We start from the raw sequence: 120,561 nt of genomic DNA on the forward strand, positions 1-120,561 counted from the left end.
ATATTCCATATATACATACTGTAGGTTTACCCCCAAAACACCAGAAAAATACTGAATATTAACCAACTGTTAATTCATATAATACAAGATGACCACACTAGATCATGGAGGCCTGACGTTTTAAGTACTAAAATACCAGCATATGGTTGAATAATGAAAAAGAAAACAGGTTTTACCCTTCTGGCTCCTTGTGGTAACCCTTCAGAGACAGACACTGATGGTGTTGTATTTCTTTATCTAAATAAGATTAAGCTCTTGTTTAAACCCATGGCTGCATCAGCATGGCGTGCCATGATGCCTGAGAAATAGTGTGTGTGGATGAAATACCCAGGGCACCTCATATTATCTTTATTTATGTCCTCTCCAGCAGAACCAAGGGTGCTGTATGTGTGTGTGTGTGTGAGTGTGTGAGTGTGTGTATGTGTGTATGTGTGAGAGAGAGAGAGAGAGAGAGATGCGCTCAACAATGTAATTGGGGTGATGAAAAATTATCGTGATTGGGGTAGCATACCCGCTCCTCCCTCCCTCTCTCTGTTTTCTCTCCCCTTCCTCATTCATACTTGCCGCTCCCCCTCCTCGGCCCCCCGGACCAGCAATAAGATCTCAGGGCCCATCTGTCACCATCTAATATGACAAAGTTTTTATCGCGTGTATTAAGGCGGCCAGATTAAAAAGTAAATATGGCAATCTCACTAGGGCCCCTTTGGCTGGCAGGTTATGGTACATTTCACGGTGGCCTGAGCAGCTCATCAGTGGCCCGCCGCCTGCGGCCCCCCTGGCAGGCGAAACAAACAGGACCCAAGGGAAGAGAGGGGGAGCACACACACACCGGGGGAACGGGGTTAAGGAGATGTTAAAGGATACCATTAATGTTATATGTCTTCCTCCCCCTGAGGCAGTAGCAGCAGTGAGGCTGTAGTTTTTCCCTTTTCTACTGTGCTCCTTTTAGGTTGTCTATTACTGTTACGTTCCTACGATTGACAAACAACAACAACAACAACAACAGTTGTTAAATTTCCTTTCACAGTAACTCACTTCCTCCTTCTGCTTCTGCTGGGTTTATTGCGTACATTTCTATTGAGATTCTATAGCAAATCCCTGGTTCATCACTGTATTCACGTGAGAATGATATTACTCAGGTTAGAGCCTAGAGGGTGGGAGGGGTCGTCCTCACCTGTCCTGCTGTCCCACAGCGGGCTCTTTTTCTCCTCAATTTCCTCTCTGCTTAGTGAATCCAATCAAAGCTCTCCTGCTCCATCTGTGCTGTAGGAGGAAGCTGAGCATCTCCTGATGAACTTGTGGCAGATGGGAGAAACGAATGGAGAGTGGATGGCTTTAATGGCTCATTGGGGTTTCTATGAGGAGATATTAGCACATGTGTTCAACACGTCTGTATTCGAACCTCCGAGTGAAATTCATCACATATAGACAAACCTAAGCATATGGAGTCGCACTGTGCCTTTAGGTGTAATTCAGACAACTGGCATGATGGAAGAATTCAATTTCCAACAAACGACCCAAATGCATAGCAATAAAATACCAGTTTAAGGAAAAAAAGAAACCGCTTAGAAATGTTCAAGACATCATCGATCACACTGGAAGCTCCATATTCCAAATAAATGCATGACAAAAAAGTGGGAAACATTTTAGTTGCACTCAGAAAGGAGAATAAGAGAAATGTGCACTTAACATGAGCTGGCAAAACCCCTACATCAGTCCTGTATCGGAGCCAAGGGATAAGTAAACAGTTCACCATGGTCGTGGCGAGTTCCTGTCATTTGAGAGGTGTAAATAATAATCTCTATTACTTTTGGCAGCGCTACAGTACAGTGTTCAGCAAGCTGCTTCTCAGGGCCACTGGGGCTCCACGGAGCTACGGTGTGGTGACAAGCTGCTGTGCTTGACAGGCCGCTATCTCCACAAGCCTCTAGTGGGAGAGGCTGAACATGTGTAGCTGTCTCCATGCCTGTCATTAGAGGGGTGGCTAATGGAAAAGATTCCACAGCTCCCCCATTCTCAATTAGCTCAGTAGGAACCTGAGCGTGACAGACACGAGGCTGGACCAGGGCAGAGAGGAGCAGCCGGGCCAAGCCAGGTGACAGGACCAAACCACAGCAGATGCCCAGGAAATGAGAACTGGGTCTCGAGCCGACCTGTCAAAAAAAAAAAAAAAAAAAAAAAAGCACTGGACTAAAGGAACATTTTATACTGTACTGAGACACTGAGAATATAAATACCGCACGCTGCATGACAAGTTCTTTAGAAGTGTAACACACTTGTCTTATACTGTATAGAGGTGGAGAAAGTTCTGACAAATATTTTGTTTTATATATATCTATACAGTATATATACAGAATATAATAGAATCCTGTCATAGTATTATATCACTATTGTGTCTTTTTTAATTATATAGTTTTCTCATACAAGCATACTCTTCAACAACTTTAAAAGGAAATCCTATACATCTGATCATTCCAAAGTTTTGCAGACACAGTTAATATTCACATCAAACATGAGCATGGCGAACAAGTGTCATCTCTAAATGCATAGTTGTTTGTGCCAGACAAGCTTGTTTGAATATTTTGGAAATCTCCTAGGACATTCATGCATAAAAGTCTAACCCTTTACACAAAAAAAGGTACATTTCATTTAAAATAAATCCATTGAACAGCAGTCGTGTGAGTGGAAAATGCCTTACTGATGTGAGAGATCAGTTAAAGTTAACAGGGGCTAGTTAAAACAACCACTCTATCCAACCTTGCTGAGCAGAAAAACAACTTTTAGTGCACAACATGTCAAATAAAAACAGAAGACCACATGAGGGAGAACTTGTATTAGCTGAGAAGAAGAACCTGAGGCTACAATGTGCTTAGGATCATGTAAACTTGGCAAGATTGGAAAAAGACCAAATGATGATGATGAAAAAGTGAATCCTAATAAAATCCCAAAGAAATTCTGAATATGACTACTTTTATAATTTTATTTTATTTATGTTATGTTTCATGGATGTTTCTCCATCAACAGTGAATAAAAAGATAGAAATAAAAAAAAATCTCCATATTAGTTTGAAGTTTGCTCTACCCTTTGTCAAAGAGATGTAAATATTCTGCACACCCATAAACGTAATCTCTGAGCAGCTTTTGATTCTCTTACCTCCAATATTCGACCTGATTCTTTTGGATAGATTTATTTAATATCTGCCTGGGTGCCTCTCACTGGCTATTTATTGTTTTATTTAATTCTTTTAGTTAGTTCTGACTGAGTAATTTGATTGGACGAAAGGTTTTCCACAATTGATAAAAACAGCACTGGGACATTTAACTATGTGCATCACTCCATGTCACAGGTGTTCTTAGAACAATTACATCATCAATTACACTAACTGTTGGTCGCCAGCTTGGATGAAAGTGGGTCGGTACCAGCTTGGATGAAAGTGGGTCGGTACCAGCTTGGATAAAAGTGGGTCGGTACCAGCTTGGATGAAAGTGGGTCGGTACCAGCTTGGATAAAAGTGGGTCGGTACCAGCTTGGATGAAAGTGGGTCGGTACGGTCCATCGTATTAGAACTGGGGAAGAGCAGCTGCCTGCCAAAACCTACATTCAAAACCAATCATGGAAGCACTTACTGTACAGCAAGAAAACATTTCTGATACTGTTACGCCATCTTAAGCAACACTTTGTCTCACAAAGTATTTGCGTCTAAATCGTTCTGAATCACCTCCAAACCATCCGTATTATTTTGTTAATAGTGAATGTGCAGGCTACAAAGCTAACCAGCTCCCAAACCCATCTCTAGCCGCTGATCAAGGGTACTACTTGGTGTGTGGAACAAAGGATTGCACACTTCACATAGTGCACTTTCTGTTAAAACCTCAAAAGTGGAAAAAGTGGAAATATCAAATAAATCTGATAAAAGTTCAGCAAGTCATGGAAGGATATGTGTAGCAAAATATGAAGCAAAAGAATTGTTAAATATATAAACAAATCACAACCTTTGAATAAGAAATGCTGTTTTGTGTTGTGAACTGTTGTATAAAAGCAATAACACACTCGAGGGTGTGCTGAACATCAGGACAGCTTTGATACCGTTGTCCTCATAACAGCCGTGCTGATATTCTATACAACAGCACGACGTCGAGTGTGATATTATGGAGTATGTGTTTTTACATTCATGTTTTTGTGAGTGCTCCTTTTGGTATAGATCTGATGGCATGCCTTTTAAAGAGTAGTGCAGTAAGTTGTCTGATGTTGCTGGTCCTGCACACAAAAGGGCACCCACTGAGCTGAAAAGGCCACGGGGAAAAAAAAAACCTCTTAGAGGTGAAATCAGCTGAAAACAGAAGAGGAAAGGTCAAGTCTGGAATTCAAGTGAGTGCGCTATTAAATCAGGAAAATACACTGGATTTGTAGAGCAAAAAAAAAAAAAACATAAACTCTTGAATTATGAACTTTTAGGTGCCAAATGTTATTCTGCAAACAGTAGTTAGAAGGAGTGAGAAGCACTGATTCAGTAACTAAGTGCAGTGGGTCATTTCTGTTGAGGAAAGGAATTATCTGATGATGTGATTAACCACAAGTATCTTATGGTTTAATAGATTGTGCAAGTCTCTAAAATGACCGTACAGATGGACAGTTTTCTTTTTGAAATGTGTTTCCTGTTCTTGAGGATGTTTGTGGAGGTTAAGCATATAAGTCCCCCATATATGTTTTATTGCGCTGAGACCCAATACTAGTGACGGCTATAAGACATGAATGATATAATTTTCAGACTCATCTTATACAGTAAGAGACCATGGCCATTAGGATAGAAATGTTCTGACACAGCTTGGAGATTCTTCCAGTCAAACTTCCTGTTCTGAACTTCTACAGTAGGTTCAGTTTTGGTGTTGGTAAATTACAAAGTGCGCTGGACACTGGCCCTGGATCCCTGCTCTAAGGAAACTATAGGAAGTAGACTCGAACCATTCCAGCACAATGCCTCTCACTGGTTTTTACCCTGATTTGTCCAAAATCTATAAAAACGAACTCAACAAACTGACCAAATAATTCTAAATAACTTCTTTTAGTGCATTCAGAGATTAACATACATACTGTAAATTCAGTGGTTGTATAAGGCTTTAGAGGTAATAAGAGTAAAAGTGGATGTACATATCAGTGCAGACACATTCATGAAGCCTATGTAGATGTAAATATCAAGACAGCCAACATCGACATCATTTGAAAGGAACAGTCACCCTGATTCCGCTGACTCAGTACCTTTGCAATGCTTGTGAAAGCCAGTCGAAAATAATAATAATATCTTTTTCCTATGGTTAATTACTATTTTGAATTCTACTGCGCATCACTTTGTCTCACCTTAAAATGCTGTTTGTCAGTGGCCATTGAAATAGCTGATTATTTGATCCCCTTATTACTTCGCAATGCAAATATACAACGCTGTGTTGGCAGACAAGGTCAAGTGTAGCTGCCCCTCTTTCCTCTACTGCATGGCAATTAGGCAAGACCCAAGAGAGCACCAGGCTTGATTTTAGCAGCAGAGGAAAATGCCAGCATCCACTCTGGTACATGTATCTTTTTTTCTTTCTTCCTTTTTTTTTTCCTCACGTGCTATCATGAGGGAATTGGAAGCGAGATTATCAGACATCTCCATAAATCAATGTGCTTCTTAAAGCACACACAGACAAACTGTACATTATACAGCCTCCTTTTCTGTTTACAAACATGCTACACCTGATTTAATTAACACTTCAATTAGGAGTAATTGCATACAAAACTCGGCTAATAAAGGGTGGAACCCAGCGGAAGAGGGCAAACATTCTGTAGTTTCTCATTATGATGCACAGGGTAATGTTATTGCAGACATGATAATTAGGTGTCATTAACACACATGCACAAACTGGGCTAATTGAAGCAACACAAACACTTTAGACAAAGTTCATGATTGCTATCATTTTGATGAGTTGTGCAAAATGTCAACAGTATTGCTACATGTACACTTTTCTCTTATTTTAAGTGCTCACTTTGCTTTACTTTGCACATGTGCAGTATTTTAAAGACAATCTGAGCTGTTGTGTAAACTTAATATTAGCTGTAGATGCATTAACATTATTATTATTATTGCTTGATTCCCGTCTCTGTGTGCATGGAGTTTGCATGTTCTCTCTGTGCATGTGGGTTTCCTCCGGGTTCTCCAGTTTCCTCCTACAATCCAAAGCCATATAGGCTAATTGGAGTTCTCAAATTGCCTGTAGTGTGTGAATAATAATAATAATAATAATAATAATAATAATAATAATAATTATTATTATTATTATTATTATTATTATTATTATACATTCTCTCTGTGCCTGGTTTGTTTTTTTCAGGTGCTCCGGTTTCCTTCTACAATTTAAAGACATTCAGTGTAGGTTGTTTGGCATTTCCAAATTGCTTATTGAATGAATGGGTGTGTAAGTGGGTGTCGCACCCCATCCAGACTGGACCCTCCCTTGTGCCCAAAATTCTCTGGGATTGGCTCCATGCCATCTTTTACCCTACACAGGATTACAGATGATAGATGTAATAATAATAATAGTAAAAAAAGTCAAATAAAGTGGTGTAGTGGTTATGCCTCGCACATCTGGAAAGTTCAAATCCCACCGTTGCTGCGGTGTGCGTAGAGTTTGCATGTTCTCCCCGTGCTTTGTGGGTTTCCTCTGGGTACTCCAGTTTTCTCCAAAGTCCAAAGACATGCAAAGGAGGTTGACTGAAGTTCTTAAACTGTACGTAGTATGTGTGTGTTTGCGCGCACACCCTATGATAGATTCAACCCAGTCCAGGGTGTACCCCACCTTGCGCCCAAAGTCTCCTGGGACAGGCCCCTGCAACCCTGAAGAGGAAAAGTGGTATAGGAAATAGACTTAATGATGTTTATAAATGATGTATAAATTTTTCTTTTCTTTGGCCATTTCTTTTTTTCAATCATGCTTATATTGTTTTATATATACAGTATCATGCTGTATAAACTGTATGTCAAATAAAAATGTTTTAACACATATTAATTATATATTAATATAACATATTAAGTCTTCCTGGTAATTTCATTTCCACTGAACACTGAATGTTCACCTTTTAAAGTCGAAACTTCTAATCTTAAGGGATGTCATTTAGCGACAACTCTGAATTCCTTTGTGCCATTTAAACCACAATCAGATTAAGTGTGACTGCTGCTAGAACACTTATCTAAACCCCACTAATAGGGGGAGCCTATAAAATTACACAAACCTCATAGGACAGATACAAACACAGGAAAGGCAATAGTGAAATATAAACATTCATTCATTCATCTTCTATACCACTTGTCCTCATGGAAGGCTTGGAGAAGACTTTGGGCAGAGGCGGGGTACACCCTGGACAGCGTGCCAATCCATTTCAGGGCACACACAAATATATATAATAAGGGCAATTTGGAAATTGCAATTAGTTCAATCTGCATGTCTCTGGGAGGAAACTGGAGTACCTGGAGGAAACCCATCAAGCACGGGGAGAACATGCAAAGTCCATGCGGGAATCGAACCCCTGACCTTGAAGGCGTGAGGCCACAGTCCTAACCATTATGCCACCATCTTACCAAGAAATATAAACAAAAAATACTAATGGACCAACAAAAAGAATCCTTACCATCTCAAGTTGAGTTTGAAGAATGTTTCTGTTTTTACGTGACCCCATTTTTCTGCACATTCATGCTGATTAATGATGTAAGCTGGATGTGGTCATTTTCTTCAGTTAGCGATCTGCCGTAGTAAAAAATCTTTATTGTATAATCTGACATGAAAGCACATTTTCTCATAGTATCTCGGCCAGTAAGTTAATAATCCTGTAAAAATCTTAAAAGCCTGCTTTAAAGAGATACCATGACTGTAATTGGACGTAGGTGTGCGGATGGGTACGGATGACAATTACAAACAAGATTTTTGGGCTGAAAAGCCCTGCCTGTATTGTGTGAGTTTGTACTTATCATTAGTTGCTGGTATTTCTCTTTTTTATTCATGAGTTCTTCCTTAGTGGAAGCCCAAGCCTGGGAAGACAAACGCACGGTCTGTGCCTCAACTTTGATACTCTTTAGAATAATTGCATATCAGCACACAGCATCACTGCTTCACACGCCTATGCATGGCACAAACCCTACTGTTTGCATAAGCCCATTTATTATGAGTGATAGTGCTGCCTTCTTTGACATTTTGTAAACTGGAAGCACCTAATCTTGTTTGGGCATGATGCTTATTAAAAATGTAGGAGAAGGAAAGAACCCATGCAACTGGCTGCTCTTCTCCATGTCCTGATAGGCCTAAGTGGTGCTTCCTGTTCAAAATAAATACATTTGTCTTGTTGGTGCCAGACGTCCCTGTCCATGTCTGAGGTGAGAAGGGGTGTCTAGCTGCCGGGTTCAGGCCTATGATTTATGAACACACTCACTTCTGTTTCTCCAAAAAAAGACCATAAGTACTATAAGCATTAATAAGACTACCCCATTGTGTTGAGACTGGAGACTATTACTACCGTAGGGTTGGTCCCAGACTTCAGCTCTGTGAGCAGGACGGCATGTCTGTCAGACCATGGAAGGCGAAGACAGGCAGGTATGGGCGAGTGGGAGGGATGGCTGATCAAGACAGGTGGAGGGGGAGTGTTTGGCAAATAATTGAATTCTACAATGGCTGGCAGATATCTGAAAGTGACTTTGCGGGCTTCGAATCCTTTATCCCTCTTGCAGTCTGTGTATCGACAGCTAAAAACAACAGTCATTATCTGTTAATTACATTAACATTTTATCAGCGGCGTGGCAGGAGGGTGGGGCGGGGGATGGTCGGAATGGGGTGCAGGAGATAGCTGTCAGTCAGCTGGTGCACGTTTCAAAAGCGTGAGGTGAAAAAACGATGGGGGTAGACCTGAGCTCAACCCCGGTTGCTCTCTCAGCTGCTCTACTGGGTCTAAATGGGGGCAGGAATGTCAGTGACATCCAGGGTCTGCCTGGCCATTGTTGTCTTGACCCCTGTCCCACAAGCCAAGGAAATGACTAATGACTTCTAGCTGGGTGCTTTTCTGCATTGTACAACTAGAGCTGATCACAAGGGTGCACACAGCGGACAAGTCCATGGAACAGGAAAAGGTTTTTGAATATGTGCGTCAGCTATATAGAGGCATTGCAGTCAAAAGTGTACATACTGTACACTCATCATAAACAAAAATGCCATGACAATATCCGAACTGCAATGGCTTTTTGAAGTGATCTCTCTGAGAAATTAGGATTTTGCAACAAATATATTGAATAAACAAATTGTAAAAATTGGTGCTAGGTTTTAGTTAATTTTGGGTTGTTTGAAATTTACACAGGGTCAAAATTATGCATACAAGCTCAAAAATATACCAACAGCACACCAAATATTTGGTTAAAGGTCCCTTAGCAAGCTTTGCCTTTTTTTGATAACAATCAACAAGCTTCTGGTGGGATTCTGGATGAATATTTGGCCACTCTTCTCAGCAGACTTGAAAAAGTTCGAATAAATTTTGTGTTTCCTGACACAGATTCGATTTTTTAGGCACGATCCATAAATATTTATTATGTCTCACTCATAAAAGGGGAGAAAACAGCTTAAACCTATTCTGCATTATTTCATAACTACTGGAGCTGTGATAGCATCTAGCTTCGTGGTTCTTAAATTCGGTCCTGGAGAACCACCTGTCCTGCACATTTTAGTTTTTCCCCTAACTTCGGCTGTTAATTAGCTAATTAGTAAAAATCAGGTATGCTGGGAGGTAAGCAAACACTTTAATGTGCAGGGCAGTTGTGAGTTTTGAGAATTGAGATACTGAAGGTGATACTGAAGAATTGCTGCTCCAGCAGCTTCCAGTTTATAAGATCTGTTCCTAAACCAATTACAGTGGAACCTTGGATTACGAGCATAATTTGTTCCGGAAGTGGAACACTCGTGAACCAAATTTCCCATAAGAGATTATAGAAACTCAAGTATTTGTTCCGCAGCTCAAAAAAAATAAATACATAAAAATAGTTAATATAAAATGCCCCCCTCCCACCCCCCTTTTTAGGCTGGTACAGAGAAGCTAGCAGCTGTAGTCAATCATGATGACTAACAGGAAGTTGAGAGGCCTTGGACGTGGCTAATTAAAATACATTTAAAAATTTTTCAGCATCACTGAATTAATAATCTAAGCAGTTGTATATTTTAGATCCATCACATTCGCTCTCTTACTCATTCTCTAAACCACTTATAGAAGGCCTAGAGCCTATCCCAGGGAACTCGGCGCACTAGGTGGGGCACAACCTGGATGTAGTGCCAATCCATTGAAGTGCACAAGCACACACACACACACACACACACACACACACACACACACACACACACACCACAGCCAATTAGTCTACTCTGCATGCCTTTGGACTGTGAGAGGAAAGCAATGTTTCATGAGAAAACCCAACAAACACAAGGAGAAAATGCAAACACCATGCACCCCCATCCCCCCCCCCCAAAAAAAAAGGTGGGATATAAAGTCTGTGGTGATGTCAGGAAACCGGAAACTATGTCTTCTGTAAATTGTGTATGTTACACACCCACTCTGAAAAACACCAAGTTGAAAAAAACAACAACTTCTAACCAAAGCTGCACAATTCAATATGAATGGAATTTGTCAATCAGTCCTGTTGACAGAAACCTTTGACCATGTGTTCAGCACAGGTGCTTTTTTAAATTACTTTAGAGTTCATGCTATGTACCCTGCTCAATGTCAAATCCTGTATCCCACTGCTCTGAGATGAAGGCAGAGCTTCAGGTGACTGGCCACTAGCAGGCCCAAGCCTGTCCTTCGCCTCAATGACCAGTGCTCGCTGCTGGTCGTGTCCATATTTCCTCATTACAGTGGTCATATGTTTTATTTATGCACTCTGTAGTCTGTCCAGATCTGCCAACACTACCCCAGGCACAGGCATTGGCAGCAGTGCCAGAGAATAGAGGAAAAGAGCAGCAGATGCCAGCAAAAAAATTGGCTGCAGGGCAAAAGCTACGATGTGGGCTGATCTGGGCTGGGTTGAGTCCATATACTGTAACTTTGGTCCAGATCCACGTCAAACACATTACCAGGGTCCTCTATCAAGGGACATAACCTCGGTGGCCACTACAGTCATGGGGGTTGTTTATTGATTATGACCTGCCTCTATAACTTAATATTTCATCTTCTTATTTCAAGGATCAATGGGAATGTCATCTTGGCAGGAGGAAAGTCCAAGCTGGACTCATCAAATGACTGACAGCCAAGGGTCAACGAGGAAGGCCACAGAGCTTTGGGAACACAAAAAATAAGAGCAGAATGGTGTATGGATAAGGTCTAGGAGGTGTATTTGTGTGTGTGTGTGTGGATGTGTGTGTTGGGATGGGGGTAGGACTGAGAGAAACAGAAAGGCGGGAGCAGGGGAATACTCAAACACATGGACTTGGTACACAAAAATGCAAAGGACCATTGCTGACAAAGAAAGAGTAAGAAAGAAAGAGATATCAAGTGTAGTAATCAAAATGAAAAATGGGTCCCCGGCTACTTTAAACAAGAGCTAATTTATCACCAGAAAGTACGGATAAGTAGGCGAGTTGTTGCCGTTCAGTAAGTACCCGTTCTGCACCAAATTATTCCACCCCTGCTTGCGTGCAACCATAAATCATACACTTCCACACATCTTTTCCCATTAGCTCCTATGCTAGGCATGGGTGCGTGCTCAGCTACCAAACACAGACTAATAGGCTACAACTTTTAATTTTAAGAGTGCCCCGAGTGCCCCGCGGCCACCGCCCCCAATACAAACCTTTCATTTGCTCCCCCCCCCCACAAACACTCAATTCACATAGGAGCATAAAGCAAGTTTGATCACCATCAACCAGCAGTAATTCTTCCCTTGATTGTGGCACAGGAGTGTTTACTAGATTTCTCTCAGCAGAATTCCAGGGTGGCTTGGTGCTTTGAGGGCCGTTCAGCATGTGGTAGAGATAGAGTTGATCTCTTGCCATTGGGGACCCAGGGGTCATTGCCTTTCTACAGTAGCCGGCCGTACGAGCTTCTGTTCTGTTTCTGAAGCGGAGCTACGCAGGGAATCCTAAGCTTGCTTTCCGATGGAACAATAGCACCAAAATTCGGTTCAATCCTTTAATTCTAAATCTCTTTTGAATACTTTTCAATTAGGTTTAATGTGTGTGAAAGTCACTCCTTTAAAGGCGATTTAATCCACGTTCAGTGTTCATTGGGAAGTAGTCCGAGCGCGCATGGGACAAACATGACTCAAGCTCACACTTTAGTGTTTATGTAATGAGCTGTTCTGAAGGCCATCCGCCTATTAATAGGCATCAGACTTAGATGAGTTTAACATGAGCACAATATGAGACTTTCGACTTGTCTAAGCAAATATCGCTTTTCATTGAATTTATGCGCATACTGTAGAAATATGGCAGTGAGGTTTACAGGTGCTGATACACACCACCACAAAATCTATCCAAAAGGTTATTATTAGAAAAACATGCACACACACTTGTAATTCTATCTTTGTGGGGAATTATAATTGACCCTGATAACCTAATACAGTATATACTGTATATGAAAAATTTTAATCACTTTCTAACTTCTTGGTCGTTGCAGATTTTTTTTTCTGTTTACACTGTAAAACATTGCTTAATGCGTCCAAAATATAGAATAATCTTTTTTGAACAGTTGATCAGATATTGAGTGTATTAAGATATTGATACTGTTCTTACAAGAACCATTCCAGAACTGCATTCTTTTTGCAAAGAGAAATTTGATCCCAAAGTAATCCACAGAAGTAATAATTTATGCAGCAATTTTTTAATTGTGCACCCAATCTAATCATATCCTTCACATCACTAAGCAAAAGTTTTTTTTAATAAATGAAATCTTTAGTTATTGTATAAAAAAAATTCTAAAGACAGAGTATGCATACTCAGACCAAAACAAACAAAAAAATCATCATGGCTAAGCAAATATCCATATCAACACCTATCAGTGTGTGGACACATGGTTCACACCATGAAATAAAAACATAAAACATGTCCACACACACACCTGTTTCTGTTATGGAATAAAAAAAATAGTGGCAAAAAATACATTTATCACAGCTAGCACTCTTAAGTGACTCGGGGACGTCCCTCACAACACAGCGAGCTGGTGCCGAATACGGCTCTCAGTCAAATGCTAAAGGGACCTAGCATTGTGATGGATGGAGTCTTTGACTTCCACTAGAAGCGGCATGATGTGCTGGTGTCTCTCTAAAGTCCACGCGTTCACATTGTGACCAAATCTTACTCTGTCCCTGTTTCATTGCGGTGACAGCATGAGAAATGCTTGGTTTTGTTCCCCCTACTGTTGCTATCCATCATCCACATAAAGCAGGGACGCATTGCTGCATACCTCTCTCTCTGCACATACACTTGCATACTCTCTCACTCTCTCTCTCACACACACACACCTTTGATTCCACAAACTCGTCTACACATACATGTTTAAATTAGTCCCCACGTTCAAGGCATACCCCGAACACCATTCCTCTGGCTCGCTTTGTACAGGCCATGTGAGAACGCAGAATGCAGGATACAGTACAGGGGGCAGTTCTTCTCTCTCACTCACTGCTGCTACAGAGAGGAATTTTCTGATCAATCCTCTTCTACGAATTGGCTGCCATCTGATGCCTGTCGGTGTGTATGCACAGTGTTTGTACAATGGGAAGGACATCTTGTGTCATTATTCTGAACATACAGAATTAATGAAATCCTTCACCATTAACCTGGAAAGAAAGGGGAAATATATCACAATTACAGAATGAGTATACTATACATCACGTCAGTAATAGGCAAGGGAGCTTTAAAGAAATCCATATATATATATATATATATATATATACTCATATATATATTTACATATATATATATATTTGTGATGTCAGATTATATCATGTCATTATAGTATGTGCAAATGATTAAAGGCAAGCTGGGCTAGGTGTGTTAAAAATGTTCGCTATGTCTTGCAATGATTACAGAACATGCACAAAGATACAAATCTATAGGTCACAGATGAGACTATTCACTAAACCAAGGTCTTGGATATGAGCTGATCTGGGCATGTGCAGATCTTTAAGGTGTCCATATACAGTAGATGCAGAAGCGGTGCAGTGATACCGTAGATGAGGAAAGAGCTCCCGTGTCCAGTCTAGCATCAGATTCCTGTTCTTAGCTAAAAGGAGTGAAACCTGATGTGTTCTTATTCTCTCTCATTTTAGTGCTCGTTGTGTTGTGAGATGCTTTTCTGCTTAAGAGTGATTTTTTCCCCCCAACTTAATATAGCCTTTCTTTCAGCCTTAACCATTCGAGCAATTCTCCTCTGAACTCTCTTTTCAATTAAGAGTTTAGCCCGCAGAACTGCAGTGAACTGGATATGGTTTTGCACCATTCTGCAGAACATTAGACTGTTTTGTGTGAAAATCCCAAGAGATCAGCAGGTTCTGAAATATTTAAAGCACCTAATCTAGCGCCAACATTCATGCCATGGTTAAACTCACTGAGGTTGCATTGTGATGTTTAATATGAACATTAACTCATCTCCTGTCCTGGATTCACAGTATCTTTACTCATCTATTTATTATGCTGCTGCAGCATAATTAGGTGATCGGATATGAACGACCAGGTGTACACTGTAGGTGCGTGCTTGTAACTGTAAAGTCACATGGTTTTAGTACATCAAATAGCAGAGATTACCACGCTCAGTTGACTTTATGGCTTCAGTGTAACATACCTGCTCATACTGTTAAAAAAAAAGGTTTATAGACAGCTAGAACACTCCGCTACACATATACGCAGATAATATTCTTTTTTAGTTGGTACATTGGAAATAACTACAATATGTTAAAACGAGGAGTCCATCTTCAAACAGGGACAAGATATGGCAGTGTGACATCACAGCAAGAACTTTGTAGGTTGACCTGGAGGCTGTTCCAGGAGACACAATCACACACATGAATGCGCACTTAGACCACATACTAGCAATTCGGTAACGCCAATTAGCCTCATCTGCATGTCTTTGGACAGTGGGAGGAAACCGGAGTACTCGGAGGAAACCCCCACAAGCATGGGGGGAACATGTAAATTCAATGTACACAATCCTGAGGTGGGAATCGAACCCGGACCCTGGTGGTGCAAGGCAACAGTGCTTACCACTAAGCCAACAAAGAATATTTAATAAAAACAAAAGTATAAAAAAAAAAAATTACATTACAGTGAGAAAATATCTTAGATTCTGTTAAAGTTCTGGTTCAGACTTGCTTTTGTTTATTATAACATTTTGTGATGCATTAAGTATAATTTTTCTAATCTTTATCGGAAAACGTTTTGTGCAAACATCTTAAGCCAACCCTAATTAGCGTCCAAAGATCCTGCCCTTCTTGTATTTTTTATGTAGTTTTAAGTAATAGTTCTCCAGCCTTCCTGAAGGACATTCTCGTCTCTCATTTTCAGCTGAGTCCCTGTAGCTGATCAGTTTCAGAGAAATGTTTTTTAGTTTGTTGAGACACACAATGACCTATGAATCTTCAACCATGAAAAAAAAAATTAAGGCGTGAACCAATGCAGACGATCACAGATGATCAGGCCGCTGATTAGTATACAGGTGAGAGTGAATGCTGAGTGGTTGGAACAGACGAGAGGGGAAATGAGGTTGCTGCTGACGTTGCAACTTATCCAATTTTTAAATAGTATCTTTAGGCACATGTCTCCATTTCTTTCATTTAATTTTATTTAATATGAAGAAATTTGGGATGGCTCCTGACTTTGCACAGTATAATAAAAAAAATATATCATTCAGGATAAAAAAAGGAAGATCAGATTTACTCAGTTGGATCACTTACGTATCTCTCCACTCTTTGTTTCTTTTGTAACCCTCAATAGCTAAGGTAGAATTAATGTTCTTTTCAAATCTGGATTTAATCTCCTATGTTTTAATTAACATAGCCAATATTTACTTCTCCCAGCATCTAATAATCATACACTTCATTTAATAATCTTACACACAATCATGTGTTCAATCAAACTACTGTATGAGAAGATGCCATTAGGCTACAAATCACTAAAGTCTAATCCACTGCTATTAAAGCTGACTACATCATCAATAAAATGCTCAGTGTATGATCTTGTTTTTAAGCATGCCAGATCACAGCTGAGCAAGGGAGTGCAAGTGTGTATGACGTGAGCTCAAGTGTCAAGATGTTATCTCATAAAGGAGCTTATAAATGTACAACTCTCTCCAGCCACATAAAGAGCAGCCATGATTTATGGCCATTGATTAGCTGCCGGAGGGTCTGACAGCTTTGTAGACAGCATCAACACCCTTTACACTGGCGTCGTACAGATGCCTCTTTAACAGATACAAACAGGGTTTTCAATGGCGCCTCAGATGCTGAACGTCAGTGTCATGGCGTGTGTGCCAGCGTTCACCCAGAATCTCTCACTATACCATTGAGTGTAAGAAGATTTGGAATGTTAAACACAATCATGCATCGCAAGAGGTTCTTATTAAAAAGGCAGGACGATGATGATGATGATGATGATGATGATGATGATGTCAGGTCTCTTTGTTGATGAACCCAACCAACGAGCACCACTCAAAGGCACGGTTTCCGCAGGCCAGTCCAAACCATTAGGAAAAAGAAATCCCAGCCTCACCGATGGAGCTTAATTGTCTCCCGTGAGAATGGATAGCACGTCCGTGGCGTAGCTTAGTTTAAAATGCAAAATGTGGACATTATCTGGCACAGAGATTCAGCAGCATCCATCACGCTATGCTAATGTGGGCGGCTGGTTAAGATATTCTAATATAAGCCACCCTGCGGATGTAGAGGAATTAACACAAACAGAGAGGGGAGGCAGGAACATAGAGGGGTCAGGAGATAGAAAGGGAGAGGGGAGTGTCAGGGGAGACAGCATCTCACTTTCTCACACACGCACACACACACATTTGGACAACTGTGTAATGTCTATAGTTAACTGTTTTTTTTTGCGCATGAAGATTTTTCCTAATCGATCCAGTCACCGCTTTTCTATCTTCAGCTCATGCCTGTAAGCTCCACATGCCTTCTCAGGTGTTTCTTCGCCTTGAGAGTAAACCAGAGCACCCAGTATCCCCCCAGTCCTCCAGTTCGGATCCGGCTCCAGTTTCGGCTCTCCGACGCTGCAAGGGAAGGTATTATTATCGTTATATTAATGTGACATTAATTGCTTTTACTTTTTCACTCCATTAAGTGTGCTCTATCTCTTCGGGAGCCAGGCCAGATGGTTTATCACTTCGCCGCTGTTGCTAGCGCCATTAATTGGCTAAGACACTGGGCTATAAAATGATTGCGCTGCAGTGTTGAAAATGTTCATCGCACTAATTGAAAAGTAATTGTGGAGGTATAGTGCAACTGTCACTCCATAAAGAGCCTGATTATTGAAGAGGAGCGGCACCGGCACGTTCAAGCCTGTTGTTTGGCAGCAATTACAAGGTGTTCGAAAGTAAAAATCTCTCACTGGATCACGCACGTGACCTCCTTCAAAATAACAGACCGAAAACACAGCTGTTTCACTGCCTCCTGTATGCGCTTCGATTGCTTTAGTTCAGTATCAGGAATATTTACATCAAACGAGCAGCTGGAGGTTTCATTTCACTACAGCAGTTTTTTTTTTTTCTAAACACATGATAGACCGAATATTATCAAGTCAGATTTGTTTGCGAAACTTTGTATCTGTGGATTGCATATTTATAATGCATGCACATACATAAACCTATTGTATCTCTGTCACCTTCACCAGAAATGCTAATTTCATGTCTGTTATCACGTATGTGCATAATTTAGATATTTCTGCCATAAAACGTCAGGGCCATGGAGATCAAGATAATTAGAACAAATTTAATGGTTGCATTGTGAGCTGTAAGCTGATTAATATCTAATGAACTTTGAATTATTATGTGCAAGACCAACACATTAAAATGTTCAAATTATATTGCAAAATACCATCAAAGAAGCAATTAATCATCTGAAAATAACTGAACTTCCTGTCTAGACATAGCCTAAGTGCTAGAATACACAGAGACTCATGAAAGAGACGGAAAATTTGTTTCAACACAGATAAACATAAGATCTAAAAACATACGTCAAAATATAAAGTATATTAATCGAATCGAATAATAGAGCAAAATAAGGTATAACTTTAAAAGGACTGGTAGATGAAGTGAATACATTCACCTGTCAAGTGTTGGGATATACAGTGTGAACAACCAGGTGAACAGTTAGTTCTTGAAGGTGACAGAAGGAAGAATGTTCAGGCTCCAGATGTGAGTGACTTTTACAATCTAAACTGTGATTGCTAGATGACTTAGCCAGAGCATCTCCAAAACAGGAGGTCTTGTGGGTTGTTCCAAATATGCAGTGGGTAGTGCCCACCAAAAGAGGTCCAAGGAAGGATCTGGTTATGGGTACCTAGGGCTCACTGATGTGTGTGGGCGATCAAGGCTAGACCTTCTGGTTCAATCCCACTGAGGCGGGTTGTAGCACAAATGGCTGAAAAAAGTTACTTCTGCCTATACACAAGTGTCAGAACACTCCTTTCCCTGACTGCATATGGGCCTGTGTAAGTGCAGACCAGTGCATGTGCCCATGCTGTCCACTATCCATCACAGAAAACATCCATGGCATCCATTTGGATGTAACTTTGACATGTACCATTTACCTTAACTTTGTTGCAGACCTCTTGGCAATAGTATTGACCAATGGCAGTGGCCTCATAATAATGAGCCCTGCAAAAACTGTCCAGACATGGTTTGAGGAACAGGAAGAGTTTAAGGTGTTCAACTGGTCTCCAAATTCCAGGGTTCTCAATCAGTTTATCATCATATCTGTGGAATGTGCTGGACAAACAAGTCTCCTCCAAGGTGGCCTTATCTTTCAGGATAACAGGATTTAAAGGATCTATTGCTAATGGTTTTGTTCCAGATACCACAGCGCACCTTCAGAGGTCTTATGGAGTCAAAGGGTCCTGGACCTGCAGATTGGTGTTTTTAATCAAATTATGAATGGCTAAGTGAGATATGAAGAGGATCTGCTGAATCCCAGCATACAGACTACCAACAACAACACTGCTTTTGGATTTTTGTCAATTTCATATCAACCAAATATTGTGGAGAAAACAAGCCCAAGCAACCATTTCTTTGACTTTATGCTACTCCAAGCCTTTACATTTATCTTCTTGTTGTTATTTCCACACATTTCACATTCGTCAATCCCTATAATGTTTCAGCATAATCTAATAATCACTCCCATTTTTGTGGCTTCTGTTGTTTAACTGACTCTGAATCACTCAGCATTGTTGAAAACTAGCCAAGATAGAGAGACAGAGGAACGTGTCCATATTTATTGCTGAACTACATTGACTGGCCAAAAAAAAAGTCACACACATAAGCTTATGTAATCTCACTCAGTCATTTCCATCCAGAGTCACATTAAATCCCCTCAAAGATCTTGAATTGATGATGAGAGATTTGGACCACTGCATAAAGTCTTCTCCAGCACATCTCAAATATTCTCAATGGGGTTAAGGAGGTCTGGATTGTGGTGGCCAATGCCTGTGTGAAAATAATTTCTTATGCTCCCTGACCCATGCTTTCACAATTTGATCCTGAAGATTCCTGGCAAAAAAAATCAGTTAATGGAAAAACCTGGTCATTCACCTGGTATATTCAGGTCATCAGCTGACCTCGTTTTGTGGGCACATAATATTGCTGAACCCAAACCCGACATAACAGAAACAACCTCAGATCATAATGCTGCCCCCCCCAGGCTTATACAGTAGGTACATCACTTCATCCGCCTCTCTACTTACCCTGATTTGCCCAATACACTGGAACAGAGTAAATCAGACCACATGACCTTTTTCCAATGCTCCAGAGTCCATTCTTTATGCTCCCTAACAAAATGAAGCATTTTTCTGATTAGCCTCAGTAATTAGTGGTTTTCTTAAGGCTACACAGCTGTTTAGTCCCATCCCTCGAGTTCTATTCATATTATGCATGTGGAAATTATCTAACGTAAACTATTAAACAGAGCCATGAGTTTTTTTTTCTTTTGCAATTTTATTTGACCAAACATTTAAGTCATCACTATCATATTTTTTTTCCACCATATTTCTTCCTTAAGGATGATGGCTCACCACTATTCCAGGTTTTAATAATGCATTTTACAGTTCTTAACTTCGTTTTGTAGTTTCAAATGTTGCTTGTTTAAAAACAAACATAAAGGAATAGTATTTGTAATATTAATTTATTAAATATTGAGAAATTTTTTTAATTATGTACTTCAATTATTTTCAGTCAAATTATAACCTTTAAATATATTATAAACTACTGTTTTACATAAATATGAAGGAAATCAGAAGGGCCATACTTATCACAGTTCATAAAGACTAGAAGCATGTAATATAGCCCGTATCCCTGTATCTGTACTCATGTGTACTCTCGGGGATATGCAGCATCAGCGTTCCTGCACACCGACAGCTGGCTTTGTTTCCACATGTCTACTGAAGTAAAATCGTGTTTGAAGTGTTGCCTTGACGACGAGAGGTATTCGTTTAAGCCGTCATTACTAAAACAAAGCATTCGCTTGCTTATCAGCCCGTAATCGACTCTCCTCTCACCCATCAAATCCACCATATTGGCACTCATTGACCGGTCTGTGTGAGATCACCATGGTGAACTTGTTGTACAAGGCCATAAGGGGACCAGTTTGTGTGTCTATCTGTGCTGGTGGCGGAGAATATCCTATATATTGGTGCAGATTGTACTTTTTTCTCGTCTTGCTGACTTTGAACAGCATCTAGGGAGGATGCTAGGGTGTATGATGAAAGATATTTTGTGTCCCTGTATTAGTGCTGATGTGTACGTCAGTCTAGGTCAATACATGCTTCAGATCAAGGTTCCATGATGCGTCTTATGTTGTGTGTGCCTTTTTTTTTTTTTTTGACTGTGTTATCTCTAGGTCAACCCAAGCCTGAGTCTTTTCATCAGACCGCTACACCAACCAGCACTCTGCTCCATTCTCCCACTCTCCCCTACCCAAGGTCAATATCTTCAACAATTAGCCCAAGGAGGAGGAGGGGAATTTTAAGCATGGCCGCCCACCGTCCTCGGCCCTTCTCAAGGGCTCAGGGGGGCAGCAACAGTATGTCAGACTCAAATGAAAAGTGTACCCATTTTCTCTTTATGTCTCCATTTGCCACCCTCGTTAGGACCATTTGCAGACACTTAGAGGCACCCTGCATATCAGGACGGCATCCTGCCCTAGCCAGGATTGTCCCCCGTTCCACCTTCAGCTACTTAATGACAAGTACACCGTGTCAAACCTGAACTCTGCTGGCGTCAGGTAGAGCAAAATGTGCGGACGCAAATATAGAGTGGGTTGAGTAAGGGTAAGATGATAAGGTACACTACAGCAGGGAACTCGCATCCACACACATGCATACTCATGTATAAAATCCTGCAACATGCAAATGAACTGACTGTCCCGAGGTTTAAATCGAAAACTAAACATGTAAATATGATGAAACATAACTGGGACTAATTATTTTAAGCGACAATTTCCAAATAAATATGAATGTTAATAATGAATAGAAATCTGCATACTTATGGCATATTTAATTATATGGACGCAATATTATTTTGTTCCATTGTTGCACAAATACCTCACAAATGCATAATGCAGTCAGTTTCGTTATTTTCTATTTATTTTCTATTATCTATTATTATCTATTCTCTGAGAATGCACAATTTAAGACCTTAATTGTACATAGAAGCTTGCGCTTATGACCAAGTTCTTCAAACAGTTTAATATATATATATATATATATAAAAATTTTTCGACAACTACTTTAATCAGCTCCATATAGAAAAAATCACAAAATCAGCCATGTTGTAGCTCAGGAGCCGGAGGTACAGTAGCTTATAAGGCTGTAAGCACGTGCATAAAACCATATGACAGCTCAAATAGCTTTGCTCAGTCTGGTTGAGCCACAGATAATACACTCTGCCCATTCTGCCCTCTCAGACAATAATGCTAGGCAGACAGTGAAGTAAAAAATGAAACATATACCTAAACTCAATTCCGCAGAGGTACATCCACACTCCTAAATCTCTCCCTCGTGCACCCCCACCCCCAGGCTTTTACCACAAGCTTGTCAAACCAGCTGAGCTCTTCCTGTGGAAAATAGACTAGAAAAGAAAACAGAGAAAGAGAACAGGGAGAGACAGGGACATAGAGAGACGACACGCAGAGGTAAGGTGATTACGAGTGTTGAGCCAAGAACAAGCAGTCCCCTTGCGAGCGTCGGGATGGAGCAGCGGGGGAAAAAAAACAACAAAAAAAACCCCCATACTGCACACACACAAACAGAGTCATCACACTTTACCATCTGTTTTAATAGTTACACACCACAATTCTACATGAACACGTTAAAATTTAATAAAAAGAACATATCCATCTATTTATTACATATCCATCCTGGTCATGAAACAATAACAAAAGTACTTTTAAGCATGAAAACAGACATTTTGGAAATCCTCTGTTTTGTATTGTATTGTTTTATGCAGTCTGAAGCCGAAGACCCTCCACTCAACACACACAATGAGGACACTGTAGTGCTGATGTCATGGATTCCTAGTGACTGAGGTAGACAGTAAGCCACCATCATTTGTAACGTAGGACAGCTGTCCTCTCCCCTCTCTCTATCTCCCATGGCGAGCTTTAGTGGGCTTTAATTGGAAGGGGTTAGGAAGAAATCGACAAAGTTAAAACAGAGACTTAGTTTGACAAATGAGGTGGAGAAAAGCGGTGCGAGCCTGCTGGCTGCAATTAGCTTTCTCAGAACTTAATGTGCCAGGGCACCCTGTACGCAGAGGAGTGAGACGGTCCAACGCCCGAGAAGGGAGGAGAGAAAAGCAGGGCATACTGTAATTACTGTAACCTGATTTGAGGAAGGCTGTACATATTGGGGATCTATTTTAATGTAACGCCCCAAGATTGGCCAAACACAATTTAGCCGGTAAATTTTGACTCATTTTGTCTTTTTAGAGCAGTAAAAATTCCCCAAATTACATTGTTTTCATTAGTTTTTTCCCCAAAATTCTCACATTATACAAAAGATTTGGCTGTTGATTTTTTTCATATAACTGGTATACAATTATTGTATATGAATATATAAATATATACATTTAAACTGAATATGAATATACTATGAATATGAATATGAATATAAATAACTAACTAAATAACTATCTAAAGAAATAAAAAATAAGTCAATCAAATTAAAGTAACCAGAAGGTCGGTTTGGTGTGGAATTTTCAGTAAAAGTATAGATTAGCCTGTCTATGTGTTCCTGTCATTGGGACAGCAAAAACCTCAGATCTGCCCATGTGCTCACCATAAGGCTCCAATGACCGGGATTCCCACCTATGCAGGTTAGTGTCCAAACAAAGCAGCATTTAACAGGCATCTCAGCGATTCCCAGAAAATTCCCACGCAACCGTGACAGATCGGAGTGATTGTGTTTGTTCCTGCATGCTCAGGGTTTATGAATAATATCGGAGGCACTAAAATAGGACTGATTTGGTGAAGTCATGATAACTATGATAACTTCACATCATATAAACTGCTGAAGAGGATTACCATGGATGGTACTTTAATAAAAAAACACGTCTGAGCTGCGCCATTCACTCTAACTGGCACTGCCACCTTTCTTGTACAGCAGTACAATATTAAGTCATTTTCTCACTTTTCACTTATGGGGTAACTAGACTTTAAATTTGTTGTAATTTTACAGCAGATTAAGAATGTGTGTAGTGTCAAATTTAAATCACAGAGAACTCAAATTTTATAATATTTCAAATATCATATAACTTTAAGCATGGCTTTTTCCCGCTGACATCCAGCAGATCCAACACAATATTACTCTTTTTGTACAAATATATAACCATGACGGTAATGTTTTTCATCAATTGTGCAATCGGGTTATATTTGACCTGAAAGTACCTGAGAGTAAATGTATAATACTTGTAATGGCTAAATGTTCAAACAGTGATTATAATATTAAAAACATGACAAAATAAATGAGTTAAAATAAAAAGACTGGAAGTTATTTTAATTCGCAGCATTTTTATTAACCTTTCCAAAAACACATAGTGATATGACAATAGTTCATTATAATATTTGAAGAAATATATCAGACACAAAGCTGAAAAAAAAGTAATGTAACAAATTCTGAAAAAAAAGGAGATTAAAAGTTGCACTGAGCACTTTAACTTAAAGTAGAGTTCAGGTAGGACAGCACATGTTAATGGTTAGCAATATTTCCAGTTTTGCGCAGTGCCACAAGTCATGCACAGTTTGAAAGAAAAATGTAGTGTTTATATGTTTACATCATGTTTATTTTGTAATTTTACAACCCCCAAATGTGATTTATGTCTTATTTCCCTTTTTAGGTCACAGACAGTCGTTTAAGCACTTTACTGCATATCATAACGTGTATGGTTGCGTATGTGACAAATAGACATTTGAATTTGATTTCATGCATGAAATGTATAAAAATCTTAGAGGGATGAAAAAAATTTATGAGCTAAGCCTGGTTAAGGTTCCCATAAGTGAAATTGTTCAGCATGTTAAGCACAAACCTTGAAATTCATGAACTGGAAGTGAACCAGAGTGAGAAAAGTTAACCGATCAATGAGATAATAATGGACATGTGCGTAGTAAATAGAAAAAAAATATATAATTACATAAACTCAGAAGTCCAGAGTCCCATTTAGGAGAAAGTTTGAATAATTATTATTTAGTGAATATCACTTGGAATAAAATGTTTTTTACTTTTCCAACATTATTTTAGATAATTAATTAATGTTGGAGTTTAACATTTAAAACTTTAACATTTCAAAAAGAGAAATAAACTTTACATTTATAACTGTCTTAAAAAAAAGAAGAAGAATTTTTTAAGTAAGATGCCACGTTGATATTTTTTAAGGACTTGGCCTGTCAAAACAGATTTATAAAAGTTTATGCAACACCATATAAAAGTCTATTTTATTTAGAACTACTGTATGAATAAACGTGCTGTCTGCCTCCATCAGACTGAACTACAGACTAAAGCTCTAGACATGACAGTCGAGTAAAACCAATTAATCCACCGTTTGAGGTAATGTGATTTACTACACACACACACACACACACACAAAACAGCGTCTCACACAACCTGCATGTCTGTTTGACTCAAAGCAGGCACAGTGGAGCTCTGCTCGTCCACGACGTCTTCATCTTCCTCATAAACAAAACAGAAACGGAAGACAAACGCTGCAACTTCTCTGGAGGCGGGAAGGATGAGAATGAGCGATTTGCATAGAAAAGTTCATTGGGACATAAGGATACGGTCGTAAAAATGAAGCTATAAAACTTTAAGTATGACAGAATATTAAAGGAGGCAGTAAATTTATAGCAGGAGGGTGGAAATGAGACTGCAGAAGCGACAGGCCACGACTCGGCCTGCTAAAGGAGCTAATGTTCCCGCGCTGAGGGAAAGATGTTCTCTTACTATACCCACACTGAATAAACCCTTTCTCTAATCAGAGCACTGATAGACACGGCTGTCGATCACTCCGTCATAGTGAGATAGTTAAGATTTAAGGTAATGACATGCTGCCTTTCGACATTGAGTAACCGGAGTTGAAAAAAAAAAAAAAGGAACGCTTTTTTCCTCATCGCAAGAAACTGTTCGTAACCCAGACTCTCGTACACTCTTTGTCTCAACTCATTTACCTCAACCAAGGTCTACAGATATAAATAAAAGGAAATGTTACTGGGACATTTTAACTCCGTGACCAGCCTTGAGAGCCGTAATGTAACCACATATCATCAAAAGTGCTGAATCTCCCTTTATCTCCCCCCCGTGTGACATGCAATTCCTCCAAAACATATTCACATTATGGCTGAAACTTACAAATAAGATTACAAATTAAAAGAACTCGTGTGTCCCCCAGAAAAGCCGAATTCAGCACTTTAATATGATATGTGGTTACATTCTAACCAAAAAAAAAAGGAAACAAGAGAGAAAATGAATGATATTAAAACATTATTTAAATAGACCAATTATTTAATTTTTTTTTTTTAGCCAGGATGTACACAGGCCTACAAAGTGAAGAGACACTGGTGCAGTTCAACAGGTGGTCCATAGATGGAGCTCTTCTCATTAGAATACATTATACCCATCTGTCCTGCATACAATCCAGCTTGAAGATTCAACTTACCTGTCCTTAAGCAACTGGGAGAAGAAATGTAAGCCACATATACCCATTCCACTCCAAACAGTTGTCTTCTAATTCTTTACTTAACACACCAGACTGTCACAAGTGAGAGAACTACAATTGCCCATGATCCCCTGCAGCTGAATGACTTAATTTGGTTATCTAGGGAAATCAAATTTTTAAGAATACACAGTGCGGACAGGACCGAACAGCACTCCTTTATATTCATTTTCTCTCGCCTTTTTTTTTTTTTTTTTTTACCATGTTTTTCCTTGTGGACAGATGTCCAATTCACACTGGGTGTTAACACACACCCAAAGGCAGCAGTGACATTAAAGGCTTTAAGTGGAGGGGTTCAATCAGAATTCATAGTTACAAAAAACAGATGGGACAATATGGGCCCTGAGTTGTGTAAAAAAAAAACAAAAAAAAACGCTCTGTGATCAATACAATGTTGCGATGTATAGATTTATATTAAAAAAAAACAGTTGAGCATGGAGCAGATGTACTTATGCAAAATGACTTGAAGTGATTTGTAATGTCTATAGAAATTAATACTATTACAATAATAATAATAATAAAACAATGTTATTACATCAACAAATGAGTACAGCAAGGAAAATCTGTGTTCAAGTCAACCCGGGACTTGTGATGAAACTGATTGACATTTACAGATGACTTCGAACACAGTACAGCGATGAGACTCTCGCCCACAGTAAAACATTTGAATGGTGCAGACGTTTTAAAGAAGGCTGCATGTCCATGTATGACGATCGCTTTTATTACCCCTGTACAGTCCTGACCTCACTCCCAGCCATTTTCCACATGTTTGGGCCGTTTAGGGAGTTCCTGGGAGGCCAGAGTTTTAGACATGATCATGGCTCCGGCGCCCTGGGAAACCTTTCTTCCTTGATGGTATCCAAACACAAGTGAGACGCTGGGATAAGCGCATTAGTGTAGCAGGGGATTAGATAAAGCTATAAGCGTTGTTTTTACTCTCATACTGTAGCTGTGTCCAGATTTAACTTGAGCGCCCCTTTGTAATTCATTCCACCACAGGACCAGGACTGCCACTGCTGTTCATCTTAATATCTTTGAGAGACATCAGGTCTAGTTGAGCCGTGCCAGTGCCTCAAAGAGCACGTGGTGCAAAATGGGGTTTAATAAGTGCCTTTAAGGTCTGTTTCAGAGCATTCATATGAAATCTGATGTTGTCGGCGAAAGGAAACTGTACTGCTGACTTAGCCAATAAATATGTAAACATAAACAGATTAGGTAATGATAATATAAACGATTATTTTTTTTTCCTGCAATACACCAGGAATACGTCCATTATAAAGATTTATACTGTATATAAATTATTTATATCTAATCTAACGGGCAAGCGAATGCAATGATCTAGTTTCAGTATCGCATTGTCTTTTACACTGCATTCAGGCACATGTATGGTAAAGTGACACTCTGACATAAAACTGCAGTGACTTTGAGAAAAGCAAAAAAATCACCTTTGCATTCTCTTTGTTTGTCTAATTGATATTTTCTGAAATAATCTATGCTCCTACCATTCTCAATTAGCTGAGAGGTGACAATGCTAATTCCCCATAAAAGAGCCCCAAAATGCCTGCCGATATGTGAGCTTTAACTACACAAAGCCATTAGGCAGGCACAGCAGCTGCAGGAGCCTGGTATTGATCAGCGTGAGGGACAGACAGAGGTATTCTCTGTATCTCTGGATTGTGCCGTGGCAGACTGACATTGTAAAAGACACTTTCGACTGCATTCTCCCTTTATAAAGCACAAAGAGCCTTCAGATGTCAAGGTAAGTTTTACTGTGAGGCCACAGTTGAGGGCGGGTATGTTCTCAGTCTCAGGAAAAGCATTATAGACTTAGTCTTAATGTATATATATTTGTTTTATATAATATATGCATGCTTATATTTGGTCAATAATGTTTAGTTAGACGAAATAATGTATTCATGGGTGTATGTTTATGCACCTTTCCTTCCAGCATCCATATTGACTCTAGGAATGACCTCCCAGACTGACCCAGAATGCATCGCTCCATGCTTTATAGACAGAGAATGGGATTTGGGTGTAGTGGATATGCGCGCAGCATAGTGCAGCCTATTTATGAAAGTCTCACTCTCAGAAACAAGGTCGTAGCGGACAGTGAGGAGACAGAAGCGGTGCGCCCAAGGCCATTCCCGTGCAGACAGCGATCATATTGAAATTAGCAAATGGACCGCACACTTCAGCTCTCTGGCCCATTTGTGGGCCCTTCCCTTTCTCAATGATATGCTGACATGAACTGTGACGGAACATCACCATTTGCAGGACATCAGTGTGAGGAAGTGGTGGTGGTGGTGTTGTGTGGGGTGTGTGGGTAAGATGAGGGGGGTGGGGGGGTGGTTGGGCTATCTAACCTCCCCCACGTCCTAAAATAAAATGGATTTGACTCTTATTTATTTACAGCATGTTTTGCACTCATCCCATAACACTGTAAATTACCTGCATGGTCAAGGTTCCGTTCTCAGGCAAGGCGAGTGAGAGCGGGGGGAGAAGCGACATAAACCATGTGATCTATAAGACATTTAATCCAGGAATCACATATGATCTGTCAATTTCCATATATCAAGCTTTATAGGTCGTATTTTAAATACAAAATCACATTTATGAATATAAATGCGTGAATTATGGCTGGTCATATGCATTATACGGCATAAAGTATGTCCATGAGCTTAAGACAAGTAAGCAGGCCAGTATTTATGATTTTTGATCTCTCCTGGAAAAGACAGAGTGCGCCTTAGTGTTTTCAGCTTTTCACCCTTAACTAAGGTCAGATTTACAATGACAAGATGCACAGACATTCTGTGCACGTTCACCTTCTGATGGCTGAAGAAAGCAGCGTTTAAGAGACTGTATTTATAATGCATGCTCCGGTGGTAGATACGCTGTATCGTCTATTAGTCAGTTGATCAGTACAGCTAGGAAACATGATGCATACATTTAGAGACAACGTTATTCTGACTGACGGAAATGCCCAGTTGATGCAGACGGCTGAGGAGTATAACAGCATGTTTGGAGAAAAATTGGACTCACCAAAATTGGAGAAAGATGGTGTGAGGGGTCTTGATTTCTGTTGTGATGTTCAAATGGTACGGTCAGAATTTGGCATCAACAAGATGAAACCTGAAAGCATGGATCCACCCTGCCTTGTGTCAATGGTTCAGGCTGGTGGTGGTGGTGGTGTACTGGTCTTCGTCTATCGTCTACACTGCTTTATAGTGTATTTAGGGTCATGGGGGGCCTGGATCCCGTCCCAGAAGACTTAGGGCACAAGGCAGGGTACACCCTGAACAGTGTGCCAATCCATCACAGGACACCCATGCACACACTCACACACTACAGGCAATTCGGAAACTCCATGTACACAGAGACAGGATTCAAACCTGGCCGGGAATCAAATCCGGACCCTGGAGGTGCAAGACGACAGTGCTAACCACTACACCACCGTGCCGCCACTGGTGGGATGTGGTTGAACAGGAAATTGGTATCATGGCATATCCATGCCTGGCATTTATGGATGTTTTTCAGCACTTTGTTGAATCTATGCCATGAAGAATTGAGGCAGTCCTGAAGGCAAAACGGGATCCAACACAGTTCTAGCCAGGTGTACCTAATGAATCCAAGTCATGACCTTTAAAGTCAGATGATCACAGCCCAAGTGAACACCTACTGTACAGTATGAGAGAGTTTGGAGAGAGATGTTAGACAGTGCTCTCTACTAATATCATCGAAACATCACTTTGGGAGGAATGGTGCTCACATCCCCATTGCAGATCCAGAGACTTCCAAGGTGCATTGAAGCTGCTCTGGGAGTGTGTAGTGTCTCATCACCTCACTAAGACAGACTGGAATTAGTTTCTAATTTGTCGTTCTTCTGTATGCACGTATGTACTTTTGTCATCTCTGCAGTAATACTTTATTATCTAGTTGTTGATCATACTGAGATAACTGAAGATGTATAATAGGTATTGTACTGTATATTATCCAAAATTGACAAACCCATTAAGTGAAAGAGCAGGAAAGAGACAGTACAAGAACGAAGGTTTGTAAGCACACGAGAATGCCATGCAGCCTCTCATGAGATTATCTCTAGATTCCCGCATGCTGCAGTTAGGAGGATCTCCAGCATAACGGCAAACATGTGGATTACCTTTACGGCCAGTGGATATTACTAACCTTTGGCTGACGTGCAGAAAAGGTCAGGTCCATTCTGAGCATCGAGCTCTGAGTGCTCCTCACACTGTTTCTGCTCCAGCAGTGTGTTTGTGCTTCTGCTCCCCTTTATCTGGCCACATCTTCTATCTGCTTAATACAGTACATTACAAAACTTATTGTATACACTTATTAATACACACTTACAGTATGTATTAATGATAGGGAAATCATAATGTAAGGCAATGTAAGGCATACTTATTTAAAAGTGCTTTTTATGTGCCTTATGAAAACAGGTGAGGTGAGGATTGAGAATGTGGTCTGTTATATGTTCTACATGTTTTATTTCATTTATTGCATTTTGTTGAATATGCCATCCTTAATTACACAATATAATTTTTTATATGCATATGTGTCTCATCATATTTCTTCACATTTTTAGGCTTAAATTCTCTTAAAATGCATTTTAATAAGTAAAAAAAAATATACTAAATAGGAATTTTGTTTAAAAAAGCTTTCCACAGAATTGTATTTTTTATACAGTTTTGAGGTTATAATATGATATGCTATGCTATGCTATGCTATAATATAATATAATATAATATAATATAATATAATATAATATAATATAATATAATATAATATAATATAATATAATACTGTATAAGCACATGTCCAGGTCCTGGGTTCGATTACCACGTTAGGAGTTTGCATGTTCTACTCGTGCTTAGTGGGTTTCCTTCAGGTTTTCCGGTTTCCTCCCACAGTCCAGAGACATGCGGATTAGGCTAACTGGTGTTCCCAAATTGCCTGTAGTGTGTGTGTGAATGTTGACTGGAGGTCCTACCACAGTCATACAAAATAGGAATAAATAATCACTTCCCTGGACATTTCCATTTATATCCCCTTTTTTCCCACACAGAAATTCCATACATTCTATATTCTATTATTGTACAGCTTATTTTTCTATATTTTTCTTATATTGTATATTTTGTATTGTACAGTTATTTTATTTTATATTTTATTTTATTTCATTCTTTCTTAGTTAAATTTACCTTTTATTTTCCTTTCATATTTATTTCCTATTCATAGTCTTTTATTTTAAGGTCACGGGCAGTTATCTAAGCATTTCATTGGATATCGTACTATGTATGACTGTGTATGTGACAAATAAAATTGAAATTTGAATTTGGCCTCCACGGTCACTAGTTGGGCAACAGAGGTTCCTAGATGGATAAATACTTATTTATTTGTTTATTTATTTTCTTTTTACCATGAGTAACCCTCTCTCATTTTCACTCATTCTCCATTCCTTATCCTGTCCAGGGTCACAGGTGCCTTTCTCAGTGAACTCGGGGCATGAAGCAGGGTACACCCTGGATGTGTGCCAGGCCATTATACTGTAGGGCACACAAGCACATGTACACTCACTCATACACTACAGGGAATTTGGAATCACCACTCAGCCTATTCGCTTTCCTATTATGCAAACACCACATTCACAGACCCTAGGCAGGAATCAAACCCTCGACCCTGGAGGTCCGAGGCCATAGTGCTAACCACTGTGGTACACCCTGGAAGGGGTATGGGCATGCAAACTCCAAGCATGGGGAGAACATGCAAACTCCATGCACATAGAGACGGGAATCAAGCGGAACCAAGGAACAAAGAGTAAAGCTCTTCTTTTTAATTAATATACATTTATATTGACATACAGCTCACATATATTCAGTAACCACTTTTCTTGTATTCAGGGCCTATGCTTGGAACACTGGGTTAAGCAACACATAAATACACACCTAATGGTAACTAGAGCATAGAGCAGTCAATCTACTTACCTGCATGTTTTTGTGAAGTGGGAGGAACACACAAACACTATCCTGATCAGAGCTGTGAGGTGGCGAGCTACCTGCTGCATAAACCTGGTTGTATCTAAATTACATCATCATATATACATCATACTATTTATAAGTATTGCCAAAGTCACATATTCAACATGCTGCGTCACATATTTGTACTGTATTCAAGAGATAATTTTAAGTCTGCCGCATGTCTTCCCACTGTCAGAATTACAGTTTGTGGACGATATGCATGTGTCGCATAATTTCACACCTCTACTACTAAAGTAGTTTTACTGTATTTTCCTGGTGAATGGCCAGAACAGCAGGTTTAAAAAACATTTGTCACCTCATAAAGACATACACACATGTACAGTACGTCGCTATGCAAAACATAACAAAAGAATATTGCTGAGAATGAGTTACAAAAAAGAAAACATTTAAGAGAATAGAAACGTGGCAGGGATGCCGAGACGAGAAGGAGAAACACGGGAGACTGATGAGGGAGCGAGGCTTATATTTTATTTCTGTGCCACAAGCTCTCGGGGGACGCTCGCACGCTCCGTTTTCAATCCTAAGTGTAATTTGAGCCATTGCTTTATGCAAAGTGTATACTGCAGCTCAGTTCAAACCCAATCACTCACACTGACATGCAATTCTTTCTCCAGCCATCATCAACACTGAGAATAATGGAGCTCAGTTAGGAAGTATAAAGGCCTTGAACACATACTGATGGGGACTGCATCCTGATGAATGGTAAACTATGAGTGGGACAGAGGGAAGCCCTAACATTGTGAATGGCTCGCTCACACACACACACACACACACACACGCACACACACACACATACACACACACACACACACACACACACAAATATACACGTTATAACACTAGTGAAATATGCTTGATTATTAGTTGTGATTCTACACTGATTATCAAAATCTCACAAAATAACTAAAGGCATGACAGTGTTTTTTTTTTTTTATTAGAACTTCTGCAGAAATGAAAACGATTTTTTAATCTGTGCTTTTATTCTGTGATTATTTATTTATTTATTTATTTTTTATTCTGTGCTTTTATTCTGTGATTATTTATTTATTTATTTATTTGGTTATTTATTAACATTGCCACCTCTGAATTGCTTAATTTGTATTTAAATCTGCATCTGTACATCTGATTTGTGACAATGTCTACTATTGAAAAGACTATACAAATAAAATTGCTATTCATTAGGCATATTAACAGCTTTAAAGAGTAGAGATTAACGATACTGGTGTCGATTTTAGGAGACAACTGCAGATTAGTTAACTTTAATGTAAATGTTTTACCAGATAACTTTATTTCCAATAAACAGGTCACAGACTAAAACATTTTTATGTTTAAAAAAAGGAAATGAATTCTTTATGATCTAATTCCAGTTAAAGCTTTATACAGGATTCACTGTTTTTTTTTTTCTTTTCTTTATAGTAATATTTTTCTCTCTAAAATCCCCAGAAGCAGTTTGCAATAGATTTTACATGCTGCCTTTTACAGTAAGTGTGTGTGTGTGTGTGTGTGTGTGTGTACAGTAAGCGTGTGTGTAGATAGGATAAAAATGTTATTTTTAAATAATTCTCTGCAATGTTGGCTGAAGATTTCAGATTTTAAATTGTATGCATCGTTTACATTTTCATGATTATTTATTTATTTATTTATTTTTTATAAATGCTGCTTTGAATCTGTGGAAACTCACACTCTTTCCCCCCCCCCTCTGCATCTAACCTGAAAGGACAAGCTTAAGGCCATCACATAATACTCAGGCTCTGTTTGATCTCTCAGTACATGCATGGAATGTGAATTTTCAGGAATGTTAGGTTTCAGTAGAAAAAGTTGGAATCTCTGGACGAGAAATCTATAGGCTGTCCAGAGCGAGACGCTTTAGAGAATAGTAACCGCGCTGACATGTTCTGTCATCCCTGGAGAGCCCACTGATGCTTCGAGAACTGTGCCAGGCCTTTCCATATCACTGAGCTTGTGGTGTGCTAAGTACAGTGTCTGGTGTGTGCTCGAAACAACACGAGAGAAACAGACACAGTACTTTGGGAGTATATCTTTTCTTTGTTCCTTTTTCTCATTTTTGACATCCAAAAAAAAAAAGAAAAAAATTAAAGAAATGTGACACATGAATTCTTGAATGAACAATCAGAGATATTATTGTACAGTGTGACCAAAGTGATATAATACACACAATAAATATATTTTAGGAGAAAAGAAAATCCCTTTTCCATTTTTTGTCATTTTAAACACAGTGGACCAATTCTGACTGGAGCATGCTTAAAGGGCTTAGACAAGTGGGATTTTTTTTTCTTCGACTGTTAACATTAACATTAGAATGATTCATATAAAAATGTGATATTTATTAAATGTTAAGGAGTAATTAAAGGTTATAATGAAAGTACTGTATACATGAAGCTCACACTGGGCTTTCATAATATATATTTTTATATAACGTAACATGACTGTTTAAAAAGACTTGATTTGTGAGGTGGTTAAGTGGATGGTATACGCTATTCAAGTAAGTAGGGTACATACAGATAGACCACAAAGAGTGTTTATTGAATAAGCTGGAAGCTTTGAACACAGAGAAACCTTAAACTCCATGCTGGAGTCACAAACACAGTATGGATAAAAACCTACAGTACTGAACTATTTAGGAATAGTAACAGCATGATTGTAGTCAGAATTGGTCCTTGTTCTCACCCACATCATCTGAACAATAAAATGAAAAAAAAAAAAAAAATGCCCTGTATTATATTGTCCTTGCTTGTTTGGCTGAGCCGCTTCCACACAAAGGACTGTGGCTACTTCAAGTTTAAACAGTTTTATTGAACAGGTGCATGCCTATTCTCCATTAAGTAGCCAATGAGTGTACAGCAGAATTCTCCTTGGCCAATGATATAGTGAGTGAGCTGGTCACCGTCACCCTTCACTATGTCAGTTCCTTTGATCACAGTATCAAATTGTGACAGTGCCACAATTTATAACATCACATAAAATGACATCAGTAGTATAAGCCATCCCTTCCCGAACCGACTCTCTCAAATGGAGGAAAAAGGGGGGTGACAGAAATCTACAGTACTGAACTACATTTCCAATCATGCACCACAAAGGTCAAACAAAACAACATGGCGGCTCTCTATCGCGCGCAATTTACACAGTTGCTCCGATGTTGCTCTCAGTCAAGAGTAGAGTAGAGTGATGCCGGTGGTTTTTAGTCATCCTTCATGGCCACTCGCATAGTTGGAAACCTTCGGAGGGGGAGGATACGGAGGATAATTAGCTGTTTATGCTCCGAAGCCCTTTTAGTAATCAATGCGTCAGTGCTGTTGTGACAACATGGGGTCAGGAGCCCTCAGTGTGTGCACACACTATTCTTCAAGCTTCTGCCACCTTTGCAGGCCTAAAAATATCGCTGGTGTGAAAAACCTGCACCTGCTGTTCACCTTCATTCGGATACATTGCTATAAAAGTGCCGCGACTATAAAAAGTCCTGGTCACTTCTAAAACAGGCCGAGCAGATGCTGGGCACCTTTCTTTCTCTGTGCGGGATGGCTTTACCCATGGCTTAACGCGCCCAGAATAGTTCCTTTGACGTACGGGCCTCTGATTGTTTGAACATGGAATCTCCTGGACTTATGCCACCTGGCATAAATCATTTAATACCTCCTCCTCTGAACCTCATTCCCCTCTCCACAGCCTACCCCCCTACCAATCCCTCACTCATCTTTCACTCTGCCCAAATCAGGCCTGTTTGTCAGCCTGCCAGCTAACATTTAGCACCAGCTTACACCGCTGACCAAATTTGGGCTGGAGGAAACATCAGCATTGCTAACGACCATCAGCGAATGGGCACAGTGCAACAGGCAAGTGGTGCGATTTATTGCTGAAATGCACGCACTTGAACACATGATGTATGAAATGTTATATGAAATGTGTTCTAATGGCAGCAGCATTGCGAAGCAGTTCTATTACATTCGTACCATCAGCTCCCTTTATTGCTGAGTTACTACACAGTAAGACGACTGACTACCTGGCTCAACTAGTTCGTTTCAACACGTTTACCAGTTGTGTCACTTTCTGTACATGGTGTGATAAAATCCTTGCTGCACGTTCACTGTTCTGAAGAGGTATATTCAAGAACATTTAAAGAGAAAAAGCTCACATTTTATGATTTACGTGTCTTCTCGTCCCTTTGAGCAGAGCAAGACCACATGGCTGCCATCCTTCCCGACATGTGCCAGTCATTATTTAATCGCCGTTTAATGAATATTTACAAGTCCTGGACAAGTCCTTGGGGCTGAACAATCACATGTAGTTGACATGCGATGCTCCACATGTTACATACTGGTTCTGATTTAATCATGACATGTATAGAGTTAGATTTTCAAAAACTTTAAATAAAAAAAAAAAAAAAGCCTGACCACCTCATTGAGAACACTCCGACTTAAAGAGATTTCTTTCTTCGTACATAATCACAGACCAAACAACAAAAAAAAATCATTACTGTACAAGTACATAGGATTTGTTATATATTTTTAAACTCTTCATCATTTATATTTATACGGAGTTTTTATTTTGCTTATTTTTTAAGGTTGTTCTTTAAAAACTTCTCATGTCCGTGAGAGAGATAGAGGGAGACAGAGATTTGAAAAGACAGAGCGGAGAGAGGTGAGTCTGTAACTTGCTTGTCAATCAACAGTGTGTCTCTCCTCTTGTCTCTCCTCAGTTAGTGTGTCTCTAAAGTCCTGGCCGTCCTAGCCCGGCCTGTTCACACCTTGGCCTCCAGCATTTCCAGGAAGAGTTTGTGCATGGGCACTTTGCCCTGCACCTTGATGCTGTAGAAGTGTTGCACGGCCTTAGTGGCGGTCTGCCGCAGCAGGGGCAGGGTCATGAGCAGCTTGCCTGCCCGCCGCGGGTCCTCCGTGTGCTGGCTGTTCTCATAGTCCTGCAGCGCTTCATGGAGAGCGTCCTGCAGCTTCTGAACCGCCTCCACGTCCTCTATGTGCATGGAGTCTAATGATGGAAAACACACACACAATACATGCTCGTTAACGCTATGTTTTATGTACAACAGCAATATATTTTCTCAACAAACACAAGATGGCACATTTAATGAATAAAACCAAAGTAGGTCATGTTTAAGTGACAAAATTTCTTAAATCAAAATTTAACCCAATTTTTTACAACCTTTATTTTTCAGGGCATGTGACTTCAGTATTTTTTCTACAATAGATGTGATGGTTCAAATAATAAAAAATATAAAAATGATTCGCCTCTGCAAATATATTTAAATAATTATGGCCTTCTCATGAAATAAAAAAAACAAAACAAAATGTACACTTTATGATTACTTTTTGTGTATATTTCCTGTTGTGTCTTATGTAAACATTTAGTCTCAAATATTTTTTATATTATTTATTATTTACAAATAAATATGGGGGGCACAGAAAATATTGCAATGGACATACTGTTTAAAGATACATAAGAATATGTATAATAGATCTGACCTGTGTTTCTGAATACCACAGCACAATGAACATTGTAAAATAAGAAACTGAAACACGTATTGACTGATTAGAACTTTTCTTTTCAGGAAACGGGTCTCTGACTAATATATAACTGCTTTGTCAAATATTGTTATTCTAGAAATGAATTAATTAATCTATGTAGCTAAATGCACAAGGGTGGTATCATAGGGCTCAACCCATCTCTTTATCACACTCACACACATGCACTAGTAGTGAGACACACAGAGGGACACTGAGACAGCAGTTGTTAAGGGGTGTCTGACACCTCAGATGAAGGATGTGACTGGCTGCCTGGCTGATCTCACCTTGGTGAATATTTCACCATGTGGGACAATAAAAAGGAAAACAGATTTCAGAATTCTAAAATTCATTGAGTGGAACAGCTGCGTTCCCAAGACCTTGAGATATTTCTCACCCTGACCATTTGAGACACTTAATGGTGAATGGCAGAGTGTTTTTGAAACAAGAGAATGAGGTGACGACAGTCAGTAAGAGAATAAAAAATTAGCGTGAAAGTCGATGCATTACGCAAATGAAAAAAAAAACTGTTATGAGAAAATGATTAAACACTGTTACTCTTGCTAACGTTGCTATATGACAGTGACATGCAGTGGCTTTCAGTGACTTCACCTGTGAGAACTAAACACATTACACACACTTTTCTTGTGCAATTTGCTTTGATACAAATACTTTACAATGTGATAGGGTTTATTCTCACATGCATTTCCACATGTGTTTTGGTGTGAGTGTGTGGAGCAGGACAGATAGAAATAAAAGATGGAACATTGGTATATTTGTGCCCAAGAGATAGAGTGTGTATAGGGAGCATTAAAAAAACAACTTTGAAGAAACAATTTCCTTGCAATCCATCAGAGAGGCCGCGTCGATACGATTGATAAACTGCTAATTACAAAATCAATCGCTATGAATTTTCACAGCTGTCAGACAGAGGCACTCCCATGAGAGCTTTTGCACAGAGCCCTTGTTTGAGCTCTCGGCACGCTCTGCTCTTCCCCCCATCCTGATCCTCCCGGCTCCACCTCTCCGCAAAAAGGTCTGTCATCCGAAAGTAAAGCAAAACCCACCCTCAGCATTTTTTATTTTTCAAGCAAACAAAAAGAGAGGCATAGTGAGAGAGTGAGAGAGAGAGAGAGAGAGAGAGAGAGAGGGAGGGATGGAGGGAGATAGAGGAATAGAGAGTGCTTGCTTGCGGGCTCTGTCCAGACATTGATCAGAGAGGGACAGACCGTGCCTTCTGAAAAGCATGCTGTCGATACGGGTGCCTCGTCTTCTCCCCGGAACAAACGAGGCCCATCACTCCCTGATACTCATTCCATTCGACTTAACACATTTTATTGACAGGCCCTGTGCTCCTAATGAAATGCTAAATTTATCTCCTGTGGCTGCAGGGCCCTGTGGCTACTGTTATGGAGATAGAGAGAGAACAAATGGAGGAATGCCACAACACGGAAGGCGTTCAATTAAAAGCTCAGCGCTCCCTCCTCCCTCACTCACTTTCTCTTTCTGTGTGTCCTTCATGTTTATCTCGGCTGTATCAATTCAGAAGGCCACATTAAGATGGAGCAGATTACAGAACATTCAGGATGGAGTCTATTCTTGGGTTATTTTGTTCAATACAGGGGATCTCTTGAGGTAGTTTTAAAGTTGAGGCAACCATTTAACCATTCTTTTCTCACACAGAAACATGACAGCAAGCAAAAGTTATTAATTAATAGAAGTATTACTTCCACAGCCAATGTAGATAAACTGCATCAATATAAAACTTATAATCTATCCTCATATTTTCTGGCCTATATATTATGTGTGTATATATTATGCCCTTAGTGTGGCCTCATCTTTACCTGAGTTGGCGAGAGCGATAGCCTTGAGCGTGACAAACTCCTCCTTCTCCACCTTCAGTTTCTTGTACTTGCGGACAAGCTGCAAAATGGAGACAAAAAGGTCTAGCAGGCCCGTGAGCCGGGAGTGCTCTTCGTCCATCACATAGTCCTCGGCGTAAACCAGCTCGTCCTCGTAGGGCAGCGAGCGGAAGACGATGCTCAGGATCAGAATTTCCATCCAAGCACTCTGCAGTAAACTCATCTGATCTCCCAGAGACAAGCTGGAAAAACCTAAGGCACAGAAGAGAGAGACGGTGTTTATTTTGCCACGTCTGCTCCAGAGTTTGGCAACACTGTTAACAAGAAAGTCTTACATATGAAAAAACCTTTAACTTTACTGATACTTTTAAAATCTATTCAGCGGTATTGCCAAATATTTAATCGTTTCAGAAGAAAAAGAATCATTCTGGAAATTTTTATAAAGAGTCTGAGAGCTGCAATGAAATGTGAGGTTAAAAAATGAAAACAATGCCTGAGTGAGGCAAATCACTAAGCCCTGGCAAGTTAACTGATTTTAAAGTGGTTAAAGAAACAGTGTGTCATGGGGATGCACTGATAACCATCTCACCCCTTTTTTCTCTGCCCTCACCTGTCGATAAACTCTTCCTCCTTCCCCCTTTTGCCAGCACTGAAACCCCCTCCCTTCTTTTCTGTCCCTCTCTCTCAGTGCCTGCCAGGCATCTCCATCTTGACACTATATTAGTGCTGGTTGCAGCATCTGATGATTAAAATGATTGCTTTTACAAGTTTACTATTGCAGTCCTGTCTGCTCCCACGTGATTAGGAAGGTGATAGATCACAGTATTGACTGGGTCACACGGCATGCCTTCCTCCAATGTTTTCCGCCTTTCATATAAATGATTTGATTGAGGAAGAGTTGAAGAGGGTGATGTTTATCTGCTTGCCGTGTGACACTTTGGAGCGGTGGCAGGGTGAGTGAGAGACATAATGGAGGAGAGAAGAAGAGGCAAAGGGAAAAAAGGGGGTACCTGAGTGTTTAATTTCCCTTATCAGAGGGGCGAACACTGACTGTGCGTGCTGGAGGATACATTAATTAACAGATTGCGATCAGCGCTGCAGGGACCCTCACAATGTGAAAGGGAATCAATACGGCCAAAGTAGAGGTGGCAAAGAGAAAAGAGAAAAGACAGAGAGGAAGCCTGGCAACAAACTTATGCATAAATCCGCCCAACTAACCGAAGACTAACGATTAAACACTTAATATGTCTAAACAGTTGCTAGGCATCATTTATTGTCTGCTTTGCTATAATATAAAACATCTTTTTACGTGCAGTGTATAAGCACAAGGGAATATAATCACATGCAAATACATTATTTGAAGTAAACAGACAATGGTAAGTATATATATATATATATATATATATATATAAACAAAAAATAACCTTCCACTATAGGCTGGCTACACCCACTTTGGGTATTAAATACAATTCTAAATACACAGAGCAATAAACAGATAGAGATAGAGATAATGGTATTGTGTTACATGTCTAATGCATATGCAAAGCAGATACATCAGTACATGAACCTTGCATGACAATCACAAACACAGCTTATCAATGAGCCATGTTTCTCTCCTTGAACTAGACAGGATGAGCAAGGGTGTGCATTGTTCGACATGCACAAAAACACAAGAAAACATCCTGAGCTGCACACATCCTCCAACTCTACACGCCCATCAGACTCGGCTGCCAGCAATTACACACACTGAAAGGCCTGGCGTTTAATCGTCTGTTACGGTTTGTTGTGAGATGGTGAAATGCGGAACGGTGCATGCTGCCCACCCAGACTCTCTTTCTCTCTCTCTCTCTCTCTCTCTCTCTCTCTATATATATATATATATATATATATATATATATATACACACACACACACACATCCCTGTCTTTCCTACTCTCGTTCCTTCCACAGCACTGAATTATCACTCCAAATAGGATCTTGTGTTTTTCCTCGCGTCTTTTTCCACTCAATTTAATCAAGTAATGAAGTGACTTTCCGACTCTTCAGGTCAAACAGTGCTCAGGCCTTTTCACTTCTGCTGAACCTTGCTGAAAAGCACAAGTAGCTAGTGATTCCTGCTCTAATAAAATTTCAATATTTACATGTTAATTTCCAACCAATTGACCCTGTGTCCATTGAAAAAACATGACACAAAATCAACAGACCTGGAGGGCCTGGCTGCAGCATCTTTGGCACTTAAGCAAATACAGTGCTTTCTGTCAATGGCTGTTAGCCTTACAGACCAGACATTAACATGATGCTTACTGTCTCATCTTTAGTACTGTTGTTATTTAAGTGAGGAAAAAATATTGTCCTCAGGTGAAAGTAAAGGAAAAAAACGCTTCGTAGTGACCATGCATGGTAATAACAATTAAATAATGTCACACAACTCTGAAAACAATCCTACGGATATAAAAAATATATACAATTTGTGCATGTATTTCAAAGCAAACCATTATTTTGAAAAAAATTAGTTTATCCACTGGTATGACAACAGTATGACAGCTTGCTTGGTTAAAAATGTCTGAACGGGCCTTAAATGTATAATTAGTCTATGAGGATTTTGCACACAATGAGAGCACAACTATCTCCACCATTTTAACTCTTTCTTGTGTTTGACATTTGCATATTTAATAAACTATTATTTCCTGTGTTAATTATGCATGTAAATCAGTTTTAATGAACATTCAACAATGACATCTTTGACTTAACACAATATTTGCGACTCATTATAAACTATCCTGTTTTTGGCCAGTTTTCTAATTCCGGACATTGAAATTAAAAGTCCACCATAAAGCGATTACACACATAATTCACTTCACACAAACACAGCAAAGAAAAAAATTATTTAGTATCCAAGCCTTTCAGTTTGCAAGACAGCCAGTGTATTCTGGCCCTAATTTTGAATCTGCCTGGTCAGAAAGAAAGAAATCATGGGGTCGTAATACACTGATTACACTCACATATTGTCGTAAAAATGCATTAAACCAGTTATATATACCACTATATCGTATGATGGTCGAACTGTGGTAGTATTATTATGCATAGATAAGCTTTCTTTATTGCTTTTATAGTAAACTGCTGAGTTTTTTATATAAATATTATTCTGATATTTAGTAATTTTTTTATGTATTAGTTGCCACTAACAAATAAATTAATTAATTAATTAAATTAAAAATGATTTCTTTTAGCAGGATATCTACATGTCCAAGTAAAACAGGTGACGCTGCCCGTGCACTCCCCAGCATAAATTCATATCCAGACTAAAATGTTTTTGAAAACTCAATTTATCAAGTCTGTGAACAAATCCCCTGTGTGGTCTATCTTCAACACTAGTATAAAAAGTAATCAGTTTTTAGCTTGTTTTTATGCAGCTCAATAAAGCTCATCGCTCGAAACAGCCGCTATAACAAAGACAGGCTCGGTTGGCTCTCTGTGACATATTTCATACTCACTGACTCAAAGTCAGTGTTTCTGAAAAGGGGGGGGAAAACACAGCTCTGCAAAAGAAGAAAGAATTTTATAGCCCCAGAAGTCCTTTAAAAATAAAATAACAGCAAAACAGCAACTTTTAATCCTAACACATTTACAAGCTTACATTTGAAATAGTATTTCCTCCTCGACCTCATGCCCTTCTCACGTTATGTGGAATTCAGCACTGCTTATGTTTACTTGTTTTTGGGGTGATAGACTTCCTTAAATTACTGTTTAGTACAACTGTCCTCCATGGAAATAAACAAAATACGCTTTATTTTAATGTGAGATATAAAGACGAAATGCATAGGTGCTCCCAAATCTCATCATTCAAAGATATAAATATTCCCAAAGATATAGGAGCCACAGAGTGGCATTTGCACATACCCCCTGTTCTGTGATCAATCAGCAGGATGTGTTTTGTCATTTTGTCCACCAGAAGAGGGGATGAAATTAAGTACTGCACATTCGTGTTGAGCGGAACTTCATATTCATATTAATTTATTATTGTTTCCTTATCCCTGAGGGCCATTAGCACTGCTCATAAAAAGAGATGTAATTACGAGGTATAGTGGCCCCCTCCAGCTGCACCCCCTCATATTTCACCCTCAATCTGATGAGACAGTGAGTGTGCAAGCAAGAGAGAGCGAGAGTGAAAAAAAAGGGAGAGAGAGAAAGAGAGAGAGAGAGAGAGAGAGAGAGAGAAAGAGAAGGTACATTTCAAGTGTGTCACCAAAAAAAAAAGAGAAAAGCAAAGGAAAAACAAAGCAGATAAATTACAGAGAGGTAGAGTGACAGAAAAGGAGCCATAAAAAAGAGAAAAGGCTTCACTTCCAGCATTTTAGACAGAGAACTGCTCTATCATGGGTCCTAATCAGAGAGACCAGCCTTACAGACTGAAAGGCATAACCAGCTGAAGGCTCTTTTCCACTGTGTTGTGGCTTCACCTGCCGTCTTTATGCTCCAAACCTTTTCACTGTCATTTTCACTGACCACATTTTCAGTTAAGTTTACATTCTATATAAATGTATATAATAAAGGATTATATAAAAAATTCTAAAGGTATAGTGGCCCCCTCCAGCTGCACCCCCTCATATTTCACCCTCAATCTGATGAGACAGTGAGTGTGCAAGCAAGAGAGAGCGAGAGTGAAAAAAAAGGGAGAGAGAGAAAGAGAGAGAGAGAGAGAGAGAGAGAGAGAAAGAGAAGGTACATTTCAAGTGTGTCACCAAAAAAAAAAGAGAAAAGCAAAGGAAAAACAAAGCAGATAAATTACAGAGAGGTAGAGTGACAGAAAAGGAGCCATAAAAAAGAGAAAAGGCTTCACTTCCAGCATTTTAGACAGAGAACTGCTCTATCATGGGTCCTAATCAGAGAGACCAGCCTTACAGACTGAAAGGCATAACCAGCTGAAGGCTCTTTTCCACTGTGTTGTGGCTTCACCTGCTGTCTTTATGCTACAAACCTTTTTACTGTCATTTTCACTGACCACATTTTCAGTTAAGTTTACATTCTATATAAATGTATATAATAAAGGATTATATAATAAATTCTAAAGAGAAAGAGCGTAAATGTAAAATCATCCAATTGTTACAGTTCGCAATTATTTATAATTTGTATGGCAAAATCATTATCAGTGCTTGAGATCAAAAATTTGACAATTAGTCTATACAGAAGAGCTAGACACATGCTGAAGTTGATCAAATTGCTTTTCAGTCCACATTAAATGCAACACAATCAATTTGAAGCCAAGATTATAAAAAACTATAGGAACATCTAAAAGTTATTTTCAATTTGATTACTAAAATCATTAAAGTGCCAAGTAAAGATGCTATATTTAAAAGTCTTGGCTTTCACCAAACAATAAAACAAATCAAGGCACACAATTTCATATTAAGCTTCGATATACAGATCTGTGCGAACAGAATAAATTAAAACAGAAAGTCACTTCAAGCTGAGATCTACAGTATCAGTGCTTTAAATGATAAGAAGCCCATTAGACATGAGCACATGCCAGGCTGATGGGTCATTTGGCCAGTGGAGTGTGAACGATATGAAGTTTCGTAATGTTAAATACAGTAATCCCCTTGTCTTAATCTGCTGTCTCTGACCTTCTGACCTGACTCCACTGCGACTTAGTCTTCCCCAGAGAGCCACTGCCTCCACTGGACATTATATATCTCTGTTTAGCTCAGTGACAGGGAAGAGATGAGCCTTAATCAGTCATGTAATTACACTTCATTTATTTCTGCTGCTGAGCAGATTCACTGGTTAATGAGTAGCCATGTCCTATTGACTACTGCATAAAAGGTCTGTCCAAAAATGGCCCAATGCAATGTGTTGTTTTATTCTCACCAAAAAAAAAAAAAAAATGTAATAAATCCAAGTTGGGCTAAGTTTGCAGATAGCCAGAGTCTAGGGTTTGATCCTGAGCTTGGGTTATTGCCTGAATGGAGTATGTGCATGTTCATTATATGTGTAGGTTTCCTTTGGGTTCACCGGTTTTCGCCCACCTCCAAAAGGTAGATTGGTAACTGGTGACTCTTAATGGCTCCAAGGCATAAATGAGTGTTGTTATAAATGTATTTGTTCCTGGAACCCTTTAATAGACTTAAGCCTCCATCCAAAGCGTATTCCTACCTTGCACTTTGCGTTCCTTGCATGAGCTCTGGTTTCACCGAGACCCTAAAGATGAATAGCTTTCAGTGGAAAGTGGTGGGTGAGTAGTAAAGAGTATTAAGCTACTGATCAGAAGGTTGTGAGAGATAAAATCCCAGCATTGCCAAGCTGCTACTATTAGGTCCTTGAGCAAAACTCTTAACTCTTAACTGCTCAGTCTCATTGAGTCACAACTGTTAGCTAAAAGCAACAATCAAATTAGTAAATTTAAGTGACTGATGAATGAGAGGGAAATTGTTGTTATTGTGTGATGGTTTTTTCGCAGGAGTCAATGTGCACATACAGCTGCAGACCACCTCCATGCGCATAAACAAACTCTGCTTTGACAGTGCTAACACAACAAAAATAGATCTTGCCCTTTCTCTGAGTGTAACCCCGCCCAGAGGAGCAGATGTCCCTTGCATGGTCCCGGAAGCCCCCCTTCAAATCTCCATCGCTGCATGCTGCATCTCAAGCGTGGGGCGTCAGGCCTGGGCCTACACCTGATTGCTCCATCCATCTTGATCTGGGCTGCTAAAGCCTCCGTCAGTGGGTAAATTGAATATACTAAGGCCTGTCTGTTGGTGTCTATATTTAATAAAGGCCGCTGATGAGGTGCTGATTTATCGGCCGGCAGTATTCACACTCCATTACAAGGAGATTACACAGCTTGAGAGGGATCAGCCTCTGCAACACAGTAAGGAGATTTCACAATTTAATGGCAAAGAGAAAACAGCGAGCTTTGGGTGGGTGAGGAGTGGCGCGGGGTAAGATAGGAGTAATCTTGTGCCATGAGGTGTGTGCTGAGATATGATAGCACTAAGCTTTGTGAGGTGATCATTTTCAATACATTTGTAATACTAGAAATAACCTACCTTTTCTAGTAAGCTTAAAATTTGGATTTGCATTTTAACCAAGTTTTCAATTATTTTGAAAGTATGAGCCATTCGAAAAAAAAAGAAAAAGATTCAATGTGTATATGCTCATATAAAACTCTTATAGATGCCGCTCATAAAACACGAGGCATCACAGGACAAGAATAGCTACTATGTGGCTGTGACAAGATCATGTGGGAAATAATTCTGCAGACTCTCTCAGCCCAGAATTCCCTAGTGGAAAAATCCTGCCCTGAATCTGGGGCTTGGAGGCAGGTGACTAACAGCTGTCTAATGTGATGAAGCAACTGGGTTGCACAAGATGCAGAGTATAAAATCTTATTCGAAACCATGGTACATGGCTTTATCAATCAGTGTAGTCAGAAAGAAAAATCTGATCTATGACACTGATAAGTTGCAATAACAGCATTACCAGTATTTTCCATCTTCATTCTTACCATTTTCACTGTAACAGACTGGTCTATCAAGTACTTTTTTTTTTTTTTAGCTGGAGGGAGTCTGTCTTTGTACTTTTTTTCAAATCGGTAACCAGCTTCACTTTATAGTGTGTCAGGGTGTAAGTAACTACAGTAATGCTCCTGTCAGTTGGACACTGTGAAATTTGAGATGGAGAAGAACAAGCAATGGCTGTATGTATGTCAAAGGTCTTTAGCACCACAGGAGTAAAAAAGCCATCTGTCAACATTTCCCACACATCGACCTTAATAAGAAAAGCTATGCCAGACGTCACTCAAACTATTTACAGAGTGCAGTCATGCACTGCCAGGTCAACCAGTCCTGAGCTGTTCAACTCGGGGATTAATTATCAATTCAATTTATGAAAGATTGGGTAAGAACTGATAATACAGATTAGCTGTCCAGAATGGTTAGATGAGCCGACAAATAGAAACCTACAGTATTTATGTAATAAGTGTGATTAATAAAGAGCACTTTAGGTTAGCCACAGCATGTATAACATCTAGTAATGATGGGACCAGTCATAAAATAATGCAGCACAGCATTTAAGAAACAAAGAAACAGCATAAGATTATAAACTTAATTAAAGATGTCTTTTTTTTTTTATTTAAAATGCAAGCTAACAAAGACCTTCAATTCAGCTGTTCCACAAAGCCACACCATAAAGCACATCATTCACTAGACCCCCTGGATGACAGATGAGTTCAGATGCCTCCTTCTCCTAACAGAATAGATGTTAGTGATGCTCCATACTTTTGTTTTTTGCTTTTGTTTTCCTGTTTAAACAACATGGGGCATGGCACACACTTCAGTTTCCCCCTTTTCATAGAAATCTAGCTGGAATTTGCAGAAGAATTTCATTATGGGGATACCACTATATGTCGTGTAGCCAGGAATTAATTTCTGTGAAGGGATAATAAACTATACTATGATTAGAACATGATCACTACAACTAATTGCAACGCCCTTGCATTTTGGGTAGATGCCTACGACTAGGAAAAAGTTTATCTACTTTCAACCAATTTTTCCATATTAATGATGTTGCTACAAAAACTCCACACATCTATTGAAAATGCTTAACATACAAATAATTGAGAAAAATGTCCACAAACAATATAATATCTTAACATCTCATCACCACTTATTTTTCCTGCAAAAGCCTCCATTTCACCAGCTCTTATCCTGACACTCAGATCCACACACTCTAGTTTTTTGTAGTGATACAAAAAAAAAGAAGAAAAAAAGCATGATTCTGACTGGTCACGTATGTTCCTCACTGTTTCCTACAATAGTAGCTAGCAGCCAATAAAATGCAGTAAATAAACTAAGAGGCATGTACTTTTTTTTAGGGCAATTAAACATGGAATTGTAATTATATTTTTTTATGAACATCATTACAGCTAAATATCTACAACACAACATTATCTGGAACATACTGTATATTAGTATCTTTAATCATCCATGAATTAACATTTAAACTGATAGTATGAAAATGCTATGATGGTATAAAAATTGCAATAATGCATTTAGAAGTTGCATTATTTGTATTTTGAATCTATACAATGTTATAATCTACTTACTTTGAACACTAATATGAATTGCAGATCATGTACACACTCTCAGACCCAGTATAGGTGAGGATGATTACACACTCCAAGCATATCTCTCAATCAGTCTGAGATGAGTGCTGGATACAACCAGTCTAGAGCAATTTTTCATAACCCGCTTTCTCAAATGTTATTCCTACAAAACACACAATGAAAAATCAATTGGGGAAGTTAAGTGCCAATTTTCTTTACGTATAAATTGTTACCTTTGGACGTTGGTCATTGGCCATCAGTCAACATCCTAATCAATGTTCCCCACTTTATAATGAACTGTTAATCTTTTTTAATTCCATCGCCAAAGGGCTAAAAATCTATCAGAATGTAATCAGTAGCCTCACAGTGGGGAGGAGCCGCCACCCGCCTGTTTGCTATTAGGGTTGAATCATAGTGATACAACAGTGATACAAAAACTCAATCAGCTTCCCTGTGCAGCAGAGAGCCACTGGGGAGAAAACTGAAAGCACAATGTAAATTTAACTCCAACCATATTTTGAGACAATTCCTTCCAATTTTAATAGTTTACGATTTGCAGAAACTGCAAATGGCTAATTTTCAACTAATATATATCAAATACTAAATTTAATGTAAAAATAAGCAATTGGTAGATATTTAGTTATAGGGATAAAAAACAATCTAATTACCTAATAATAATAAAACCCAATCTTACCAATTACACAATCTAATTATAAGAGTGTTGATTTCAATAAATATGAGGGCTGTCAATAGACCCATTTGTGAATCTGTGTGTTGTTATGAAATTAATACATTAACACACACATTATTCTCTTCCATTGTTTTGTCAGTTTGCTGGTCTGGAGCATTCAGGTGTGTGGTAATACGGAGCCAAGAGGAAAAGACATAAGCATTGTTCTCAAAGTCACAATTGCTGTCTCTCATCAATCTGGAAGGGGTAATGCTCAATGCTTAGAGTAATGCAAAAAAACCAAGAGTTACATCTCAGACCCTACAGGCCTCGCTGATCATGTTATTGTAAATGTTATAATCCTTGACAGTACAATTAGAAGAAGACTAAACAAGTATGTCAAAACTGCATCTGAACGAACCACAAGGCTATGTCCTATAGACAAAATGAGAACAAAGTGGAGTTATTTGACCTTAATGTGCATTGGCACGTTTGAAGAAACCAAACAACATTTCAGCAGAATCACCACCATGACGACTGCAGCCACACGACAATAAGTCAACAATGAACTTCTCTGTATATCAGGCAAATATGAACCCATCTTTCCGACAGCTAGAACTAAGTCAAAATTGGGTTATGCAACAGGACAATGATCTGTAGTATAGCAGTAAATCAAAATGGCTAAAAAATCAATTAATCAAGGTTTTGGAATGGCCTAGTCAAAGTCTAGACTTCAACCCAACTTAATGCTGTGACAGGACCTTAAGAGAGCTGTGTCTAAGTGAATGCACAAAAACCTCAATAACCAGAAGCAATGTTGTAAAGAGGAATGGGCCAAACTTCCTCTACAATAATGTGAGAGACTGATAAAGTCAAACAGGTAAGGATTACTTCAAGCTATGGTGGATCCACAAGCTGTTGAATTATAAGGGTACTTAGTATTGTCCAAATGTCCTTTTTCTATTTGACTTCATTTTCATTAAATAAATAATGGCACAATGTAAAAAGTTATACAGTAGGTTGTTTTTACACAAAACATCTACAGTACATATGGGGTACTAACTTTTAAATATGAATAGAAAAAAATAGCAATGGTACTAGAATAAAGAACTTGTGATGAATATATAATATATAATAATCCTGAAAGGGTAGTGGAATAACCAGCCTGTGCTGATTCATAGTGTGTATGAAGGCAAGAATATGTAAAAAGAGTTGTATGGCAGTAGGAGGGGACTGTGTTATTGGGTCATTAATGTCACTTGCTGTGGCTAATCTTCTTGGTAAACTCTTTCTGCGCTGACACAGCACTACGCTCCATGTGTATGAGTGTGTGAAGGAGCATGACTGAATAGGGATCAAAGTCTTCTTAATCTCCTTACTAGATAACATTTCACAGAGCTTCTGATTACCATCTTCCCAAAAAGGTGTCGGGTGTGTATTGAATCTTTCTGTTTTTTTGTTTTTTTTTTATTACAGAAATGCTCAAACATTGCAAACGTAATTAACATGGTCATTGATATAAACAAGATACTGTACATACAAAATGTAGCTTAAAGGTAACATTGCCTCTCACAGACTCTGTTTTATTGTGGATTCCAGGAAATATATCATCCGTACTAAAATTACTTTGCACAGTGTGGACAGGTGGTAAAACATTGGAAGCACTCTAACCTTATACAAAAAAAACAAAAACAAAAAACTCTGTAATACAATCTCCTGTCATAATGTCATAAAGAAATAACTGATTTAGTCTGAATGAAGCAGTGCTTAAATTTTCTTACATACTACTTATCCAGACCAAAGCTCTAAACTAAACTTTCTAAAATGTAAACTCATCTTCTTACCCTATGTAACAGCAATATGCTCAATTTAATTTAAGGTTTCATATGTCAGCAGTAGCATTGCTTGAATTTTGTATTTTAAAAGTAAAATAATGTCAGCAAAACATACTTCAGTTGTATTAGGTATATTAAGAAGAAGTGCATATATGAAGTATCCTGCTGTATAGTGCACCAAAATTCACTGTCTAGCCAAAGAAAGTCACCACCTGGATTTAACTAAGCTAAATATTTAAATGATTAATATGGTTCAGCTTGCAACAAGTAATTTAACCCTAAATGATGTAGTGAGTAGCTTCCCATTTCTTAAACCACTACTGTATATCCGAAGACATATCCTATGATGCTACTCTGTTTCAGTAGAGTCAAATTGTTGTCCTGCATCAAGGAAGAAAAGCAACTAAGAGGATAACAAAAACTACTAAAATTTGGTTAAGAACTGTAAATGCATTATTATAAAAACTGGAAGAATAGTGGTCGGAAAAAACATCCGAGGTTGTTGGGATATCATATAAATGCTTAGTGAAATCCGGTCGTAATTCACAATTCGTAGAACTCATGGCTGTGTTAACAGCTGTGTAGCGTTAAGAAAACTGCGTATCAGTGAAGCTAATCAGAAGAAAGGCTCAAATTTGACACGGAGTATAAAGAATGGACTCTGGAGCATTGAGAAAAGGTCGTGTGGTCTGATGAGTCCAAATGTACCCTGTTTGAGAGTGATGGGGCACATTGGGTGTACAAGAGAGGCGGATGAAGTGATGCCTAATGTACAAGCCTGTGGGGACAGTGTTTCGATCCGGAGCTTGCTTCTCTAGGTTGTGTGCAAAAAAAACAAAAAAAAAAAACATTTTTTTACCTGATACCTAATTAAACTGACTGATCTGGTTTTTCCATCGATGGATTTTTTTCTTTCTTAATTGCATAGGCATATGTCAAAATAAAAATGTCAGGACTCGTTTGGCTCAAATTGTGAAAGAGTGGTTAAGGGAGCATGCAACATCTTTTTGACACATGGATTGGATACCACAGTGTCCAGACTTTAACCCCATTGAGAATCTTTGGGATGTTCTGGCAAAGACTTTACGCAGCGGTGCAAATCTCCCATTATCAATACAAGGTTTTGGAGATAAATTAAATATAAAGTTTTGACACTGTGTAAGCTTATTAGCCATAATCAAAGCAAAATGTGGTCCAAAGAAAAATGTGTGACCTTTAAAACATATAACAGTAGCAATAACACAGTTATTTCTAATGATTTCAAATCTGTATGAACATGAAGCATGGTTTTATAATGGATCAGATTTTTGCACCAGACTTTTGGTCTACATGCCACGAATTAAATGTATTATTACAGATGCAGAGGTAGAAGTTTGCATGGCAACAGCTCTCCTATTCAACAGACTAATAAACTGATGTTTCACCTCTTTTAATTGAACAGAAAGTTTATTAGTATTAAACTATTTCAAGAAAGGTTTTTCATTCTCATTCAACTACCCAACTACCCTATTTTTTCATTTGTCTGCATGTACTGTATACACAGCTAGGGCGAACTCACCTGGGATATGTTTGGCCCAGCCGATGATGACGACCAGCTCGCGGTCAGCGAGATCACACAGTGTGGTCAATGCCTTGATGTCACTCTCAGGCATCGTGGGATCTGGCATGGCATAGATCTTCTCTGGCTCTGCTACTAGCAGGTGGGACACAATCTTTGTCACTGAGGAAGAAGATGAGCAGAAGAGACGCAGAGATATATTTATATATCTATATATACAATATATTCTGATTACTATTGATCTAACAAATCCTAAAATAGGCAAAAAGTGAGCATAAATAATCACCTCATATAAATAAGCATTTCAACACATAATCATGTGTCTGGAAATTTTATAAGCTATACTGCCATCGTGTGTGTTAGTCGGTAATTATACCAGAAACTGAATTGCAAATTATAATGTCAGGTCAATAAATTTTAAAAGAATCTATTAAAAATATCATGTTAATAATGCTGCACATTAGTGTGATGATTTCTATGTTACTCTGCAGAGGTCTTAACAGGCCATTAATTTAAATCTGGTCCAGGCAGCACAAAGAAAATGAAAAAACAAAACCCAGCAACAACTGAGTATTGATTCAGGAGACTTGTAAATATGGAACAATGTTGTATTTGTGAGCTTTCCCTGATGAAAAAAGAGGCAGCCGAGCAGAAAAATATCACCTACTTCCACGTCTGTGTTGCTCTCTTCTAAAAAAAGTCTATGTTTCAGTCTGTGTAATAGAGTTTTTCTCGGTGTGAGATATATACACATAAAATATTCACATTTATACTGGTATATGTACATGTAATAAGAGGTTTGTAAGAAACAAAAAGGCCAAAAAGCCCACAACAAAAATTCTCACAATGATGGCACAGTGTCAGTGTCCTTAAAATCACACAGTCATCACAAAACTACAGTGTTTTCACAGCTTTAATTTTTATTTCTAGGTAAGTAATGAAGAGTGTGTGTGTAGGAGAGAGTGAGTGAGAGAGTGAGAGAGAGAAAGAGAAAGGAGAGGGAGAAATCCTACATGGTTTCTTTGCTGGAGGTGGTAGAGTGAGGCCTAGGTAGGCGCTGTTCTCTGTGTCAATCCTCCTCTTATACTTCTGTCTGCCTCCTCGGACACGATCCAGACGAACTCCTGGATGAGTGCAGAACACCAGGTTATAAACACACTCCTTATCCTTTATACAAATGCACTTAAAAAGTCGACAAAGCACAAAATGGCAAGCACGATAACAGTAACAAAAATGTTTTTTCGTCACAATTTAATTTAATAAATAACTTCATGAAAGATTAGCCCATTTAATATAAAATAGCTCTGATTTGCAGGGAATTTGTGAGATGCAACTCGCAATTTTGTAAATCCAGAATCTGCTCTGCACACATTCCTTCACACACACTTAAAATCCTCCCAGGTAACATGATCAGAGTGTAAATAAGTCATTTCATCTCCTTAACAGTCATTTAAAACCGAAAGACAGAGAAAGCAGAAGTACTGTACAACAAACATGCAAACAAACCCTGACCTAGGTATGTGTGTGACAGGTAGAGAGAGACAGAGACAGACAGAGGTAGTGTGCAGAGGCAGGCTTGTGCTTGTTGTGGTGGAGTGTGTCACAGGAGTGGCAGTGCTCCATATGTGAGAGCAGTCTGCTGCCTCTGCTCCACTGTCCACCACACAACAAACACATGAATATTTAAACGAAGGTCAATGATCTCACAGACCGGCCTTCTAATTATTTAGCTTTTCTGCAGAGCCGCTGAGCATGCTAACCACGGAGCTGAAACACTTACTCATTTCTTATACACATAGCTCAGCCAGCACCTATATACCCGTGCACACATTACTATGCTGTGCTGTATACACACACACACACACACACATGGTCCAATAAATCAGGCTGGTTTTATTTAAGTAACTCTAGCAGGATGAGTGTAGAAGCTTATCAGTGCATTTTCCCTGCTTCTCTACTGGAGTCACTTCAGAGCTAATGTACTGCAGTAAATGCCACAATGCTCATCACAACATCTGTTATTTATTATTCAATTATTTGATAAGAATGTTAATACACATTTATATTTCATACCATGCAAATCCGTATCTCTGTCCTCCGTATAAATGCATACTGTTACGAAAAAAAAATCTAGTTCTATTTATTTCAGATGAGTTATTAACTCATCTGTAAGTCAAAATTACTAATGCTTGAGATGAAATTGAAAGCATCGCAATGTTCTCCTGAGTTTAAAGCATGGTTTAAAGCTCACTGGTTTGAAGCATGTCCAACTACTTGAGCTGTCGTACGGGGGAGCGCTTGCTAAATGATTTCATCATGTTAGAATCGCAGAGCTATGGGAAATAAGACTGGACTGTTACTACAGAAAATTATGCTAATGTCATCCTGCCATTAGTGTGAAAAAAAAAATAAATCAACACAATAAGCATGAACATCTCGGAGAACAACCTCGGACGAGGAGGAGAAACAGAGCTAGAGGAGAGAGAGAGAGAGAGAGAGAGAGAGAGAGACACTAGTAGTAAAATAGTCCACAGCAGCATATAGTAAGATGAATGATGTTAAGTTAACTGTTTATTGTTTTTAAAAACGTGTGGAAACAAATGACAAAATCAAAAACCACTTTTTGTTGTAAAGTGTGCATTCTGGATATTTTCCAAAATGCCATGACATTCATCAGTTATTTCATTTCCCTTTGATGACCAGTTTCACTTAAAATAATCACATACACAACAAAGGACAGCTGAAACAAACTGCATTATTGTTTTACCAGAGGAACGAGCTGATTTCTGCTACTTATATAAATTATTTGATTCCCTAGAAACACAAATCTGATTAGAATTGTCTTTCAATTTCCTGACACTGACAACCCACTAACCTAATTACCCACTGGTCCCTATGGTACATCCCTTCCTAGCAAACACTGGGAAATCATTTGACGGTTGCTAAATCGCAGTAAAAATCTCATTTCTCCTAACTGAAACTTTAATTTCACTATGATAATCGTGAAGATGAGCATTGCAGAACAGAGAGAGAGAGAGCAAATAGAAAATTACAAAGGAGATGATTACGCTGTTTATGACATCACCATCTAACATCTAACATACTGCACTCGTGCAATATTAAATACGAATTGGAAATCTCATTAAAAAGAAAATATATTAAACCTGTGTAAAACACAGATAACAGGTGATCTGTCAAAGGACAGAGATGACATATTTCACGTTATGTTATGGGTACTTCCTGTCCCTTTAAATGTCTTGTTGTGCATGTGTCCCAATGTGAGTCCTGCACTCTGAAACATCCATTGCTCATCTCTATGTCAAATGTTAGTGTCAGCCATGGCAAAGCCGGTGTGAAGATTCCGAGGTACATGGGTGCCTGTTTTAATTAGAACAGTGCCCGCCATAATTAACAGATGCTGACAGGAATTAAAGCTTGGCAATAGCTAGTCTCTCTTACTCTCAGAGAGGGTCAGTGTGTGTGGTGTGTGTGTGTGTGTGTGAGAGAGAGAGAGAGAGAGAGAGAGAGAGAGTTCTTTAATGGAAGATTAGTGGCCTATCATAGGACTATCGTGATCTCACTAATCACTTCTTTGCAGTGATAGAAGGTAAAGGCAACTGAGCACTCACCCATCAATACTCCATTTTAAATAGTCTTTTTGACCAAATTAATAAACTAAAAAAAAAAGATATATTATTGATCTTAACATAATAACCTCATAGAGCATCAAAAGTGACTATAATTAGGATGATTAATACAATAGATTAATATTAAATACCAAATGCAATTGATTTTCTTGGTCTTACAAAGCCAACGTAAGTGCAGTGGGAAAAAAAAACAAGTCAGGAAACACATTTGGACAGTCATAAAAGAGACATAGAGGAAATGACGAGGTAAACACTGGACACCAGAGATTGCTAATGCAATGCCATAGTGTGACTTCCCAATAGTTATCACAACCTAAAAACAGTGCAGACATCCAGATTATTGGAGACATGCTGAAGCACGAAGAAGGAAATAAGCATGTCATTCTCTTTTCTTGTTCTTCGAGCATTGCTTCACTCAGATGAGACTACAGATACAGCAGCTGTACGCTTAATTAACAAACACGTGCATTTATGTGTATGTGTGTTGTATAGATTTGACCCATGCTGCTGGTGCAGAGCAGATAGTGCTTGGCTCTTGGGTGTCAGTTCTTCAAAGCAACCGGGGTGCCAGTGGAGAGAAGAACGGCTTAAGGCCAAAGCGTTTGGCATTTGCATGGGGATTATCCCCGTGCTCGGGGCCGGACAAGGGCCAGCTGACCCCAGGCTCCTCTTTCTTACAAAAACAATAATAATCCCTCTTCATGCACAGCCCCACAAAAGGGCCTGTCCCCACTCACTTTGTGTGGGCCGGACCGAGAAGGCCAGTGAGGGTTGGTGGGGAACCTTATTTTTGGTTCTATCACCTGTTCTGGGTGCCTGTCCCTTGGGAGAGGGGAAAGTGTCAGCATGGCTGGGATGGTTAGCAGTGCCAAGAGGAGCTTAGGCGAACTTGTTTTTAGCTGGGAAAAGCAGAGGGCCATGTCCCACGGCCAAACAAACCCTGCCTTTCATGGTTGCCGCCTCTAACCCCCTCGTCAGCACTATTTCACATGGCCCCTGACTGGCAGCTCCTGATGCCTGCAAGCATGTCATGGCATTCATTCTCATGAGTGATGATGAGAAGGAACTGACGGTAACGGACAGCCTGACAGGCTGAAAGAATAACCAGTGAATCCTGAAAGATGTAAGACACTGCAGGTTCCCCATACTCTAGTAGGGTGGGTGGCATTAGTATCATTAGTATCTTTTCATCAAAATGGAGGTGTGTTCTTCTACCAGTACTTCAGATGTTTAAACATTTTCATCCAAATGTTTGAACATTCATCTTTCAAAATCACATATTGTAATGCGTTGTTCAAATTCACAGCGATTAGTCATTCAAATGCTTTTTCCAGTGCATGTGATGACCAGTACAACTTTTATCATCTTCCATTAGGACTGGAATTTAAAACTGAATAAGATTACACCAAAATATACAGATGATGTAACCAACCGTTTAATGGGTGAATAAGGTAATTTATTGCCAGTGACCTGAAGTATCCATTGAAAACTATTAGCCACTCTTGAGCACCCATTTGAATCTTAAAATAAGAAAATCGACACCCTGTGGCTTAGCGGCCCTCACATGCATGCGCAAATAAGAACCACAAGACCACAATTGCACCACTTGGGACTGTTGCTATCTCACCGCACAGCACAATCGTGCTGCTCTCTAAATTCTTGCACATGTTCCTTGATTATTCTCTACTGAATTTAAGAGTGGCCATATTTTTTCTCTCCAGGGCATGCATGAGCGTATGTGAATTATGCAGAGCTGCTTTCAGTTGTGGTTGGGCAGTCATTCATATGTCTGTCTTCCAGTAGAGATGATATACAATGTTTAAGGCCTCATGAAGGAACGGGCCGCCCTGCCGGCTCCCTCCCAACCCTCTCTGGTGGAAAACATGTGTTATCGCCTGCTGTAATCCTCTCACCTGTTAGGCGGAGGAACAGGCCAACTTAAGGGAAACTGGCAGCCAGACAGTTGACAGACTCATATACCTCTTCACACTGGGGGGAATGAACTGCTGAGAGTAGTAAAAATCTTTTACAAATAGTTCGGCTCATTTAACTCGGACCACATGCTGGCACAATTTAGGTAATTAAGAAATTTAATTTCAGTTTAAAATAGGAATGTAACCAAGTACTGTAATTTACAATAATCAGGTAATATTTTCTAAATGAATGCAAAGACAGATTTAATTAGTACTTGCACTATTAAGAACACCTCGCAGGTGCACAAGGGATTTTGTTAAGACTAGAGGCATGCATGTAGGGTACACCAATAAAAATGCCATGGGGAGATATCTTATATTACATTCACATAAGCATGAGGTTGTGATTTTATAAATGCATACCACCAGTTCTGCTATCTGACAATCACTATATTGTATATCTTCTAAAGAATCTTCTCTATGTAAAGGCTGAAAAGGCTTCTTATTCCACACTAAGTGGTGAACTTCAAAAGGGTAGTGATGAATGAACAGAAGGTCAAGGCAGTGCATTCCTGAACAAGACCCACAACGTTAATAAAGTCAGTATAAGAACAACACCTCTAAGGCTTTTTTATGGGTTTCGGTATTGTGGAAGCTTTCATCCATGGCTATATCAATGGTACACCAGCTTTTCCGTGTGCTTAAGTCGCTGCAACAGCAATTCATAGACCGAAGAAGCGGCAGAAACTTACATCAGAAACTTTCCTTACCATACACACCTCACACAGCAATTTGTCGTAGAAGCAGACACCCCTCAAATTAAATGCTTATATTTACTGTGCTTAGTGACTTTTGACAGATTAATGCTCCTGTGATAGGTGAGTGGTTGCATCTGTTGGCAGTTTGCCATCTGTAGGTCCTGGCCAATCACCTGCAAATTAGAGAAAACTAATGCTCCTAAATACTACGCAGTTCTCATTAGTCTTTTTAGGCTTGCCGTTCTGGGTTCATTGGATGAGGTAAGTCCTTGTTTGCAAATCTGCCAAGTATGCCAGACACTGAGGCACATACATCTTCTTTAACTCTTAGAATAGCTGTTGAATCCAGTATCCGTGTCCTGGGAGATTTGCGGTATTTTGGAGCACTAGTGCGGTATCTTAAGCACTAGCCGCAGACGTTCAGGATGATGGTGCTCTGGTGTCAGTGTATTTCAGAAATCACCAAACAGGCTGGCCTGTTTCCCAGCCATCGGTCACTATGAGGTATGGATCTCCACATCAGTGCTTGCCTTCCTTACCCCTGTACTGTATGTTTTACTGTATTAGTTTTCGCTCTTACCCTGTGTACACTGTGTATCTTTTTTAATTAGCAATTTTGATTCTGTCTAGGACTTACTTGTCCTACCTATTTTCGCCATTTTCTACTCCAAATATCACACTCCAAGCGTGGCTAAGCGACATGTATGGATCTGCTCATCGGTTAAAGGACTGTAACCATTGGATTACATCAGTGTAATCTCTCAATAGTATCTTTTCCTATCATCTGAGCTCTGATCCTCTTCCATTGATTAGAGGGCGAAAAAAAACTGTAGTCCTTGACATTTGAGTAGATCTATTGATCACTTCCTCTTTTATACAGACGGGGGAAATGAAGCAATTTCACAGGAGTTTTCAGGCTGACTTCTGTTGCATATCTCTAAAAACAGCTACCAAATTACAGTGTCTGACCACGCTACCAAAACACAGCCAAATATTGTTATATCATAAGACTGCATGCCCATTCTATCATTTTCATTTAGGACTGTATGCCCATTCTCTCTCTCTCTCTCTCTCTCTCTCTCTATATATATATATATATATATATATATATATATATATATACAGTATATATAATTTTTTTATGGTTTATTGTAAAAGAAAGATCTAGTAATCCATGTAAACCTGGAATTTGTCTGAGCCCATGAAAATCCCTGGAATCCCAGAAGCTTATAGAATGTGAAAGAACAATTAAGTACCATTGGAGGTTTATGGTCCAGGCTGCACGTCCTACAAGCTGTATAGTTATAATCAGGCTTGATGGTGTCCATTCACTGCATGACCTTTCCACTTCTAACCTACTAAAAGAGCCCAGCCTTCTCCTCAGCAGTAACCAAGCGACAGGAAGAGTTTCAGAGAGATGGACACGGGTCTCTGTTTTGTTCTTGTCTCCTTGAAATGCCTGATTGATTTCGCGCTCACGTAGCGAAGGCAGAAAGACAGACGCACGACCTTGCATTGAGGAGAGATACCAAACGCAGAGCAAGATGCCTTTCACGTCTTCATATTCATTTGCAAAATGTATTTACTTATTTTGATGGTGTTTAGAAATTATAGGTGAAGGTGAGAGGGTGGGTACAACAAGCCTGCCTTGGCACCGACATGGATGGAGCGTAAGAGCTTTGTGTTAACTGCTACAAGTTACTTGTTCATGAGTAATAAAGGGTATTTTGAGGACAGAACTAGAGTCACATTGAAGAAGCATGTAGGTATCTGCAAGTGGAATGGGTAAGGACAGGAGATATGACCTTTTCTAAATAAAAGAGGACTAGAGGAAAATTAAAGAAGGTGTGCCATGTTCTCTACATCCATGCAGCACTGTTCTCTGGCACAGCATCTACTCTGCGTAAATCACCCACCTAAAAAGCTTCTATTAGCTCATGGGGTAATGTCTGACACATTTAGACATCTAGGTCCTGTGAACAGTAAACTACTTTCACTACTGTTTAGGTTGCATTTATAGACTACACTTATTGAGAAATATCCCGAGGAGAAAAAAGTCCAAAGAAAAAAAAGAGATCCGCATTTGGTTGTTCATGTTGTCATTCATATGCAAAAGAGAAGCACTATCTCTAAATTATAACAACTGTTAAACATAGCAAAGAGGAGGAATGTAATATGGAAGGAAAAGCATAAAATTTCAATCACTTCTACACTTGTAATTTCATAGTCTAGGAATTATGTGAATTCTTTATGATTTTCTCTCGCAGCATTATCCAGTGTTAGAGCATCCGCTGAAAGAAATGTCTCCTCTTCGTTACATCTTAACCAGCTGCCTACTGTCATGTGTGGGACATGACTATAGCTGTGTAGTCAACTGGCTCTTGTTTAAGCTAAGCTTCATTTTCTTTTCTTTTGCATTGACACTGGTGATTCATTTATGACCATCTCTCCCTATTTTCTAGTCTCTTATTCCTCTAGATAATATATTTCCATTAATTTTTCATCAGCTAGTAATGCGATTACTCCCTCATTCTCTTTCTCTCTCTCTCTCTCGCTCTCTCTCTCTTGCTCTCCCTCCCTCTATCTCAACATGCAGTTGAGAGATTTCGTTACTTCACTTAGGTTCATATAGATTGCTCTCTGCTGCTTTGAGGCAGACCCATTTACAGACACTAAATGGATGGATTAGGTGTATTACACCATCACAACGAATATTCTATTCACCTGTTCTCAATGTATGCATGCGATATTGCCTACATACCTACATATGATTGTTTTTTAAAGCACATTATATAATGTCCCCTTGGATTTGATTAAAGTTGAAGACATACATATGCAAAATTGACAGTATTATTGAACCTGTTTACATTCTCTGCACTAATGTTCACTTCTGTTTTACATTCAAAAGTAAAAAAAAAATGCATAAAAAAATAAAATACATGTTGGTGAGGCAGAGACAAACTAGCAAACACAGGCCCTCCAGAGTGCTGAACTGGAGGAAGAGAGAAACCTGTCCACGAAAAAAAAAATCCATGACCAGCATGTTTAATTGTCACTGAATTCCCGAGTGGCATGACTTTAAAAAAGCATCCACAGGAAGGGAGCTGAGATGTTCGGAAAACATTTAGCAGATCAATATGCCGGGGAGAGCTGAGAGCGGTTGGAGTGTGTGTTCAGGGACCGTGCCGAAGCCCTTCCAGTCGGAATACTGTTACACCTCTATTAGTCAGATGCAGGGATCGACCTATTCAGCATATTTCTGTCTCTCTGTCCAACAGGCGCATTATTTACTGCTCTGTGGCTGCGCATTAGGGGCGGACAGCTGGGCAATGCCAACAGGACCTTAAACTCAGTCCTGACCTGGCATTAGCCCATTGGCAATCCAGCCAGCCAGCATTTTACACTGTGTCTTGTTCTGTGCTGACAAAATAACTCCCACAACAGCTGATTTAAATGCAAGCATGTTGTATTATTAAGTGAAAATTAGATAATAAGGCATATACTGCTAGCAGTGGATTGGTAAAGGTGTCAAAGGGATAACTTTGACCCTCATTTAATGTCAGAACAAGTATCAGAACATCTCTAGTATCAGGGATTACTCTATGAATGCTAAAGTATGCTTGGAACCCAGGTTATGTTGATATTAAGTTGTGCTGGAATAAAACATTTAAATCAAGAAAACTACACATGAGCTAATCAGAACAAAGCAAAAAAAATGTCAGTATATGATTTCCACGTAGGAATGTCTAGAAAGCTCATTACCTTCTTTTAGCATGCCAACTTTCAGACACTTCATGAAGCGGCAGGCTTGACAGGACTTGCGTCTTCGCTTCGTGATCTCACACTCGTTAGTGGCCGGACAGCTGTACTCTATGTTACCTAAGCAGGAGAAGGAATAAAGTAATATTAGGTTTGTCTTTTATAGCAGATTAAAAAAAAACACATAAAAATTAAACTTAATGTAGAACATGCATAACAGTTCTTGGGAAGTAAATTGCTAAATGTGCCAGTGGGATGTATCAATTCAGACATTACATCGATATATTAATCAGGTCAGATATTTCTCATTATTTATAATTCCTACATAAATCTGTAGAATGATCTTTTATTTTCTTCGCCAAATTGATTTGGTCATAGGAGATGGCAGAAAGGGAAGAACATAGAGGTAAGCAGAAAGGCTGAATCAAATGACACGCTAGAACAAATCCACTGACCTACCGCAGACGTCCTTTATTGTACAAGTCTGATTTGACACACACCTGTCATTGTTCTATGTTTGGTCCACTTTGATCCCCCCCCGCCAAATCTACAACCTACTGTAACAACCTGTATAAAACCACAAAAGCTGATTGTACTTCACCTTCACCTAGGCATTAAAGTTTTACTCTAATTCGAGTCTAAACACAACATTAACATCAGAAAAAGTTTAACCAATATCTTTGTTAGCAAAAAAGCACAGGAGTTAAAAAAATATGTCATGACAGACAATGTCTCACAATTCTAAGCAGTCGTGATGCTGAGATCATGCCACGACATCCCACTACACTCCCCAAATCCCTCCACTTGCATTTACCACTCTAAGCACTTTACATTATGTTTCACCAAATCTGAACCTGCTCCCACTGTGGCACCCCCTCACTATTTACATACAGTATAGTGTGTCTACTGCACTGATGCATTATTCAAGTCAAGCACTTCAGCGCTTGGTACAAATGAATAGGGGTTTCATTGGTATACAATAAAAGAGCTGTTTCTGCTGTATTGTATGACTAACAATAGCTAGAGTGCTTGATATACGATCCCATTCTATGTGTGTCCATGTAGGTACATTTAACTAGAGTGAGGCATTTCAATTAGGATGTGTATGGGTAATGGCAAGGGAGAGCTTTGAATGCAGAATAACAGTCTGCTATAAATGGGGGACTGATATGAAAGCACCGGTATAGCATGGGCATGTTCGTGAAAATCTTTCTAAAAACATTAATGAACTGCATGCGGTCATCTTGTAAATCTTGACTTTTACATGGTCCTGGCTGAATGTTGCAGTTTATTTAAAACCTGTGAAAGAATTCTAAATATATATATGGACTACTCATTATTATACCCTAAACGTACAGAATTTGCTATTTGGATTTGAGAATAAAATTAACATAAGATAGCATAGTAGCATGATAGATTCAGTTGATAGCGTCACATTTTCATTTCATTCCCATAGCTTTGGCTTTTTTTTTTTTTTTAAAAGTAGGAATAATGTCACTACACACTTCCATCCTTTCCTCTGCTTTCCTCCATTTCCCATTCCCAACTCGGGCAATTATGTTAACATTATTGCACAGATCAAGTGGAAGGTCCCTAGATATATTAAATAATTAGAGATTCCACCTCTTATCTGGGTTATACAAATCAGTATGCAAATTCCACAGATCTCTTTGGGTTTGGAGTAAATAAAGGTGTGAAAATTAGTGTGATCAAGTCGGATTGCTCTTCTTCCTGTTTTCCCTTTTGTTAATGTGAAAAATGAAACGGTTCTAATCAAATATATTTCCGTTGTGCTTCTTCCCTAGCTGGGTTTCGCTAGATGCTTTCAACACGTGTGTTCAGATTTTTAAGAGAACGAGTTAATCCAGCGTACTCTATCTACAATTCTGTGAAACATCTACAATACAAATACCTTTTCAGGCAGTTAAGTCAAGTCAAAAGTTCAGAGTTACTGCACATCTATGTGGCTTCCAAGGATTCTATCTGTAACACCAGATTGAAATGCTGCATGAAAAATTGCCTTTTCTATTGTTTTGCATCTGTTCCTTATTGTTGAATGCGTCTTGCGTTTCACTGGTGGTAAATGGAGCTCGTGTCCTGGCTGCCTGACTGGCACAATTTATTAGCACAACAGGAAGTCCTCCGAGTCCTTCAGGATGTCCAGCTGCCTTAGTTTACCTGTTACACTCATTGACTCACCAACTGCAGTAGTGCTAAAATACATTCATTCAGTAAAAAGATCCACTGGCCGTGCATGCACATCCAAAGTGTACTCAGTGTGGCTTCAATAAACAACAGAGGACAACATTTGAGCTCAATATTAATATGATTTCTAAAGGATAAAACAAATAAAATGTCTATAGCTAGTGATACTTGGTGAGCTACAGTACAGAAGAATGAAGCAGTTCAGGGATTTGTGGAAAAAAAACACACACACTGCTTTTTTTTTATTTCTAGCATTTTCAGTTGATCTGGTTTCATATTAAGTATTATTTTATTAAGCATAAAAATAACTGAGGTGGAAAAAAAAGATTGAAAGCAAAGAGTTTTATCTTCTCAATATTTTTCTGTCTCAATTTCTTTTATGGCTTTTCAGGACCTGTGCCAGGGCATGGTGTGGGGCAGACTAGGGGCGAGTAAGTAAATTACAGTAAAATGGCAGGTATTTCTCATCAAAATCTAAACTGACTTTTACAGGCTTACTGTCAAGCTCTATTACCAGAGAAAAGAACGGGTAGGCAAGTTGATATGGTTTAGTTTTCATTCTATACTTGTGTTCAAAGTGAGCAGGAAATTAAGTAAGATGTATAAGCTGACTAAGACGTAGGAAATGTATGGTGTTCGATTGGTGGTACGAAGTACAAGGTGTTTGGGACAGTAGTGGGGGGGATCAAAATAGTGGTGCTTGTGGATGGATGGTGATCAGAGATGACGTTAATTTGGGGCTTGGCTTTGACTGATGTAACTATCTCAATGTGCAGGTTCAAAGGGGCTTTACAGTGGATGAATAGGTGACAGGAGATGGATTTGTCCACCTTTGTGTTGAAAAGGTAAGGCCAGTGGAGTCTTTGTCTGTAGGGAGGTGGAGGGTTTGGGATGAAGTGAACCGAAAAAGAAAGCTAAATGAAGCTAGGAAAAAGGCGGAATGAAGGAAATAAAGGATGAGAAGAAATTTCTGTTGAACTTTATGACGAGGTATTCTTCTCTCAACCCTCTCAGTGTGATAACACATGCTATTAGATACCATCCTACATCAATAATTAGACAAAAATACTGCAACTTATTACAAGATTATATTTCCTCTGACCTTTTTTCAGCTTGGTATTAAACTACACTGGTTTATAGAAAAGTGGTGGCTCAGTTCAGAAAGGTGTAGAAGGAGATAAAGCACATGAAATATGAAACAATAAAAAGTTTATTCTAGGTGTGGATATACAACATGCATCATGCCTTTAGAGTGATGTTTTGGGGGAAAGAACACATCTATGTGTGTCTATATATATTTCTGGCTATGTTCAGGAATTTTAAATTCCTGCAGTTCACCTGCTATTCACTGTGAGGCTTTAGATCACTCTGTTTTAACAATACTGTCTTGGTGATAAAGAGGCAAAAGCAGCATGTGCAGCTGTGACAACTCATTTTTCAATAAGACTCGTGAATGTGGAGAAGGTATTACATGTTTGGCAGTAAAAAAGCCATTTTGCAGTGGCGTTAAGGCTGAATGGAATTGATTAAAATGACAAGGCAAATTAAACGCCACCTCTCCTGCTTTGTCCTCATTAAAGGGACGCCGGCTCACACTTACAACCCTCGTCAGCCTCATTATTTACTTAATTAATCACGTCTAATTCACATCACTTACCCTGTTTTTTCCTTTAAGTGCTCTTTGTCTGCCCATTCTCTTTTGCACTCATCCTCTCAGTCGCCCTCTGTGCTCTCTTTTCTTCTTTTTTTTTTTATACTTTCTTTTCCCCCCCAAAATCCTCCTGTGTTGAGTCTGGGACCATGTCTGCTTATTATGCCATTAGCCCGCCTCTCTCCCACTCTTTCAAAAGAGGAGCAGTGTCCCTCTCCAATCTAAAGAAAGTCCGCAGGTTTTTTTTTTTCCTCTTTCCTCTTTTTTCATCCCTTCTACCTTCCCCTTCACTGAAATTACCCAGTGACGCGTGCCTGCGTTTCTAATTGCGGCGGTCGTCCCCGGAGACAGCCCCCTCCCTTTGGCCTAATGAAAAGCCTCGGCCTTAATTACTCCTTCTGAACGCTGATTGTTATTGACAAAACTCCTGTGGCTCGGACAAACGGCACAAGATTAGGTCCATTACAGGCAGCCCTCCAAGAGAAAGAAAAGAGCAGAAGAGAGGGAGAGATAGAGAAGAAAATTTCAACTTGACATAGAGAAGAGGAATAAGCAGAAAGGTCTTTGACATTTTCTTTCTTTTCTTTCAAGGAACGCTCCTCTTCTTAATTGTTTAGGCCATCACTCTACTCAAAACGGCTTGTTCTTTCAAGGGATTTTTATTTTTGTCTCTAAAAAATTTGTCTCTTTTGTGTAATAGCTTTTGTGTACCCCACTGTAGCAAGCTAAAAAGCCTGTTTCTAAATATGTGACTTGAGGGAAAATACTCATCTTTTGTCAATAGAGGAGATTGCTGTGAAAGTGAGTGCAAATAGAAGGATTTGGACAAAGGCAGCTGTTTGTCTGCAAAAAGGTACATAGACTGTTTAAAGCTGATACGACCACTTGGCCAATTTCAACATCGACAGACAGAACAGAAATCAAACACCTGAATAAAAACTGCAACTTTTTCCCATTTGTGAACGCATGCTGAATCCCTATCCATTATCTTACAGTGATATTTAGTAGATTACAGCACAGCCGATATCTGCCTGCGTAATAATATCTCAGCCCTTGAGATATGCATTAATGTTACCGTGTTGTTAAAGGTTTACAATGGCAGAGAAATGAGATCAGGCTGTAATTATAGGTAGTCATGCTTTATTCTCTCTCTCTCTCTTTCTTCTGCTCACACTCACACACATCTATGTGACTTCATCTGATTAATATCTGGGTCACCACACACTGACCGTACTGCCTGTGCCAAACCAATGTGACCACACTGCTGGTTGTTGGTACGTACACTGTGTGTATCAGCCAGCGCATAGATCATATAGCTCAGCATGTGCTAATGATGGACAACACTCCATGACGTTAAACCTGAATTACAAAAAAAAGTTTCACAGATAGACACTGCACTTCAAAACATGTTCCTTATCCAGAATAATCAAATCAGCAAGGATTACTAAACTGGACTGATTCGATTAAGACTTTTTCAATGGACATAATAACCAAGGCTAGGCCATACTGTAACTGTACAGTATGTACAAAACTAGCATGCCTATATTGCTGTACCTTAAGATTCTGATATGCCTTGCAATATATTAAAACAAGCTGCTGTACCTGTGACGTGTCATTTTGTTTCAATCAATTATATTATACTATTATATAATTATAAATACTATGTTTATTAGATTATTTTTTTGGAAACTGCAGTCTTCTGTTGTATCAGTGTTGAAATCTTGTGAAAAGATAATAAGATTTGTGCAGATTAGTCCTCAGTGGCTTTATGCTATTTGAAGCAATGCAGACATGAAACCAGTGAAAAATGTACTGTCTTTGATTTCTATTCACGTCCGGTCAGTGTGCTCATCTGATCGTGTGTCAGTGTAATAATACACGCCCTGCAGACAAGCAAACGAATTGATTATGTTGATGATGTCATCAGTGTTGCCAAATGTGACACTATCCACTGTGTGTGTGTGTGTGTGTGTTTGTGTGTGTGTGTGTGTGTGTGTGTGTATGTGTGTGTGTCACTGAATGGAGTCATCATTCACAACTCTACTGGTTTTTTTAAATAATAATAATAATAATAATAATAATAATAGCCAATAATAGGGCTGATGTTGCAGGAATTCAGCATGAGTTAATAATTTTATGTATTTCAGTACCTTGTATGGTCCTTTTGAAGAAGGCTTTGCAGGCCTCGCAGGACGCCACGCCGTAGTGGTAGCCAGAAGCGATGTCTCCGCAAACCAGACATAGTCGTTTTGGGATGGAGTTGAGCATGTACTCGCACTTGATTGGGCCCGAGTCATCAAGCAACGTGCTGGAGCAGTCGTCATAACGCTTGCGGCAGCCGCTGCCCGCCGCGCCGAGGGGTCCTGCCGGCGTGAACATGGGCGGAGAGTCAAGGCCGTTGGAGTGGCTGTGGATGGCACTGCCGTAGCCGCCACTCGCATCTGAGTGCGCCCCGGGACTTGGGTGGCTGGCCGTGTCCACCAGTGAGGACGGACTGGAAGGCTCTGTCTTTATGTACGAGCCACAGCTAGAGGGCAGGTGCCGCTCCTCAGCGGCCATCCTGTTCAACAGCCTGGGAGCAGAAGGGAATAAAAAGAGGAAATTCAATATCCGTAATTCTAATATTGCAAATGAATTGTCCAGATCTACGTATTAATAAAGACTTTACTGTCACGGGCATTGCCAGAAAGTGATAAAGAGGTGTATTTCATTTTATATTACTCAAGCCTAAGAAGAAATGCACTATGGTGAAATTGCAACAGAAAGAGATGCTTTCATGCAGCTTTGAAATGGACATATATTATGAATATAACGAAGAGCATCAGTGTTTGTGTGTGCAAGCTTGTCCAGACATTTCCCTTTCTAAGAGACTTGCTGTCACAGTAATCTAATCATCGGGCTCGGATTCTGGGACAAATGACAGCATGCTTATAGATTAAATGTCTTTAAAAAAAAGCCAAAAAAGAAAAAAAAAAGAACAGAAGAGAAAAAAAAAATCCACTCAAGTGTGCCAATGAACTTCATAAGCTGGGGAGTGGAAAATTTAAAAAGGGAAGAAAACAAAAACATTGTGACGACTGAAGGTGTTTGCTGGGTTGATGGAGCGTTGTTTAAACACACGCAAATCCTACATTTTTATTGATTAACTGGTGTGGATTTATGTTTATGCGATCATCCATCCATCTTGTCAAAATGTTCATTCTTATTCTGATAAAAGGGAGGATTCTGCATCGGATTACTCATCCGTTACTCCTGCGTTAGTATTAGGTGCAGACAGCGGGGTGAGAGGTCAGCATTTGCTCACATTATCGAAATTGAGCTTCACTTAGCTTTATGCAAATCAAGCTGCTAGGGTTAGTTTTTGAGTGGCAGGCCCACACCCCAAGCATTTTGTTTTAGTGTATTAGCATAATTAGCATACTGCTAACTAATGACAAATATTGACACACAGGAGCTTACATGTCACTGTCAGGATTCCCCATCGTCAGCAAAACAAAGTGTTTCTCTCAGGCAATATAGAAACAAAGAAAATGCAAAGAAACCCGACGAGCTTTAAAGAAAAGAAAGAAAAGAGGAAATGAATGTGCTATAGGATAGAAAAGAAACCTATATCCATTTTCTGTCCCTTGGCTGCTACTCTCTCCATCCCTGGCTGATTTAATTGTAAGTGTGGGTGACTGTAGGGTTCAAGGCCTGGGGTCACGGGGTCACCCGTAGTTTTTCATCCCGGCTTCCCGTGACTGAGAATACAGGGTCAACGTGTCAATTTAAATCATTGCTAGGCTTTTCTTTCTCTCTCGTCCACCATGTATATTCATCACAGCCGCAGCTGCCACCACCTCTGGAAATTCACAAAAAGGTTAACAGCTAAAATAAATAATAAATAGCTGCCTCCTGTTAAAACCGTTGACCTTGCAGAATAAAGACTTTGTCAGAGTGCTCAAAAGGATTTTTTGGGAGCCCAATACAAGAAGATTCACTTTAACTGACAGAAATTCACCAAAAAAAATTAATAAATGAAACATCTGCACTTTTATTCAATTGTATTCATTTTTTAAATTATCAACGCCAATACAAGAATCTGTCATTGATTTAGCATTTTCTGAATACAGATGTGTGCATGTGTGTGAGTGTGTGTGTGTGTGTGTGTGTGTGTGTGTAAGACAGAGAGACCACCTTGTTACACATTCAATATTAAAAGCTATATATTTAAAATGTCAGAATACATAACATTTCCATTTAGTCTTTATTTCTCAAATTCAGGGGGCACAGTTCAAAGGCCAAGGGTTACTGAGGAAGTGACACTTAACATAATTGCATAAGTGTTTTAACTCCCAGAACTGGGTTCATATTAGAAATATTGCTTTAAGTCGATGCACCATATCCATACCACTAACATCACACCTTCCTAAACAATTAAAAAAAAAACTGAGAACTTTTAAACTTAACTGTTTTAGTACATGTTTTAAGCGTATCAAAACTGTTTTGTAAAAGATCACAGCAACATTAGACAAAGTCTGACATTTGGGTTTAAAGTTCCCTAAGCATGCTCTGAGTACCATATCGAAGACCTTGTCCTCTTTTTCCTCTCCACATCCCCCCTTTCGAGCTGCCGTACCCCCATCAAAATTCATGCTGAGTGTTGGCCACAAAAGCATAATGCTCAGTTTGGGGCTAATCTGATTCCTTACAGCGGACCTAACAGAATTTTAGCCGCTATAATATCATTGAGCGATGGCGGCGGCACTGGAGATTAGCTGCTCTAATGATCCCGCGCCCTCCGTGATCCTGTAGGCCACGGACGAATGCTGAGTCTCTCACCCTGAGTGCCAACTTGTTTCTTTAACCTCACTGTGCCATGGCAATCCTTACACCTCCTACTGAATATATGCCCTCTCATGGCCGCTAGAACCACCTCTGTACGGTTAATGCAGTTCAAATATATAAACTCACAAACACAACCTGAATTTACATATGTGCATTTTGTGTACATAATTCCATCAAGCAGGGTAAAGCTCCTTCTGTTTTCCTTTCTATCTTTCTCTCTCTCTCTTTCTCTCTCTCTCTCACACACACACACACACATACACGCACACACAGTTAGAGCGGGAAGTCCTTTGCAGACAGGGCGCTATCAGATGGCCCTCTGAGGAGGCAGGGGGATCAGTCAGAGGACCCCAGGCGATGTGCCTGATAAGGGTCTGGCCTGGGAGCAGCCACTGGAGGAGGAACTCAATTAACTCCTGACAGGCACTCACACTCCTCTGGGCTCACAGGCAACAGTCAAGCCTCGCGGGCAGCTGCCATGCTGCCATGTTGCCCTTTTCCTCTGGAGGCAGCAAGTGAAGAAAAGAGTTCACACTGAGGCAAAGCAACATTTACAGCCAGGGCATATTTACTAAACAGTGCGTGTAAAGAGACTCAACTGGCTTTCACAGGAAAATGGATTACACGAATACAAAAAAGTGCATTTTGTGATTTCCTCACTCTATCTGCATCTGGAGACAATATTTGTAAATGCAAATTAAATAGGATTTTTTTTTTTAGATGAAGTGCATTCTCTAGGGGGAGGAAGGGGGTGTGGGGGTAAGGTACGAGCCAGACTGGCCCAGTGAGGACCGCTAAGAAATATGGAGAATGCCTCTGCCTAGCCACATAAATGCTTTGGGTTAACAACTACCGAGGGAATATCGAGGCCCCAGACCTTGAGGGCAATTTTTTAAAATTGTGTGTGCCTGTCTGTCTATCTGTGGGTGTGTTTAAGACAGAGAGAAAAGCAAGTGTACACTGAAAGCATCACTATAAAATGAAGGCAGTTCCTTCCTGTGTCCTAAAAAGGATTTTTCTTTTAGATCATCAAGCAAGACCTCATTTTCAAGATGCTTGACCATTATTATTTTCTAAACAGCATTTTAGAAAAAAAAACAACAACTTTGTTATAAAACCTAGAACACATCAGCCAGACACAAATCTACGAGGCCAATAAAATAAAATAAAAAAACCCACAGGATAAAAAAAAACAACAGAAGGGATGAGTGAGTGAGTAGTGAACACAGTGAAAGAGAAACTGAAATAGGAAGCGCAGACGACGCACCGCAGAAGTGGAGAATAATCTGGATGATGGAGCAGAGGAGCAGAGCAGGCCAAATGAGAGAATGAGAGAAACGAGAGAAGAAAAAAAAAAAGAAAGCGAGATAGGGCAGTGGATCAATAGTCCGTGTGGGCTACTCGCAGTGGCGGCTGGTGCTGGGTTACCACAAGGGGGACTGGCCCGGCCCAGCAGCCCAGCAATTAAACTCGCACGTCTGCAGCCCAGGATTAAATTTAGCCCCTCTGCCTGGCTTCTCCACTGCAGTCTTTATAAAACTATGAGCTCACTCACGACAACAACATGAGCCCTAGCCGCGCTCGTTGCCCCCGCCTCGTCTGATAGCCCCGGCCCAGACGCAGATCACATTTATTGATCTTTTCCTTCCTTCCTGTTCTGGGGGGGTCGGTGCGAGGTGGTCGTCTTCAGACAGGAACATTCCATACACTGACGTAACCCCTTTTCACATATGAAAAGAGAGAACTGTAGATAATCCCACAGATAGCTGAAGTCACCGATCAGCTGGGGGGCTTGCATCATGTCGCAGAATTGCACAAATGGCAGGAAATGGTAAAACTTAAGCATCCGTGTCTCCCCATTAGACTTTAATTTGAATCTAATCAGTGTGTAAATAGATAGTGAAAGCAGCACCATTAACACCTTAATAGTTATAGTTATAGGTCTTGACACTTTTATAAAGTATTTCAGTGTCCTATTTACATAGAATTTGATTCCTAAAATTTTCTCAGCATCTTTGAATAAACAGAAAAAAAAATTCTAAGAAAAAATTATTTACTAAAAACTATTTAGACAAAGCAAAGCAGAAATATGGCAACATTAGCACTTTTATGCACTTTAAAGCAATCCATTTTGACAAATACCCACTTCATTTATATGCATATTTATTAAAGTTATCATAAATTAAAAATATCTTTAATTCGACCGCTATACTGCACTGTAATTTGAGATTTTCTTTTGTACATACAGTGTTTTTTGATTAGGATTTATTTTAATTATCATTTGAATGTGTTTGCTTCTACGCTGATTATGGTGCAATGCAGAAAAACTGCATCTTATGAAGTGTGTGTGTGTGTGTGTGTGTGTGTGTGTGTGTATACATGTGTTCATTCTGCGGCAGTGAATTGGTTAACCTGAAACTGTGCAAGCCCAGTGGTGAAGCTCCCTATTGAATTGAACAGCTCATCATATGGAAAAAGTAGTTCAGTCCTCGCTTGGCACACACTAGGGAGGGTTTTTTAAATCGCTCCCTTTTTTCATTTTACACTATAAATTATGTATAATGGTGCTTTTCCTGCTAAATAATTAGCTGACATAAAATATATTCCAGGCCTCTGGAATGAACTAAAATGAGTATATGGGTGTTCCTTTGTAGAAGTTTTTTTTAAAGGTGTCTTTAATTTACCCAAAAATGTCTATTCCACAATAAACTTTGTGAACAGCATCAACATCACTCAGTCTCATTCAATTTCAGTCTCAGGTGAGGCATACTGTAACACCCTAATATGAACTTGTTGTTCATTCACCTGTCTTTGCAGGCCAATTTGCTTTTAAAAAAAAAAAAAAATTATCACTATTCATGACTTGTTTTTTGATCAAACTCCCAAATCCTAAACGTTGTGACAGAAGGAATCAGAGTTACAGAAGCACAAAAGCCTGCAGCACGTTCAAAAATAACTCGACCTGCTACCTAAAAACTGATTCTGCCACATTGCACATGAAGGGAAAAAAAAACTCATTTGCTAATCAAATTTAACATCCACCACAGTCAATTCAAGATAACTAAACATGTATTAGATGCATATGAGGATCTTTGAGAGTTAATGCATACAAACATAACGCTGAGCCCCATCCATTTCCAGTCCCAACAGATGGAATTATTATTATTATAAAGGCACGGCATTATGTGTATATCATGGATCTGAGTGCATAAGCTGGAAATAGACAAAGACAGGAGCAAGGAACGATGCATGAAATTAGTTCATTAATCTTCCTCTCGTAGGCTGCCCTTGTTTAGAGGGGAACTCTGCTTGCTATGAACAAAGAGCCCATCGCTTCATAGTCATCAATTACTCTCTTCATCACCGGGAATGCCCAGTGGAAAATGCAACACACATACATACACTGCAGGGAGAGATGAACGCATCCACCGGACTCGCCCCCGTGCAACTGACAATTACTGAACAATCAACTGTAGGAATGTTTGCACCTTCACTCATGCTCAGTCATGAAGAAACAGAACTAAAAAAAAGAGAAAAAAAAGAAAGAAACAGTAACAACCGCATGAGAGAAGAAGCTGTTCATTACACACTGACACTAATGTCAACTAGATACACAGAACCTGGACCTAAATTAATTCCAGAATCTCTAAATACATTGGCATTTTGTTTTATTTCAGTTATATTAAAATAGACAAATTGTCCCCTTGGAATTATTAGATCCTAGCTGACTTTTTTTATTTTATTTAATAAATAAAAATTGATTTATTCACATTGTCCTATTCTGTGACCAAGTGTGGGATGTTTTTTTAACTGACATGCAGTTTTTGATTCTTTATTGGGAGAATAAAAAGGCACAAAACAGTTTTGCTATCTGGAGAGCAAATACTTTGGAGCTTAGAATATCAAAACCACTGAGAATGCACATAGAACCTTTTAATTCTTAGGGAATGACACAGTATGTGATATAGTGCAAAGTATTATGGCATATTTAGCAGTCCATTTCCAAATAAATTCTTCAAAACCTACTGTAACCACTAAAAGAAAGCACTTCTTATACTATACCGTATTTCTGGAAAATTTTCACTATTGGTCTAACTAATTATGATATTTTAATTCTGATAAATAGCAAAGTGAACACTGCATAAATCTTAAAAACTCCATTTAAAAAAATCGAGTTAAACTGAGTTTTTTTTCTCATGCAAATTAAGATAAAATTCAGGCATCTATGTGACATAGTGAACAATATGGGGAAAACATCAAATTCTAATAACTGAACACATTTCCAAATACACAATATGTATCAACCTGTATCATTTAGCATTATGTAAGAAAATATTTTTTTTATTTTTGCTGAGCAAAAATTTATTTTACACCAACCTTCCCAACTTTATCTAAGATACTCAACTGTGTCTCATTATTATAATCATACTTGTATAATCATGGTTTTTAACTACAATACCACTGCAACTTTACCAACATTAACCCGTAACATGAACACAAGCAACTTAATTCACATACACCTACAGTACACCAAAACACAATTCTGAAACACTCATGTTTAAACCTTAAGATTAAATATCCTTATAATGCTGCTGCAGAACTGTATCGACATGCTGAACCTCAAATAGGAGCACATGACAGCTACAGCTGGGGCTGCTGTAAACCAGAGCTCTCGTCCAAGCATTCACTCTCTCACTCTCTCACCCCCTCGCTTGCTCGCTCAGGCTGGCTGGCAGTTTTACCCAAACTTGTTTGCCAAAAAGTTTCCAGTGCAGTGCCCAGCATGACTCCACTCTCTGACATGCGTCAGATACAGGAACAGTACAGCTTGCATAATGCCGGTGTAGGATAAGATTTACATTATAATACACTCTGCTTCACCGCTTGCCGTTTGCATGTCAGCACCAGGCGAACAAAAGGCACCTGTGTAATGGACTACGGCATTATGTGGCTCAGATACCGTGATGATATTGGATTAAAACAGACTGCGTAACTTTCCTAGAAGTTTAAAAAGGTAGAAAGCGTGGGACGTCTAGGAGTGATAACTGTTGGTGTGAAATCTCAGTAAATCTTTAGTTTTTCATATTTTATGCTCCTGTTGTCATGTCCAGATATCATTCCCCATCCTGTGTATTTATTTTGTATGTGTTATTCTTCTTCTTTTTTTTTTTTTTAAATCCTGTGTACCAGGATACAAAATACACGATGTATGAAGGCCTTTATGCACAATTAAAAATCTATTTACTTGATGGCTGTTTTAAATGGTGTTAATTTGTTAAACAAATATAAATAAAATAAGTAGATCAATTAAAGAATAAAGAATACTTTCCACTCATCTTGAATCTCATATAAGTGTATAATATTAAGCACTGTACATTCATTTTCACTACATAGGGATATTTGTGGAATGTGAATGATTATTTATGGATACTACAAAATGTAAAAATAGATTTTAGTCTACGTATTCTCAATAGTCTCTAGCACTCCGTCTCTACTCAAGTTACACTACTGAAACAACTGTAAACTTTCACTGCAAAGTATCCATCCTGTTGTTGTGCATGTGTGTGTGTGTGTGTGTGTGTGTGTGTGTGTGTGTGTGTGTGTGTGTGAAGAGAAGGGACAGTGGTGTTGAACAGGCTGCAGTTGCTGGCTCTAGTGTGCACTCAGTTTGGCTGTCAGGAAGAATCAGAGCCTGTATTGTGACGGACCGTTTCGATATTGATTTCATAAATAAACAGAGCTAACCATCGATCCTAATGTTATTTTGCATTTCAATTACTGCTGAGAAACATAACCTTCAAACGGCTGAGCGTTCAATACCAATAACATTCTCTGATAAATGCTCGCGTAGCCACCCAGCGCATGTTGTGGTTCGTCCTCCCTCATCCTCACAAAGTGTAAATTAGCGGACTTAGCATTTTCCCCTCCATAAACATTTAATTAGGGAGCAAATCAGAAAGCAGGGTGAGGATCGTTTTTCGTGATGCCTGTAGGATTGACAGTGTCACTTGTGCAAGTGATTCACGGATCTGCACTACTGCTGTGAAATGGTTTATGTAACCCTAACACTATTACACTGTTGTCAGAGTGAGTTTTTAAAAAAAATTACATTCACTTAAAAATAAAACATTTATAAACTTATTTAAAGTCATCGTTATATTTAAATTGTCATATTTTTAATTATTTTAAACATTTAAATTTTTTGTCTGTGATGGTTTGTGACTACAGTCACTGAATATTATAGGACTGAAATTCCCACGAACAGTTTCATACTCGAGCCTTCAACAAGGAAAGTGGACTTTAAATTAACTTACAGTCCTTTCCCGTTATATTAGACGTTCAGGCTCATAGCACACAGATATAGCAGAGACTGACTTATGGACTGATATTCATCAAAATATCTGCCATCACACAGGAGAGGATAGGTTCCCTGTTGAGGCGGGTTCCTGTTAAGGTTTCTAACTCTTGTCATCTCAGGTGAGTTTTTTTCCTTGACTCCATCAGGGACAAACTTTTTTTTCCCCAAATTTATTTCCATTTTTTTTTTTTATACTAAAATAACTTTGCGACAATGATCACTGTACAAATACAATTGGATTGAATTTGCTGTGTGTGAGAACGTGTGTGTGAATCATGACTGCCCTCTTGGTGCTGGAGCAACAGGAAGATGTGCTGACGCACGGTGTCAGTGATAGCACTCGCTTGCGGGCGGGTGGAGGCAGGCGGATGCGAGGCCCCCAGACTGTGCTGTGATCTGGCCCCAGCTCAGGCAGACATTATCCTCAGTGCGCTAATGGACCCCACTTTATTTTTAAACACACTGTCACAGCGAGGCTCGGATGCCAAGGTAACCTTCGGGAGAATGAGAGGGGACGGTGACGAGGGCTTCTTTGGTTGCTGCCGCAAGGTGTGAGAGTGCTGAATGAGGGAGTGAGACTGCAGAGCTCTCAACCAGAAGAAGTTCAACAAGGTCGTGTTATAATCAACTAACCTCTGGTGCATAAACACAGACGTGAGATGTCCATGGATACGAGTGAAAACAAATACTGGTTGTATCAATCTGTGTATAGATTTCAAAGAACTCTAAAAAATTTATGTGTTTGTGTGTGAGAGAGAGAGAGAGATAGAGAGAGAGCAAGAGTCAAAAACTCGCTTTGAAACAAAGTGCAACACAAAATGCAGGCGTGCAGCAGTCAATACAGAGCGCATCCCAAATCACCTCGGGGAGGCGAAGCTCCCATGTAGGCCACACGGGTGCACAACCAACTAAGTCAATTCATTTACAGTGCAAGGAATGAGCGTGCTGTGCACGGCTTACCAGAAGCGAGAGGGCTCCTTCTGAGTGGCCAGAGAATGGGACAAGGAGGCCCTGTTGGTACAAGGAAACGTGTTTAGAAACAGAGTGACAACAATGCATAAAAATTGAAATAAATAAATAAATAAAAAAACAGAAAAAAAAGTTGTCTGATAAAAAGACATCTTGCACATGTCATTTCACAGCAGCGCTCCACTGAGGGTGCAAAGCATACAGTGTTTGAGGAAGAGAACTGTGATGAGACGAGTGCCATAGGTCAGTCAGACGGCCGTGGGCTCGTGTACACACACACACACGCACACACACATACACGCACACACACATACACGGCCTGGACTAGTCCAGCCCCTCGGTTTAGGGGAAAGGTAGAGTGAGCACAGCCACAGGCCCGCGTGGGTAATGTATTCTGAAACCAAATTACCGTAAGCCGATCCCATCTGGATAGTGTCGGAGTGGGGGGCTGCGCTGCTTAGCCACGATAGCATCTCCACGCAGACAGCAAAAATCTGATTAACCCAATAACACTGAAACACTTGGTCCAGGAGCAAGGAGCTTTTAACTTAAGATACACTAATACAATTCCGTTGCCTTGTTTTCTCTACAGCTAATACAATAAAAAGCAGCAGAAGGGTGGGAATAAAAAGAGCGAAAGCAGTGAGAGGGATGTGCATTTTTAAGCATTCAATGCGCCAACTCGGGAATGAAGTCAAACAAATTTAAGTGTAATTCATCATTGAGTGCTTATGGAGGTTCGCCACAGAAATACATAATCGGACTGTCATTCAGCTATAGACTAACACGGAGGGGGGGGGTGGGGTGCTGTGAGTGAGAAAACAGGATAGGCTTGTCAGTAAGTGAGGAACACCCAGAAAAGTCTTGTCTCTTTTCATTCTCGCTCATTGTGAATGCTAAGAGCGAAGCAAAACTCAAAGTGACAAGACACAATATTGCCAGATTTTGGAGTGCTAAAGAAGCGCCACAACAGCATGAGAGGCGCAATAAACAGAGACATATCGCCCCCAGCTGCTGCCTGCACTCTGGCATGCAAACTTAACAAAGAAGACACTATAAAAATAAGTGTAAGAGACAAACACGATTCCCACACGGGCCAAACACAACTGTTTCATTTAGCAGAAAAAGAGATTCACACACATTTCACGCTCGCTGCTGTAGTCTCTCGAAAAGAATGTCATGTGTAATCATCGATGGTAATCACTAGATCTGATACTAATGAATGTATTATTTACATTATCGGTGTGAACAATGTGACGGTTTAGTGTTTAAGATCTATACCGAATTCTGAAGGATCACACTAATAAATTACTCAACACACTCACACCGAACAACAGCGTTTCGGTAGAAATCGATCTCTGTAGTTAAGGGCGATTTATTAGGAATTTTAAAGACAATTATTTATTTTAAAACCTAACCTGAAAAACTTCCTGTATTTTTCCAGAATTTTAACTTTAAAAAAATTAATTTTTAATTATTAGCTTATTATTTTTAAGTTTTACAATTAGCTAGTAGTTTCTATTTTTTTTTTTTTTTTTTACTCTCACAGCTGTAGAATGGAATACAAAAAAAGAGGCTGAATATAGAAATAAAATCGCTTTCAGGTGTGACATCAGACAAGGCCAGCTAAAACCTAAGCATTAATACTATTCCTCACAAAATGCATATTATTATTATAATAATTATTATTATTATTAAAAATGACCAAATTAATTTAATTTACTCCTAAAGAACTCACAGGCTTCACACAATCTCAAACACACACCAAACACAAACTAAGCATTGATATTGAGCCACCTCGCTAATTTAGCACAAAAAAAGAAACCTACAAATAATAGTCCAACAGTAAAAATAATAGATTTGGAATAAATTGTCTCCCCTCCTTGTAAAAAAATTTTTACTTCACTATTTTACTGTCGTGTGTTTTAATAATGTCTGTGTGAGCCAATGATTACACACTACCTCCGCCCTGCATTACTAAACACTTTTGTGCGTCTAAGCCAATATTATCATGTCTCAATTTTTCTAAAATGGGATATGAAATGTAAAAATCGGGTCAATGGCCGGCTGTACCTAACGCAAACTGTTTCAGTGTACACACACGTGCATGTATGAGCTGTTTGTGCACATATCATAGAAGCTTGTACCGGTAACTTTCATGTAGCAATTCTTTTTTTTTTCTATAAGTGTGTATGAAACAATTGTTTCCAACAAAAAAATGGTTCCTCTGTATTTGTGAGCAGGTTATAAAATTTAAATATGATTGCCATATTAAAAAAAACCCACCAAATTAAAATTAACAATAATTTTCTTGTAAAAAAAAGAAGAGATACCACAAGACTGTAAAATATTATAAAATGTATAAAGGTTGTATATAAATTATGGCAAACACAAAATGTCAATAAAGTGTGAAGTAATTATTTACATTTTAATGAATTAATTTTTTCCACAAAAAAATACAAATTACAAATTTTCCTTTCATTACTCCAAAGTTCTCCTTTTCTTACTTCCAAATTGTAGCTACAAAAATAAATAAATTAGATATTAACAAGGCAAATATGTTACATATTAACATTAATTTGTATTTAACTTCAAAAACACTTGTTAATGAAATATAAATGTTTACATAGAAATTTATATCGATTTAAAAAAATTATGTTTCACAGGCATACTCGAAGAAAACACCCACGTGTACAACACCTCGACACACATTAGGACTTTTTTAGGTACAGAACCCTTTTAGTTTTAGTCATTTAAAAATATATAAATATGCACATATACATAAATATATATATATATATATATATATATATATATATATATATATATATATATATATATATGTGTGTGTGTGTGTGTGTGAAGGTGTGTTTGAATCGAGGCTGTCCTGTGTGTACATAGAAAAGAGCTCTATTGAACCTTTGTAATCCTGCTTAGCCCTACAAAGCAGATTAAAATATGCGTGGCTAAGGAGTTTACGAGATCGGCCGGGGCACAGCGTGGTCAGCGGCCAGGCAGACACTTCCCCAAACACGCGCACACACACATATACACACAGTCCTGCAGCACTGTCAATTAAACCGTGTTTCATTCCATTCCTTCAATGTCTCTGTAATCTTACACCTTGCAAAAAGAAAAAGAAAAAAAAATCCATACAGCTGAGCTACTTGCCATTATTCTTTTCAATCATATCAATCTTTCAGGTTGCCAAGCTGTGTATCATTTTATGATAATCCAGCCACAACAACACACACATTTGGCTGATTGGATTTTTAGCATGAAAAGAGTTATCGTCTTAAATTATGAGCGCTTTCAATACGGCTTATGATCGTTCTTTCAACATGATGTATATCCGTACATGTAGAGATTACTAGGTGAGCACAGAAGTAAAGAAATAAATTTACTTCTGAAGGCTATAAATTGTGAGAAGGAGACAAGGGGGGAAAATTATTTTTATATTCACATGCAGGTGTTTCTATGAATTGATCAGGCATTAAGCATTTAAAATAAAAAAGGTAAACTGAATATTTTTTCTTTAGAATTTACTTCTCAAAAATCTGTGCAAAATAAAAGAATAATTAATAAAAATAAATGCTACCAAACCAAATTTAAAAACATTAAAAGTGTACAGGAAGTGTGTAAAAGTGTACCTGCCCTGCAGGTTTTCGAACAGAAGTTTAAGAAACGCTATAACGGGGCAGACGTGAGAGTGTGTTTGATTATGAGAGCGAGTCCTGAGCAGCACCGCAGTGAGCCTATCTCTCTACTATCATTCTTTTCTCTGTCCCTCTCGACCAACAAATAATCTCAGCCGAGCCAGTCTCCATGGGATCTGGGATCTCTTTAACTCTCGTCTCTTTCCTTTTATTCCCTTGTCTTTAAACAGCACGCAGGACTCTTAAGTGACACTTCCCGGCTTCTTTACTCTCTCAACCAGCATGCGCATGTACATTCAGAATTTTTTCTTTTTTCTTTGTGTTTTTTAGCTTAAAATCTTACACCAAAATAAAAGGGAATCACATTAAGGAGCCTCTAATTGATTGGCTACGCACTTAAGGCAATGTGCAAAGAGTGCCACACACACACAGCTAACAACCGGCTTTTAGGAGAAGGATTGCATTGCTTCCTGCACAGAACAAGCTCAGAGCACCTGCTCTCAAGCCTCATTTACCCCAAAACAGAAAGACTGACAATATGTGTGTAAGAGTATGTGTGTGTGTGTGTGTGTGTGTGTGTGTGTGTAAAAGAGAGGCAGAGTCTGTCTAAATAAAGCCTCTATAACAACAGTAAAAAGTTATTCCCAAACAAAAAGTAAAAGGAAAGCAAAGAAATAAAAAAAAAGTGAGGTAAAGGAAACACAGTGAGTCGAGGTGGGTTAAAACAGAGCAGAAAGGAAAGAGAGCAAAGATGCACCTACTGGTTATGATAGCTGAGAGGATCAGGGATGCAAAGTTCTGAAACGTCCATCAGTCCAGTTTTAGCATTCCAGGAAGCAGAAAAGGAGGAAAGAGGAAACAAGTGACACCTACTTCTCCCACCCCACCCCCCCCCAAAAAAGGAGAGGCGGACACCTTCAGTGGAAAAGACGAAAAAAGAAAAGAAGCGCCCGGCAGCACAGCACCCCCCAGTCTGCACAGGTACAAGTGTGTCTGCCTGTGGGTGAGTGCACGTGTGTGTGTGTGTGTAAGTTAGTAATGTGTGTGCACGTGTGTATGTGTCTGTGTGTGGATGAGGATGTGCGAGCTTGGAGGGGGGGGGCTAAAGGGGGGGGGGGGGGTGAGAGCGAGACAGAGTGAAAGAGAGAGAGAGAGAGAGAAACGCAGCAGAGGTGGGAGAGAGTGGTGAGATGGAGTGGCTGGGAGAGAGCGAGAGAGAGAAATGACTCTTTCCATGCTCGGGATAGGGCTCTTTAAGACTGAAGGGCTTGATGAATATGGAACAGCTGCTGTTGGCTGGCTCCAAGGGGGCAGGACTTAAAGCGACAGAGAGCGCTGGTGGAAACACATGGGAGGGGGTGGGGAGAAGAGCCGAAGGGGAGGGGGGGGGTCTTAAATGCCCCCACAGACAATCGCATAGCCCGCTACACACACACACACTTCTCAGATCAAGTCATAAGATACAGTATGATTATGAATTAATGCTAAATCTAAGACCCGAAAACAAATAATTTTTTAAGTATTATTTCTAATAACCAAACGTAAGGAATTGTTTGAAAAACAAAAAAGTCTTTACATTTCTATACATATATTTTGTAAAGCAATTTATAGCTCATTTTCAGCTGAAACACAAATATATTAATAGTTTACCATTTGTTGAAACATTTCAATGTTTGTTCAAAATATGTGTTAATATCACAAATGAGGATTTATATATACATCGTTTAGCTTTAGTTTATACTGAAAAACATTGCTGTATTTTTTTTGTCTTTTTCTGAACTGTATATTACAATTTATCACTGATATTTAAATACATTTAATAAATTATTTAATTTGTAGCGTGTTCCCTATCATCAGTTATTTTCTATTTATTCCTATATTTATTTCTAAATTTGACCAAAACAAGTTAATTAAAAATCCAGACACTTAAAAAATAAATAAAACAACAACAACTGCCAAACCAATAATCAGTGTATTTCAGCTCTGGCCATAAATCAGAGCGTCTGTGAAGTTTGTCATGAACACCATGATACAGTGACCGTCTCGTGGAAGTTTCAGAGCAAGTGTGAGAAATGTTTCGAGCAATAACTCAAGCTGGACACCCATCAGCTTCTAAGGCGGCAGAAAATCCTCGCCTGTCTTCAGTGTCCCGCGGCTTCAAAAACACCAGTGTCTCACTGTTGATCAAGCCGTGGAACTATGCTGGGAATGCAGATACCATTTCACAGTTGATGAGCGTCTCCATGTTACTGTATCCCATTTTATAAAAGCAACGGCACACTGTATCATCCAAAAAGGAGATTTGGCAAAGCTAGTGGGTTATACGAACAGATGTAACTGTCTGCGTCCCACAAAACCAAACTGAATAAATCCTATGGAGCATTTGCCGTGACTGAGGCATACTAGGCAAAAATCAGAAACTGTTTGTCTATCTATTTTACAATCAAACCAAAGTGCTGCATGTTATCTATTTGTTTGTGCTCGCTTTCTGCTGAAATATATCAGAAAGCTCTGAGGGTGGGGGTGGGGGGTGGGGGTGAGGGTAAGGGGTAGGTGGGGAGGGCGCTGTCTTGGTATTAGACGCTTCAGCATAACCTTAAGAGAAACCAGTCCTCTCCTATTCATCTGCTCATGTTTCCATAATCAATACTAAAGCATCATGCAATCCCTATTGATCACGAGAGGCCCCATTGATGCTCAATTGCAGGCCTTCAGATGTACATTGCATTAAAAAACAGCACTTATTCAGGTGGACATCACTGCTAGTCTGAAATGCATGATAGTTTGGTATAACATGACAGCCAGGAACCAAAAATATTATCAAAGTCTTTAACATCATCGGAGAACCTGAAACAGCAGGCAAACTAAATATTTTAATAAAATTGGCCTATTACAAGTTTACAGACAAAGCCAATAATGCAGACTCCAGATTTTTTTTCTTTTCCTATGAATATTTTGAAAACTGCACAGAATACCTACACATCCACTATGCAGTACTTTTACATGTCTTTTTATTTAATATCTATTTACAGGCGTGTGCTAGAAAATCAAAAGTTAAAACAGTAAACACACGCACCTGAAACTGCTCAAAATGTATCATTAACACTGTGGTTCATTATGTGTCATTATGTCAGTACAGTATGTGTCTGAGGTTTTAGAAATTTAGAAACATATTGTAATTTAATTGTAAAACATGGGATTAAGGGTCATTCATCTGAGACTTAAATATACCTGATTTGGTTAAAGGGGAGGAAAGGATCCCTCTGGAATGCTTATTAAGTGCTGAGAGTTTGGGATCCTGCACAAAAAAAGTGCTGCATCGTTCATTTTTAAAATACTCTTACATACTGGATGTATTTCACACTATTTAAGAATAGAATATTTGATAGATAAAAAGATTAATCACATTTACTTAGCATTACAGATCATTGTCTTCGTTAAAAAAAGAAATATATGTATTGAATAATTCCTGATTTAGTGAGGAAAAGCATGGTTTTAGATGAAATCTGACAGAAAACCAAATGCAAAAAAAAACCTCCCATGAAACGCTGAGCACATAGAACAAATCTGCTGTGCTGTAATGTGATTGATTTGCTCCTGAATAAAAATTATGTAACGTACTGAATATAACACAGACTACTAAAAATCCAAAACGTACAGATCTAGAAATTGGATGATGAGCGTTTTCAGTGTAACAGAGGTCACAATAAAGTGTTTACTGTATTGTCCTGTACAATCTAAAATCAGGTCAATTGTGTAAAGCCATCCAGGCAACTCCACTAGACAGAGACACTTAGCCATCTAGTGCACTGGAGCTTCCTGATGAAGTGAGCGCACAGAAAGCGGAGGGAGCAGACAGGGGTCAGTGTACAGTCACATTCTGACTAAAATCAATCCCTCTTTCTTTGTGCTTTTAAATGATGTCATGCTACATCACAAGTATACCTGAGATTTAGTGCAAGTAACATACCTTCTGTAGACTACTAGTATTGTAGTATTGAGAGGGTGTGTGTGTGTGTGTGTGTGTGTGTGTGTGTGTGTGTGTGAGAGAGAGAGAGAGAGAGAGAGATACAGTAGAGCGAGAGAGATCAAGATCAAGATCATTGAACTGCCTGACATGACATGTGACAGAAATCATTAACATGGCTTATTTTATTTCTAAATCATAGTGCAATTTCAATTCCTTTCAACTTTTTCTTCCTGTCATCTGGATGTACATGATGCCAATACTTTAAAAACTCGTTTTTTCCTTATTCAAAAAATAAATAAATAAGAATTGACCCCTTAATTAAAAGCCTTGTGTTTAGAATTACACCCTACTCCTCATTCCCTTAAGAAACCCTATGGAAAGTGTATTAGTGGTGTATTAAGTATATTATGAGTGTATAAACTGCATTATGAGTGTATTGAGTGCCTTGTGATTGTATAAAGTGTATTAAGAGTGTATCAACTAGAGTATGCACTTATTAATTACATTATAAATGTATAGGTGTATTAATTACATTATAAATGTATAGGTGTATTAAGTGCATAATAAATGTATAGGTGTATTAAGTGCATAATAAATGTATAGGTGTATTAATTACATTATAAATGTATAGGTGTATTAATTACATTATAAATGTATAGGTGTATTAAGTGCATTATAAATGTATAGGTGTATTAATTACATTATAAGTGTATAGGTGTATTACGTGCATTATAAATGTATAGGTGTATTAAGTGCATTATAAGTGTATAGGTGTATTAAGTGCATTATAAATGTATAGGTGTATTAAGTGCATTATAAACACTTTGCGCTTACCTAGACTTCATTAACCCACAACAATTCAACAAGAGATTTAATTAGTGCAAAACTAAATGCTCTACATGATCGACTCAGGTGTGTGAAATGCTCTCGAGTGTTTTCTGATATCCGCAGCAGAAGCAGCAAACTTTTCGATGCGCGTCGCCGCGGCGGCTGTGCGCGCACACGAGATGTCAATTTCAGCCAATTCAATTAAAGCAGATTAAAAAACAAAACAAAAGAAACAAGCCGGTTTTAGTAAATTATTTTACAAAGTATAAAGAGAGAGAGAGAGAGAGAGAGAGAAGGAGGAAAAATAAGAGAAAGGTGGAGAGGAAATTACTCTACCTTCTCCCACATACGGGCCATTTTCGAGCTCCTTTTCGTGCAGGTGTGTGTGTGTGTGTGTGTGTGTGTGAGAGAGAGAGAGAGAGAGAGAGAGAGTGTGTGTCCTCCTAATATCCAGGCTGCTCTTACCTTTTCAAACTGACTCTTCGTGCTAGTCGCGTGTGTGCGCGCGCGTGTATGTGTGTGTGAACCCCTCCTTCAGCTCCGACTCACTGCATCCCAGCACACACACACACACGCGCGCGCGCGCGCTTCTCTCACACCTTTATTACTCGGGGGTACAATTACCTGTGCTATTAAAGCTTCCAGCGAGTCCCGGAAATAAGCAAAAAAACAACAAAAAATATATATGTATATATCTTCTTCTTTTTTCACTAATACGTAGGTTCGTCGTTCCTGTGCTGAAAAAAAAAGTAAGAGGAAGTAAAGAGTTGTCAGGATGTCAGGCTGCGCCAGTCGCTCGCGCCCCGTGTAGTTCTGGGTTGAAACAGGTCGAGCTTTGACGCCGCGTCGATGAATAAATTACGAGAGAACCGTTAGCGTCGCGTCTGAGGCTCAGGTGAGCTCAGAGTTTGGCAACGGTGTCGTGTATCGTTCGGCTAAACTTCACTCCAAAGGGAAATAAAAAAAAGAAAAATCTAAGAATTAGTGTTAAATGTCAGGAGGCTCGTTTTTAGTTGTTGTTCCGTGTAGAAAGTGCCAGAAAAAAATAAACAAGCACACCTGTATGCTCAGGTAAAGTGCGCGCGCACAGGTTACACTTCCTCAGAGCGCGAGACGGATCTGTAATTATTATTATTGTTATTGTTATTGTTATTATTATTTATTTTACTTTGGTTTCTTATTATACATAAAAAGATATTATATTATACATATAAAATATATTATATATTTTTTTTATCTTTTATTTGAAATGATTCAGACATTTTATTAAAGGCAGACCTATTTAAAAAAGAAATGTTGTTTGTTGTTCTTGTTGTTGCTCTTGTTGTTGTTGTCATTATAAACGCATTTAAAGCCACCATGTAAAAAAAAAAAAAAAGATAGAAATTAAAACCTGACTCAAGCATCACGGAATCAAAGTGAATCATTTGATTAGCTCCACTAGAGGGAGCACTGTTTCACAAGAATCAAAGGGAGTTCAAAAGAGGTCTTTGTTTATCAATGCAATCACCTAGATTTGTAGCTGATTCAATAATAACAATAATAATAATAATAATAATAAACCTTGGTGTTTGTATTTAAAAACATAGAAAATTTTATGATTGTGCAAAGACAATGTGCAGTGATTTAAAATAAATATGCAATAACCACAACAACATGAACAGTGTCATAATAATAACAATAATATTAATAATAATCACAATAATAATAGCTGTAGTAGTAATAATAGCAGCAACAGTAGTCGAAGGAGTAGTGGTGGTGTTAGTATACACTTTCAGATATAAAGGTGTCCAACTTTTTTTTTTCCTTCTTACTAACATTCTCAGAATGTATTTAGCCTCCATGTACCCTGGACATCATCATCATCTTCATTAACCATTTTATCCTGGTCATGCTTGCCATGGCTCCAGCGGTAATCACAAGAACTCTGGGAATAAAGTGGAAAAACATCCTGTTAATTTTAATGTTCATCGGTTAATTTCAGGGTACCATGCATACACACATTCACATACTCTTTTTCAACTTTAGACAATATTAGCATAACCAATTCATGTGAAATGTTTTTGGACAGGAGGAGCAAACTGGACAACCCAGAGGAAAGCTACGTGGACACAAAGGCAAGTATTGCACTGAAACTCAGCACAGCAGGAACCAGAGCTCAAAGATCAAGTTGTGCTGCGATAAAATTCCACATCTTTATAGAGAACTATTATAATGACTAGTTTTAAGGACAGCTTATTTTTATATTATTTTACTGACTCACATTTGACTGACTCCTACACACACAGTTTGGAAAGGGTTTTGTATGGATCTTATTTAGAGTTGCTTTACAAACGAGCGTCTAGGGTTTTTCTCTTTCTCTTTTTTTTCCTGCGGTTGTAAGCTGCTCCCTAAATGAATTACGGCATCATGGCAAACTAAGTTAAAGTCACTCACATTTGGAGTGGATAGACAGGTAAAATATGTTCTCAGATCAAAAGGAATCAAGCATTCATCTAAACTTGCCCTGTTGAATATTGCATAATTCAAAACCCAAGCATTTTTCTTTGCAGTGCTCAAACTGAATCAGACACCAGGCTCTCCTCTAAAGTCATTCCTCTGTCCACTCGTCTCAACCCCCTGCATCTCCAAATTTCATTTGGAAGAAGCTTGCGCTCACCGGGCTTGCTCCAGGGTGGTATCTTGCTTCACTTCTCCTCATCCTGTAGAGTTACTTGGTTAACAAAAATGGACAGCAGACTCTAAGTGGTTTTTAAAATCTTTGAATGGACTTTGGAGGAGATGTGCAGTGCAGCACATAACCTCCTCCTCCTTTATACATCCTTGATCCTCCCTTTTTATTTCTTTCTGTCTCTCTCCCTCACTCTATTATTCTCTCTTCCATTCTGAAATGAGGCTGTTTCACACAAGAGGTGAAACAGGCAAAATGAGGATGTCTACTTCATGGGATCTGACAGGAAATCCATACACTGCAATGTTTATCATTGAGCCATTACCATGCAGCCAAATGAATGGACAATAATCTAATTATTTAAGGCAGATTAACCTGAGGAGTATTTACAGCTTCTTTTCAAGTGTTAAGTAATGCACTGAAGAAAATAGTGTTAGTACTTTAGTGAGTTCTGGCACTTGGAGACACTAAAATTAGCTTTTTAACTCAACTGCAATTAAACTCAATATGGACAACAATACGCTGCTATATACTGTATTTTTTTTTTTAATTGATGTTGTGATGACATTGGTGTTCATTAGCAGCTGAAGGTTACAAAAATCTGTACTGAAGTATGTTAATAACAAATTAACAACACATTGTGGCACACGGGCCTCCCTGAGTGTACATCAGTATATATCTAGTTTATATATAAATACAAAATAACTATGTGTGCTTGCAAGTGTGGTCACTTTTAACCTGTTCCAATCACTTTAGAAGATAAAGCGGAGAACATAGTTATGTGAAGGCATAGATGTGGCTCTGTTGGCCGACTTGCATATTCTCCCTGTTTTCTCCAGGTACTCTGGTTTCCTCAAATAAGGGCACTGGTGGCTCAGTGGTAGGTGTTTCGCCTTTTAACTCACCGGGTTCGATTCCCAGCCAGTACCCTTAACCCCAGGACTGCAGTGCCGGTCCCAAGCCCGGATAAAATGAAAGGGTTGCGTCAGGAAGGGCATCCAGTGTAAAAAAAACCTGTGCCAAGTTGTAGTGCGGACTAGGTATTTAGCTGTGGCGACCCCTTGCCGGGAGCAGCCGAAAGACCAGCAACAACTCTGGTTTCCTCCCATAGTCAAAAAACATATTTAGCTAAGGCTAATTGAAGTTCCAAAATGCCAGTATAGTTTGTGTGCATGTGTGTATGTGCCCAGTAAGGGGTTGGCGCTGTGTCCAGGGTGTACGCCACCTCATGCCCAATGTCCCTGTGATGATATAGGATGTATATAAAAATTAATTAATAATAATAATAATAATAATAATAATAATAATAATAATAATAATGGTTTTAACACATGCTTGTTTCGAAAAGTCTTTGGATGTTTTTCCACCACAAAAGTAATAATATGCTCACTAAATATGTGTAATAAAACTTTAAAAATGGAGAATCTACAAAAATGCAATCATTGTCCTAGAACTGGACTGCTCATGGCCCATCATTCCATTTGGTATGTGGGCCAGATGAACATGGCAGAGGTGGGCCATAATAAAAATACTAATTGGTCTTCCCAAATTGCCCTGTTGTGTGTGTGCCCTGCGATGGGTTGGCACCCCGTTTAAGATGTACTCCGCCTCGTGCCCTAAGTCTCCTGGGATAGGCTCCAGGCCCACCACGACCCTGTAGACCGAGTAAAGCGGTAGAAATGATGAGTGAGTGAATGTGAGTGCATTCGATATTCTGTTACTGTATGTACTAGCATTTATCCCAAGTTGGTTTCTCTAATATTTTTGTCAAAAGGCTGCGATTACCGACTGTTTATTTAAGATGTGTTTAATACTGTATCCTAGCTGCGTTTGATCTATAAGTAGTGCCTGGTGCTAAAAAACCTTTTGTTCAATGTTAACAAGCTGCTCATTATGAAGACTTTCATGGACAGTAAGCATGGTGGCCTCTGAGCATGGAAGAGAGGCAAAACAGAAGGTTTATCTTATTTGGGAAAGTGAAGGGGGCCTGGCCTTATCTGTCAATAAACAGTAATTAGATTTTGTGGCCGATAGTGTCGATTGGTTTCTAATCTAGCTGTCGGCTGGGATGTGTATAATTAAAATCCTGATTGATAAAGGGGCTCGAGACCGCCTACACCACCACATAGTTACCCCCCTTCGCTTCCTCTCATCAGTGCCCTAACGGACGCACATACCCCAACCTGACCCTTTATGGACGGAAGAAAGCATGGAGATATGAAAGAAGGCCAGGAAGAAAAGTGGGAAAGTGCCCCTCTTATTGATCAGAGCTATCTGCTTTCCAATCAGTAGCTTTTTTTTTTCTTCTAGCTGAGAGTCCTGAACAAAGGGTTCATTTGCAGTTGTAGCTCGAGGGGACCTTTATCCACTCCCAATGTGCCACAGAAACGCAGGTGATTCAGTTCAGCATAATAGCAATGGTCAATCAAATTCTTCCAGTTTCTTTTGACTGTGATTTTGCAATTATTGCCTATTATTGGTAGCTGATAGTTCCTATATCACCAGAAAGATTGTGAGAGTTAAAGGCATGCCTCTATAAAAACACATTTATAGTATTGATTAAGTTGTAAATTTCACGGTGAATGTGTCTGTGTGTAGGGGGAGAGGGGGAAAAGGGGGGAAACACAGAGAGAAATCCTCAGATCAACTCTCAAACACAGGGATGAAACAGTGGCAAAACTAATTAGGGGAGTTTCAGTAGGTTCCACGCAGGCAGAGAGAAGACAGCCCTGAGGGCACAGAGAGAAAGAGACAGGATAAAACAGAACAACACACCTTCATGTCCCCCTGTGTCAGCTCAGAGGTCTGAAAATTCACACAAGCAGACAGGCCAACTAAACTCAAAATAACTCATGTCACAAGATTTCTGAGAAATATGTAGACCGTCCATTGAAAAGTATTTAAAACATAGTACAGCTGAACTTAGATCTGATTCATCAGGTGTTGAATAATTGTTTAATCGACATAGGAATAATTAACATTATTAACTTAAACAGTGGCTCTGACAGCAGGTTAACGGCAAGGTTTCTATAATTATATTAATATTTCATTGTAATTGTCCTAATGTTCTTAGTAACAGCTTACATAGAAAAAACTATAAAGTCCAAAGCTAAGTTTAATACTGTGTGTAGCGAAAAGAAGAGCATTTCCATAGGCACTCAGTATGATGAGAACTCATAGGATTGAAACTACACTGCTGTGTGTCTATACGAAAACCACTTGTTATTGAGGTCAATTAGAAAAAAGGCTTGAATTTTCTAAGGGGCACAGAGTTTGGAGCAATGGAAAACGGTTATGTGGTCTGATGCCATTAGGTTAATCCGATACCAGAGTCATGTGTGTGTCAGGGTAAGAAGGGAAGCACATGAAGTGATGTACCCATCACGCATATTGCTGACTGTACAAGCCTCTGGAGGCGGTGTTATGACCTGGGGTTGCTTCAGTTACTCAGCAACACAAGGTGGCAATGACCAGCAATCTAATGATATGGTATCACATCAGTGCAGTTTGTCTTCACTGTTGGAACAGACATATTCAAATTGTGAAAGAGTGGGTTGAGGAACATGAGGAATCATTTTGACACATTGTGTGCTGTACTGTAATTAAAAATAAAGGTAATTGAATAAATTCTTAGAGTGGGCGACTTTTCAAGAAGTGGTGTTATTGGAAACTAACCACCTTCATCAAGGTGGAATGTCACCCCTTTGTTGAAATTTGTTCTAAACCATACATATTTGTCTCCTTTATACAAAGAATCCAGACTTGCATTGTATGTTGGAAGAATAAAAATAATATACCAAGCTCTTTCAAATAATAACAATTTGCACAACTAAATTTTACAAAAGCAGCGTCCAAGCAAAATTTGTTTGAACTCATGGATATCTTGTGAAATTAGGATGAAATACATTGAAATAGTATAATTCACTCTTAATAGTTGAAGAGTGGAATGTGGGTTGAAAACTGAAAGGACAGAGGGATGTCTGGTCTATGACCTTTGCTGTCTGCTCCTGGTCACCGAACATGTCACATGCAGAGCTGAGCCATCAACATGAATTATGGCTTTGGCATTGTTGTTTTTTTGTATCTCTCCTATTTTGCAGATCTCTGCATACACACATTAAATCTTATATTGCTATCCTTATGGGTTGTACATTGTATGTAGCTTTTTAGATAAAAATAAAAAGGGGCCACTGAAATATATCCTGTTATCATTTGTACATTTGGATCCCACAAAAGACTCTCTCTCTTTCTTTCTCTCCCTCTTTTTCTCCATCATGCCAATCCTGTTGTTACTGGAACTTAATAAATCACAAATTAATCATGTGTGTGTTAGAGAGAGAGAAAGAGAATGAGAGGAGGTCCTGGAAGGGGGGTTAATAGAAGTTGGAGCAGTGGCCCAGTACTTAATTTGCTTCTTAATGGAATGCAAAGTTTCCAAAGGAAAACTTCCATTGGGCACAAAATGTCTTTCTTAGTTTTTAATTTGCGTGGCTCTGAGATGGATTGAGATTGATACGTGCTTACAGAAGCTTCTCAAGCATCCCTTCCTTTAGAATTTACCTAATTTAACTGATTTGCATCATTTCCTCTCCAAACAATGTGCTCCTTTAGACCTAATCTGATGTGAAAGCTGAATTTGCAACGAGTCTACGTTGTCCTTCGACAAGCTCACTGTAAATTTTAGCCCAAAAAATCTTTGTTTTTTTACTTTTTAAATTTTTTAGTGCCTGTTGATATGATGAAAACTTAAAACATTTAGTCTGTTCACTATGTTACAGTATGTATCCTGCAGGCATAATTGAGAGATGTGGCTCTCCAGGTTTAGTTTTTCCCATTTCTTGATGATGCTCACAGACTAGTAATTTCTGCCTCTTATTAAACAAGCAGGACAGAATACACTATCACCCACAGGATGCACCTGCTATTAGGACTCTGATGATGGCAGACTGGGCATGCTGGCATTTGATTCCATGTATTTTCCCCAGCAAATACAGTGTGCAGACATTTAATCCTCTTACAAGGGGTTCCAGCTTCCCCCAAAAGGATTCCTGCTAGAGTGCTGGGTTTGTCAGGGGATTAGCAGCTTCCAAACCCAAGGGAAAGCTCCAATGAAAGATCAACAGCACATCGCTGCTCTGCTCAGTGGTCAACCCACTGATCTCAACAGTCCAGCACACAATGGAGGTCAAAAAGGCAGCCTCCCATGCCAGGCCCCAGTCATACCAAACCCTGTCCTAGTCATGCCATGCCAGGCCTGAGGTAAGCTATTCCCTAACCGAGCAATGCCATGCTCAGTCCCAAAGCTGTCCTAGCTGTCCCAGCAGTGATGTTGCCTGACTCAGCAATCCCATGACCTGTCCCAGCTCTGCCATGGGAGGGGGGGGGGGGGGGATCTAATATGGTTTATAGTGCTCATATTTTAACACTCCTTTTAGTTACTAGCATTTATTAGTCATAGATTACAAGGTTACTAACTAGTTTATTTCTAGTTATTTCCTGGTTCAGTTCTCTTCTTTTGGGAGTTATTGCCACAATGGTATCCTTATTTAAGCTCCTTAGTTTCCAGTACTAGCATTAGAAATTTGAAGTGTTATTTGAATGAAAAGATAACACTTTGTAGTAATTACAATGACGGAATAGTCTAGAGCCTAGGTTTTAAAAATAACTTTGTGTTAGTGTTTCATTTTTATTATTTGAGATGCCTGTCAATAAAGATATGCCTGCACTGGCACAGGAAGAATATGCAAAAATCTGCACAGAAAGTAAGATGATCTCAGGATCGAATCAGGCAGTCTGTAGCCTTCAGGAGGCAATACTATACACTTGATAATTTCTTGATCTTTCATGCACGGATATATAAAGTAACAAGCCTTGAATTCGTTTCTATTGTATTGTATTGATTTAAGCTCAGTGTTACTGAATGAATGAAATGAAGAAAAGCGATATATGATTTCACCAGAAAAGTATCATGTCAGTGCAGGACTATTTGAGTCACATGCCTATAATAATGCATGTTTCCAGTTTTTTTCTTCAGATTATGTTTCACATAAGTCTTGTTCCGTCTTGTCTAGCAATTATCTAATTCAGTTCAACTTGGAAGCCAGGGCTTGCTTGCCAAGCGGCCAACAAGGTGACCTCTTCAGTGATGTCTAGGGCGGGAGTCCCTGACTCTGAGGGTACTTGACCCTAACGGGGAGGTCCTAGCCCTCTTATTTTGCCTAGAGGAGAATGTCATTTCAGCTTGCAGCATCACCATGGGCACCCCCCAAATACCCCCCCCCCCCGTATCCCTAAATCGCCTTTGATGTCACTATCCCTAATTGCACGGCTGAGAACTTCGCTCCGCCGTCCTGCTCAGCTGAAAAATGGCTTCCCCAATTTGCAGCGCAAAGATCTTTGCTTCCCTCTTTTACTTTGTAAGGGGCATCGCTTTATCTTATGTGTCCTGTGTTATGTTTTTGCGTGTTAGTGCTCATTTTATCTTTCTAGTTTATGTACCTAGTCCATGTTCCTATTTCAAGCTAAGACAATTGTACTAGTCAGGTTCTACTAATTTCTACAAATTCTTCCTGTGCACATGCCCTGCAAGATACATACACAGCTAACACAATCAGTTTACTAGTCTTTGAGTTATTCAGAAGCATCAGTGGTCGACTCGAAGGAGTGTTAAACACACAGAATTAAATCTCCCCACTGATTAAAATTGGATGTTACCATGCAGAGCTTCTGGTGTGGGACCTGGCGGTAAAGAAACTCGTTAATATTCCCCCCGATGTCTTGCTAATGTCTTAAAGTGATAAATAGCGGGGGGTAGGGGGCTGTTTGATTGTTCTTCACAGGCAGTCCGTGTGTCACAGTGCATGGAGTGACTGGAATCGCAGGGATTTTCTCTGAATTCTGGATGAAGCATTAATACGGTCATCGTATATGGACATGTGAATCGTAAATGTACGAAAATGTCAGTCATGTTACAGGTATTCCAGAGATGAGCCTGCTGTTTATATTTACTAGCATAGTGATCCCTATAAGCACTATGCTATGCATCTTGATGCCCTGTTCATGTCAAAATATCACCTAGGTCATGCAAACAAGCTGTTCATGCATAAGAAGCTCTGGACCTGCATCCATACATAAAATGTAAATGCAGATAGTGCCGGATGGAAACGGAGAGAAGAGAGCATTGTGCGAACTAACCAATTAATTTTAAATGATTGAATTTAGAACAGCATTAGGTGGTCTTTTTTATATATATTGTTAGAGGAACTTTTATGTGTGATGCATAAGAAATAAAACATGATGTGGTGTGCTGTTTTGGAAAAAATAATCATGGACATGTGGCATGATGCAGCTTGTGGTGAAGTGGAGTCACTCTTAATAATCAAAAGTTTATTATATTCCACTGAAAGCATGTTACATTCACCTTCTATGACAGTATTTAAGATTATTAAAAAGAAACTTTAATAAAAATTTTTAGATTGACTTTTTTGTTGTGATGTGGAATGTTTCCTTACTAGCACCTTCTTTTTTTCTTATTTTTTTAAAACAATAAGACAAAAAATGCTGCTTGTCACATAAATTTGCCTTGTCTGTCTGCTTTAGATACATAAATGTCTTTAATTAAAAGACAACAGGGGGTGTTGTTTTAGAAAATAATCAATGATAAGTTTGGTTGATGCAGGCCGAGCGGAGTTACACTTACTGCCCTGAAGAGGATCATTTTACATTTTGAGCAGATAAGCAGAGCAAATTTGATGCACCAGAATTGTGAAGAATTGTGACTCAATCACTCATTGTCTATACCGATTTATCCTGTACACAGGGTCACGGGGCACCTGGAGCCTTCACAGGAGACTGAGGACACAAGGTGGGTCCACCTTGGGAGGGGTGCACAAACATATTGTACACACACTCTCACATTCATGTACACACTACGGGCAATTTGTGGATCGCTAATTTGCTTAAACTGCATGTCTTTGGACTGGTGAAGGAAACCGGAATACCCGGAGAAAACCCACCAACAGACTCCATGCACACAGAAGTGGGAATCGAACCCAGACCCTGGAGATGCAAGGTGACAGTGCTAACCACTAAGCCTACAGCATGGCTTCCAATCATATTTATATAAATTCCAACCACATATTAATATAAGTATGCTCATTCAAATTCAATAATTTTATGCATCATATAAATTTACTATACATTGACTGGGTGGATTGTTGGATCTCAATTGTCTTTACAAGGTACCATCAGTGGCTCTCTTCATGATTCCTTACTTTAAAACAGGACAAGGTGAACGCAGCCTTTAAAACTTCGGCTTGTGGTGCTGTTGTTAGAGAACTCTGAGAACTCTGGTTTGTTCATTCATTGTCAAGCTTGCGATACGTTTTGTATTTGTAACCAGTAATAGGTGTATATATGTCATAGTGAGCAGCATAGTCCTTTTATCAGTGTTGCTACTGGCCTACTTCACCCGTTACTTAGTCTTGTCTGACTTTCTTAAACTGATATCCCTCTCACCTTCAAGGGCTAGGAAGACAAAACATTCAGTCCTGAGGCCTTCGCTCAGGCATGGACAGCAAGCGTAGCTTCAACACAGTGTTTCAGGAAGCGCCCTTTGGAAGGACATTCCATGAAGCATTGTACAAATACAATTGAGTTGAATTGAATTGAGTTGAGCCCATCAGAGATGTGTGGGGAAGTCCTTAAGGACTTATTTCAGTCACAGGATAGAAGTTACTACCAAGATAAAGCACATACAGGACACAAGGGAGATTTAACCATTTTGTGACATTTTGAGAGTCGGGCTGTAGGCTACTCACACACATGTATGTGCGGTCATATAGCTATTTATGCTCAAACATGCACTCAAACACAAATAAAGTGTGTTCAATTATAGGATTTTTTTTTCTGGTTATTTCTAGAGAGTGACATTCAATGTTTCCAAATCCTATCCCTTTCTCTTTCTCACTCTTGTTACAGGTTCTTATGTGTAAACCTTTTATCAACGCTTTCTTGAGTTTCATCACAATATATGACAAAATCTATAACATTTTGGCCATGGATAGTGGTTAGGGACTCCTCTTTGTGTCAGATCATCTTGAGACGAGGTTCTACCTGGAACCCAGAACCATCCCTCTAGGAGAACAAGCTGAAGAAGCACTTTGTAGGAGCCTCTAGGGACACCGTTCTCCCTTTGCTTTATGCAATAACTCCCCCTTTCTCTTGTCCCACTGTTGTATCTCACACTTTTCTGCTTTCTCTCAATGCTACTGTTTCACTGTTCTGTTGTGGGCCTGTGTTATGGCTGAAGTAAAGGGCTGCCCGCAGTGGGAGAGATCCTAATTAACAGCCTTTTTCATTGGAGTGTGCTTTCTACTGCTGTTCTGTGCAAGCGCTTGTTTTATGGCTGTGCCGGGGAGCCCCGTCCGGGGATTTGGAGAGGGATAATTGCCTTTGCCGCAGGCTGCAGTAATCTGCTGGGCTAATTCATTATTTTAATAAGTTAGCTTCTCCTAGGGGGTGAGCGGCACGGCGACGCGCCTCACGGCCCTGACAGCGGGCCCTCGTTACCGCGGCGCTCTCTCTCCACGGCGACGCCCGCACGGGGTTAATAACAGTTATTAGCCCCTCTCTGCAGCCCGTAATTTCTCCTTTAACTGGGAGCATTCAGACCGCAGCCTCCGTCAGTGGCTCATCATCAGCCCTGCCGACTCAACCTGGAGTAATCCTCCTCCTGCGGCTCTGAGAGGGGGACCGATGCGCCTCTACCTTTCTGCCAGAGCCCACCATCCTCCTTCTCCTTCTTGGCCTCACCGTTGTTTGTTTTGCTGGGTTTTTTTTTCTCTCTCCATGCGTTTAAATTTCATTTTGACTAAAATACCCATCCAGCGCGAGAGGCATATCAATCCGATTTATCCAAACAAGCACTTGGTCGTGGGCTTTGCGTAACTAATGACTTCATTTTAGAGACAATCTTCTGTCTGGCCTGCTAATGGACTGCTCAGCGTGTGTGTCCAGGTTTGATGAGTGCAATTCATATGGACATTTTACACAGCCCCTGATTAAAAAGCATGTCATTTGAACAGGGAAGAGGAATACAGACGAGGACCTGATGCATAAAAGTATTGGAAGAATCTAGTAGTGGAAATGATGATCACTGCGGGTATTTGATAGGTTCTGCAGTTAAAATCCAATTATAGAGCCAGCTCTAAAGTGGTTAAATGGCCTTCAGTGCAGCTTTGCAGATGCATTACTTCTATTGTAAGGAGTGTAAATGATCAAAAGAAACAGTTAACAGAAATTGTGCGATATCTGTTGAGCCTAGTGTAAGAACCATACAAATATTGTTGTCTCATCAACGCAAAGGCCACTCGATACTTATATAGAGGATGCATTTGTGGTATGTACAGTCGCCATGACTCTAACAAAAATTTGGATACACGAATATAGCTAATGCATATCCACTATGCATGTAATTGACAGACTTCACATAGGTCTTGATGGCATAACTGACATAAAGCAGGCCGCTGAACTGAGCTGTGCGTCTCTTCATTGCATTTTATTTAGTCAAATGCAGTGGCTCGTAGTGTTTAGCATGGTGAATGGAGTCTGGCAGCAAAGTGTGCCACGCACAGGGCTTGGGGTCATGTTCTCCTCAGTAGACTCAGCAGTCTTGCTGTCATCATTCAGCCTTCTGCCAGCTTGCGTATTAGACACAGAGCTGCTGGATATTAAAGGTGCTCTATCTCTCTATCTGAGTTCCACTCTGACTGGTATGGCCAGTGCCGGGCCTTCAATCTGGGATTAAAGAGTCTCTGATAAAATGAAATGATGAAAGATTACAGGCAGAAAGCTTCTGGTTAACCCGATATACAGCAGCATCTGTATATCATCATTATGAGGGCACAATTATACTTAAAGGCTAATGAAACTGAAACTATTCATAAATTCGCACCGCTTTTTAACGATTTTTTATTTAATATTAATGCATACAACGATGCTGATTTAAATACTCATTCTGCTGTCAGTGCATTCCATATTTGTTTTAATATTGATAACTATACAAACGTTTGCAGATTTCTATTAAAGGACTTGTTAATTTTTTTTATTTTCTTCTTAAGGTCCAACGTTTTTATGATTTTATTTTGATACAGTTCATTTTTGGTGAGTTAATACCACCCAAAAAAATTAGGAAGAAAAAATTCAAAAAAGGCAACTGATTATGAAAAAAAGTGTCAGTTTCCAGTATATGCACAAGGCTTAATGGCTTCCTGAAACTGAAGATAAAAGTATAATTTTATTTAATATACGTTTAAGGAAGTAATGCAAGTACCTCAATTCTGTTGGGAACTTAATAAATGATGAAAGCCCAAGGCTTGAAACAGAGTATAAAGTTAAATAAATAACCTAGGAACACATGATATTTGACAGAGAAAAAAATGCTACACTTGTGTTAATGTGGAAAGTTTTTTTTTTCCTAATGAACCCATACAGACCCAGGTTATTCTCATGACTCATTACTCAATGTTTGGTCAAGCCTTAGAAAGTGTATGAATGTGTTTATACTGGCTTAAATGTGAATGTGGAAGCTCAGCCAATCGGTTGAAAAAAAAAAAAAGTGGATGTGCTCCATAAAACTCCACGTGTGATATCAATAAGCTAGTACACCATTAACTAGATAATGTCTGTGGTGGGCAGCCACATGTGGAGAGGGGGGTTAGTGCACAGACCTCTGGGAATGCCTGAGGCATGTTGGAGGCCATCGTTTTTCAAATCCACATGATGCCATCTGCTATTACTGCTGCTTGTTGACACGACAGCTATTGGCTAGAACTGTCCCACTACTGACTAATCGCATGCATAGTCTTAGGTCTCTGATAAAAAGCAAGAAAAATTTCATCACGATCCTGCAAAGTACTCTACAATGCAGTTTTATCAGCCAAGTGTTGTTCTATATAGCACTTTCCTGAATGCTGAAAATATGTGCCCTTTTTTATTGTTATTTTTGTCTGCATGGTGCACTGATCCATGCCTGGCTTTTTTCAGAGAGGTGTAAACCCTATCAAGCCCACAACCCACAATTCCACACACATTAACCACACCCTCTCGCCTTAATCCATTTTCATTAAGGAAAATCATTACATGGAGCACAAACTTTTGGCTAAATATTCATCATTGTCAACCACCAGGCGCTGCGTGAGGACAAATATATTGAGATTTGTAGTTTGAAACCTACAAGGTTGTTTCCATATTTAGGGATAAAAAGCGATCAATTTTCATCTACAGATTTTTATACAACAGCAGTCTTAAATCTAATTGGTCAGAAGGTGTTGATGAATTTTCCATAATAACAGCCACTAACAATTGTTCAGGTTGCAATTCACTGTAAATAAAAGTTGGATGTAGTGTAGGTGTGCTTATTCTAATACAGTAGTAACAGCTTATACACAGGATCCTGTAGGTCTATATAATTTAACAAAGTAAAACATATAATTGTATTATAATATATAGGTTTCTGTAAGGAAACATTCTAAAGGAGTTTCGTGCTTCATAACAGGACACAGTAAGTTTACTTTAACCGGACAGTCTTCATAGCAGAACACTTGTTTTTTTCAGGTTTCTCAGTAACATGACGAGCAGTGTTTATATCTTATTAACTTTAAGAGAAAGAAAAAAAGAGACTCTTTTGAGAGAATAATGGTTATAACTGCTATAACGCAAGTTTTAACAGAAGTTATATGGCTCAAGGAAATGACACATCATTAGACTATATGGAACTATACATAGCTTAGAGCCATGAAATGACGCTCATTAAAAAATGAAACCTTTTTTAAACATTTGTTGTCAAAGTAGTGTGATGTAAGAGGAATAAACCGCTTGAAAAAGTATTTTTGGGGATGATAATGGAGTAACAATACTGTCATGTCCTGTCATGTTTTATTGTTTATTTAACATTACTACTTTTCAAATTGCCAGTTTTTTAGAGTTGACAAGACAAGCATAATATAATGCAAATTCAGAAAATGCATACACACACACTATGGCTGAAGGTTGATGAGATTTGGTATCGTGCACAGTTAATAGCATGCATATAAGAACATGCCATATATAGCAAAGGCTGACTACAGGTACTGCTTATTTTGCTTACTTAGACTTCTATAAATAGATGTAGAATATAGCCATGTCTTATTGCTGTCTCACACCGTCAGGGCAAAAGGTACCGATATTTTTGGATCAGCAGGTACAGAGGTCATGTGAAAAGGCAGCCATGTTGTTTCAGCGCCAAGATCATATGCTAGGTTAAGCTAAGAGCCTACCTACGTCATTGCGCTTAATGCAGTTGAAGACAACGAATTCCCCCCTACTACCAAAATAGCTTGTGGTGCATCATACTCATTCAGGGCAAAGGATCAATACCTTCATTCCCATTTCAGCCTGTCTGCCCGACCCAGAATAGGACAGCTTGCAAAACCAACACACCGTGTCAGCTAATCACATCTGTGCCATGCAGGCCAAGTCTAGCAGTCTTGCCAAAAGGTCGCCAGGGGTCTAAATCTACTCATCTTGCCATTTCAGTCTAAAGGATGTCCTCCAGTTCGGCTTTGAGTGTGTGGCTTATTTTTTAACCAATAAGTCAGTATGTGAAGATTTTAAAAATAATAGCAATCACAAACTAGCCATGGTATACTGTATATACCTTAGGTACATACAGTAACTAGGACATGAGTTACAGACCATTTTAATACAGTGCTGCCTTTTTTTTTTGCACATTTGTCACACTTAAATGATTTAGATCATCAAACTAATTTTAATATTACACAAACATAACCCAAGTAAATAGTAAAATGCAGTTTTTAAATGATGATTTTATTTATTAATATGCTGTCCAAACCTGCTTGTCCCTTTGTGATAAAGTAATTGCCCCCTAAACCTAATAACTGCCACACTTGGCGGTAACTATAAGACAATGTATTCCATACACAGGGAAAAAAACGTTCCAGTGTTTGAGAAGGGTCAAAAATGGAGATCGCTAAAATATTACTGGAATATATAAATTTTATAATATTAGGTTAAGAACTGTACAATGCATTCTTAAAACCTGGGAGGATATTGGTGAACCTTTAACTCTGTGAAATGAATGTGGTTGGAAACAAAAGAATGAAGGTTAGCTCAGTTAAACACTTGGTGAAAGTGTGTTGTAAAAAATGACATGTATGTTCAGTATTAAAAGTATGTGCATGAGAAATCAGAGGATCGGAACTAAACAGCCGTGTGTTCATAGAAAAAACATTTCATATTGAGAATAATCGGGGAAAAGGGTTCAGTTTGCTATAGGAAGTATAAAGAACGAATTTGAGGAGCAATGGAAAAAGGTCATGTGGTCTGATGAGTCCAGATTAACTCTATTCCAGAGAAATGGGCACATCTGGATAAGAAGAGGGGAGGATGAAACGTTCCACACAATATGACTAGTGCCTACCGTACAAACCTCTGGAGGCAGTGCTATGATGTGTGGCTGCTTCTGTCGGTCAGGTCTAGACTCAGCAGTATTATGTGGCAATAAAAATTAAGTCAGATGACGACCTGAATGTATTGATTGACCTGGTTATCACATCATTAGAGTTTTTCCTTTCCTGATGACATAGGCATATTCCATGATTCAAATTGTATATAATCTTGTAAGTTTGTATATACAGATGAATTTTCTGTAATTATAAATATATATACCATTTTATAAATTACCAGGGATAGGCAACTAGTTTGTGTTTAATTTTATTCAAGAGAAAAAAAATCTAATTTCCTAACAATTCAAAGTATAAATTGGCTTAAAATAATTCAAGGAATTTTAGGTCATATTCTTGCCTTATCATTTACTGAAACACAACGACATCCTCAAGCCTCCAGCAAACCCTATTCAGACTATGTGCGTGTGTGTGATTCTCCAGCAGGAAGCACAGCACAAACAATGTTTCCTAGTGCAGCATGTGTTTGTGTTGGCACGAGTGTAAAGTCAGAGAAACTGCAGTAAGTTGTCTCTCAGGAGGTGCATTGGTGGAACTGACAAATCTGTGTCATGAGGAAGGCGAGTTGCACTTGATGCAAAGGAAGATAAACATGCTGTGACACACACAGGCTCACACACACATACACACAATTCAGGTCAAGAGCCATAGCGGGCAGCATATGATGCCCTGAGGCTATAGAAGGGTGAAGTATGCATCAGTCAGTGCCCTGAAGGCTCGCTCAGACACACACACACACACACACAAAATACAAACACAAGGTGAACCCCTACTGTGTGGAGAATTCAGAGCATACTAAGTTTATACCAGTAAAAGCAAAACACTTTAACGAGATTACACTTTGTGTACATACGTTTATGATTTATAATTTATGAAATAATCCAACCTATGTAATCTGATTGATTATAGTTATTAGATATTTACTCCTCAACCTCTGTGGTCACTGATCCACTCATGACTTGTGAGCTAAGAGATAAGTATCTCATATACCAATGATGAATCCTCACACTGGATTGGTCAGAAATTCTTGATTAATTTTCCATCACAACAGCTCTGACACTAGTTCTGGCTTTAAACTAGTTCTATCTTTAAAATTACATCATGTTCGTTAAAAATGCATTTGTTTAAGTTTGTTAAACTTTTTTACGCCACCCTTTCATAGCAACCTAAATGGTGTTTTTTTTTCCTTTTCTTTTTCTGCTGAAGTTTATCAAGGATGGCTTAGGTAGATTTATTTTTGGCAGGAGACTCCAGTGTCAGAGGTTTATATGGGGCAGTAACCTTGCCATGGGAAAGTCTTCAGGGCAGACAAGGTTGTATTTATGGCTTCGCAATAATATGACAAGATGCATTTTTGTTTATTAATATCTGAACAGAGATAAAAAAAAAGAAATAAGTAATGAATCTTCATATCTGTGAGCTGTGGAAGGAAACCAGCATACCTGGAGGAAACCCACCAAGCACAGGGAAAACACTCAGACATCACATACACGGACCCGAAGGCAGGACTTGAACCCCCGACCCTGGATATGCAAGGCCTCGGCGCTAAGCACCATGCCACTGTGTCCACTCATCGCACTGTTGTAGAAATTGAAGGAAAGAAGCAAGAGAACACTCCAGGCACAGCTGCAGTCCTGTAACAATACAAATCATTAGGCTTTTATTCCTTACAAAGTTTCAGATTATACTATAATGATCTCTAGCATAAGTGCATGTTTGTCCTCCTGGTGATCGAACCAGCATTCTTCTTACCTGCTTTCTACTGAAGATCCAGAGAATTTTCCCCAGGCAGGAGTGATTAAACACCAGCAAACATAAGGAATACGTGCTACAGTAGCACCATTCACAGTATTGCACTTATGATCAGATAAGACTGAATTTCTAAGTCGTTAAAAACATTCTGCGTCCCAATTTTTTATGTATTTTTTGACATGCCATATCCCTTTCCATGCTAATGCAAACCTGTTATTTATAAATAGAATGATGATGATGATGAGGAGGAGGAGGATTTATGATAATAATTAATTTGTGCTCTGATCTTATCATGATCTCACATTCCCTTTAGCACGATACCATCTGACCATCCAAACACCATTAAATGAAAAAGATTCAAATCATTTTAAGGTTTACATTTATCAAGCAATTTATGCTGATAGTGACTCATTAACAGCATCTATATCTGTAATGATGAAGATAACACAGAGAAACAGCTCCTCTAAAACCCTGCTTTAATTCAACCTGCCTACCGCTTCATATTATTTCACACATATATATATATATATATATATATATATATATATATATTTTTTTTTTTTTTTTTTTACCCCAGGCCCCCCTCCCCTACAGGGACATTAACTCTTTCAGGGGTATAATATTAATCGGATGCTTTTTGTTAAATGTTTAACTTAAATTGGAGCCCTCATAAATATTCCAAATCACTCGCCTAGTGTTTGATGAGGAAATGAGACTCCTACCCACTGAGATTCCCCAGGCTACGAGATGAAAAAGAGAAAAATTCCTACAACTTAACACTTAGAAGTAGTCGTTCGGGCCACATTTCGATGCAGAGAGCCTACTCAACACAGTAAGGGATGCCCGCGCACATAAATGATGATTGAATTTTTTTTTCCACGGTGCCAGCATGCGTTGTAGGGATTAACCAATTGAGACATCACTTTGAACTTTGTTAAGAAAAAATAGCTGTGGACATTTTATACCTAGCTAGCTGAGTGCACTTTAAATAATGGTAAATAATACATGCAAAAGAAAAACAATTTTAGAATTTTGTTAGATTTTGTAGATTTTCATAATCCTTTACAGGGTCTGGGGAAGCCTGGAGCCTGTCCCATGGACTCAGGACATGAGGTGGGATCAGGAGGCCAATCTGTCACAGGGCACACATACTCACACCCACTTTGGAGAATCTGAAATGCCAGTTAGCTTACTCTGGATGTCTTTGGCCTGTGGGAGAAAACCAGAGCCAAACAGAGCAAACGAATCGAACCCTTAACCCTGGAGGCATGAGGCCACCGTGCCATCTATATACTGTACTGTCCATCACAATGATAATGCAATGCCTTTTTATACTAGTATCCCCACCCCCTTTTTTCTCTCTCCTATCTGTAACAAGTGAAAATAAGTAAAACAACCCTTTCTCCCATCATTTCTCCCCTCCCTTTCTCCGAGTTTCTTTTTCCGACTCCTCTCAGCAGACAGGCAGACAGGACCATGAGTCTGTGCCATGTTCTGGGGTCGTGACCTCATTGTGGCAACCACACCAGGAAGTCTCAGTTACACGCTGCAGGAAGCCTTCAGTCAGCATGCTGGGAGATTGCGACTCCCCGCATAACCCACACCATTTACATATGCAAGGGTTCAGCTTCGTCTCTCAGCCTCGACAGCCGCCGCGGCCACGTGGCCAGTCAGAATACAAATGTCACTCAGGGCAAGAAGAGGGCAGACCAAGACATGTGGGGAAACTCTTAATGTTGTCCCGTGATGAGCTGAGAGGACTAACAATGTAGTGAATTTCCATCAGTGCTACAAATAAACTGAGGTGAGGATTATCATGTAAATTACCTACAGGTAGAAACCAAACAAATGCCATCTGCAGAAAAAGTTTTTAAAAATAAGCTCTTCATTTCTTTTTCTTGATTTCTCTTTTTTTTTTCTTTTCTTTTTTTTGTGTTGTATATAAGTTTGGTTTGCTTGGAAATTATATTAAACTTGAATCTCAGGAAAATCTCGCTAACTAGGAAACATGGCTTATGCTTTGTTTAGCTTTCATATTGCTTATTCACAATATTCTAATAATAAAAAAAACAAGATCTCGTGTTAACGTTAAATAATGTTACTAAAGTCTAAAAGACATTTGAAATTGTCCCCTCAATTACTTATTCAGTAGATTCAGTAGAATAAAGAAAACACTATATCTATACAGTGTGTGACATCATGCTGTGCATTTGCTGTCTTTTTGAGGAGCATAAATGAGATTGATTGCATCCATTTCATTTTGTCAATGAACATTTATGTACAATATACAGTATATACAGTACTCCTTATTTTTGTGCTGTAGCAAGCCTGAGCTCCGAAACCTCCCTGGATTTAAGCCGGCACCTGTATGATTGGCTCTGCCACATGTTTAATTTCTATAAAAATCAGTAAATGCATATTTTAAATATTTAATGCTATCTGTTTCCGTACCCTTTTATTTCAAATTCAAGGTTTTACTTATTTCCTTGGACGGCAAGGTGGCTTAGCACAGCGGTTACCACTGTTGTCTTGCACCTCCGGGGTCCGGGTTTGATTCCCGCCTCTGTGTGCATGTGCTTGGTGGGTGTTTTTTCAGGTTCTCTGGGTTCCTTCCACAGTCCACAGACATGCAGATTAGGCTAATTAGCGTTCCCAAATTGCCCATAGTGTGTGAATTCAGTGTGTGTATGTGTGTGCCCTGCGATGGATTGGCAAGCTATCCAGGTTGTACCCCGCCTTGTGCCCTAAGTCTCATGGGATATGCTTCAGGCCCCCTGCAACCCTGTATACAGGATTAAGTAGTATAGACAATGATGCTTAATTTTTTTGTTTTGTGCATTTTAAATCAGACTTTTTTTTTGGGAAAGAGAGAGAGAGATTACTCAGGTCATGCAATGCATGCAACATCACAGGAGCTGACTTGCGATGATTTAGACTCACAGCATCAACCAGAACAAGAACATTAGCATAGCAGCAGCTAGCATAAGCATCACAGCAACACATGCTAGCAGACATGATAAGCAGGAGGAAAAAAAAACAGGGATCATAACTTGGGATCAAAGAGTGGAGATGAGGAAGACATGAGTGTAGATGGTGGTGAGACTTGATGTTCATGTCAAGCTCGAGAACAACCCCCCCCCCACGCCCAACCCCCCGGCCCCCCGAATCTACACAGATCCAAGCGTGCTTCTTGTGATTTGTATTAAAAATGTAGCAAAGTATCCCTTTTAATGTAACTTTTTAAAATTGAAGAAAACTGTAGTCATTTTCAGTTATATCTGATGTTTTATTAAGAGCAAAAGAGAGATGTGGTCACCTACTCTACTGTGTACTGTGTAGATGTCTCTCTCTCTCTCTCTCTCTCTCTCTCACCAGGTCACCCCCGCTGGTATCGCAAGCACAGCAGTCACATTGCAGCACAACACAGACAGATTGCTTATAATAACCGTTAGAGACCTTTCATTTTTCATTGTCAGCAATTTACAGGATAATTTTGGCACCCTTTAAGGATACAACTCTACTAATAAGAGGATAAAAATAAACAAGCTAGTTGTGAAAGCTCTATATCAGGACAGACTAATCCTGTTTACAAGTCTCAATGCATCCTTGCCAATTATATTGAACGACTCCAACATGCTTAGATGTGACAATTTTCACTATTTTTAAAGGGAGACTCGCTTCACCCAAAAGCTTTTCACTGCCAGAGAGGATAAGAGGATCAAACGTCATGATTCAAATTTCATTATGAAAGACAAGCTAAGAAGAAGCAATTCACCTAATAGTGAAATACAGTCACTTCTGTTTCAATAGTTTTTCATTTCTACTATTATTGATCAGACATACAAGGTAATTCAATAAAATGCTCTTATATTCCCCCAACCAATAGCACTTTACAACATGATTGTGAGGTGGAGTCTAGGAAAGATCATCAATAGATCAGAAGTGAAAAACTTAGTAGCACAATATGTAAGTGGTTAATTTATTCATAGGCCACTATAACAGCGCTCTCAGCCTGGCAATAATCATATCAATGCCAATGGGAATGGCAATGGACAGAACAGCGTGCACAGCGTGAATCAGAACCATGGGCAGAACCACCACAGACCACATGTTAGGCTAAATGGACAAGTGGGAAGGTGTTTCCAGGAAACAGTTGATGGAAAGGTATGTAGGCAAACAAATGTGTACTGCATCAACTAGAAGTACTGATATATATATTAGCATTGTGGTTTTAATGGTCTCATGATAATCAGCATTTATTGTGTCATCTCCATTGAATGTTAGTGTGTCAGGATTTTAATACAATACAGTCTTTATAATTGCATAAGGTAACAATTTCCTTCAAGGTTCTCATTTGGCTTGAGTCTCTTGGCCTCATCTCAGATCTCACTGACCCCTACTGATTCTTTTCCCTTGTCTCGGAGTTCTTCTTGTCTTAGTTCTAATTTGGACTCAGAATAGATGGTACTGATTACAACACTCAGATATGTCTTGGTATTTGTATTAAAAAAGACCCACAGGTGTTTGGATGGACACACAGACTCTGTTTATTAAAGCATTTCCGAAACTCATGATCATAATCCAAAGCAGACATCAGAGCATAGGAGGTCAGCTTAAACATTCATATAAGCCAAATTTTAGAACAAGATACATGATAAATTCAACATATTACGAGTGTCAAGTCAAAAATTATCCGCACACTGGCTGTAGAATTTGTTGCAATTTTTAGAATAAATAATTATAATTTTAAAAAGTTACAAAACCTAATATTTTGACTTAATCTTTTTGCTTTTCAATACACTTTGTCCACTGTCAACAAGCTTTGGTGTTCCCTCATTACAAAATGTTTCAGGCCACGAATGCACCGCTGTCTTCACTTCTTCATCAGAAGTAAACTTCATCCTTGTAGGGCTGTCCTTACGGGACCAAACAGGTGAAAGTCTGATGGAGATGATATAACACGTTTAACTGATGTAACCCGTTCACACCTGCACAGCCGTGAACAGAAAGCGCTGTTGTGACCAACTAAAGTTTTACTACAGTATAACCAGAGTACAGATCATTTTTGACTCCTCCTTACACACCAAGCAGGAAGGCATCAGAGCATACAATGGGAAATAAAGATACAAGTGCTGCAACAACTGTATATCTGAATAACTTTATAATCACTACTGTTAATGATTATTAAACATTTTTCTATTTTAGGTCTATTTATATTTGGTCTACATTCAACGGAATAGACTCTTAAATGCGTTGTTAGTCCAATACTTGCCACACTTTACAGCAATAAGCACACTTTACAGCAACAGGAAAAACTCATGGACACAACCTGCCTGGATTTTACAGTTCAGGTTGGTGGTGTAATGCCACAGAAAGTGTTTTCTTAGTGGACCAGCACCACGGACCACTCTTTGATCTTCTTGACCTGGATATGGTCATTGACCACATGCATTAATTAAACATTGTATTAAAAGAGTGGCTAGTCAGTGTACTGTATGTATGATTTTATCAATTTTCCAAAAGGGATGTTCAGCAAGCAGTGGCTGACTTACAGTATACGACATGAAACACTATACGCTTGAGCTGAAGGGCCATTGTCCAGCACAGTCTGGTGATTCTTCTGCTCAAACACAGCTGATTCAATTATTATGTTAAATACAAGGTTCAGTGGATGTATTTAGGTGCTGGTGTATTACAAATTGTGTTTGCCCTCCAGGGTTGCAATAAAGAGCCTTAAACTATACCTACTGTATATCTATGTGTTAATAAAACTTTAATCAAAATTATTTCAATTAAATTAAAGAAATATAGCCCATGTAAACATAGCTATTTATTCACTATGTGCAAAAGTTGAAAAAAGACTAGACTTTGAGAGAAAACCAGCCTACCTGGAGGTAACCCGTCAAGCATGGGAAGAACATACAACCCGCAGGAGAGATTCGAACCCCCTTCCCTGGAGGGGCGAGGCAACAGTGCTGATCACTAAATCACCATGCTGATAATACTGTATAGCCAATCGCCAAACCAATAAAATCACCATTTTAACGATTAATATCCAGTTACCGTGTAATATGAGCATCGGTGGCTCAGTCGGTTAAGGCAGTGGGGTTACTAATACTAATACAATACTACTGATTGGAGGGTGGGGGACTCTGCGCTCTGACCACAGCTTCCTAACTGGGATATGCAACAAAAAATAAATCATTTCACTGTGCTGTAAGGTACATGTGACAAATAATTCAATCATAATATTATTGAGGCTTTGGTGTGACTGCCTTATGCCACATACATACCAGTCAAAGGTTTGGACACCGCTTCTAATCTGATGGTCTTTTCTGATTTTTATTTCTTTCTACATAGTAAAACAATGCAGAGGTAAGTTTTGGTCTTGGTTTCCTGGGATGGTCTTCATGAGAGCCAGTTTAATCATGATGCTTAATCATGATACTTGACAATACGATTGTTGCAAGACCTATTCCAGAACAGCTGACTTTCATGTCTTAAAATAAAAGAAGTAAAAAAAAATAACTGTAGTAATAGTAGTTGCTTCTGTGCCCCAAGTTTAGACTTACACTATTCAAACTCTAATATGTGTAAACTGTCACAAGGCATTTTTTTCCCCAGGACATACCATATCTTTACTGGAACAAAATGAACTTAAAACAAATGACATTCATTCGTGCGGGTTATACACTTCCATTCCTGCACTTTCTTTTATGTATCTAATATTTCTAATTTACCACCGGCCAGAAAAAGCTACACAAGATGCCATAAATTCCCTCCTAATTCCAAATAATTCCGATTACATGGACGAGTAGTTTTCAATCAGAAAGATAATCTTGGTGATAGATGGTGGGATAATTGGCTGTCTCGGCGACGTAAATATTGTGTCGTTCTATTAATCTTGCCGAATGAGGTGTCAACCTGTCACTCATTCGTCAAACTGAATTAGGAAATATAACGAATAAATAAATGCATGCAAGTCAGGCTTCTGGAGGAAGCGCATGTGTGTGTATGTGTGTGTAAGAAAGACAAAGTGCTAGTTACTAATAGCGAAAGCATCTGTAATGGAGTGTATGAACCGTCCATGGAATCGTCTGCGAAAAAATTTTTCCTATCAAAAATGATCACAAATCCTCTAGTTATAGAGTCATATAGAAACATATGCACAGCAAATGTGTCAGCTAGATGCATAATGAACAGCACTTGTGAGCCCTGAGAGTTTTATATAAGAAATTCTTCTGCTTAAAGATTGACACAGACCATACATAGTTCTCGAAATTTATATGTCTACAAATGTATGTTAATGTTATTAAAGGAAGAAAAAAAAACAAGTCACTATAGTGAATACAATGTGTTGTGTAAACATTAAAATAATTGAACATAGACAAGGCTGATCCTGTGTACACGCCCATCTATGGCAGACGCTAATGAATAATAATGAGCATGCAAATGCAACGGTCATGTGACAAGGTGTCAAAACAAACAAGGCGTCGAAAATTCAAACAAGTGAAGTCTTTTTTTTTCTTTTTTGCGAGTTACCTCTGTCTGCCATGATGGTTGTTTTTAAAGAAATTATAATGAGGTCTCAGGTCATGTGATCTGGGTGCCATGGAAGGGAGGTTTGGTCTAATTAGCATACTAAAAGTACAGGTTGCTTAATATATATATAAATATATATATATATATATATATATATATATATATATATATATTGGAAATATATAACGGTATCACTCGTCATTTTTATGAATATTCATTGTGTACTTGTATAGTCTGAATGGATCTTTAAAGTAGAGTTTAGTACCTGTATTAACACTTTTATTTCTAACTGATTATTTTAAAACCGGACTTAATCTCTTCCATCCCAGTAAGGACGCTGCATGCTATCGGAAATACTGTATCTGCCCACTCACTTACTTGTGAGCAAAAAAAAGCACTGACATCTTCTTAATTTAATTTATAAAGATCGTAATTAATGACCTCCAGGCAGAAGAGCACCCCATTTTAATGTGGCAACTAAAAAAGGCCTGTGCTGTAAGAATAAAAATGAAGTTTTCATCGAATTCAGAATGAAATCTCAAATATCAGTAATGTAAAGCAAAAGGTCAGCCCTAATAGAGTCCCTCCCTGCTTCTTAATGGCCCATAATTCTCTTTAAGGAGCTCGACTGGCGCGGCTATGCTGAGAGCTAATTGTAAGCGATTAATGAATTCAGCATCAGGTGTTGGTAAAGGCAAACAAAGGCTGTGGAGAGACGAGCAGCGCCGCTGCCCTTCGACATCATCATTAGCCACCATCAGGTGAGTGAGTGCGGGCCTGACGCGTGACAGATTACATTTTCTCGGACGACAGGCTGCAGATTTATCTGCGTTATAAAGTAAGAGCAGCGCGCAGCCTTCAATCACCAGAAAGGGAAATTGGATTAATGAGCTAATGATCACAACAAGACACAGAGAGAAACCAATGTGATGGCTATTAATGTGTGCCGGCTGCCCCGGCTGCAATCGGAGAAAGTCCTCATGTTCAGGTATGGAGTTTTTTATTTTTATTTTATTATTTTATTCAATTCTTTCAAATCAGCTAAGACTTACAGAACGGAAACATGTCATTCTAAAAGTACACGCAGGGGTAAACTAGGTCTGCTCTCAGTCAAATGAATCTTCTGGTTTAGAGGCAGATTCATTTCTCCTATTTCCATTCTGTCTGCATATGTTATGGCCCCCTCTCCCCTTCTTATTAAATCACTAAAGCAAAAAGCCCATATGTAGGCTCGGGCTGTCATTGCATGGGGCTCGTGTTGCATCCCCAAATTTACAGTGAGTGTCATAATCTTGTGTGTGTACCAACCCCCCTACAGATACGCCTCAACACCCCCAAACATGGGTCACGCCCCTCTGTGCATGCACACACACACACACACACACACACATATCACCAGTGTGTGCAGGCTGTGTGGCCCAGGCCTCATAAAGCTGACATCTTCACTAAACTATGCTAACAAGGCTCGGTGATTTGTATATGCACAGCCAGGTGGCACGGCTATACTGGAGGCGTGGAGAGCCACGGGACGGCTCGGCAAGCGTGCTGGAAATGTGGGGAAGCACGTGCTGAGGAGATTAGGGAGAGAATCCGCTACACTTGGGGGGGGGGCGGGAATGATCAAAGCACTTTGTCCCTGCATACTAGTCCATCCTGTGGTACGGGGCACAGGGGGTAACCCTGTGGGATTTCGCCTCTGAAGCACAGAGCATTCCAGTACTGACTTAACACACCGAGCAGAATTTATGATGCATCTTGACTTGTGGAGAATGCAGGTGAAAATGTAGACAGCTGCCTTCTTCGGTATCAGTCTGGATCTTATTTTAGGACTGTCTCACTGAGGCGTTAATATTAATGAATATATTTACGACATTTCAAAAGAACATGTATAAGCAAAGCATGCGAGTATTTCGATGTATTTCGCTGTAGCTCCATCTTCAGTCACATTATGTACATAACATTCATTGAGGTTCTCATTCCATTAATACATTTTTGTCTCTCCTCTTATTATCCATACAAACACTGTCTTAGCCATGCAGGCGCATTTAAGCCTGAAGACCAATCACCATCCGCCTGCCTAAGGTGCTGCTAGATTCTGGATGTCCATGCTCTCAGCAGTGGTGACTGTCAGCAGCTGTGGAGCGAAGCCACGCAGCGCCGTTGTCAGACGGTGTCACGTTTCCAGCCCTGACACTGTCCTCCTGTGTGCTGCCCATGGCTCTGCCTGAATGGGGCTTTTGATGGGGCTAGCCCAGGGTCTTTCATCACCTCCTGCCTGCCCTGGAGCACAGGGGTGCGGGTCACGGCACACAACACCTGGCAGGTACACCGCACCACGTGCCGCGAGCCTGGAACAAAAGCCGCTCTGTACTGGACGTTTATTGCAAATTAATTTCCTCTCTAGCTTGCCATCTTCTCATCGTTTTTTCACATTCATAAAACGTGCCAGAGGAAAGGCAGATCACGTGAAAGTGAATCAGGACAGGATTAATCATGACAGGAAGCTACCGGTATGAGATGAGATGCTCATCTTGGCTCCATGTTGTGTCCTGACCTAATGCAGAGAAATCGCCAAGTTTCACGAAGCTACAGTAAATGACATAAAACGGTGTTCTTTATGTTCAGCACACGTAGTTCACATGAAATCATCCCTCCGCAAGCGCACACAAAGGAACATGACTGGTCCCATCGTCTAACATGCTTATCTGGGGTTCAAAGCCCGATGACTGAATTATCTCCGGCTGGGCCAGGGAGGAAGTGACTGGATATCGGTGTACTCTCCCGTGCAACTCAGCGCTCCCCTCTGCTCCTGCTTAACCCAGCCTTGATGAATAATCCACATGAAGAGAGGGATTGCTGAGAGAAGGGGATGAGCAGAGACTACCGGTGGCAGAGACATGATCACAGGCTCTATTTCTTACCGTCTTTCTGTTTCAATATTAGCCTCACTTCCATTTCCTCTAAACTTGAATGTTTTTTTTTGGAAAAGGTGTGCGCGAGCTAAAGTGGATGGCGAGAATGAAAGCTTCATCTCTTGTTCGAACAGAGAAATTTCCACCTGCTGAAAGCCAAGCGATCATCAAAGATCTGAGGAGCTGCTCAAAAGACGCGGCTGCAGCCCAGGCTCTTGAAGGGAGACGAAGTAGAGATTGAGTAGAGTTTTTACAACACGTGAGACGTAGTCCAGCGTAGTACACATTCGAAATCCAACGTGAACCACTCACGAGTCTCGCTCAGCCATTAGCATCACCCCTGACACGCAAGGTCACCTGCCAACGAGTCTCCACTCTCCAATTAACGGCCCTGATGGACACCGCTAATTGAGAGGATTTACGGCTCTCTTTTATTGGACTTTATGAGGAAGGCAAGTGGAGGGCATTAGCATTTATGGGCCCCAGGGTCCACGTTCAGAGCGCGGTGCTGTACGCTACTCCTTACCCTGCTGAAGATCCGGCCCATTACCTGCTAAGGGAGAGGAGCCAAGAGTGCAGCACTCGAAAGCTGTCGGAAAAGGAAGAGAATCCAGAAAGAAAACATGATGAAGACATGCATGTATATATATATATAAAAATATCGAGAAAAATCGAAGGAGTAGAAGTAATAGAAGCAGAGGGTGAGTGAGAACCGTATGAGAGAGATTGGGGGGGGGGGGGTGTAATGTGTGTGGTTATTGATTGTATTGTCAGCAGGGTTATGCAGGGTCTTGAGTGGTGAGGACTCCAGTCCATCTGTGGACAATAGTCAGTTACAGCTCACTGCTCTGTCTAATAAAGCACAGACAGATTCATATCGCACTTGCGTGTGTGTGTGTGTGTGTGTGTGTGTGTGGTGGAATACTGTACACTTCAGAATGGGGAAGAGAGCAAAGGTGAGAGATTTCATTTCTAAAATGTCATTGGCCTGTGTTTTAAAACGCGCGGCTCTTGTTGTGAGCGGATTCCTCACGGGCTATAAAATCTGATTAAAAACAGGAATATAAAGAAAAAAAATCATGAGCTGGAAGGAGGAACTGGTCAATACACTCAATTACAGCTCAGCACTCCAGCTAATAAAGCACAAACATAGCAGACAGACATTGTTGTCTGTTGTTGACTACAGCACCTTTTTTGTGGCCTGAAGGAAAGATGAGAACATACAGTAATTGTCCATTCGAGCCGAGGGACGAGCCGAGTCCTTAATGGAGCATAAAACAACTTCCTGTTCGCAGCGATGAAACTCGAATCTTATAAACGTCTGCACATTCAATGCACTTTTTTTGTTCATCCATTGGAAAAACGTCCCTCGGACAACGTGAACAGTTGTCATGTGCGTATTCGAACCCTGTGCATTTATTGAAACCCATCAGGAAAGCTTTTATATCTGGCAATTAGCCATTTCTAGACGTTAGCCCCAGAGATGTTGGTGCAGAAGTATCTTGTGTTCTCCAGCTGAGTGATGAACCTAACTGGCGTGAGCGATTACCCACGAGCATCCAGCCAAAACCAGAAAATCAATAAACAATCTCAATGTTTCTGAGGCTCTCACGTCCAATCTAATAAATGTCTCCATTCACTCTTATGACTTCATTTCTCCAAAACAGCTTCTTTATGTGGATCCCTCACTGATCAATTGTAAGAAGGAGTTATTCTTACTGTATGTTTCTCTCTCACTTAAACACAAACATTTTTATTCACTTTTCAGTCAGTTTTTCACTGCTTTAACATCAACAATATCGACATTCCTTTAACCATTGATAAAAAAAAGACATTATCCAGCTTGCATCTGACATATCTCGCTTTGAGAAAAGAAATCCTTATGACAAGTTAATCCCTAAAAAGGCTCCTGCAGAGTAGGATGGGTTGTGCTCATAGCTATCACTAAGGAGTGCAATCGGATGTATTTTTAAAAGCCTGATATGTTTAAACTACATGTTATTTAGAGTTAATATATTTAACTTAAAACTGACAATGACGACACGGTGGCTTAGCATTGTCACCCTGCACAATTGCCTGTAGCGTGAATAATTATGTGAGTGTGTGCATGTGTGTGTGCCCTGCGATGGATTGGCACCCTGTCCAGCATGTACCACGGTTTGTGCCCTAAGTCTCCTGGGATGGGCTCCAGGCCCCCCGCAAGCTTATGGATAAATCACATCAGTGCAACACCAATGCAATTTTATCACATCTCTTCCCTGAATACAGTATAAAGCGATATAGACGATTATTGAGCGAGAGAGAGAATCCTTTTTTTTGGAATATTCTCAAAGCTAATGGAAACCCAAAGATATTTTTTATGCATACAGGGTAGTTGTCATTTTCCAAAAACATGCAAATTTTAAAGATGATAAAATGCATGGAAACCCCCATAGCAAGTGACAAACCTGCTCTTCTAGAATGTGTCCCCTGTTACACATGCTGTCTTAAAGAGAAACCAGAACAGCCAGGTTGAGTGACAGACACATCAGAGACTTCCTTCTTTACCTCATTCACAGGCCAAAGCAACCTTTCAATCGTTGTTCCGCTGGTGAGAACAGCACACTCACAGCGTACATTCTTTTTCCTCTCTCCTATTGATCCTGCCACTAACCATTACTGTCAGTCAAGACCGGAGTATCAGAGAGAGAAGGGGGCCAAACAAGCCTGGATGGAAAGAAGCAGTGACCAGTTAAGGGACCAAATAACAATGGTAAACAAAATTTTAAACCACAACACCACTGGACCATCACACTCCCCAATCAGAAGACCACAGCGCCTTTACATCTCCCAACAACCACTGCAATTTTACACCTCTCAAATGTCTCACTATTGCACCTTCACATGCCCAAACCACTTCACTGTACCTTCATATGTACCAAACACCACACCACTATGCCCTTACAACTCAGAACCACCACCACACCTCGGCACCTTCACATCTCCCAAACACCTCATCACCACAACTCTTTATCTTTACACTTAGGCAAACTATTACAACATCTCTACACCTCCAAAACCACCTTTCTAGACACCACAACTCTTACACTACCACACTTTTGCTCCTTCACACCCTCCAGACACTAAAACACAATGCCTTAAGCCCCCTCAGTCACCACACCAATGCATGCCCACACTCCCTACATATCTAAGGTATTAACACCTTCACAAATCTTTGATACCTACCCTGTTCTGCAGTATGAACTCGATTTAAAAAATAATAATAATTTAGCAGCGCTTTCCCCCCGCAGATGGTGGAAATGACTTTTCTATGTGTAGTATTTATGAACGCACCCATCTCTTGAATCTTATTCTAAATATAAGGTGTCACATAAATAATGTAGAGATATTAGTTAAAATGGGGCATCAATCCACTTTAGTTTATGACCTAAGCATAATGCTTAGGATAATATTAAAATGTATATAAAAGATTCTAAGAGAAAGATTTTGAAATGCTAAGTGGGTTACATTTATTTCTCTTGCATGGTACTTGCAATGCACTCATGTCTC

General features: G+C 39.3%; 1 protein-coding gene across 1 annotated transcript; it reads right to left on the bottom strand.

Annotated features, from left to right (window-relative positions):
- Positions 1-34,632: 34,632 nt before the first annotated feature.
- On the bottom strand, positions 34,633-83,654 carry esrrb (estrogen-related receptor beta). The gene is made up of 8 exons (XM_053509166.1): positions 83,577-83,654; positions 79,151-79,201; positions 69,156-69,577; positions 63,153-63,269; positions 54,086-54,196; positions 53,073-53,234; positions 39,889-40,158; positions 34,633-37,511 (listed from the first exon to the last, which is right to left on the bottom strand). The coding sequence occupies exons 1-8, from the start codon at positions 83,624-83,626 to the stop codon at positions 37,267-37,269; spliced, it is 1,428 nt and encodes a 475-aa protein (XP_053365141.1). The 5' UTR covers positions 83,627-83,654; the 3' UTR covers positions 34,633-37,266.
- Positions 83,655-120,561: the final 36,907 nt, after the last annotated feature.

This window comes from Clarias gariepinus, chromosome 13 (assembly GCF_024256425.1).
Source record: "Clarias gariepinus isolate MV-2021 ecotype Netherlands chromosome 13, CGAR_prim_01v2, whole genome shotgun sequence".
NCBI lineage: Eukaryota > Metazoa > Chordata > Actinopteri > Siluriformes > Clariidae > Clarias > Clarias gariepinus.

Coding starts and splice junctions, on each gene's coding strand:
- esrrb (XM_053509166.1), bottom strand. CDS start 83,626: ATGGACGTTTCAGAACTTTGCATCCCTGATCCTCTCAGCTATCATAAC. Junction 79,202..83,576: donor CCTCTCAGCTATCATAACCA/GTAGGTGCATCT, acceptor TTGTACCAACAG/GGCCTCCTTGTCCCATTCTC. Junction 40,159..53,072: donor CTGGGCCAAACATATCCCAG/GTGAGTTCGCCC, acceptor TCTGTGCCTTAG/GTTTTTCCAGCTTGTCTCTG.